General features: G+C 35.4%; 7 protein-coding genes and 1 pseudogene across 11 annotated transcripts in view; 5 read left to right on the top strand and 3 right to left on the bottom strand.

Moving 5' to 3' along the window:
- LOC138315156 (ubiquitin-conjugating enzyme E2 variant 2-like) overlaps positions 1-10,547 on the top strand; it is a 12,061-nt gene extending 1,514 nt beyond the window's left edge. For both annotated transcript variants that reach the window (XM_069255951.1, XM_069255950.1), the window contains exons 2-5: positions 4,232-4,380; positions 5,480-5,602; positions 7,325-7,464; positions 9,038-10,547. In XM_069255951.1, the coding sequence (XP_069112052.1) occupies positions 4,232-4,380; positions 5,480-5,602; positions 7,325-7,456 (404 nt within the window). In that variant the 3' untranslated portion in view covers positions 7,457-7,464; positions 9,038-10,547. The remainder of the gene's footprint in view (positions 1-4,231; positions 4,381-5,479; positions 5,603-7,324; positions 7,465-9,037) is intronic.
- A 5,733-nt stretch (positions 10,548-16,280) lies between these two features.
- LOC138315155 (uncharacterized) lies at positions 16,281-28,031 on the bottom strand. The gene is made up of 5 exons (XM_069255948.1): positions 27,998-28,031; positions 24,040-24,435; positions 23,373-23,449; positions 22,421-22,574; positions 16,281-21,958 (listed from the first exon to the last, which is right to left on the bottom strand). Exons 2-5 carry the CDS (start codon positions 24,308-24,310, stop codon positions 21,945-21,947), a joined length of 516 nt encoding a protein of 171 aa, XP_069112049.1. The 5' UTR covers positions 24,311-24,435; positions 27,998-28,031; the 3' UTR covers positions 16,281-21,944.
- Positions 28,032-28,034: 3 nt separating this feature from the next.
- LOC138315152 (sodium/hydrogen exchanger 8-like) lies at positions 28,035-59,796 on the top strand. The gene is made up of 16 exons (XM_069255944.1): positions 28,035-28,320; positions 29,472-29,629; positions 37,369-37,449; positions 39,591-39,640; positions 41,348-41,431; positions 41,660-41,761; positions 43,755-43,933; positions 44,377-44,515; positions 44,672-44,777; positions 45,937-46,053; positions 47,495-47,577; positions 47,909-48,020; positions 48,567-48,709; positions 49,409-49,486; positions 54,817-54,963; positions 55,626-59,796. Exons 1-16 carry the CDS (start codon positions 28,154-28,156, stop codon positions 55,764-55,766), a joined length of 1,887 nt encoding a protein of 628 aa, XP_069112045.1. The 5' UTR covers positions 28,035-28,153; the 3' UTR covers positions 55,767-59,796.
- A 2,111-nt stretch (positions 59,797-61,907) lies between these two features.
- On the bottom strand, positions 61,908-103,249 carry LOC138315153 (endonuclease/exonuclease/phosphatase family domain-containing protein 1-like). Of its 3 annotated transcripts, none has more exons than XM_069255945.1 (9): positions 103,185-103,249; positions 91,055-92,519; positions 81,635-81,686; positions 74,571-74,678; positions 69,954-70,082; positions 68,656-68,791; positions 67,826-67,879; positions 66,858-66,998; positions 61,908-66,336 (listed from the first exon to the last, which is right to left on the bottom strand). In XM_069255945.1, exons 2-9 carry the CDS (start codon positions 92,029-92,031, stop codon positions 66,155-66,157), a joined length of 1,779 nt encoding a protein of 592 aa, XP_069112046.1. In that variant the 5' UTR covers positions 92,032-92,519; positions 103,185-103,249; the 3' UTR covers positions 61,908-66,154. The 3 variants fall into 3 exon arrangements, with proteins under 3 accessions (XP_069112046.1, XP_069112048.1, XP_069112047.1); XM_069255947.1 differs by lacking the exon at positions 103,185-103,249 and adding an exon at positions 100,718-100,841; XM_069255946.1 differs by lacking the exon at positions 103,185-103,249 and adding an exon at positions 92,981-93,101.
- LOC138316599 (zinc finger protein 358-like) lies at positions 99,331-99,675 on the top strand. The gene has a single exon (XM_069258276.1). The coding sequence runs from the start codon at positions 99,331-99,333 to the stop codon at positions 99,673-99,675; it is 345 nt and encodes a 114-aa protein (XP_069114377.1).
- Positions 103,250-106,615: 3,366 nt separating the features above from the next.
- On the bottom strand, positions 106,616-121,197 carry LOC138315151 (regulation of nuclear pre-mRNA domain-containing protein 1B-like). The gene is made up of 9 exons (XM_069255943.1): positions 121,003-121,197; positions 117,384-117,513; positions 116,682-116,788; positions 115,532-115,648; positions 114,893-115,017; positions 114,260-114,386; positions 113,538-113,713; positions 112,653-112,816; positions 106,616-110,124 (listed from the first exon to the last, which is right to left on the bottom strand). The coding sequence occupies exons 1-8, from the start codon at positions 121,151-121,153 to the stop codon at positions 112,658-112,660; spliced, it is 1,092 nt and encodes a 363-aa protein (XP_069112044.1). The 5' UTR covers positions 121,154-121,197; the 3' UTR covers positions 106,616-110,124; positions 112,653-112,657.
- Positions 121,198-121,432: 235 nt separating this feature from the next.
- Positions 121,433-131,787, top strand: LOC138315150 (DNA-directed RNA polymerase II subunit RPB3-like). 2 transcript variants are annotated; one of them, XR_011207465.1, is made up of 9 exons: positions 121,433-121,576; positions 124,567-124,616; positions 125,644-125,765; positions 126,318-126,446; positions 128,215-128,263; positions 128,598-128,766; positions 129,753-129,790; positions 130,547-131,363; positions 131,422-131,787. XR_011207465.1 is itself a non-coding variant. In XM_069255942.1 (8 exons), exons 1-8 carry the CDS (start codon positions 121,491-121,493, stop codon positions 130,723-130,725), a joined length of 822 nt encoding a protein of 273 aa, XP_069112043.1. In that variant the 5' UTR covers positions 121,433-121,490; the 3' UTR covers positions 130,726-131,787. The 2 variants fall into 2 exon arrangements, 1 of the variants encoding a protein (XP_069112043.1); XM_069255942.1 differs by having other exon boundaries at positions 130,547-131,787.
- Positions 131,788-139,588: 7,801 nt separating this feature from the next.
- On the top strand, positions 139,589-142,088 carry LOC138315149 (solute carrier family 52, riboflavin transporter, member 3-B-like; annotated as a pseudogene).
- Positions 142,089-144,179: the final 2,091 nt, after the last annotated feature.

Genomic DNA, 144,179 nt, shown 5'->3' with positions numbered 1-144,179 from the left:
ATAGAGGGTTACTAAGTAGACTTTCTTGAGGTTAAAAGTTTAAATACATGAAATTACCCCCATGGGAATTTCAAAAAGTTGGCAAGTATGCAGTTAATACATACAACACGTAAACTGAAATGAATTTCTGGCCTGAACTCCATTTCATAGCTTGTGTGTGTTTAAACAGCATTATTAGATAACTTTGTAGACAAACATATACACTCTGGCTCATCAACCTGTCTCTTTCACTCATCATCATATTGAAAATTGAAAGAATGTTGATATGCTAGCTGGGGGGGGGGGGGGGCAAATATTCACTTTGTCTTTCATGGTATGAAAAGAAATTAATCAAGGTAAACCTCCATTTGAAATTGTAAGATTGTATATATACATGTATATTGTAACGTTTTTCTGTCCTGCTCTGCTGAGTTCTTTCGCCAGTATGGTGAAGCTGTAGTCACAGACTGCTTAAAGTCCCAATTATTACCAATATCCGTATCTGTCTTATTTTATTTTATGATTTAGAAGTCCTGGGAAAGACTTCCTTTTGCACCCCCACTCAAGGTCAATAGGAAAAAAATGGGGCTTGTCTTTTTTGGGGGTACAAATTGAATTTAATAAAAGATAAATAAAAATACTTTTTTCTCTAAAATGTCATTTCTCTGAGCTACAACACACTTATTTTCACTCAACACCATATTTAAAATCACAACACAATGAAAAGATGACATATTTTAAAAGATTTCAATTTTACTTAGATGCCTTCAGTGGGATTTAATTCATCGACTTTCCACTTACCTTAGTTTCTGGTCCAGTGCTCTATCCACTGCTTCACGAAGCTCTTTTTCATGCATTAATATTTACTTATATGACTTATTAATCATTTTCAGATAAACGTTTGTAATAAAAATCAGAATCAAACGATATATCGAATGCATAGGAGATTATATATCGTTGTTAAGTATACGTACGTAGTACCTATTGTTGTGAGTTTATTGTAATATGGCTGATTCCAACAGTAACGATGATTTACCCCCAAATTTTCTAATAATAATAGCAGGGACAGTGTGGTGGATTTTATTTATTGGTGATTCTGATTTGTCTCCATAATAATGTGGTCAGCGTGTTACTGACGCAAGTAGGAGTTTATTCAGTATTGACAAAGAGGAGGACATTGGCGAGGTTCATGTGTCACAAATGTGTAATAATGCTGCCTGATTATCAACTAGAATCTTGTGCTGAAAGAACAAACCATACTGGAAAACTAAAGAGTAGCTGTGCTCTGATGACGGCCTGCCTTTAAGGCCAAAAATTTGTCGGCAACCAGCAGCACCAACCTAGAAAATACCATTCAGTACCTGGCTCAGGAGTTGCATCTCTAATTTTTTGATAAAGAGTATTTTGTTGATTTATTGTTTTGTCAACAAGTTTTCAGTTGACGTTACGTTGCTGTTCAGGAAACATTGGTTCCTTCAGCATTCCGAGATAGACACGGACAGGGGAGGCCAGTTGTACAAAGAAACGGAACCTGAAAACATCATCAGAAACTGTGTCAGACTATTATAATCACTATAGAACTATTTTGTAGTGAAATTGTGTTGAAAAAAACAGTCACAAAATAAAATAGGCGAACCAGGCAAAATGAAGATAAGTTGGTAGTTTTTTGGAGGGGGGGATCAACATGCTGCCAAGAAAAACATTTATAAAACTTTGTGCCTTTATATTCTTATGATTGAAATAGTCAAAAATAATGCACAAAACATATTTTTAACATTTTTTGACATATTTGAGTGGGGGGTGCAAAAGAAGCTTACCAAATCATGTTGTAAATCATGCAAAGAAAGGACTAAATGGAAGTCAAGATATAAGCAATAATGATAAGGAAAATTTTGATACAAATCAAATAAATATTGAACATCGTTAGGTGGGTCCCATTTAGTCAAACTAACCGAGGTAAGCCGACATTGTAACATTGTTGCCGAGAAAGACATGTGACTATTGTAAAGTATGTAATCAGTAATGTCTGTCAGAAATCTTCCGAGAACGGGTTATGAACGTTCCAACTTCCGTTCGGCAGTTCCGTTCAAAGCATAAATGTTATAAATATTGAAAATAGATCAAGATTACAACATAACAAATGAATAAATATAACATAACAATTAAGAGGTATACAATATCGCTAGGAGGTCAGGAGGTACTTGAGAAGCAGATGTCGCGGAACAAAGCTGATATAGGATTGTCTATTATTTTTTTTTTCTCATGGCAAATGGATCTGCCCTATGTCGATTCCAGAAAGACTGTTTGATATTGTTATACTTAGAGGGCAAATGAAGGTTTAGACGACTAGTATCCCTTGTAATTACCCAGTGTCCCAGCCGGCTGCCCTATCAAATTTTCGGCTGCAATTCATTGAAAATTGGTAAATGGGGGTTTTACTAAGGTAACTTTAAATTTAAAGGGATATCATACAGTCATGGATCATTTCTAAATCATGATGATCAGTTCCTCTGAAAATAGCCTTATATTAGGTATGTACATATTAGAAGACCTTGAATTCCAATATAAAAGTGCATCAAAATTTTTCATAAACTGTGCATTTGCATTCTTGATTTGTTGCAGGTGGGGAGAGGGCGTTGCTTGGGGGACTATGTAATGGTGCTATTACAATATGCATATGTGTTATTAATTGATGTTATGTCTTATATGCATATATCAATTAAATTATACACAATGGGATATGCAGTGCCAATATCAACCCTTTCCCTCTTCCAGTAACATACAACATTTTATAAAAATTAAACATCAGATTTATTAATATACACATCAGTACACTCTCTCACACACATCCTCATGTTTCTACCTGTTGAATTATATTAATGAATACCATACTTTCTCTAATAAGGGAGCCGGGCTCTGGTAAATGACTGAGGGGGGTGCCGCTATTTGAGACCATTTTTAGATGTTTTATTATCCCCCGCCCAACGAAGTGGCGGGGGATATACAAATGGGTTCCGTCCGTCCGCCTGTCCGTCCGTCCGCCTGTCCGTCCGTACGAATTGTTTCCGGAGCATAACTCTAAAACCAGTAGAGATATATCCACGAAACTTCATACACACATTGATCTTATGGTCTAGTAGTGCCTTTTGCTATTTTTAGGTTTGCATTTTTTGCATTTTTTCGGTAACCATGGAAACATTGCTGAAATTATCATATTTTTGTACCAGGTTCGTTTCCGGAGCATAACTTTAAAACCAGCAGAGATATTTCCATGAAACTTCATAGACACATTGTTCTTATGGTCTAGTAGTGCCTTTTGCTATTTTTAGGTTTTCATTTTTTTGCACTTTTTCCGTAACCATGGAAACATTGCTGAAAATATCATATTTTTGTACCAGGTTAGTTTCCGCAGCATAACTGGAAAACTGGTTGAGATATATGCACGGAACTCCATAGGCACATTAGTCTTATGGTCTAGTAGTGCCTTTTGCTATTTTAAGGTTTTCACTTTTTGTACTTTTTTCTGTAACCATGGAAACATTGCTGAAAATGGCAGATTTTTGTGTAAGAATCGTTTCCGGAGCACAACTCTAAAACCAGCAGAGATATTTCCATGAAACTTCATAGACACATTGTTCTTATGGTCTAGTAGTGCCTTTTGCTATTTTTAGGTTTTCACTTTTTGTGCTTTTTTCTGTAACCATAGAAACATTGCTGAAAATATCATATTTTTGTAGCAGGTTCATTTCCGGAGCATAACTCTAAAACCAGCAGAGATATTTCCACGAAACTTCATAGACACTTTCTGTTTATGGTCTAGTAGTACCTTTTGCTATTTTTAGGTTTTCATTTTTTGCACTTTTTCCGTTACCATGGAAACATTGCTGAAAATATCATGGTAAATGGTAAATGTTACTTTGCAAAACTCCACCCATCTTTGTGTATATAGTCTAATATAAATGTCAAGGCTGTATACCTGATTCAACAATTGCAGCCCCGCTCTACTTGTATTATACTCCATCTTTCTTTAGCTCAACTTCCTTTTTCCTGTTTTTTTTTCATACACATAAGTCTCCACAATCAAACTTACTCCAGCTTTGACATCTCCATTGGCGGGGGATCTGAATGACTATGTCCTTGTTTTATATGCATATGTGCACTGTCATTGAGCAGGTGATGTGGTCTGTAACAATTAACTTACATTTGAATATATAAAATGAATAAGAAGACTTCTTGTTAATTTGTTTTGCAGCTGTTGAAATTCCCAGAAACTTTCGACTCCTGGACGAGTTGGAGAATGGAGAAAAAGGATGTGGTGATGGAACTGTATCATGGGGTCTATCATCAGAAAATGATAATACACTGACAGCCTGGACTTGTACTATTATAGGACCCCCTCGTGTAAGTTCCTCATGTGTATGCTATATATTTTATGTAATACAGGTTGCTAGGTCATGATACACAAGTGTATAAACTCCATCATGTTACCACTGTAGACATCCTCAATTCTCTGGGCTGCAAGTTAATTTGAAAACCATTTGATACAATTGGCATGTAATGAGAGCAGAACAGTGGATTTTCTCCAGTGACAACCTAGATATTCCAGGGGTTCACTATCCAGTGATTTTTCAGGGTATTTTGGGAAAAAAGTTTTTGTAACAAATTGGGAATTTTAATGCAGAAAGAGCAGTTTGGGGAAAAAGTTAAACATTACTGAACATGGTATTACAGGTGATTAGATATTGTTAAACAGTAAACTGTTTCATTTTATCAAAAGATGACGACCACTCTGACCATCACAATAGTTTCAGAGTAGTTTGTTTGAGATTAAACAAAGAGGGGATTGTTTGTTTTTCAGAGATTTTATTTGGGAATTTTTCATTGTAATTGGGAATAAATAGTGTGTTTGGCATTGGGATGGGGTCGATAAATTTATCGTCCCCAGTTATATAAGGAGAAAAATCACTGCTATCACTATCGTTATATCCACCCATGGGCTATGTCATATCAAAACTGAATGCATTTTGGGGAGAAAACTGACCATTAACAGGCCTAAAGACACTTTCTTTGAAAATGTCAGAGAGTGACACCTCGTTATTCGATTCTTTTGATGGACATACTTCAAAGGATCAAACTACCTGTTTCATCTGTTGTTATATGTAGAGCCTTCAGTTTTTGCTATGACATAGCCTTCAGTTTTTGCTATGACATAGCCTAGGGGTTGATATATAGAGAATACATGGTTATAATTAGTATCTTACAGTTCTCCAAGGTTTATTTTGGTGCAAGGCTTAGGAAAGCAGATAAAAAAAAAAGAGATAACGAAGGCTTTGTTGAGTCATCCTGGCATCACTGCTCCGTCATCTGGTAATGATATTTCTTTCTCTCATGGAAATTTAAGGCTCATCAGAAGGCCTTCTTCCAAAAGTAGAAGACTAGTGTATGTTAATCAAGTGTATGGAATACTATTATCATTAATATATATTTTTTTAATTTTCAGACTAGTTATGAATCCAAAATCTACACAGTGAATGTAATATGTCAAGATTCATATCCACATTGTCCGCCAGTCGTTACATTTAAATCTAGAATAAATTTAAATGTTGTTGGTCCAGATGGAAAGGTGAGTACTAGCATTATTAGCTCACCTGGTCGGAATGACCAAAGTGAGCTTATGAGATACTGCGGTGTCGGTTGTCCGTTTGCCCAACAATCGACTTCTTCATAACCGCTGGTCGGAATTTAAATAAATTTGACTGATAGCATCATAGAGGTACTAACTGAAAAATTGTACAAATTATTCGGCTGCCCCCACCACCACCCCACCGGCTTCTTCTCTAAAACTAAGAATTGGAGAGCACTCATATTGCATTGGTAACATCCTTATGGAGTGGGGATTCAAAATTGTACAATTGGTGGTGCTGACCCCCTGGGGGCCTGAGGGGCGGGGCCAAAAGGATCATTTAGGCTAATTCCATATAAAAGACTTCTTCTCTGAAACAAAGCATTGGATATAGCACTTGTATTGCATTGGTAACATCCTTTTGGGCGGGGATTCAAAATTGTACAAATGGTGTTGCTGACCTCCAAAGGGGCCTAAGGGGTGGGCCTCTTGTGTATGACAATTACTAAATAAACCAGGTGAGCGATACAGGCCCTCTGGGCCTCTTGTTTGTCATCTCCAATCAAAATCATTTGCGGAGGGAATTTAGCTGTGCAGACTGTATGTATGTCCTATTATTTAAAGATGCTCCACCGTCGATAGAGCATAAATGATACCCATCATTTGTACAATAACTGATGTATAATTGTGCAAATATAGGTCTAATTAACACAAAAAATAATATAAAATAATTTATTTTGCTTTGGTGCATGCACAATTTGTACTTACTGGGTTCACGCTACCTTTTCACATTTTCGTTAATAACGAATCGATCTGGCTATTTGCTAAAATAAATTCATCCTAATTCGCAAAAAATGCTTAACGTTTTCTTCACACACCCGATATCCAATCGCGCAGACACAAGCTTCATAGTTTTTTCAGTCACATTACTTTCATAGCAAATCTAAAACAGTTCATAAATTAATCAGTTACTGTACCATATACATGTATATTTTAATGTTGAAGCGATGTAAAGTAACAATACGCACGACAGAGTATGGTTTAATGAATGATCAGGATCTTTTGTATGTGTGTACTTTTCACTTGATGCATAAAAAACATTATTTGATGGTCCTTAGTAATTTAATAGTTTCAGAATTTGCTAAATGAAATTCTTATTTGCTATAGAGAAAAAATAACTTTCACAACTTTTGCTAAGCAAACTGGAAAGCTAGTGTGAGCCTAGACTTAATTCCATATAGGACATAGTACCATGGAAATGGTGTAAATTAAGTAACTTTTGTAACTAAACAAAATTACTAATTTGTCTGCTCCTGTTTTTGTCGGCGGTGTAGCATCTTAAAGGGTCTAGTTAAACTAATGAAAGCGAGACAGAATATTGTGCTACAGAACTAAGTCACTGTCGCCTATATCTTGACTTTTGAGTAATTACATTGATTAAAAGCATGAGATTTTCCAGACTCATTTCTAGATCTATTATCATGTATACAAATTGAGGCACTGGATTGATATATATATATATGGGTCCACCTTATACAAGAAACTAACATGCTGGAACTTGTGGATATATATGATGTAGTGTTAGAAGTTACAAGTATTCATTGACTGTAGAGTGTTTGAGGCTCAGACATACCTTGTACAGGACATGATTTTTCTTCAAGTTCTTTGTATATACATGTATTTCCTTGTATGTTCTTATGTTTAATTTGACATTCTTTACAGGTGGACTTAAAAAAATTAATACAAAATTGGCAACCGTCATACACTATTCAAAGCATACTGACCGCATTGAGGAATACAATGTCAACAAAAGAAAATTCACGATCGAGGCAGCCACCTGATGGAGAATTCTGAATCAACAGGTACTAAATCAATGGATGTGATAACTGTTATTGCTGACACTGTTATGTGGTCACCATATATCGGTAGTAGAATTAAATTTAAATAGTTCTTAATTCAGGAAATCAGAAATTATTCAACAGTATATGATGGTTAGAATTTTTTGTCATCATGCACCATCCGTCCTCGTGCGCTGTCCGACGTTTGCCGTTCGCTGTGCATAAATTTTCCATTTAAAAGACTTCTTCTAAATAACCAAAAGGCCCAGGATACTCATATTGAGCCTGCAGCATGCTGGGATGAATATCTACTGAGTTTGTTGAAATGATGACCATGACCTTCATTTAAGGTCACAGGGGTAAAATCTTAAAACGACTTATCAAGAACCAAAAGGCCCAGGGTACTCTTATTGAGTCTGTGACATGCTGGGATGAAAGGCTACCAAGTTTGTTCAAATGAATAAACTTGATCTTCATTCTTCATTCAAGGTCACAGGGGTCAAATAGGCTAAAATACTTAATCAACTTCTTTTAAATAATTGTGAGGCCTAGAGACCTGATATTGGGCCTGTGGCATGCTGGGATGAAGGGTTAACAATTTTGTTTAAATGATGGACCTAGACCTTCATTCAAGGTCACAGTGGTCAAATAGGCTAAAAAATATTAAGGACTTTTTCTCAAGAACCAAAAGGCCCAGGGTATACTCATATTGGACCTGCGGCATGCTGGGATGAAGGGCTACCAAGTTTGTTGAAAAATAACCTTGACCTTCATTCAAGGTCACAGGGGGTCGAATAGGCTAAAAATATTTTTAGCAACTTGTTCTCAAGAACCAAAAGGCCCAGGGTACTCATATTGGGCCTGTGGCATACTATATAGGATGAAGGGCTACCAAGTTTGTCCAAATGATGGACCTTGACCTTCATCCAAGGCTACAGGGATCAAATAGGCAAAAAACTTGAAACAAGTTCTTGTGAATAACTAAGAGGCCTTGAGTACCGATATTGGGCCTGTAGCAAACTAGGATAAAAAACTACTTAGTTTGTTCAAGTGAATGACCTTTATGTACTTTTAAGGTCAAAGTCATTTTGGAAACTTGCAGCTTCAAATAAGGGTTCTGTTGTATTGCCTTAATTGTTTGTCACTACTATATACTGTGACTATGTTATTTTGTGCCTATAGTCAGATGACCGTTAAGGCCCATGGGCCTCTTGTTATATGCTACTGTCATTGAACCGTGTTCATATGTTTTTCTCGCTCCACTTTTGACAAAATTAAACACGTTCATTTGAATTGAAAATTTGTCAAATTACACCTTATATCAATCAGAAAACACAAATATTTAGTTAAATAACTCAACCGTTTCTAGTAGTTTTGTGTTAAACCCAATCATTTTGAGAATTTATAGTATTACATTACCTGTGTTAATCTGCCAATCTATCCAATGATTTTACCCGAAGCTGATAACTTTGGTATTGAATAAGTTTGAAAACTAATAATAAAAGTTTAATTTTTGAACTGAATAACACTTTGTCATGACATATTGTTCAGAATTGGCTTATTGGTTTGTACATAACCTGCTATTTTCTCATTACAGCATTCAACTCCATTGGCCCCCAAGTTTCCTCCACCTTTGATATTCAAAACTTTAAAAGGATCACCACAAGATCATACTGAGAAAGCTTATTATGGTCAGAAGGAAAACAAGACCCGAGTAGCTTGGGGTGGTGACAGTGTTAATTTTCACAGATAATGTCTCTAGTAGTAATGAAACAATCCCTTGGCAAAGCTCAAGACTTTTCATCTTGGACTGATCATGTATATATGTTAATGTTACTTGATTATCTTTGGTTTTGTCTTGTTTTTGAAGAAATAGAAACAAGAGAGCATTGCCTATATAGGCAATATGGCTTGATCATCATTTGTGCAAGCTGGTTTTTTTTTATCCCCTACATTAATTGAGGAAACTAATATGTAAAATGTTTGCCGTGCATATTTAAGAGGGCAGTTTTCAGAAATAATCTGAAATGTTACTAGAGAATTTCTTGCGTAATGTATTTAAAGCTTCTCTGAATATCATTCCACTAGAAATGATATATGATAGTGTGCAAGCTTTGGTTTCCGCACCAATTCAAGCTAAACATAACCAATTTATTGCCTAGCATGCGAGATTTGATCAGAAGTAAACATGGTATTGCTTGTCCAATCTTAGGCCAAGTAATGAGCGGTGTCTTTTCCTCCATGTGCTCTTGTTAGTCACAGAAACTGAAAAAGGTTGCTGGTTTTTTTTATTGGTTAGTTCCTCATTTGTTTGCGAATAGGTTGTCCATGATGAGCATTCTTTTACGAGTAATACATGTTTTCTCTATGGAGCTGGACAAACTTGATATTGGACCACAGACATTTGTAGTTCTATGTAACTAGAAAAGTACAAGTCTTTATAAGATTTATGGTACATATGCTATTCAGACTTGTAGTGTTGTTGTTATTTAGAACTACATTTGCCTGTGATAGAACTGTTTGTATGGTGTCTAACTTTGTAAGAATACTTTATTGTAGTTGCTATGCCCAATTATAATAATACAACTATACAATCAGTACCATAGGATGTATTATGTCAATTAAATGTTTGTTATATTAATAAAGTCAACTTTGATCCCGTAACTTGTTTCCATTCAATCCATATAAATCTGAAAATCAATATATACTGGTCTAAAAGTGATAAAATTAACAATTAGCACAAGTTAATGCCAAAGTACATGTAGTATTTTATGAAATGTAGACACGGGTACAATGTATTTAACTATTGTGTGTTTTGTCTAAATTAAGTTTGGAATTCTAATGAACTCAATTTATGATGCAAATTGAATCTAAGTAAGAAGTAATTGTTTATCTAACAATTGTATAAGTACAATGTATGTTCTAAATCTTTGTGTTTTCCTTTGAAATATGTAAAGTGCTCTGTACGCAGTAATAATATTCTTCTATATCCATCGAAATAATTATGTCAGAACCTGTTTACCATTGCAGACTCCTTAATTATTAGCTGTATTAAATTCTCTAGATAGATGAAAACATTGCACATTTGAATAAAACTGTTGTATGGATATTCTTGTTATTGTAATTATTAGATTCAATGCTCCTGTGTAACCCAGACGATATATACACTAATATCAGTAAATGATATCAGACTCATAGTTTACCAGTTGAACATGTGATGTTTTCAAAGTCACTGCTTTTGACAAAGTTGATACATCCGACTTGTTCATGTATCAGGAAAATACTTACAGGTAAAAGAACACCTCATCTAATGCACAATACCTTTATATAAAGGACACCTATATACAGTAACACTACACTTGTCTGTATAACACTACACGCTTGTCTGTATATATACTGTGTAAACATTTGTGGATTTAAAACAAGAGGCCCAGAGGGCCTGAAACCACTTACTTTCATCGCTTCATTGTTTCTTTTCTGAAGGAATTTTAATATTAAACCATTAAGTCCCCTATTGGGCCCCACCCCTCCTGCCCCCAGGGGGTCAGAGCCAAACTTCTGTTCTCCTTCCCCCAAGGATTTTTATGGCCAAATTGGTCACAATCCAAGCAAAACTCTAAGACAATTTCGCGATTTATAGGATTTACCTCTATTTCACAATATTGGGCCCCAACCGTCCTGCCCCCAGGGGGCAAGAGCCAAAAAATTTACAAGTTCTGTTCCCCTTCCCCCAAGAATGTTTAGTGGCCAAATTTGGTTACATTCATGCAGAAAAAACTATATGACTAGTAGCGATTTAAAGGATTTACCTCTATTTCCCATATTGGGCCCCGCCTCTCCTGCCCCCGGATAAGATCAGAGCCAAAATTTATACAAGTTTCTGTTCCCCTTCCCCCAAGGATGTTTTGTGGCCAAGACTTTAATTCACAATCCATGCAAGAACTCTAGGACAAGTAGCGATTAATAGAATTTTCACCTCTATTTCCCCTATTGGGCCCCCGCCCCTCTCCTGCCCCCGGGGGGTCAGAGCCAAAATTTAAACAAGTTCTGTTCCCTTTCCAACAAGGATGTTTGTGGCCAAATTTGGTTACAATTCATGTAGACCTGTATGACTAGTAGCGATTTAAAAAGGGATTTACCTCTATTTCCCCTCTATTGGGCCCCCCCCTCCTGCCATCTGGGGAATCACCAGAGCCAAAATTTATAATACAAGTTCTGTTCCCCTTCCCTTCCCCCAAGGATGTTTGTGGCTAATTTTGGTTACAATCCATGCAGAACTCTAGGACAAGTAGCGATTTAAAGGATTTTACCTCTATTTCCCCTAGTGGACCCCAAACCGTCCTGCCCCCGGGGGGTCAGAGCCAAAATTTATTACAATTAATGTTCTGTTCTCCTACCCCCAAGGCATGTTTTATGGTCTAATTTTGGTTACATTTCCATGCCGAACTCTGATGACTAGTAGCGGATTTAAAGGATTTACCTCTATTTCCCATATTGGGCCCCGCCCCTCCTGCCCCCCCCCGGGGGTCAGAGCCAAAATTTACGCAAGTTCTGTTTCTCCTAGCTCCCCAAGGATGTTTGTGGCTAATTTTGGTACAATCCATGCAGAACTCTATGACTATAGCGATTTAAAGGATTTACCTCTATTTTCCCCTATTGGGCCCCGCCCCTCCCTGCCCCCGGGGGGGTCAGAGCCAAAATTTACGCAAGTTCTGTTCTCCTACCCCCAAGGATGTTTGTGGCTAATTTTGGTTACAATCCAATGCAGAACTCTATGACTAGTAGCGATTTAAAGGATTTTTACCTCTATTTCCCCTTGATGGGCCCCGCCCCTCCTGCCCCCGGGGGACCAGAGCCAAAATTTTATAACAAGTTTCTGTTCCCCTCCCCCAAGGATGTTTGTGCCAAAAATTTGGTTACATTCCATGCAGAACGCTAGGACCAAGTAGCGATTTAAAGGATTTACCTGTATTTCCCCTACTTGGCACCCCGACCCATCTCCTGCCCCGGGGGTCAGAGCCAAAAATTTATACAAGTTCTGTTCCCACCTCCCCCAAGGATGTTTGTGGCCAAATTTGGTTTACATTCCATGCAGAACTCTAGGGACAAGTAGCGAGATTTAAAGATTTACCTCTATTTCCCTATTGGGCCCGCCCCTCCTGCCTCCGTCCGGGGGTTGAGAGCCGCAAAATTTATTACAAGTTCTGTTCCCCGCCCCCAAGGAGCTTGTGGCCAAAATTTGGTTACATGTCCATGCAGAACACTAGGACATAGTAGCGATTTAAAGGATTTATCTGTATTTCCCCTATTGGACCCCAACCCGTCCTGCCCCCGGGGGTCAGAGCCAAAAATTTACGCAAGTTCTGTTCTCCTACCCCCCAAGGATGGTTTGTGGCTAATTTTGGTTACAATCCATGCAGAACTCTATGAACTAGTAGTCGATTTAAAGGATTTACCTCTATTTCCCTCCTATTGGGCCCCGCCCCTCCTGCCCCCGGGGGGTCAGAGCCAAATTTAACCAGTTCAAGTTCTGTTCTCCTACCCCCAAGATGTTTGGTGGCTAATTTTGGTTACCAATCCATGCAGAACTCTATGACTAGTAGCGATTTAAAGGATTTACCTCTATTTCCCCCCACCCTATTGGGCCCCCGCCCCTCCTGCCCCCGGTGGGGACCAAGCCAAAATTTATACAAGATTCTGTATCCCCTCCCCCAAGGATGTTTGTGGCCAAATTTGGTTACATTCCATGCAGAACTCTAGGAACAAGTAGGATTCTTAAAGGATTTACCTGTATTTCCCCTATTGGCCCCCCCCTCCTAGCCCCGGGGGGTCAGAGCCAAAATTTATACAAGTTCTGTTCCCCCCTCCCCCAAGGATGTTTGTGGCCAAATTTGGTTACATTCCATGCAGAACTCTAGGACAAGTAGCGATTTAAAGGATTTACCTCTATTTCCCCCCTATTGGGCCGTCCCCGCCCCTCCTGCCCCCGGGGGGTCAGAGCCAAAATTTTATACAAGTTCTGTTCCCCCCCTCCCCCAAGGATGTTTGTGGCCAAATTGGTTACATTCCATGCAAGAACTCTAGACCAAGTAGCGATTTAAAGGATTTATCTGTATTTCCCCTATTGGGCCCTCCTGGAGGGGCGGTCGGCCCCGCCCCTCCTGCCCCCGGGGTCAGATGCCAAAATTTATACAAGTTCTGTTCCCCCTCCTCCCAAAGGATGTTTGTGGCCAAATTTGGTTACATTCCATGCAAAACTCTAGGACAAGTAGCGATTTAAAGGATTTACCTCTATTTCCCCTATTGGGTCCCCACCCCTCTGCCCCCGATGGGTCAGAGCCAAAATTTATACAAGTTCTGTTCTCCTACCCCCAAGGATGTTTATGGCTAATTTTGGTTACATTCCATGCAGAACTCTATGACTAGTAGCGATTTAAAGGATTTACCTCTATTTCCCCATATGGGCCCCGCCCACTCCTGCCCCCGGGGGGGTCAGAGCCAAAATTTTACGCAAGTTCTGTTCTCTACCCCCAAGGATGTTTGTGGCTAATTTTGGTTACAATCCATGCAGAACTCTTTGACTAGTAGCGATTTAAAGGATTTACCTCTATTTCCCCTATTGGGCCCCGCCCCTCCTGCCCCCGGGGGACCAGAGCCAAAATTTATACAAGTTCTGTTCCCCCTCCCCCAAGGATGTTTGTGCCAAATTTGGTTACATTCCATGCAGAACTCTAGGACAAGTAGCGATTTAAAGGATTTACCTGTATTTCCCCCTATTGGGCCCCGCCCCTCCTTGCCCCGGGGGTCAGAGCCAAAATTTATACAAGTTCTGTTCCCCCCTCCCCCAAGGATGTTTGTGGCCAAATTTGGGGTTACATTCCATGCAGAACTCTAGGACAAGTAGCGATTTAAAGGATTTACCTCTATTTCCCCCTATGGGCCCCCCGCCCCTCCTGCCCCCGGGGGGGGTCAGAGCCAAAATTTTATTACAAGTTCTGTTCCCCCCTCCCCCAAGGATGTTTGTGGCCAAATTTGGTTACATTCCATGCAGAACTCTAGGACAAGTAGCGATTTAAAAGGATTTACCTGTATTTCCCCTATTGGGCCCCGCCCCTCCTGCCCCCGGGGGTCAGAGCCAAAATTTATACAAGTTCTGTTCTCCTACCCCAAAGGATGTTTGTGGCCAAATTTGGTTACATTCCATGCAGAACTCTAGGACAAGTAGCGATTTAAAGGATTTATCTCTATTTCCCCTATTGGGCCGGGGCCCCATCCCTCCTGCCCCCGAGGGGTCAGAGCCAAAATTTATACAAGTTCTGTTCCCCCTCCCCCAAGGATGTTTGTGGCTAATTTTGGTTACAATCCATGCAGAACTCTATGACTAGTAGCGATTTAAAGGATTTACCTCTATTTCCCCTATTGGGCCCCGCCCCTCCTGCCCCCAGGGGGACCAGAGCCAAAATTTATACAAGTTCTGTTCCCCTCCCCCAAGGATGTTTGTGGCCAAATTTGGTTACAATCCATGCAGAACTCTATGACTAGTAGCGATTTAAAGAAATGTTGACGGACGGACGGACGGACGGACGACGGACGCCGCGCCATGACATAAGCTCACCGCCCTTCGGGCCAGGTGAGCTAAAAAAATGACTGGAAATTCCAATCACTACCAATGATATAGTTGCTAATTCACTGAGATAAACTATTTGTGATTGGATTATGAAATTTGTGAAAGTAAATCGCACGCAAAAGAAAGTTTGTTTATATAGTAGTACATCTTAATACAAAACACTTGTCTGTATAGTACATCTATATAAGGGACACTACTGTTACAAGATAATTGTCAAATGACACCTTTATTACCTCTATAAAAAACACAATTCTATAAAGAACTTATGAAAAAATAATTGTCTATCTTATAATTTGGTCTGATTTCATTAGATTTAATGTCCTATTTACAACCACATCATTGATATTCCATAGGTAGTTATCACTGCATGAAGGCAGTTCAGGAGAAAAAAACCTGACATCATATGCCTACTGATATCCCCATTGAAGATTACAGAGATATCAAACTCCAATGACAGTGCACTGTTATTTGATTCTTTTAATGTACATCGGACGACCAAACTATTTGCTCATCTGTTGTCGCACACCGAGCCTTCAGTTTTGCTATGATCTACTCCAGGGGTGGAAAGAAAGACTGATAGTAACCCCAGGAGTATCAAGGATGTAACAGCCAGGGTCATTTAAGGATATGCTAAGTTTGTGATTTGAGTACCTGGAGAAAAGCTTCCAACCAGTGTTCAGTTACTGTTGATAAAAGACACCTCTAACTATAAAGTAATATGTCAATAAAAGAAAGGTAGTATATAAGATTACTTTCTATGACGGTCACCTCTATTGTCTAAAGACCTCTAAAGCTAATTGATTGGTTGCCAGCTGTCAAACTGACCAGGTACCGCACATGCATTTTGTGTATGCTTGGACATTGATTAGGTACACATTCATGTGAGAACCAAGGACGTATATGAAACTTAAAAATCCTTGGTGAGAACATAGGGAGATTAAATATTGCCTGCTGATTGGTCAATTTTCAATCATGTACAAGAAGTCTACTGTGTACTTGTTAAATTTCACAGGTGACTTGCTTAATTCTGCCATGGTGCAGTTCATAGAAACCACTCAGCCAGTGTGGCCCCAATAAATGTATAAAGGACATCTCTAATACAAATAAAAATCCATATACAAAATACATTTTTACTACTCGGTAGTTGGAATAGGTCAACAAATTTTTAAATTATGAATATTTCATGGTGGCAAAGAAAAACAAAAGACTGGCATTTTAGAAATAATTTAATAATTAAGATTTAAACATTTCTTAACAATAAAAATCATGAATATGCAAAAGCTCTTAAAATTTTACTAAAAAGACAAAATTTGGTGTACTGTTTAAAACACATTATAGAATAGTAGTGTTATAAAGGAAATAACTGCTTACCCGAATACATTCAGTATACATGTACTAAAATAAACGCTTCATCAGGTCATAGATTTATGAAAACATTTTTTGTATATACCAATTTAAATGCACACAGGAAAGGAATTTTCCCCCGCTATAGTAGTTGTTAGTTTATTTTTTCTCTGAATTGAACATGCATCCTCTCTTTTTAAACTTGGAACCAAAAATTAAGTCCATCAAATTACATCGAATCACAAAGGTATGGACATGCAAGTGAAATGGCAGGGGAAACAAATACAGTGTATCGGTCAATACTTTTTAATCATCTAATTATAACAGTGTATATATCATAGTATTGTACAGTAATAGTTGCAAACATAACAAATAAATTAAAAATCACACAAGATACCAGAACCGGCTAATTATAATAAAATTAATTAGTTGATTAAAATTCACACAATAAATGATTAAAAAATTTAGCTACTATTACTTCTCGACATACAAACTGTATACATTTTATATCCAAAATATGAATTGATCAGCATTTACATAAGCTGATTTTGAAACCACAACTGAAAAACGTGGTACCTATGAAATTAACATTTATTCACATTACTATAATTTTGTGCATATCACATGCACCGGGTATAGCCTGTTGGAAGCAAAATCAGGCATTTTGTAAAATGATAACCATGCAGAAGTCCAAATAAAAACTAAAAATATGACATTTAACAGCAGTAAAAACCATAGCATTTTCTAATACAGAAGTTACTTTTATTACTTCAATGGTAACATTTATTCTATTATTTTAAGGCGACAATTATATGTAACTAAGTTCTGAACAGGTAGCCAGGAAGTCAGAAAACACAAGCTAAGGTTTTATTAGTTTAACGTCGTATTAACAGCGAGGGTCATGTAAGGACATGCCAGGTTTGTTTGTGGAGGAAAGCCTGAGTACCTGTAGAAAAACCACTGAAAAGCGGTCAGTACCTGGCAACTGCCCCACATGGGATTGAAACTCACAACCCAGAGGTGGAGGGCTTGAGGTAATATGTCAAGACATCTTAACCACCCAGCCACCACAGCCCCTAAAACACAATCATTGCTTATTACAATGCTAAGAAAACTATATGTAATAATCTTCATGTAACATATTTTCATGTGCCTGAGTGAACAATAAAAATTGAACTTATAATAAATCCTGGATATTGAATTGAAAGAGAAGATATCTTTAGATCTTAATTTGAACATGTACTTGTAACAAGATTCGGTGTAAAATATATATCCTGCTATTTAATTATCACAATAGAATGATTTTAATGCTTTTGATATTTTGTTTATCATGGCACGTACTACAATCCATACATAGTAGGTTGATTTTATATCGCCTTATACAAAAACATTAAAAAGTGTTAATTATACAAATTAATCACATAATAATATAATTCTACCACAGATTCTCAAAATCACCGGTAAATTTAAACAAACAAAATTCAGACCCCATAATGGTAGACATCCACAACTTACAATCAACAGTACACATCAGAAGCAATTATTATAATATACCCTGTAACATGTCAGTTTTTCATGTCCTTTGAGCATGAACAATGTTATTTAAAGAAAATGACAAGTTTTGGGGGAAAAAGCTGGACTAACACCACTGATCGCTTTGTTCATTACTTTGCAAATTGCCTCGGATAGGTCTGAAACCTGCAACCCAGAGATGCCATAGACATTTTTTATTGGTAACGGAGTAAAAATCCTCCATTCCATCTATAGGGGTTGAAAATGGAGGCCGAGGACTAGCGGTAGAAAGTCAAGACACAAACCCAATAATTATAGTCACAAGTTATTACAAACATGATGCACCAATTAGAATTTCTATCACAAAATCATATTCTATAACAAAACCACATCTAGATTGCTTTACATGTATACAAGGCTTTTGATCACTGCATAATGTACCATATTAAAACTAACAGGTGTATGTACATGTATTTTTTCACTTGTGTCAAAAACATTGACCTTGCACATCTTCCATAACAAAACAAAAGGATCACAACAATTAAATTACAATGGCGGCTGCATAACAACAACTACTAAGAACAAGATAACAATGTTTTTATATCCCCTGGGGTGGGATTGTGTGCTTGTGGACATATACATGTATACATGTACGTACACTCCTAAAGGATACCAAGTAAGTTGTCCTTTTTCTATGGCTACTCTTGAGTTTTCAACCAAAATTTGAAAGCTCATGTAGCACTTTGGCTATTAGGCTTAGAATATGTAAAACCTGATGACCTTATAATATAATCTGTAGATAAATGATATGAATCCTTTCAATATCTGATTATTATTTTCTGGCTTAACGTCTTTTCATTTGTTGACTGGGTATAAAATGCATGTTACGTCAGCTTTCTGATTACACCATTCTGTATAACAAGGTCAAGGACACACTGCTGACAAAGTCGTTTTGCAACAGATTAAAGCAGTAAATTCTAATACAAGAGATACCAGAGGGATCTTGGAGCCCACCAAAGAATGATCTATGTCTGACAATGGATAGAGGGATCTTTTTCCTGCTTTTCAAACTTTTCCAAACATTCAACATATGAAACTTAAGACAGATCGCTTCATTACTTTCTAAGAAACAGCGGTGAAATCAAAGATGTTCACCGACTATCTTGTTGACCGATCAGTTGCAAAGGTACTATGCACAACACTAAATCCCAAAGGGATTATGCATGGAATATGAGTGAATTTTTGACAAATAGCGGTAATATTATCAAAATCCAAGATGGCTGCCTGGCGACCATCTTGTTCACCGATCCATCCCGAAATCCAATATGCACAACTAGGGTCCTAGGGGAATACATATGAAATTTAAGAAGGATCCCTTCAGTACTTTCTGAGAAATAGCGGTAACAAACATTAACTATCAAAATCCAAGATCGCAGCCTGGCGGCCATTTCGTTCACCGATCGGTCCAAAAATGCAATATGCATAACTAGGATCCTAGGGGAACCTACATATAAAATTTCAGAAAGATCCCTTCAGTACTTTCTGAGAAATAGTGGTAACAAGAATTGTTAATGGACCGACGGACGGAAGGACGGACGGACGGACCACGGACAAAAGGCGATTTGAATAGCCAACCATCTGATGATGGTGGGCTAAAAACATTACACACATAATCGGTACAATACAAATTGTTGAAATATATCACAATGTCATGAAAAAATACCAAGGTCATAAAAGTGAAAACTTTGACATCAACAAATATATAACTTTCGTACCTATATGATATGCATAAAATTCAATAGCTACCCTGGTCTTATTTGAAAAATTAACATCATCAAATATGTAACTATCGTAAATGACATGCACAGAATTCAATAGCTAGTCTGTTACTTGGTGGTGTTCAGATCAGTTACAACATCCCTGCAATTATACTTGGTGAGATTTATAATTATTTGAAAATCTGAAGAATTTTTCTTAAACAACACTGTATAATAAAATATATTATAAAAAGAGTAACTATCTGTCTTGTACCTAAATATTGCTGGTAATAATAAACCTTGAGCTACATGATACATGTTGAAATAGCATTTGCAAAAAAAAAAAAAAAAAAAAAAAATCTGTATACCTTTAGCAGCCTGTTCATAATATTATAATGTTGATCGACACATAGTCAAACTATCTTAATTGACTGCAAATAAGACCACCCCCACTTGAAAAGAAATGATGGTAGCATAAGTACACCGGTCAACTTTTATGACAAGTTAAAATATTTATACTGGCAGTATAGGCCTTTAACGTATTCTGAACACAGAACTGGACAGGCCGGTTATTTAAAACATAATTTTCGCACAAATTTCATGAATATTAACCAAAGTACCAAAAGTATCCATTATCTGGAAAATTACAAAATTAAGTAAAGGGAATGGGTCTTATTTGCAAGAGGGTTAGGTCTTATTTGTGCTAAAATATGGCACTGAAGGTATATTCTTTGGGTAAACATGTTGTGATTTCTCTCCGATATAAGGGAAACACTTGAGTGGTTGGAACAACCTGAGTTATCTGGTCAGGTATATGACCTTTATATCTTGTTAATAAAACATATTGATTAAGAAATGAAAAAGATTATTACTATAAGATTATAAGACTCTTTCATATGTGGATATGAAGGATTGGGATATTCTACCCGAGGGTCACAAAATGTAGTAAAACCAGAGGCTTGCCGAGGGTTTTGCAACATTTTGTGATCCCGAGGGTAGAATATCCCTATCCTTCATTTCCATTTATGAAAGAGTATTTTTCTTCCATATCTCGATGTTTTATTGCAATTTTACAACTATAATATCCCGCCATTTTGAAATAAATTCGAAGAAATCCATGACTGGAAGTCAATTTTCCATACATGGAAAATTACGTGATATTTTCAACACTAATTCCGTAGTTTGTATCTTTTATAGTAAAACCAGTCGTATTTGTGAAAAAAATTATATAATTTTACAGAGGAAGTACAGATTTTGTTGACGCCATAATGTCACGAGGCTTTATTGCATGGGTAGCCATGCAATACAGCCTCAGACAACATTCGTGTATTGCCCTAGACCAGCCAGTATTACACGTGTAGGTATGAAAAAACCCCAACTAATACACCATAACATATTACCTGGTGTGTCCATAAAATGATACCTGACTTTACCAAGGTTACCCAACTATATGGTCCCAAAGGATGAGGATTATAAAATCTGGACCCGATTTATAATAGTACTACCCACACTCAAGCTCAGGTTTATTGCCTACAGGACACCATCCATTGCTATGCTTGTTTTCACAAACAATAGTCTGTAAAAATTTGTTTTCAAGAACATACTATGCTCTGGCTTATAATTCAAAATGAAAGTTCAAACTGCCCATCATACTTTGCTGATGTCCAGCCTTTTCAAAAGTACTTCAAATTCACACTTATTGAGATACATGTACATCTTGGTTGTAATGTTGTAGTGACCTAACTTGCCTAGATATATTATTGACTTTTTTTTGCCTAATATACATACTAGGCAAAAAAAACAACTTAATAATATAGGCAGGTTTAGCAGACTAGTATATTGTCCGTGATCATGTATGTATAGTTGTATTTCCATGGCTTGATGTGAACTACTGAAGTTCCACCTTATTGTTATTAATATGAAACATATTTCAATAACTTGGAGATGTTTATGAAATATTGAACCTAGAACACCACAAAGTGTCCCATCCAGCATAATCTTGAGCAACATATTTTACTTATGTGCAAGGGTGCCATCTTTTACTAAATCAAGGCCTTATATGTATTTACCCTGAGTTAACCGTCAAAACAACTACTGTCTGACCAAATCTCCCTGGTTAATGTCAGTAAAAACAGGTTTCACTTTAATGTTGGACGATGCATGGACATGAATAATAAAAATCTGGAATATCACAAGATGTTGTCCTGTAGCTACCCTTGTAATGCAGGAACTTGTGGATAGAGACAAAGTGTCATACACATTTTCTAATCATCTAAACCTGCAACGAAACATGTAAAAATATTTAAAGGGTGCCATTCTACAAAGTACATGTTTCCTTTTTAAAGCATGTGTGTTAATTAAGTTTTGTTTTGTTTGACTTTTGTTCAAATTAAAGTTTGCAAAATAATCTTAACCATTTAGTTTCTTCTGGGAATAAACATGTTTACTGACATTCCATGTAATCACAGGCCAGTATGCGGATGGTTCTTTATAATATAAAACAGTATACTGTACAGTGAGAATATCCATTATCATGTTATATTCTTAACATGCTATTTTCTTTTAACCTCAACTTTACAACAGCCTAGAGATGTTACCATGTTTTTAAAATCATAACTGTCATATTATAAATTATAACTGTCATATTATATCATTTTTTATTATATCTATTTTTTAATTCCTACTTAGATAGACATTAAGTCATTGCCAGGTCCCTGTGGTCTTACTCTAGTAAACTTACCTGACCTACGTCCATGTTTTACAGAATCGTCCTTCATGTAGCACAGGAAAACCGACCAGAAAAGGGACACACTTCCCACAACGTAAACACGCCTAGTCGGCGGAACAAACATAAAGTTCATCAGTTGTACCCCTGGCCATATACACCACGCTCTCTGAAACACAACCATTTTTCATCACATAATCCACCTGTGAGTTACCTTGTAAATTTTCTCTTGAAATATTTTTCTGCTTTAGTGTAAAGGTTGTATTATTAAAATTTTGATGTCATCTTCTGGAAAATGAAGTGTTATGTCAAGAATGGTAATAGCAAAAAAATTAGATTTTTTTTCATGATAAAATGTTATTGTGAAAATTTTACAAAGTCGCAGAAAATGATACGACAAATTAATATTGATACCAATGACAATGTGCAACTTTTCTAAACTAAATGCACTGGGACCAGCATAGTTGGTCGATATAGTCAGGTTTTCATATTATAAAAGTTTTAATTACTTTTAATTAAGACATGCTCCACCGCTGACAAATGGTATTTTTTCACTATTAAAAACAGGAGCAGACGATTTAGTATTTTTCTTCAGTTACAAAAGTTACTTAATTTACACCATTACCGACATTGAAAAGTTTGAGCTTCTAATTTTACTTCAAGTTGAAAATATAAAAAAATAATAAATTGCATCCCGAAAAAATTTCGTGGCACTATATCCTATATGGAATGAAGTGCTGATTGTTCATGCACCGAAGGCAAAACAAATTATTTTGTATTATTTTTTGTGTTAATTAGACGTATATATATACACGATTAAACACCAATTATTGTTCAATTGATAAAAGTTTTAATTACTTTTAATTAAGACAAGTTACATGATGATGCAGTAGAATTCATGATTATAAATGTGTATATTTTCACATAATAGACCATAATTTGAGATGTATATATACATAATACAGACCTTCACTGTTGGTACAAGTTTGTGTTTCCATTCCTCCACAGCACCATTCATTCCCTTTCCTTCTAACAGAGATGAAGCTGGAAATCAAACAGAACAACAGAAAAGCCTCAAAAGGTAATATCATTTACAGTGCAGCAAAATTCAGGGCTGGATTTGTTATGTTGATACAGCCACATACAGTAGCTAACACCAATCTGTTTCTCACCTTTACAAGAAACAGCCTAATGTCATGTAACCCAAATAAAGCAGTGTAACAACTGTTGTTTAGGGCATTTTGGTTTGATACAGCTTAGGGTCCTATACCCAGGTATTCATCTAAGTAATTGAGGATGCTCTGGCCTTCCAATTATAACCCATGTATGTACATGTATGTATTATGTCTCCTCAATTTATAGTGTTATATTCCATTTAGGAACACCATTAGACACCCAAACTCTTTTTCATAAAGTTAAAGATATTGAGAATAATGCTTAACTAATTCCAGTTTGTTAATATAAATAATACAAATCTATTAAAAATAATTTGCATGATGCCATCCTCAGCTGAACTGTTTATCAATTTTTCAACAGAAAATAATTGACCATGGAAAATAAAATGATGGTATTTAGAAAATGGGCCATGCAAATTAAAGATGTCCATTGCATGTATGCAAATTTGACACACTTACAAATGTAAAATGATGAAATAGCAACGGGACCAAAGGCGAAAGCGTCAATGCACACTTTGATCACAGCTGTACGAAAAGACCTCCCAGGCAATATTCTTTCTCCGACTTTCATCCATGTATACACCATGGGGGCCACAACTCCTGCCCCAACAGTCACTGAGCGAGCTGCCTTGTATGGATCATATACTTTCTTCTTACACACAATTTTCTGTTCCACAAAGTCAGCAACAAGCCACAGTGAGCCATAATATCCTACTGCATTGACAAGCATTTTGGCTGCTCTTTACTGAGTTGACTCCCTTTAGAATAACCTAAGAACTGTTCGTATGAGTCTGTGTTTCCATTCCTCGCTCAGCCTGCTAAACACCTTTTTCCTTCCAATGAAAAGGGTTGGTACTAGAAATAAAACAAAACAGGGAAATTATATTTCAATTATATTATATATAGATGCAAGTGTTACTGATTTTTTTTCCCATTTTGATTTGAAATTAATGTACAATATTTACATCATCCTCAACATTCCAAGAAACTACCTTTACTGTCTTGATATCCACCCCTGGACTGTGTCATAGAACAACTATAGGCTTTTTAGGAGGACAATAAACCTTATCAATCAGAGGCCTATGTCTTCCTTTGAAAATATGCACAGGGCAACACCCAACCTCAAAGCCAATATATAGTCAACCAATTTGTGTACCATTTTGATTAGAGAAAATAATTTGACACATATACTGACCATTTAATTCTGGTATTGATAGAATATTGAAAAGTGACATTCAAAAGTTTATTTGACCCCACTTAGCTCATCCCCACCCAAGAGGTAGGAGGGTACATGTATACTATTTATTCTGCATAACAAGAGACCCATGGGCCTAAAGGGTCATCTGACTATTAGCACAATACAACTTAGTCGTTCAAAGATTTTAGACCTCTGTGATCTTGAATGAAGATCAAGGTCATTTATTTGAACAAACTTGGTAGCCCTTCATCCCAGCATGTCACAGGCCCAATATCAGGTCTCTAGGCCTCCTAGTTATTCTCAAGAAGTTGTTTAAAGATTTTAATCTATTTGACCCCTATGACCTTGAATGAAGGTAGAGGTCATTCATTTGAACAAACTTGGTAGCCCTAGCTACATCTCAGCATGCTGCAGGTCCAATATGAGTATCCCAGGCATTTCGGTTCTTGAGAAGGAGTTGTTTAAAGATTTAAGCCTATTTGACCTCTGTGACCTTCAATGAAGGTCAAGGTCACTCATTTGAACAAACTTGGTAGCCATTTATCCCAGCATGCTGCAGGCCCAACATGAGTATCCTGGGCCTTTTTATTCTTGAGAAGAAGTTGTTTAAAGATTTAAGCCTATTTGACCCCTGTGACCTTCAATGAAGATCAATGTCAATCATTTGAACAAACTTGATAGTCCTTCATCCCAGCATGTCACAGGCCCAATATCAGGTCTCTAGGCCTCCTAGTTATTCTCAAGAAGTCGTTTAAAATATTTTAGCCAATTTGACCCCTGTGACCTTGAATGAAGGTAGAGGTCATTCATTTGAACAAACTTGGTAGCCCTTCATCACAGCATGCTACATGCCCAATATGAGTATCCTGGGTTTTTTGGTGCTTGAGAAGAAGTCGTTTAAAAATTAAAGCCTATTTGACCCCTGTGACCTTCTATGAAGATCAAGGTAATTAATTTGAACAAACTTGATAGCCCTTCATCCAGGCTTATCTCAGGCCCAATATCCGGTCTCTAGGCCCCTTAGTTATTCACAAGAAATTGTTTAAAGGATTTTTAGCATATTTCACCCCTGTGACCTTGAATGAAGGTCAAGGTCACTTATTTGAACAAACTTAATAGCACTTCATTCCAGCATGCTGCAAGCCCAATATGAGTATCCTGGGCCTTTCTGTTCTTGAGAAGAAGTGGTTTAAAGATTTTAGCCTATTTGACCCCTGTGACCTTGAATGAAGATGAAGGTCATTCCTTTGAACAAACTTGGTAGCCCTTCATCTCAGCATACTACATGCCCAATATCAGAACAGACTTGGTAGACATTCATCCAAGCATGCTACAGGCAGTACCCTGGGCCTTTTGGGTCAGATGACCTAAAAAGTACCCCCCCCCCCTCTACTGCTCTGGGGTGGGAACGAGCTAGGTTGGGTCAGAGAATTTTTTGAATGACAGCTGCAGTGTCATCAATCAATTTCAGACTAATTCACTTTTTATGCAGAATTAAAAGTATTCCTCGTGCCTCTGGGGTATGACAGTGATATATTATGTGATCTAACGGCCAGTGTATATGTTAAATGATTTTCTCTAATCCAACTTTGTTGAAATAGACAAAACAAGTAAAAACAAATTGCCCCGGGGGTGGGGATTTCTCTGTTTGGGTCACAGACACTGAAAACTGCAATCCTGGTCACAGACACTGAAAACTGCAATCCTTAGTTCTGCTCTAACTACATTCAACCATTTTGAGACAAAATATATTGAATATGATCATATTTAGTAGGAGTGTATGCGGAAAAAGTATGCAGATACCTTTTGATAGAGGGGTGGTACGTTTTATGCATGACACCAGATATGTGGTGCACTAATTAGCTATAGTGTGATCATGAACTACTGCATATTGATAGTAGTACAAAACAATGATAAATGTACTTATTACCGGTAACAGTAAACTAGTAACTTATGTGACTCTTTAAACTTCATCTCACATATACATTTTTTAAAAAAATGAGACATTACCGTCTACAAAAATTAAAATTGACCCCAGATACTTTTTTATAGATGTACTGTATTTGACCCAATAAGTGCCCCAGGCGCTTATAAAATTGATGAAATGAAAGGGCCCTTAATAGGACCTAATTTGGGCTAACCTTTCATGAAACTGCATTGCCCGGTGTATCCATATATAAATCAGTTTTCATTGTTTCAGTCTGTATCTAAGTTAAAGTCTAAAGAGAAATTGAGGAGTTAAAAAGGGGGATTAGGGTGCTTACAATGTAAAGGGACAGGGACGCTAATTGGGTCGAATACAGTGGTTAAAGTTAAGTTATAAAAGAAACTTTTTAGAATGATTTCTTAGTAGCATTGATACAACAGTTGCTGAAAATTAATGGCTGTAAACATGGCTTTATTATAAACTTGTCAACATGAAGTTATGATACATGTTGCTGAAAGAAAAGTCATACATGACCAAAAATCTCATGAGAGTTCAGAAAGAATTTGTCAACATGATGGTGTTCCCGGCAACGAGATAACAATATCAGCTTATATTCAGTCCTTTAAAAGGTACTATATGATATTGTGGGATCCATTCTGAATAAAAAAAAAATCTTAGCAGATATATATATCATATATATGTTGGGCCTAACAAATTGCCTCTTTGTCAAAGGGAGATAACTCCTATGACATTACACATTACATTCCTATATTTCTTCATAAATTTTGATACCCGTATTACTAGTATATCATCATACCTTGAGGGTCATAATCAAGGAAAAGTATGAAAAATGGAAAAATCCTCAATGGTAAGTTTCCTTTAAGTAGGTACAGTAGAAATCTACTGTAGGTACCGTACTTTAATAACGTTAGAAATTCCTGCGTTTACTCAAATTAAATTAAATTATAAAACATTTAAATAATAATTTCTTGATGCAACTAGTTTATAAAATATGTTTTTTTCCCCTGAAATATGTCAACGATACGTCCAGTATGCAAACAAATCTACTCATTGCCCGGAACAAAATTTCCTGGTATTTAATTCTCTATATCACATGACTTTCGATACACGAAATGTGAACCAGAAAATCCTGACGAAATTAGACAGTGTGTCTTCTTCAAACTGAACTTGTTATTGTTTTACATATCATGGACGCGAATTTCACAATTTAATACATGTCTTGTATTCAAAAATATCAAATAAGAGGCCAATATGTCCTCTGGCCTTCTTACCAAAAGCCTCGGTGTTACTGGAACAATATTCCACTTCCGGTTTGGTAGCTGTCACTTCCCGTGTCAACATACACGAGTGCAATATTTGCCACGATGGGCCACAATACTTAAATTGACAGTTTAATTAGATATTTTGTGCATAATCGTCTGTTCAACATGGAGTACCAACCTCTTTGGGCGGCCTGTGTCGCCATTATTGTATTCTACGCGTGTGGTTTAATCCTAGAAGGCCATGCTCTCCCGGATAATAACGAACCAGATCACAAATTCGTCCCTGTTGATAGTCAGCAGATAGCCGAATTATTGGCCAGTTCTAATGACAGGTAGGCATAACATTATCTATTAACACGATATCATTTTAGATATAAAAATTCTAAGTAAGTTTGTCGCTCTGATCAGTTGTATTTTGACGATTTTTTGTTACATTTTATTTTCATCAGCTGTCTTACTTTTGATTATGTCAACCAGAAACTCTACACGACTATTGACTGATTAATGAAGTTTTAATGTTGTGTACACAAGGGTTATATATGTATTTGTGTACCACCTCCACACACTAATACAATTACACAACACACACATGTAACCACCTCTACCTGTTGAATTTAATCAAATAAGTAAGCAGGAGCCATTCTGAAATACCATTGTACCTCTAACCATTTTAATAACACACAATCCACTGTCCTAGATAAGTTGTGTAAAAAGTCATTGTATGAAAAACAAACAAGAAAATGAAAACAAAAACAAAAAATACTAAATGATAACTAGCTGTCTATTGTTTTATTGTCTGTTTGTCATAGAGGTATATACCTGTATATACTGTGTTTGTTTCGATTGTACTATCTGTCTCACATTTATACCCATTACTAGTCTACATATCAATTATATACATGTATATAACAATTTCTTATCCACATTAATTGTCTCATGTTATAGCATTTTTCCCATCATGGTTTTTCTAGTATTCATGTCTTATCAGAATGTCTCTTTATTTGAAATTTCATAATTTCACATCTGAGAGTCTGACAACAGACATTATATGTGTTGTGTTTTTTTATTATTATTTTTGTTTTCTTTTTTTTTCTATTGTAACTGTCTTTTTGTCTTATTGGTGTTGCTTTTGCATGTCTTGTAGTATATTTTGAAAATGAATAAAAAATAAATTTAAAAAAGTTAATGTCTAGCTGTGTCTATATTGCATTTTTACTGCTAAAAACATACATGTCAATGCAATTTATTTAATTGAAATAAAATGTTCATGCTTAAATGTAAAAAGCAGCTAGCATATTGTACCTTATATGTTATTATAATGATATAAGCTATATATAGATAGGATAGATATATAGGTAAAGTATAATCCATAAACAAACATATGTACTTGTTTTAATTTATAACGGGATTTGTTAATTTTGGAATAATTTTTACATTTAACAAACATGTACGTTAAACACGTATCATATTTCTATGTTTACAGTCAGTCCAATGTTACAAATCTCAATACTACTACCAGTAGTACCACCACTCAGCAGACGACAACCACCCCTGAGGAGGCGGCCTTCCTCCCGGAGACTGGGGCAGCCGAGGAGGAACACAGCAGTAGCCTCACATTATTTTTTATCATCATAGTTGTAGGTAAGTAAAGTTTTATATGTTTACTTTTTTATTTACATAGTACATTTACATGCACAATTCTAACCCTGACATGACCATTAGGGGCAGCAGGTGCAATGCTTATCTCCAACATGACAATGGGGGCAGCTGAGCAGGTGCATTTCTTACTCCAGACATGACAGTGGGGGCAGCAGATGCAATTTTTACTCCATATACGACAGTGAAGGGCAGTGAGGTAAAATTCTTACCCTGACCTAACCCCTGAACTTGACAACATTATTACTTTTCACATGAAAGTCAAGGAAATTGGTTATGGATTTTCTGGTTCTGTCAAACAAACAATGTTTTTTCCCTGGTAGTCTAGGGTCTGCATTTTGGTAAAAAAAAGTCCATGTCTTTGATTGAACCAGGTTGTAAAAGGACTTACTGTATTCGGCATAATTAGCGCCCCTCCCCTTATAAGCGCTCCTCTCCTTTTCCAAAGATGGAGTTGAAGTTGTATAAATGCCGCAATGCCATGGATTTAATGATGTTTGAAAATATATGATAAATATCAGCATTGTATCCCATATAACAAGAGCTTGCGATCCTTCACATGTGAATCACAATGTAATAATGTGTACGTCTCTAAGGATTTTTTAACATGACAGATTAATGTGCCATGAATACAGGAAGAGTTAAGATATAGCTGAGTTTTATCGTCCACAACTTTTGTTTTGGTTCCTAATAAGCTTCCCCTTTGGTACAATTTATTAAGCATCCTGAGCAGTAATTATGGCGAATACGGTAATATAAAATCTGATTTTATAACTATACTTCCTGTTTTGTAATCCTTCAGATATAGTAGATTAATTAATACCCTGGTAAGTTAATATGTCATCTGATCACCTTTCACAAGATTATATATAAAAGTTCAAACACTCTTGGTCAATCTCAACTGAGTTCATTGGAAATTTTTTTCCTGGAAAAATATAAAACTGGAATGATTAAAGTTTGGCCTAGAAATATGATTTATGTGATAATTAACTCCTACATGTCATGAGCTATAGAGTAGCTGATATATGTATAGGCACATATGTTACCACATAAACAATTGGTCAGTTGGCTGTGAACTGCAACATCTGGTGTTCAGGAGAAATTTTGTAAATGGACAAAGTTAATCTAGCTAGTGTAATAATGGCTCTGTACAAAAATCAACAATGTTTGAGGAAAATGCTATGTTTCACAATCATAATAAAAAGGAAAAATAAAAACAAACATGATTAATTGTCAGTCTGAAATTTCTAGACCAAAATCCTGTTGATCCTGAACATTTTTTCTTCAAAAAGACATGAAATTTAAGAAGAATGCTTTTTCTCACACAAGACTCCTTAGCTTTTCTGGTAATGTGCACTTTAAAGGTAATGGGTTGCTTTGTAAATGTTTGTAGAACAAGTTGTAGCAGGTAAAGCCTCGAGGCCGGTATAGCCTAGACTGACCTACTCCGAACACCACTTAATGAAGGATTCCATTAAACACATCCTCCACAGACAGATGCTATCTCTGACTATGGAAATGGCTACATTGTTTTGTTTAAGACATTGATAGTACATGTGTAGTTATTTAGATTGGGATTCAATTGAGATGAAATTTTATTAATTTAGAGGTCATGTTGATAATAAAGACTGGGTGTCCTTTCATATTAGGTGAGATGTATATTAAATACAGGTATTGTGTTGGTATGTCGTTGGTTATATAATATGTGCCAACTGAAATTGGTGAAGTGAGACAAAGTGGTAACTGTACAATGCTTTAGAGAAATGTGATGTAATAAAACAAATTGACCATGAGCTAGTCACTAATGATCGATACAGCTCAGTTCTTCCTCCTTTTTTAAGTCTTCAATCTTGAACACACACAATACGCTATAACCACCACCGTAGATATTTATAAGTATTTGGACAACAATTGTGGTCAGGACATAAAAAAAGGTAGCGATTAGACCAGGGTTTGAACCGGGACTTCTGATATGAACACAAGCCTGATGATCTACCAATTAAGCTCCCTGGTTATTGATGATTGATCCGGCCCCTGTTCTGCTTCACATGTACATTGATTTGGATATCACATAAGTAATTGTCTACGACAACTGATACCCTTTTAGTTTTCGCTACTTTTCTTAATATTCTATTACATCCATCCAAGAACAATATTGCCCCTATTCATTATGCCTTCAGACATGGTGTCTGTAGATCTTTCATGTTTCATACCAGACATGAACTTGTTACACGATGGTTTATTGCCTGGGTTACAGACAGGAAGACTCCCATCTCTATTGCCATTGATTATGTAAAGACATGCTAAATAATGTATTGACAATGAGAGAATGTATTAATGGTGCAACACTTATCTCAAGTACAAAGATGTCTGGTGGATGCTTGAAATGATCTTGTTCATTAGGCAGTATTACCACAAAATGGCTGAACATATTTGAGCTTTAAAATCCTGAAAAAAATCTCTAAAACCTTGGAGTAGAATCTCTTGGGTTTCTGATTCCTACTGGAGTTATTGTTTCTATATATATTATTCAAATATCACAAATTACTGTATTCAATGTGATTGGGGGCAGTAGTGGTTAAGATGTCAGGGCATATAGAACAAGATGCGGCCCAAGTAGTTGTAATCAGCTAACTACTGGTGTCTAAGATGAGGTAAAAGGTAATGCCACTAAGTTTATCCCTTCATTTCTGGGTTATAAGGTAGGAGATTGTCAGATATATTATCGTTGCCCAGTAGGTTGGTGGTTTTTCTCCGGGTACTAAGGCTTTACTCCATGTCCTATAAACTGGCATATCCTTAAAAGACCTGATTTGGATATATATAAAAATATGTCCCACAATATGACTACTACTTAGCTTGAAGACCTTATGAGGTTGTTGTAAGGTCATTAAAGTTTCTCTGGTACACCAGTTTTTCTTCACATGAAACATTTTCATCAAAGCATGCATGACATTCAATTACCCTGGATGTTATGAAATGAAACACAAAAGAAAATAAACTAAACTAAATTCATTGTCACAATATTTTTATATATAAAAATACAGGGTCACTTTGATCTGTGTTCCTTAAAACCCAAGGGATACATATGAGGGTGGCGTACATCCCTAGGCAGCTCCATTATAATGTACTGATTTGATCAATGGGTCCTCACCACGTATCATGTCCTTCTGGGCTGACATGGATAGTTAAACAATTTAAACAAACCACTTTTAACAGGAATATTACTTCAAAATTTGATGTTGATTATCAACTCTGTAAACTCTGTATGAACATAGAGGTTACAGGTCTAGAGTAGATTATGAACATTGAGTTTTAAAGAGATTGTACTTCAGATATCATGACAATAAATTACCACACTGTTTACCAAATAGTATTTAATGTAGATAGAGATTAAGAGAATCTTAAACAATTCAGTAGCCATATACTTCACTGTAGTTACAATCCAATTAAAATGAGACTTGTAATTCCACTCTACTATGATGCTCTACAATACGCTCCAATACAAGATCTAACAACTCCCTGTTCGGGGTCACCTCATCATGACCCAGGTGACCTAGAATCTTATTCCTTTCATTTTTCTGGTGTTATATAAAGTACAAAAGTGCCAAGCAAGTGGACAGAAGGTAAAATTTGCCAATATGAAACACTTAAAAACCGTGATTTTACCTTTTTAGTAAGATTTTCCCCTGTCTCTTTAAAACCCCAAGAAACTTTGATGTATTTCTACATTAAAATGTATGATATGTAAATGAAAGGTTAAAATAAAGTCAATATCAACTTCACACGTTTTTGATTTCACATAAAAATTCCATACCTTCAACATTTATAAACTGGAAGTTCAAATGTTTAAACTTTAATGTTTACATGTGCCTATGCCTATGTCCTACAATTTCCTAGTAAATCCTATTAAATTTCATATTAAATTAAAAGATCTCAAAGCTCTACTGGCCATGGTCGTGGTTCTTACAAATACAAATTGCCTGAAACTTTTCTGGATTGGCTTAAGCTTCCATGCTGTAAATAAGGGTTTTGCTCTCTCTCTTTCTAAACATTCTTTCAAGTATGAAAAAATATCACAAATCAAGGAGAGAGTATTATCATCAGCATAGTTGTACAGGCTAACCTTTGTAAAGATTTGTTTATGAAAATGTAAGAAAACAAATTAAGATTGAAGAATGGACCCTTGTAAGACCCCTTCCTAACTTCTGTCTATTTGCTGGTCCCAATCTGACCTGCTGCAGCCTCTCATTCAGGTAGCTGCTGATGAATCGGATGGCTGGCTCACTGAAGCCATTTACTCAAAACTTCACAAGTAGCAGATAATTCAGAATGCATTCAAAGGCCTTGGTAATATCCAAGAGCCATTAATATCTTGATGGTTATCCATGGCTCGATCCTCACCAGTCTACAACAGGACAGATCGACGTAACAGGACAGACTGACGTAACAGGACAGACTGACGTAACAGGACAGGACAGATCGACGTAACAGGACAGACTGACGTAACAGGACAGACTGACGTAACAGGACAGACTGACATAATAAGAAAGACTAACATAAAAGGACAGACTGAAGTAACAGGACAGACTGACATAACAGGACAGACTGACGTAACAGGACAAACTGACGTAACAGGACAGACTGACATAACAGGACAGACTGACGTAACAGGACAGACAGACTGACATAACAGGACAGACTGACGTAACAGGACAGACTGACGTAACAGGGCAGACTGACCTAACAGTACAGACTGACGTAACAGGACAGACTAACATAACAGGACACACTGAGGTAACAGGACAGACTGACATAACAGGACAGACTGACGTGACAGGACAGACTGATGTAAAAGACATAACAGGACAAACAGGACAGACTGACGTAACAGGACAGACTGACATAACAGGACAGACTGATGTAACAGGACAGACTGACGTAACATGACAGACTATCGTAACAGGACAGACTGACATAACAGGACAGACTGACATAACAGGACAGACTGACGTAACAGGACAGACTGACGTAACAGGACAGACTGACATAACAGGACAGACTGACATAACAGGACAGACTGACATAACAGGACAGACTGACGTAACAGGACAGACTGACATAACAGGACAGACTGACATAACAGGACAGACTGACGTAACAGGATAGACTGACATAACAGGACAGACTAACATAACAGGACAGTCTGTCGTAACAAGGTTGACTGATGCCAAAACCACTCCTAAAGGCTACAAGGAGGGGCTAAAATGTGTATCAATTTCTATGATGAAATGATAATGATAATCACTTTCTGGCCCCTTTGATCTTTTACTTTTTAATAGTTATTCCATGAATTATTCTGATGACTAGATTAAAATCATGAAATATTTACATAAATTATTGATATTGTCCCATGATCAGTGTTGCCTTCTAATCTACATCCACACGTGTGTGCGGATAATTAGGATATGATATTTATTTGGGATTTGTTTTGTTGCAGTACTTGCCATATTACAGGTCCATATGTTACTCCCTAAGTTTTAATACAATGGACATTAGTATACCACGGTAGTTTTAGTTTCATCATTCCACTGCTTGCTGTATTGATGTAAAAATATAAAATATCAGAAAATATCATTATACAAATGTTAGTGTAAAAACAAAGCTGACACATGCACTCATACATAAATTGTATAATGTTCAGACTTGGTGATGAGCTCATTAAACTTTGATACTGACAATGCATACTGATAACTTTTGATATTTTTGTTTTAACACTTGCCATATTGATTGTACATGTACAAAATAGACATAGATACAATGTAATTTGTCTAAACTAACTTTCACTGGGACCAGCATATTTGGCCGTTTTGGCTAGGTTTGCATATTATACAGGTTTTAATTACCGTATTCGACCCAATAAGCACCCATGTCCCTATAAGAGCCCCTCCCCTTTTTGATTTTTTTTGATAGGTTTGCAATAATTTCGTCTTATTAAGGCCCATGGGCCTCTTGTTTATTTCAATTTTTAGGTCACCTGAGACGAAGTCTCAAGTGACCTATTCTAATCGCCTTTTGTCCGTCGTCCGTCGTTTGTTCGTAAACAATTTACATTTTCAACTTCTTCTCAAAAACCGCCGAAGCAATTTCAATGAAATTTTGCACAAACCTTCTAAGGCATAAGGCCAATCAAAAATGTGAATTATATGACCCCAATTCCCAGGGGGCTGTGAGAGGGGTCAAAAGGGGTAAAATTGACTTAAATTTCAAAAATCTTCTTCTCCACTCAGAGATGTGGTAGAATCAAATACTCATCATAGATAGAAAGGTCTCAAGGCCCCCTACAAAAATTGTGAATTTTATGACCCTGGGGTCTCAGGTTTCCCCTGGGGAGGGGGTTAAGTTTACTATAGTTTATATAGTGAAAACACATTTTGGAGCATTATTTGGTCATTTATAATAGAAAATAAGTCAAATGTTATCAGAATTATCTCTATGAGATTGCCATTGAAACCTAATAACAAATTTTCCATGACTGACACCCAGGGCCCTTCGGGGCGGGGCCAAAAGGGGTCAAATAGGCTAAAACTTAAAAAATCTTCTTCTGAAATTCTGGAACTGGTAGAATCAAATACTCTTCATAGATGGAAAGGTTACAAATAATGTGAATTATATGACGCTGGAGTCTCATGCTTCCCACTGGGGAGGGGGTCATGTTTACTATAGTTTATATAGGAAAAACACATTTATGAATGTTATTTGCTTATTTTTCATAGGAAATTAGTCAAACTGGGTTAGAATTTTTACCCTGAGATAGCATTTTATCGTCATATCCATATTGGTCCTTGCCGACCCCCAGGGGCCAGAGGGGCACGGCCAAAAAGGTTTAAATTGGCTAACTTTTCAAAAAACTTTCTTCTGAATTCATAGATTCGATGAAACCAAATACTCTTCATAGATTGAAAGGTCTTAAGGCCCTTTACAAAATGTTTGAATTTCATGGCCCTGGGATCTCAGATGTTCCCCTGGGGAGGGAGTCAAATTTACTATAATTTATATAGGAAAAACACATTTATGAACATTATTTGCTTATATAATTAGTTTTAATAGGAAATGAGTCAAACTGGGTTAGAATTATTAGCCTGAAATAGCATTTTAACACCATATCCATATAGGTCCTGGCAGACTCCCAGGGACCAGAGGGGCGGGGGCACAATGGCTAAAATTTCAAAAATCTTCTTCTGAATTCACAGGTTTGATGGAACCACATAATCTTCATAGATAAAAAAGTGAAATTTATAAAATCACTGACTGACTTCAAGTTTTGTTTTGTTGTTTAACGTTGGCAAAGCAAATTGGAATTTTAAGCATAAGATTTGGTAACATAATACACTAACTATCAAAATGAAAAAAAAAAAGAAAAAAATCTAATATGAAGGTTCAACTTTAAAGTTTATTCCAATTCGTAAATACTTTTTACAGATTTAAACCAACTTTGCAATGCTCATTCTGTTTCAGCACTCAGGTGACCGTCAAGGCCTCTTGGGCCTCTTGTTTCATTTTTTAAACGCCCTGGACGGATATTGGGTTGAATACAGTACTATAAAATAAAAATGCAGTACAATTATGGTATTCTACACAGGGATCTGGATTATACTGTTTGAGTCAATAAGTTTTTGACATGAACATTCCTGTAATAAAAATTCTGTTTTGTTTTGTTGCAGTGCTTGCCATATTGATCGTACATATGTTACTAGCCACCAAGTTCTACTACCTGCCAGAGAGTATCGCTGTCATCCTATTGGGTATGTACTATTAGAGGACGCCACTGAGAATTTATAATGTAAATGTGTCTGTCATGATAATGCTCTGACATAAAATTTGATATATTTGGTGTATATAGACAGAGGACTCAAGCTAATTTGTATAACTGTTATTCGAATAATTCATTATTTGCATGTTTACTGGTATATAAGTGCTGTAAACTAACTTTGTTTTGTGACTATAAAAATTCACCATTTCCATTTTAAAACACTTTTTTCGCAGATTTGAAACTTATATGTAAATTCTTATCAATATAAATGATGTAGATATCAATTTGTGAAGATAAACTTTCACAAAATAATTTGGATTGCAAAATTCACAAAAATAATTTGAATGCGAAATTAAGTTGGTTTACAGTGTAACAGTGATTATATGAATATCATTATATAACAAAGTGCAGGATGAATATCAAATGTATTGTTTTATTAATCTAATATAGGTACTGTAAATCAAGCTACTTTTTTTGCATGCGATTTATTTTCGCATATTTAGCAGGTGATTATATTTCATGAAAATAAATTTATTTAACTGTAAGCGTTTGTAAAATCAAATCGCTGTGCAAATATCAGTGGGAGTGTAAAATTTAGTTTCCACAAAAGGGACTAACTATAGTCCAACCAATCAACCTAAAGAGAAGATTTCCCCATATCCAGAAGGTCTATTGTGACTACAAGGGGCCACTGTGGTCAATTGGTTAAGATGTCCTGACATATTACCACAAGCCTTCCACCTCTGGGTCGCGAGTTCAAATCCCATGGGGGGCAGTTGCCACGTACTGAACGCTTGTCTGTTGTTTTTCTCCTGGTGCGTTGGCTTTTTCTCCATCATCAAACCTGGGATGTCCTTACATGACCGTGGCTTTTAATTGGACTGTGACTAGGATTGACCAGGGTTATAATTACCTGAGTAATAACCTTCCAAGTAAATTACCGTTTCTGGTTAGATACTAGATGCAATTTGCATGATTTAATCCAGTGATGTTAAAATTTGTTAACAGGTACCAAAAAAAATTCATTTGTATGAGTTTAGCATAATAATGACTTGAGATGAGAATGACATCTGTTGCTACATATGATATTACATTGTAGTATTGGCTTTCTGATTGTCCTTCATGTTTTATGTATGTTTATATCCATGACCATCATTGTTAAATTTATTCAGTATGTATTTGTCACTTACCACAGGTTTGAACATTTTTAATGTGCGAACTAAATCTTAGTATATACCACATTAATTGTTCTAAATGTTCATAATGTGAATCTTCAATCTTGTCATGATTTGTGTTTTAATTTCTTTCTGACACTCATTTGAGAAACTCTAAATAAGTGTAAATTGTTGATATCTGATTTTTATGCTCTACCTATTTTGTTATTAACTTTGGATGTTGTTATAATAATAAAACATGTTATTACAACTGTTTTATTTCGTATTGCATGTACAATATTTCTTATCATTAATGCATTGCAATACATGGTACATGTAACAAGATCAATACCATATTAAACACAATAAAATTACATGAAATTATAGTGAAATGATGCAGCATTCTTGTTCAAGATAGTTATAACATCCTTCCCCCCTCCCCACGTAATGAAGTTAAAGGGGTATACTGGAATCAGCTTGTCTGTCCATCTGTCTGCCTGTCTGTAGAAAAATTTTGTCCAGACAAATCCTCCTGAACTACTGGACAGATTTCATTGAAACTTGGCAGTAGTGTTGGGGACCATGTGCAGATGTGCATGCAGATTTTATGTTGTCATTGTAACCAAGTCACTATACACAGGTTTCAAAATTTGTCCCAACAAATCCACCTAAACTACTAGATCAATTTTAATGAAACTTGACGTTATTGTTTTGGATTATGTGGGGATGGGCATACAGGTTTTCTGCAAAATTTTAGTTGCCATGGTAACCAGGTCACTATACACAGGTTAAAATTTGTCCGGACAACTTGTAAATTTCCTGTGAAGCTGACATTTTTTTCAAGAACAAGTCTAATAAGAGGAAAAAGCGGGGAGGGGGGGGGGGGGTTATTAGTCAGCCATCAGCTTACAGTTCTAGTTTTTATCATCTTTTAATAAATGACTGTACATTGTTTTGAATAATTTGATTATTTTTACAGGTGCATTAATAGGCCTTGTATTGAAGATCTTTAAAGCTGGGAACTGGAGAGTAAGTATAGCTTGATAACTTTGTAAAGACTAAGACATTAAGAATATGACATGGATCAATACACAACAAAATAACCCCATAGTCAGCTAAACACTGATAAATATCAAACAACTAGAAAAGCAAAAATTTTCTTTAGAACATGTGAAGAAATCTATGATGTTTATTCACAATAAAAGTATTTTAGTTCAGTTTGATTATGTCTTCACGTAACATAAATTAGTGTATGGCGATATTCGGATAACATTTAGTGGTAATGTATTCAGATAACATTTCGTGATGATATATCCAGATAACATTTAGGGATGATATATCTAGATAACATTAAGTCATGCTATATCCAGATAACATTAAGTCATGCTATATCCAGATAACATTTAGTGGTGGTATATCCAGATAACATTAAGTGGTGGTATATCCAGATAACATTAAGTGGTGATGTATCCACATAACACTTAGTGGTGATATGTCCAGATAACATTTAGTGGTGGTATATCCAGATAACATTTAGTGGTGATGTATACAGATAACATTTAATGATAATGTATACAGATAACATTTAATGGTGATGTATCCAGATAACATTTAATGGTGATGTATCCAGATAACATTTAGTGGTGATGTATCCAGATAACATTTAATGATAATGTATACAGATAACATTTAATGGTTATGTATCCAGATAACATTTAGTGGTGAATTATCCAGATAACATTTAATGATAATGTATACAGATAATATTTAATGGTGATGTATCCAGATAACATTTAATGATGCTATATCCAAATAACATTTAGTGGTGATGTATCCAGATAACCTTTAGTGGTGATTTAGTGGTAATATATCCAGATAACATTTCATGGTAATGTATCCAGATAGCATTTAATAATAATGCATTCAGATAACATTTAATGGTGATGTATCCAGATAAGATTTGGTATGGAATGATATCCAGACAAGTTTAATTGGTTATGTATCCAGATAGCATTTAGTTTATGGTGATATAGCTATTGTTTATCCAAATATCAAAGTGCTGATCTAGATAAAATAGTGTGAAATATTTTATTTTCAGAATGAAGAAGCCTTCAGCCCTAATCTTGATAACAAAGTATGTGACATTTTATTTTCAGAATGAAGAAGCCTTCAGCCCTAATCTAGATAACAAAGTGTGTGATATTTTATTTTCAGAATGAAGAAGCCTTCAGCCCTAATCTTGATAACAAAGTGTGTGACATTTTATTTTCAGAATGAAGAAGCCTTCAGCCCTAATCTAGATAACAAAGTGTGTGATATTTCATTTTCAGAATGAAGAAGCCTTCAGCCCTAATCTAGATAACAAAGTGTGTGATATTTTATTTTCAGAATGAAGAAGCCTTCAGCCCTAATATACATAACAAAGTGTGTGATATTTATTTTCAGAATGAAGAAGCCTTCAGCCCTAATCTAGATAACAAAGTGTGTGATATTTTTATTTTCAGAATGAAGAAGCCTTCAGCCCTAATCTAGATAACAAAGTGTGTGATATTTTATTTTCAGAATGAAGAAGCCTTCAGCCCTGATCTTGATAACAAAGTGTGTGACATTTTATTTTCAGAATGAAGAAGCCTTCAGCCCTAATCTAGATAACAAAGTGTGTGATATTTTATTTTCAGAATGAAGAAGCCTTCAGCCCTGATCTTGATAACAAAGTGTGTGATATTTTATTTTCAGAATGAAGAAGCCTTCAGCCCTACCATATTTTTCATTGTATTGCTGCCACCAATCATATTTGAATCAGGATATAATTTACACAAGGTAATAAAGACTTATTTTTACAAGAGATAATTATACACCAGTATCAGGAAGAGGTTTTTAGAATGTATCTTTTACGGATCTAATCACTGTATTTCAATTATAAATCAACTAATTATTAAAGATACTACAGAAAATCAGACATTTGCTGTTTGTGCAGAAGCTTCTGTAGCTGTTGACTATTGATGCACTTATTTCAAATCATTATGCAATATTTTGTTTTCGTTACAGGGTAACTTTTTCCAGAACATCGGCTCCATTCTGATCTTTGCTATATTTGGTACTGTGATATCTGCCTTGATTGTAGGAGGTGGGATATACCTACTAGGCCGGGTCAGTATAACTTTCCTAATACAATCCGACATGGGTCTGTCAAGAGGATAAAAATAGTCTCTACACGAGTAAAATGATTTGAGCTGGTCATCACAAGGCTTATTGCATACTGACCAGACAAAATCTTTCACAAGGGTTGAGATATCCCTATTTACTAACCCTTTCACAAGGGTTGAGATATCCCTATTTACTAACCCTTTCACAAGGGTTGAGATATCCCTATTTACTAACCCTTTCACAAGGGTTGAGATATCCCTATTTACTAACCCTTTCACAAGGGTTGAGATATCCCTATTTACGAAGCCTTTCACAAGGGTTGAGATATCCCTATTTACTAACCCTTTCACAAGGGTTGAGATATCCCTATTTACGAAGCCTTTCACAAGGGTTGAGATATCCCTATTTACTAACCCTTTCACAAGGGTTGAGATATCCCTATTTACTAACCCTTTCACAAGGGTTGAATATCCCATTGAATATCCTATTTACTAACCCTTTCACAAAGGTTGAGATATCCCTATTTGCTAACCCTTTCACAAGGGTTGAGATATCCCTATTTACTAACCCTTTCACAAGGGTTGAGATATTCCTATTTACTAACCCTTTCACAAGGGTTGATATATATCCTATTTACTAACCCTTTCACAAGGGTTGATATATTCCCTATTTACTAACCCTTTCACAAGGTTGAATATCATTTACTAACCCTTTCACAAGGTTGAGATATCCCTATTTACTAACCCTTTCACAAGGGTTGAGATATCCCTATTTACTAACCCTTTCACAAGGGTTGAGATATCCCTATTTACTAACCCTTTCACAAGGGTTGAGATATCCCTATTTACTAACCCTTTCACAAGGGTTGAGATATCCCTATTTACTAACCCTTTCACAAGGGTTGAGATATCCCTATTTACTAACCCTTTCACAAGGGTTGAGATATCCCTATTTACTAACCCTTTCACAAGGGTTGATATATCCCTATTTACTAACCCTTTCACAAGGGTTGAGATATCCCTATTTACTAACCCTTTCACAAGGGTTGAGATATCCCTATTTACTAACCCTTTCACAAGGGTTGAGATATCCCTATTTACTAACCCTTTCACAAGGGTTGAGATATCCCTATTTACTAACCCTTTCACAAGGGTTGAGATATCCCTATTTACTAACCCTTTCACAAGGGTTGAGATATCCCTATTTACTAACCCTTTCACAAGGGTTGATATATCCCTATTTACTAACCCTTTCACAAGGGTTGAGATATCCCTATTTACTAACCCTTTCACAAGGGTTGAATATCCCTATTTCTAACCTTTCAAAGGGTTGAGATATCCCCATTTACTAACCCTTTCACAAGGGTTGAGATATCTCTATTTACTAACCCTTTCACAAAGGTTGAGATATCCTATTTACTAACCCTTTCACAAAGGTTGAGATATCCTATTTACTAACCCTTTCACAAGGGTTGATATATTCCTATTTACTAACCTTTCACAAGGGTTGATATCCTATTTCTACCTTTCACAAGGGTTAAGATATCCCTATTTGCTAACCTTTCACAAGAGTTGAGATATCCCTATTTGCTAACTCTTTCACAAGAGTTGAGATATCCCTATTTGCTAACTCTTTCACAAGGGTTGAGATATTCCTTTTTTAACAGACCCTTTTTATTAACAATGTGCAACACATACTAGTAATATATGCATGCATGTCATGTATCTGCAATTGAACTGCTGTGGGATTTTCTTACCTCAAGTTCTTTGTAGTTATCAACAATGAGACTAATTCATGTACCATGTGATACCTGATAACGTTTGAGAGGGACTATTGTTGATGTAATGATGTCAAAAGACATCATCCTGTGATAATGTCATTCCTGCGAGAAGATAACAAAGAGTTTCCTTCCATCACCGCTGGAGATACTAGTCCCACACAAACGTTATGAATACATGTGTATGTTTATAACCATTTGTATTTTCCCCGATTGCAGGCTAAGATAGCCTACGAGTTGGATTTGGTGGAGAGTTTTGCGTTTGGTTCGCTGATCTCTGCAGTGGACCCTGTAGCAACGTTAGCTATTTTCCATGCTCTTGATGTGGATCCTATCCTCTACATGTTGGTGTTTGGAGAAAGTGTTCTCAATGATGCTGTGTCTATAGTGCTCACAAAGTAAGTTTATGTATAATTAACTCATTAACCCCTGAAATTTCATAATGGACTGGTCTAGTCTTTGATTAAGAAGAGCCTTAATGTGTATTCAGGGGTTAATGAGTTTAATGTTATAATGAAGTATCTCATGTAATGGTGTTAATAATGAAAATGGAAGTAACTTTATTGCGTTAACAATGAAGGTAGTCTGTGAAAGTACATACATGTACACACCAAATGATAGGGCATGTAATACATAAGAAAATGGATATTTTGTTAAGTTACATAAAATGGGTATATTTGCTATTGTACATGTGCATCACAAAGCAATTTCAATTTCAAATATGTGTTGTAGGAAAGGGGAAGTAACTCACAATGATTTTTTTTTCATGTGTGTGTAATGTTAGTATTTGGCTGTAATTATGTGTTCATCATTTAATAATAAAATTATTTTCTAACTGTAGGACAATACTGGAGTTCAGCCAGCCTGGTGTTGTTGTGACCAGTGGAGTCCATGCCTTTTTCTCTGCTGTGGGAAGATTCTGTGTGATGTTCCTGGCCTCCTCAGCCATTGGTCTGGCGTTTGGCATCGTTAGTGCTATGGTATCCTTTCAAAGTAATTAGTTAGGGAAGGTTAAGAACTTGTGTATATTTTTTTGTTATAACAGCAGAAAAAACAGACATCAGACACAGATCATGTACATTCACATATACATTATCATAGTTAAAACAAAGTTGTCTCCCTTGACCATTTATTAGTTATTAAAGTTTATTGACTTGAGGAAGACACCGTCCCTGGAGTTTGGTATTATGCTGACCTTTTCTTACCTACCATACGTCCTGGCCGAGGGCATTCATCTCTCAGGTAAACAGTGTTCTTTTATTTATCTATTTAATCTTTGATCTACACAGTCTGGATGGCAATGCAAGAAGACTCTACATAATAATGTTCATGGCTGTCAACTTGGCAAAAGCCTCTCCTTGCTAAAAACTTGTATTGCCACTGGTTGTGAAGGTCACGAAATAACTCATTTTATAAAGAGTCATATGTTTGTTGTTTCCAAATTAAACATAACCATTGTCAGTTTCATTCTTTTAGGTCATCTGAGTGCGATTTAGCTGAAACTTATATAAAATGATCCTGACATGGTCCCGACAAAGTGTTGTTATTTTTTGGGTCGATCCGAAATCCAAGATGGCAGCCACAGCCACCACTTTAAAACTCATTTTGAACTTCTTCTCAAGTTCAAGTTCTACAAGTGCAATTTGGCTGAAACTTGCATGAAATGATACTAACATGGTCCCGACAAAGTGATGTTATTTTGCGGGTCGATCCGAAATCCAAGATGGCCACCACAGCCGCCATCTTGAAAACACATTTTGAACTTCTTCTCAAGTTCTACAGGTGCAATTTGGCTGAAACTTGCATGAAATGATCCTGACATGGTCCTGACAAAGTGTTGTTATTTTTCGTGTTGATCAAAATCCAAGATGGCTGTCATAGCTGCCATCTTGAAAACACATTTTGAATTTCTTTTCAAGTTTTACCAGTACTATTTGGCTGAAAATTGCATGAAATAATCCTGACATGGTCCCGACAAAATGTTGTTAATCTCTGGTTGATCCCAAATGGAAGATGGCTACAATGAAACTATATCTAATTCATTTCCTATATGATAATTGCCAAGGTAGTCAGATGACCGTTAACCCTGTTTATATTCACGAAAGTTAGTCTTGCTAATTACCATCAACATTTCCATTCAATTTTCCAATCCGAGAATTTTAATCTTTGCAAACTTGTTTTGAAATGAAAATCACAAAATTTAAAAGTTGGTTTGCACTATTGTACAGGTACCTTAGACCTACATTGTAGATTACATGTGAGAAATCAATAGATATCAGACGGAATACGTGATTGTATATAACATGTGAGAAATGACTAGATATCAGACAGAATATGTGATTGTATGTTACATATGAGAAATCACTAGATATCAGACAGAACATGTGATTGTATATAACAGGTATCATGGCCATCCTCATGTGTGGTATTGTGATGTCCCACTACACCCATCTCAACCTGTCACCAGTGACACAGATAACTACACAACAAACATTCAGAACCATCGCCTTCATGGCAGGTAAGTTAGACATTCGCGACCATCGCCTTCATGGCAGGTAATTTAGACATTAAGAACCATCGCCTTCATGGCAAGTATATTAGACTTTCAGAACCATCGCCTTCATGGCAGGTAAGTTAGATATTCAGAACCATCGCCTTCATGGCAGGTAAGTTAGACTTTCAGGACCATTGCCTTCATGGCAGTTAAGAACCATCGCCTCCATGGCAGGTAAGTTAGACATTCAGAACCATCGCCTTCATGGCAGGTAAGTTAGACATTCAGGACCATCGCCTTCATGGCAGGTAAGTTAGACATTCAGAACCATGGCCTCCATGGCAGGTAAGTTAGACATTCAGAACCATGGCCTTCATGGCAGGTAAGTTAGACATTCAGAACCATCGCCTTCATGGCAGGTAAGTTAGACATTCAGGACCATCGCCTTCATGGCAGGTAAGTTAGACATTCAGGACCATCGCCTTCATGGCAGGTAAGTTAGACATTCAGAACCATGGCCTTCATGGCAGGTAAGTTAGACATTCAGAACCAATTAATATTAGTTTGAGGAATCCATGATTTTATGATTTAAAATTGTAAAAATTGTTGAGCTGGCTTCTTAAGGGGTCACATAATATTAGGCAAAATGTTCATTTTAATTACTTTGAAATCATTTATTTTCGTTGGGCTCAATTTTCGTGGATTCTAAAATTTTACAATTTTGTTGGCACTTAAATTCATAGAGAAGACCTTACAAATTATTGTTAAAATACACAGTCGACACTGTCACCTGTTTTGTTTGATCTCTCAAGCGGAACTAAGCACAACACACAGCCAGTGTTTTTACAGATGTGTCCAACAAACAATTATCATGTCACGTTGATAGAGTCATGATATACTCAATCAATTATTTGTTGGTACATGTAGATGAAGTCTATGAAATTCTGAAAACTATCTTTGTTTGAACAATATTTTCCAACTTTGAACTTGTCATGTTTGTCCCCGAAATAAACCTTATGTAGTGAGGTAATAATCATCCTACAATGTATGAACGCATAAACTTACATGACATTGGCATAGGTATATATATTTTTGTGGGGATGTAAATTCTTTGATTTTGGTCAAAAAACAAAATCCACGAAAAATTAAACCCACACGAAAATTAATGATTTCACAGTACATAAGTTGATGTAAAAAACACCCAAAAAATCAGCTAAGACTATATCAACATGTTAGTATAATGCATGTTGAACATCACTGTTGTGTCAGATTCCGAAGTGGAAGGTGTTAGTAATGTAGCTTAAATTTTTGACAGGTTTTGCCATTATCCAGATGAAGCGATATTTGTTAACTTCTTATTTGACAGTGAAAAGAAAATATGATGCATCGATATGTGTGTTGTAGATAATAGGTACTCACGTACATTTGTATTTCTAGTTAATAGTTTAATGTCTTGGTTTTTCAGAGACATGTGTGTTTGCTTACCTGGGTCTAGCATTTTTCAGCTTCAAGCTCATTGTAAAACCTGCCTTTGTGATATGGAGCATTGTAAGTTATGGATGAAGCAGCATCTCTTACATCAAATACTTATCACTATCTCTTTGTACTGAAACTCTTAATTTCACTCTGCCATCATTCGCATTTGTCTGATTTTAAAAACTGATCTTTCATTATTTTGCAGTTTAAATAGTTTCTCAGTGTTAACTATCTGTATTTAAAAATCCTTTCTCTAAGATTAAACAAAAACTGAAAATAAATGTAAACATGTATTTGCTGTAATTGTAACTTTGAGTGCTTTGCTGATTATAAATACCCTGTCATTTTCTGGTTTATCATTAACTTTGTATGTCTAAACAGTTTTTGTTTTGTTAAATTCCAGGTATTAATCCTGATTGGCCGAGCTCTAAATATATTTCCTCTTTCTTTCTTGCTCAATTACTTCCGAGAACACAAGATAACAAGAAAAATGCAGTTTATTATGTGGTTTAGTGGTAAGTATATACATATATGTCATGTGTAAATGTGGTTTCCTAAAGTTATCTCCTGTCATCAATTTCTTAAAAAGCTTTCTTCGAAGGTATTTAATGAAAAACTTATGTGATATTGTTATGGTGTGATCTTTCTGGACCTGTAGAAGTAATATTGTGGTGATGAATATCAAAGTCATAGTTTTGCGTCCTTGTATTATGACTTTATTATGGCTATGAATTGTATCTGAGCACATTTTATCATCTTCAGCCAAACTTGTTAACTTGAAGTTGGCGAGACCACAGCCACATCATCTAATATTTTAGTTTAAACTTCATTTGATAGTGAAAACTTTGGCCAGGACCATCGAAATACTCCCAATTAAACAGATTACATTAATTTTGTATTTAGGTGAGTTAAAGTCAATGAGGTACAACTATAATTCCTTTATGCCAAGACATTTTCTTTTGTAATAAAGTTTAAATGACGACAAGTTATTTTTCAATCTCTGTAGGGCAAAAATGTTATCAGGGTTTGGATTAAGAGTTTCTTCTTTATATTGTTTTCAGGGTTACGAGGTGCTATTGCATTTGCCTTGAGCCTCCACTTGGAATTTTCTCCAGAGAAACGCTATGTTTTAGTTACTGCAACTCTTATCATAGTTCTTTTCACCGTCATGTTCCTAGGGGGCGCCACCATGCCGATGATGAAGGTCTGTACACACTTATTGAATTATCGTGTCAATTGAACAAATGCATTACCGCAGACATGAACTAAATTAAGCTGTTCTGTATGCCTAAAGATAAAAATTTTAGATGTTTATTGAAAATTTTATTACCATGATTGGTTATTTAAAACGGCAAGAAAATGTTGGGAATACCAACCCCAAACATGTAAAAAATAGACCGTCATATTCTATTTTTGGATCAAAAATGAAAGCTGGTTGTAAGGTATTTGACACGTCATAAATATATATTTTACTCAAATTTACAAGGTTTATTTATGTTCATGTCGCTTTAAATGCTATACGTTTAGTGTTTTTGCTGAAAACATTATATTATATTTGTGATTGACTAATACATCACTGGGAAGTTACCACAGCATCCATGTTTGAAGTAAGACATTGTCTGTACAATATGTTGGCTATTCTTCAATGTTTACCAATCAACTCAAGATTAGGATGGGTATATAGATGTGTGCAAAACATAACATAAAAATATATCAATGGTTCATTTCAGTTCTATGAAATTGCATTCCGGAGGTTACTATTCTTTGCATTTGTATTGAAATTCCTTTATGCTTCAGTCAGACTTTCACAGAAAAACATTTACCGGTAAATACTTTGATATTATAAACTTGATTTGTTTGAATTTGAGGTACATATTTTTGACTGCTGTTTTTGGTGTTGCAGTTACTTAATGCAAATAAAACAAAGAAAAAGAAGAGTAAGACTGGTGTGGAGGTATCACTGAGTAAAACCAGGGAAATGGTAGGTAATAACAAGTAAAACCAGAGAAATGGTAGGTAATAACTAGAAAAACAGGGAAAATCGTAGATAATAACGAGTAAAACCAGGGAAATGGTAGGTAATAACGAGTAAAACCAGAGAAATGGTAGGTAATAAAAAACGGGAAAATCGTAGGTAATAACGAGTAAAACCAGAGAAATGGTAGGTAATAACTAGAAAAACCAGAGAAATGGTAGGTAATAACTAGAAAAACAGGGAAAATCGTAGATAATAACGAGTAAAACCAGGGAAATGGTAGGTAATAACGAGTAAAACCAGAGAAATGGTAGGTAATAACTAGTAAAACCAGGAAAATCGTAGATAATAATGAGTAAAACCAGGGAAAGGGTAGATAATCATGAGTTAAACCAGGGAAATGGTAGAATAAAAGGTAATAAAGTAAATGTAGAAAAATAAAACCAGGAAATGTTAGTAATACGAGTAAAACCAGGAATGGTAGGTAATAACTAGTAAAACCAGGAAATGGTAGATAATACGAGTAAAACCAGGGAAATGGTAGGTAATAACAGTAAAAGAGAAATGGTAGAATAACGAGTAAAACCAGGGAAATGGTAGGTAATAACGAGTAAAACCAGGAAATGTAGTAAAAGTAAAACCCAGGAAATGGTAGGTAATAACAGTAAAACCGGAAATGGTAGTAATAACAGTAAAACCAGGGAATGGTAGTAATACGAGTAAACAGGAAATGGTAGGTAATAACGAGTAAAACCAGGAAATGGTAGATAATAACTAGTAAAACCAGGAAATGGTAGGTAATAACTAGTAAAACCAGGGAAATGGTAGGTAATAACTAGTAAAACCAGAGAAATGGTAGATAATAACGAGTAAAACCAGGGAAATGGTAGGTAATAACGAGTAAAACCAGGGAAATGGTAGATAATAACGAGTAAAACCAGGGAAATGGTAGGTAATAACGAGTAAAACCAGGGAAATGGTAGATAATAACGAGTAAACCAGGGAAATGGTAGGTAATAACGAGTAAAACCAGGGAAATGGTAGGTAATAACGAGTAAAACCAGGGAAATGGTAGATAATAACAAGTAAAACCAGGGAAATGGTAGGTAATAACTAGTAAAACCAGGAAATGGTAGGTAATAACGAGTAAAACCAGGGAAATGGTAGGTAATAACTAGTAAAACCAGGAAATGGTAGGTAATAACTAGTAAAACCAGGAAATGGTAGTAATAACAGTAAAACCAGGAAATGGTAGGTAATAACTAGTAAAACCAGGAAATGGTAGGTAATAACGAGTAAAACCAGGGAAATGGTAGGTAATAACTAGTAAAACCAGGGAAATGGTAGGTAATAACGAGTAAAACCAGGGAAAATGGTAGGTAATAACGATAAAACCAGGGAAATGGTAGGTAATAACAGTAAAACCAGGGAAATGTAGATAATAATGAGTTAAACCAGGGAAATGGTAGGTAATAACTAGTAAAACCAGGAAATGGTAGGTAATAACGAGTAAAAACCAGGAAATGGTAGAAAACTAGTAGGTAATAACGACCCAGGGAAATGGTAAATGTAAAACCAGGGAAATGGTAGGTAATAACTAGTAAAACCAGAGAAATGGTAGGATAAAACCAGGGAAATGGTAGGTAATAACAAGTAAAACCAGGGAAATGGTAGGTAATAACTAGTAAAACCAGGGAAATGGTAGGTAAAACGAGTAAAACCAGGGAAATGGTAGGTAATAACTAGTAAAAACCAGAGGTAGGTAATGGTAAATAACCCAGGGAAATGGTAGGTAATAACGAGTAAAACCAGGGAAATGGTAGGTAATAACAGTAAAACCAGGAAAATGGTAGGGAAATGGTAAAAAACTAGTAAATGGTAGGTAATAACAAGTAAAACCAGGGAAATGGTAGGTAATAACTAGTAAAACCAGGGAAATGGTAGGTAATAACGAGTAAAACCAGGGAAATGGTAGGTAATAACGAGTAAAACCAGGGAAATGGTAGGTAATAACGAGTAAAACCAGGGAAATGGTAGATAATAACGAGTAAACCAGGGAAATGGTAGGTAATAAGGAGTAAACCAGAAAATGGTAGGTAATAACTAGTAAAACCAGGAAATGGTAGATAATAATGAGTAAAACCAGGGAAATGTTAAGTAATAGCGAGTAAAACCAGGGATTGGTAGGTAATAACTAGTAAAACCAGGGAAATGGTAGGTAATAACGAGTAAAACCAGGGAAATGGTAGGTAATAACTAGTAAAACCAGAGAAAATGGTAGATAATAACGAGTAAAACCAGGGAAATGGTAGGTAATAACGAGTAAAACCAGGGAAATGGTAGATAATAACGAGTAAAACCAGGGAAATGGTAGGTAATAACGAGTAAAACCAGGGAAATGGTAGATAATAACGAGTAAACCAGGGAAATGGTAGGTAACAACTAGTAAAACCAGGGAAATGGTAGGTAATAACTAAGAGTAAAACCAGGGAAATGGTAGGTAATAACGAGTAAAACCAGGGAAATGGTAGGTAATAACAAGTAAAACCAGGGAAATGGTAGGTAATAACGAGTAAAACCAGGGAAATGGTAGGTAATAACTAGTAAAACCAGGAAATGGTAGGTAATAACTAGTAAAACCAGGGAAATGGTAGGTAATAACGAGTAAAACCAGGGAAATGGTAGGTAATAACAAGTAAAACCAGGGAAATGGTAGGTAATAACGAGTAAAACCAGGGAAATGGTAGGTAATAACGAGTAAAACCAGGGAAATGGTAGGTAATAACTAGTAAAACCAGGGAAATGGTAGGTAATAACTAGTAAAACCTGAGAAATGGTAGATAATAATGAGTAAAACCAGGGAAATGTTAAGTAATAGCGAGTAAAACCAGGGAATTGGTAGGTAATAACGAGTAAAACCAGGGAAATGGTAGGTAATAACAAGTAAAACCAGAGAAATGGTAGGTAATAACTAGAAAAACAGGGAAAATCGTAGATAATAACGAGTAAAACCAGGGAAATGGTAGGTAATAACGAGTAAAACTAGAGAAATGGTAGGTAATAACTAGTAAAACCAGGAAAATCGTAGATAATAATGAGTAAAGTAAAACCAGGGAAAGGGTAGGATAATAACATGAGTTAAACCAGGGAAATGGTAGGTAATAACGAGTAAAACCAGGGAAAATGGTAGGTAATAAGAGTAAAACCAGGGAAATGGTAGGTAATAACGAGTAAAACCAGGAAATGGTAGATAATAACGAGTAAAACCAGGGAAATGGTAAGTAATAACGAGTAAAACCAGGGAAATGGTAGGTAATAACTAGTAAAACCAGGGAAATGGTAGGTAATAAGGTAAAAACCAGAGTAAAATAACCCAGGAAATGGTAGGTAATAACGAGTAAAACCAGGGAAATGGTAGGTAATAACGAGTAAAAACCAGAGAAATGGTAGATAATAACGAGTAAAACCAGGGAAATGGTAGGTAATAACGAGTAAAAACCAGGGAAATGGTAGGTAATAACGAGTAAACCAGGGAAATGGTAGGTAATAACGAGTAAAACCAGGGAAATGGTAGATAATAACGAGTAAAACCAGGGAAATGGTAGGTAATAACTAGTAAAACCAGGGAAATGGTAGGTAAATAACGAGTAAAACCAGGAAATGGTAGGTAATAACGAGTAAAACCAGGGAAATGGTAGGTAATAACTAGTAAAACCAGGAAATGGTAGGTAATAACGAGTAAAACCAGGGAAATGGTAGATAATAACGAGTAAAACCAGGGAAATGGTAGGTAATAACGAGTAAAACCAGGGAAATGGTAGGTAATAACGAGTAAAACCAGGGAAATGGTAGGTAATAACTAGTAAAACCAGGGAAATGGTAGGTAATAACGAGTAAAACCAGGGAAATGGTAGGTAATAACTAGTAAAACCAGGGAAATGGTAGGTAATAACAAGTAAAACCAGGGAAATGGTAGGTAATAACGAGTAAAACCAGGGAAATGGTAGGTAATAACGAGTAAAACCAGGGAAATGGTAGGTAATAACTAGTAAAACCAGAGAAATGGTAGGTAATAACTAGTAAAACCAGGGAAATGGTAGGTAATAACGAGTAAAACCAGGGAAATGGTAGATAATAACGAGTAAAACCAGGGAAATGGTAGGTAATAACGAGTAAAACCAGGGAAATGGTAGGTAATAACTAGTAAAACCAGGGAAATGGTAGGTAATAACGAGTAAAACCAGGGAAATGGTAGGTAATAACTAGTAAAACCAGGGAAATGGTAGGTAATAACTAGTAAAACCAGGGAAATGGTAGGTAATAACTAGTAAAACCAGGGAAATGGTAGGTAATAACGAGTAAAACCAGGGAAATGGTAGGTAATAACGAGTAAAACCAGGGAAATGGTAGGTAATAACTAGTAAAACCAGGGAAATCGTAGATAATAACGAGTAAAACCAGGGAAATGGTAGATAATAACGAGTAAAACCAGGGAAATGGTAGATAATAACAAGTAAAACCAGGGAAATGGTAGGTAATAACTAGTAAAACCAGGGAAATGGTAGGTAATAACAAGTAAAACCAGGGAAATGGTAGGTAATAATGAGTAAAACCAGGGAAATGGTAGGTAATAACAAGTAAAACGTTGTAAATGATAGGCAATAACTAGTAAAGGGTAGCGCTTCATTGAATTTGCTGCTGTCCAGTTAGACAATAACTAGTAAAGGGTAGCGCTTCATTGAATTTGCCGCTGTCCAGTTGGCTTTCATGCTCCAATAACAGCCATCTGAACACATACAGATCAATTCTTATATTTACATTTGATAACAGTTTTATGATAATAAACAATTTGTTATGGTGGAGGATTGAACAACCATTTGAAAGCCATTTTTGGTGATAACTGGCATGATAATTTAATTGTGATGTCACAATGATAATGACGTGCTAATAAGCAGATGGTGATTAATGCCAACTGCACTTGGTAGCACAACATAGTAGGACTGCAATGAAAATGAAAGATAGACAAGTACGTGTAATTCAGAAAAAATTGACATTAAGACCAGTCCTCTCCATTCCTGCTGTCTATGTCAACAATGAATGGGCTAAGAATTAATGGCACTCTTTCCATTTATATACCAAACATCAGGAATTCCTAAATCAATCATTATACCAAAACCCTTTGTACATGAATTTGAGTGTGCCAAAATTGGAAGGGTAATAATGAATTGAGGAGTCAGTAATTGCCTTTAATCCAGTTGAAGTAAAACATTCTGTCATGTGATATACCTTCACGAGAACATGTAATATTTCTTATATCTTGTTTTACCTTTTTCCAGGGTGATGCTGTAGATTCTGAGCTGCTCTCTGAGTTAACAGAAGAGGAATATGAGATTAGTTTCACCAGCAAACCTCACCTCAAGGGATTTCTCAAGATAGATGCTAAGTACCTGATACCATTCTTCACAAGACGCTTCACTCAACAGGTAATCATGATAGTTACACTCTACTAATGACTTTCAACAGGTAATTATAATAATTACACTCTACTAATGACTTTCAACAGGTAATTATAATAGTTACACTCTACTAATGACTTTCAACAGGTAATTATAATAGTTACACTCTACTAATGACTTTCAACAGGTAATCATAATAGTTACACTCTACTAATGACTTTCAACAGGTAATTATAATAGTTATGATCTACTAATGACTTTCAACAGGTAATTATAATAGCTACGCTCTACTAATGACTTTCAACAGGTAATCATAATAGTTACACTCTACTAATGACTTTCAACAGGTAATTATAATAGCTACGCTCTACTAATGACTTAACAGGTAATCATAATAGTAACGCTCTACTAATTCCCCTAAACAGGTAAACATGATAGTTACGCTCTACTTATTACACTTTATTACAAGTTAACCCAAACTCAATCATGTTAAGGTTACTGGCCCAAATTTGGTCCTATTAAGGGACCATTCATTTCTTCAATCTTTAAGTGCCCTGGGCGATTATTAGGTTGAATATGGTATATTGTTTTCAAAAGTATATGAGAATAATTAGTTACATACAATAAGTGTGTATTTACTTGATAAGAGGATTCCAGAAAGGGAAGTAACTCTTTGTTCACTTTTCTAGGAGGTACGCGAGGGAAAGACACAAATGGACTATCTCACCAACCAGTGGTCCAAGGATGTCAGGGCGGCACCGTCCGAGTCTGACTCTGACGACGAGGTGGAGACAAGTCTTATCACACGGGAGGAGGTGCGGCATCACTAGGTATTGGCATGGCGGCATCTTTAATGCATGGGCGACATCTTTAGTGCCTGGGTGGCATCACTAGGAAGTGGCATGGTGGCATCCTTAGTGCCCGACTTGTGCGAAACAATAAAGATTTGTTTTATCATAAAGAGGTGCAACATCACTTGGGGTGGTATGTTGGCCTTGGCAATGACCATTGGGTGAAGCAATAGGGAATAGCTTTTAGAGCATATGTGGTACTGTGCCATCAATAGCTCGACCTGCATGAGATGCCCTCAGAATCTGACTCAGATAATGGGCCCTATCACATGTATAGTAAGGTGGCATCAGTAGAGGATATCAACCTTTGTGTGGTGGCATGAGAGGAAGGAGGGCATCATTTAGAGGAAGTTGCATTACTATGGATTCGCCAGAGGAGATTCTATCCACCAAGTAGACTGTTTTGTTAACAGATTACCATCTTTTGTACATATACACACTTTCATTGTGAATGAGAGATTTATATTTATTTAAAAATCATATCACCCACTGCAATTTATTGTAAAGATTGGCATGTTTTAATGCTGTGTTTGTTTGTATGTGGTGACGATTATTGTGTTTAATTTGTGTTTAGAGAGTTGTATAAAGTCCTACTCAATATTGAAAGTAGGATTTGCACCATGTGTGGTATTTCTATAAGCTACCATTATATCTTGCGCAATAATATATATACTTTTTGTCAAAATATCCTTTGATCATGTATATCCATGTGTGCCCATGCAGCTGAATGAACAGGTTTAGATAATGCTACTCTAGTAAAAACATTGGACTAAAACTTAGCTTTTTTACTTGACACAAGTATTCACTTTCTTTGTACTTACTTATTTCGTTAATTGGCTTAACAAAGATGAAAGTCAAAGATTGTTCCGTGATGCTGGACACTGCAAAGGCAAACTTTTATTTTATCTTTATTTAGATGTACACATTTTGTTTCTTGCATTAGAACGATCATGAATGAGAAGATGTTAGTATTTTTGCTAATATTTACTTACAAAGGAAGCCATATTTTTGCTACAAAGAATATGCATGTGTAGATGTTAGTTGTGTTTGGTATCTTAATACTTGTATAAAATTCCTCCCCCTCTTTCAACTTTTGTTTGTCTTAGATATAGGCATCATGTTTTTAGTTTGACAAAATATTTTTTGTGATATTATATCAAAATCAAACTCGGATATCAAACAATTGCATGCGTAGTATGTTGATAACCCTCATTCTGGTTGGCTATTTTCAACATGATCATCATATTATGTAACTGTCTTAAAGATTGGTTGAATTACATATCCTTTATATAATAATGTTTCTAGGATGTTTTTTATCTTTCTCTTATTTTTGAGGCTGGAGTCAGATAAACAGGGATTTATTTAAGTATTGTGTTAACTGACGTGTATTTCAATATCATAAAATCTGGTGTATATTTCATGTGTAATTGCCTTGCATATATTTCCATAATTATAGTACTATTCATTGCTGTTTTAAGTGATATTTGAGTATATTTGTAGTCTAGTATTATTATAAATGTTGACTTGATTATTTGTTACACATATGATCTCAAAAGATATTACATTTTATGTTTGGTTAATTTGAAGAGTTAAAAATTTCACGATTTAAAGACTAGAACATTTTATTATAGCATATGAACTGACCACATCTGTTTTCTTTGTATATTGCATATAGCTATGTTTTGGGATGTTATTGTGTAATACTTTACTCATCAAAATAAGATCCATGAACATTCAAGGCATGAAACTTCAATCTGTAATGGTTAGTGTGTGAAATTTTCTACAGTAAAATCTTAACATAACATAACTTATTTGGTTTTGGTGCATGCACAATTAGTACTTCATTCCAAATAGCACATACTGCCACAAAAGAATTTTTTCAGGATGCAATTAATTATTTTTGATATTTTTTATCTTGAAGTAAAATAAGATCAAATTTTTCAATGGCGGTAATGGTGTAAAGTAAATAATTTTGTAACTGAATAAAATAGTAATTCGTCTGCTCCTGTTTTTGATAGAGAAAAAATACCATTTGTCAGTGGTGGAGCATCTTTAAAGAAAATCATGTAATTTTTAATTCAAGAAAATAACTTCTTATATGATGATATTTGATTAATACTTAGTATAAGTAATTATCGGAATGTTGAATAAGATTTACCATATCTATCTGCACAATTTTACATCGTATCTGTGAGTTTTAATCATGACATTAACAGCGTGTTTGTAATGTCCTGAGTGGTTTACATTTTATTCTTGAGTTTGTTTTGTTAATTATTATATCACGTGTATATATATATGTGGGATTGATGTGTTGTGGGATGTTACTTTTAATTTGTTTGTGATATATGATAATGTTTATCTTGTATTCGTCCAGTATTTTATGTCTTGTTGTGAGCTCGGTAATGTATGAAAACACACCATAATGCAATTAATTATATAACCATCATGTACTAAGTATATGTAACAGAGAAATTTTAAATATCATAAATTTGGTGACCTATGGATTAGAGAAGTCTGACAAAATTGATGTCACCAAGAAAAAAAATGAAGACGATGTTTTTGCAGAAATCGGAATATTTGGATATTAAAGCGGTAGGCGGAATATCAGTCTCAAAAGCGGTAGACTTCCGCCAGAATCGGTAGGGTTAACATGTCGTCATGTGTCCAAATTTTCTGACCCATTGATTATTATTCATCTAATGGCTAGTCATCCTCATTATTTCAGGGGTTACTATCACTGTCATCATATTCACCCCAGGACTATATTATAGTGAAACTGGACAGAATTTCAGGAGAAAAAACTGACTGATCAAATTAGAGCCTTTAGTTTTGTAATGGCAATTATTATAGTCCAGAGGGGAATATAATGATCGTGATAGTAACCCCTGGGATATTGAGGGTGATGGCAAGTCGATAGTCAGAAGTTAGGTTAATTTAAGAATCATGTGGTACCAATTTTTCACATTTTCCTCTAATACTTTCAATATGCATTTCAGTGACTCATCCAAGTACAGATGTTTTGATATCTCTGAGTTTAATAAATGAAAATAAAATGTCAAAAGAAAAGAATAGACTTTAATTACATGTGTCCAGACCATGTATGTGAAGTGATGATAGTAATTTATAAGTCTAAGTATTGGTGTTTATTTATACATATTTATTGTTATATAGTGCTATGTGTAAAAGTATGTATTTTTAGATAGTACATCCATTCTCAAAGAAGGCTTTTAGACAATGAAGGTTTTTACACCTACCGACTTATCTATTATCACATCGACCTACAGACTCATACTTACTTTAACTGATACCATATCCCTACTCCCTTCGTCTCTGTAATGTACATGTTTGTGTGTTTGTTTACTAGTATTCATGTAAAAACATTAAATGTCTGTGTAAAATACCACATCCCTACTCCCTTCTCTCTGTAATGTACATGTTTTGCATGTTGCTAATTTTTGTCCCATGAAAATTCCCTTAAAAAATTAAACAGTAAATGCAAATTGGGGTGCACAATATTCTAGTCATATTTGTGTTTAATTTTGTATATACAAATAAAGTGTGGTTATATAGATAAATATCTTCCGCATTGGCATGTTTTCACCTCAAAGCACTGTAGGGTTTATCGACACAAAGCATATCTACTTAAAACGTACTTGTACCAGTATCACATATACATGTACATAGGTATAAGGAATTCAGGTAATTGAATCAAATTCTTGGTTCAATTATTTGTTATTTTTTCCCTTTCTTTCTCTCTTTTGTTTACTTTTTTCCTTCTTTTTTTCTCTCCAGGATTTACTCACGTAATATTGCCATTTTGGTAACATTTTTCAGTCACCGGAGTCAAAATGTGATGTCATCCTTTTTTGTTCTGTATTATGCATCATGAGGGTCATCCTCGATACTCCAGGGCTTCCGATCACTTACGATCTCTACACCCCTGGACTATCTCATAGTGAAATTGAAGGCAGCTCAGCGGAAAACATTTGACCAATCACAGGCTAGCAAAGATTTCTGTAATGTACATGTTTTGCATGTTGCTAATTTTTGTCCCATGAAAATTCCCTTAAAAAATTAAACAGTAAATGCAAATTGGGGTGCACAATATTCTAGTCATATTTTGTGTTTAATTTTGTATATGCAAATTAAGTGTGGTTATATAGATAAATATCTTCCGCATTGGCATGTTTTCACCTCAAAGCACTGTAGGGTTTATCGACACAAAGCATATCTACTTAAAACGTACTTGTACCAGTATCACATATACATGTACATAGGTATAAGGAATTCAAGGTAATTGAATCAAATTCTTGGTTCAATTATTTGTTATTTTTTCCCTTTCTTTTTCTCTTTTGTTTACTTTTTTCCTTCTTTTTTTTTTTCTCCAGGATTTACTCACGTAATATTGCCATTTTGGTAACATTTTTCAGTCACCGGAGTCAAAATGTGATGTCATCCTTTTTTGTTCTGTATTATGCATCATGAGGGTAGTTATCGTCTGTTGCCCTGTTCTTGGTGATTATAAATATTGCTATAGCTATGCAACTTTACTTTGATTATGGATGATCATCAGTTTCTTGCAGAGTAGTTGCCCTTTGTTCTCATTCATGACCTTTAGACCTTGTGAGGCCAAGAACTTGATAGAATATGGACAGTAGATGGAATTTATAGGTAGTAAAGTATCGGTAAGGTCTTCATTTGTATTGAATTTACCTGAAATTTCTATCTAGCAAAAGTGGTCAAATTTAAATGAACGTGTAGTGGAATTGGACTGGTTCTATAATCAGTGACCAGATTGCTCAATCAGTAGAGTATTTGGGTAGTGCTTGGAAGTGCAGGTTCGAGCCCCGGTCTGGCTGCTACATTTTCTCTCCTGTTACACAAGCAGGTATATCAGAACTCAGGTGACTGTAAAAATCTGTATTAGCCTAGTGTTATTTATGTTACTTGTCTTTCACTGAAGTTATGTAAATTAGAAACGTATATGTACATGTATGGTAATGTATTATGTATCATAAAATCCAAGTAATTATCATACTCCAAATGCACTGTTGTATGGCTCAGTATTCTGTCATGGTCAAGTCCATAGGCGATGGCATCTCATTGTGGAAAACTTGACATATAGGTATATAATGTTGGTCATGTGTTTTTCTAAAAAAACAATACTGAATTTAATACTTATTTGCATATGTAGGTAACAAAACATTGTTCGCAAGGTGAAGTTTCAAAACTGACCTCAGTATTGAATTTTTTTCTCCCTTTTTCAAATAGAAATTCTAATAGAGTATAGCTTACAGGTTGAAATACCTGCTGATGATATTAAATATCTCTTAATCAAAAGAATTATTTTAGCTTTTGTGTAAATTTGTATTGTGGGTATCCATTTAGTTAGTTAATATCAGCTATATGAACGTTTGTATGGATTAGAAAATATCAAAGTTGGAAGACAGAAGACTGTGTCTGTATATCACTTAAAGCTTTATATAAGCACAAAATGATTACACGAAAACAAACTTGTCAGGACTGTGTTTGTTTATCCAGAGAAAATTACTTAAATTGTGTTGAATTAATGAAAACAAATGCATGTAGATACAAATAGAAGTTTTGTCCCACTGTCCATTATGAATCTATCCACAATCCTGTGAAATGTGATATCCTTGAGGACCAATAAAATGATTCTTTTCTAATCCTTGGTTATTCTATTTGTTGTTTACTTTGTTGACAAGAGTCTCTTTCATGATTATATGATTTCATATACATGGAGGCCATATATGACCATAGCTCTTAATAGGGTGTTAATTAATCAAACAAACAAAAAATAATTTGATGTACCAATTCAAAAGGGTCAAGCTTGATTTGCATAAATAACTGTAAACAGTCACAATTTACAGTAATTGCTATACTTACAGCATATAGAAAATTAACGTAATCATGCTTTAGTGAAAAATGTAGGAAGTGGAAAGCACTAAAACATGTACATTAACAGTATGTTTTTGGTCTATATGAGACAAGTATGCAGGTCATTCATGTGGGTTGGACTGTGCAAATCAAGTTTGTGTGACTCTGGTGGAACAATCTATAATAAGCGTACTGATAATAAGGAAACACAACAAGACACGGTTAACAGGCTGAAATGACTGTAATTCTCATCAACATATGTGTATCAACATTTTTTGGTTTGCAAACAAAATAGTCTCATTGTTAACAAAACTGTTGAGAAATTAAAATAAACACTTAAATATTTGATAAAAACTTGCTTTCATTACTGCTGATACAAATGTATTGAAATTAAAATTATAAACGATAATGTAAAACAATTGTGGTCTACCCTAAGATTAAGTAAACACGGAGGACAATTAACTCCTAGATATCTATCATAGTCTTGTACAAGATCAAGCTAAAAGCAAACAAACTGGCCAGTGAGTGTTGTTGCAATTATGATGATGATAATGAAAGTGATGGATTTTTGATGATGGTGATGATGATGATGAAAGTGATGGATTTTTGATGATGGTGATGATGATGATGAAAGTGATGGATTTTTGAGGACAACTATGATGTAAACTCAGTAAAACCATTGGATCTACAAATGTAGATGGATTAGTTTGCATGTAAAGTCCATTAAAATGAAAGATACACCTTTTTGTAGTTGATAACATCAGCAGTTTTGAAATTCTTGTCAACATAGCTAGATTTACCAGAGGTAAGTATGAGCTACTGAACAGGTCAATTTTCTTATTACAAAATATTGAATACACTGACAATATGAACAGTTTATAGAAGAGATCCGAATGCCAGTGTGAACAGTTCCATTGACTGGTAATTAAGAGCAATCCCAATGAAGATACACATTCACGCTAGTTTAAAATATCGACACCTTGACCATTGGTATTTATTCAGTATGTTATATAAAAGTCAGATTAATAAGGTTAATCTTTCCTGTCCTACTTGATACTCCCACAGAAAAAAACCCAATATTTGTTAACAAATACCCAGAGCTTTCAATTCCTGACCAAGAGGCGACAAACTTGTTGCAAAATGTCAGACAACTTAACCACTAGGCCACCCCAGCTGACAGATAATATGTTAGACACTCTCACCACTTTGCACATGATATGAAGGGCTAGTGAGGTTAAGGGTGATTGGTAGAATATGATAGACCCCTTCGTTACTACTAACTAGGACCCTGAAACAGCAACATTAAAAAGCAATTACCAAAGGCTGTGTGGAATCATCTGCATTAGCCGCATGGAACAGTCTCCAATTTTATGTTTACTGTACAACACAGCATATATGTCGCATATTCCTAACATACCATGTTTAGAAAAATGATTAATAATATCTTAAAAACAAGTATTTCATTATATCAATTTGGTCTAAAAATTACTCTGTGAAATGACTTTAAAAAGGATCAGTTGTCATATTTTTGCATTATTGTGTAACACATATGGAACTACCTACAAAATGAACGGTGCATGCTAGAGCACTGTATCTAAATAGGTCATTGTGTAACAAAATGATTCATGCCAAAAATATGACAATCAATATGATGCAGCATGGAGCTGATCAAATATAAAGATATAATATTGGTTTATATATTACTCTCTGACATCACTGTACATCAACAAACCCCTTTGGACATATGAGAAGTGGGACTTCCAGCATTACAGATATAAAGTTATATTGAATAACAGGTATTTTTAACAATTTCATAATTGACATCACAACGTGCCAAATGTTCTTGTTGTTACATAGACATAACATACATAGTGGGCTCAGTAGATTTGACTGTGCATTGGAAATGTAAATACTGATGTGTAGAGTGTAAAAAATATATTACATATAATATCAAAACAAAGAAAAAAAAATCTTCTTTTAATATTGTAGCATTAAATTAACTTGACAACTCTATATTGCTATTCACATTGACTTGTGCCTAGTAAGTTAATAAGGTAGGATTTTGATGATAGTCAGATTTATATTCCAAGTTCTCATTTGTTCTGTACTTTTTAGTTTAAAACAGACAAATAAAATATTTTTGTTCATCCTTGTTAAACTTAAGGTACCCTTAATTGGGAATTTATGGTATGCACAATTAAGATTTAATGTGACATGTTACAGAACACTGCATATTAAAACCTAAATTAGTTCCCAGAATCACAAAGTGTAAGCATCTTGGCACTCGTATCCGCAGGTAGATAGATGTGGGATAGATATAACCATATACCTGTATATACAACTTATAGCTAATTTGGCACATACTGCCTAAAACTAAAAATTAGCTTTGTTATTAAGTATTGCTTTACACAAAAAACCATTAATTTTATGATATGGAACATGATAAATGATACAAAGTATATAAACTTTTGTTCATTTTCATTGATAAATATGATAATGATATTGTAGCATTTCATTAAATAAACTTTAAAAATTGCAAGCAACAATATATTTAGTTGAATACACTGGAATTATACACATGTCTGTAGCACTTAGAGGAACCATCCAAACTTTTCTGAAGTTTTCACTATAGTAGTTTATGCATATTGCAAATATCTAAGTGCATCAAATATGTACCAATAGTACAAATGTCACTTTCATAACTGCCACTATGATATGTATTGAAATGAAACTAAAGAATGAGTGATGAATGAGATAAGCTATACTGCGGCAAAATGACAGAAAAATCACACAAATTGCATTGGAGTTTGCCTCTACACTAACTATAACATATCTGTTTCTTGCTCAACAATATAAGCAAACATTATTGCATTTGCTATAAATGATATTTTGGCATATAAACAAATGGGCAGAAATTAAGAATGTAGCAAAATAATAGACAACAATAATGAGTATTTAAAACAAGAACATCCACACCAACATTATAATAGGAACTGTATATTGCTGCTGGTCTATGGCCCAACAGTGATCTCATAGTTAACATCCCCATATAGCCCAGTAGCTTGGCTTCATTCCGCATGAGCTTGTACAGAGAATGTGATAAAGGAAAGGTAGTTAATAAACCTTTTTGTTCCATCAAAGCAGGATTTTCTGGCTTGTATATGGTAAGTATATAATCAAACCATTACAGCAAATTTCTACAATCGTCATCTTCTTACTTTCTTATTTTGAAATTAGTAATTATTCCATAATATCCAATATGATAATAAGTTGGATCCATTATATATCCTTTATCATTTAGAACCAAAAATATATTGTGCCGGTCAAAGGTCAATGTAATGAAACAATGGTGACATTGATGTTTTGTTACAAATCATCAAATATGTGTACAAGCATGCAGATATAAACCAATACTTCAAATATTTAAAAAAAAAATAATAATAAAAATAAAACCAACACAATAATATCAAATTGTTCATGTTTTCCTGCTAGCAATTTAGCCAAAACTTGGGTTTCTGCCCCTTGTTCTCAAGGCTCGTATTTGACATGTTAAACAGGAAACATATGATCTGGCACTTTATAATGGAAAACTTAAATTTCTCGTTAAATTGAAATACGGCCTTTAAAAATTGCAATGTCTCTGCTTCACCACTCCACATCAATAACTAACACCTACTAGTAAAAAAAATGGCATCTATAACATCGTGATATTGATGCTGTTTTGACAATACTAACATCTAACCATATACATTGGCAAGATATCAGGTTTAAAGCTCCAGAAAGCAAATAAATGGCAAGAATTTGTATCGGTCATTACATGCTAAACATGTTCCATCTATCACGAAGAAAATCTTACACATATCTGTAGACCAAATTTTGAAGTTATCCAAAAATAACCCAGACATATTTTCAAAATTCAAATATTAAATCTCTGTGTTGGTAAAGCTAAGTTGCATACCTCTAACATCAAGATATCTATTTAGAAGGGCAGGTAACTCTAACATCTGCCATAGCTTGTTGTATTTCATATATGTGAGTAAGCAATAAATAATGGGTCTGTAGTCTCAACCTTTGGGTGCTGTCTCCTTGAACAGGATTTTCTGTAACATCAACCTGCTCAGAAAAGCTTTCTGAAACTATGGCTACCTCATTTTGGTCCAATAACCAATGTCCACTTGTAGATACTGTCTCCTTAACCAAGCTTTCTGTAACTTCAACCTTAAGGTTCCATCTCCTCGGCAAAAATGTCTATAGCTACCACATTCCTTCTTGTGTCCAATAACACCACTGAATTACAATCATTCCTATTTTGTGTTTCACACTGAAAATAGTACACTTAAAATTTCTGACTTGCTTGTGGTCACTCTCTAACACAGACTCCAAACTAATCTAAAGCTGCTTTAGGTCCTAATGTATCTATCAACGTAAGAGCTGACACAGCCTTTCGTTATGTTCAGCGATGACTCAATTCAGTCAGCTCCTACAGCAAACTTAATGGTTTCTGCACTGAGACTAAGATCCGCTGTGTCCAGGTCCTTGTTGGAGTAAAATTCTGCCCACACTGGACAGTGGTCACTGATTAGTCCTCCCCAGGACCAGCCGTTAGGGATCCAAGGACTGCTGAGGCCCTCTCGTACCACACCCGAGTACCCTGTAATGGGAAAACAGACATTTACCCATAATGATATTGTGTTACCCAATTGTCACTGTTTGTATTGATAAAAGTTGTAATTTTTACAGCTTAAAAAACTTGGAATATAGTATTTACACTGATATTAAGCTCATTATATTTACTTTTACCACTTATAAATATCAATAAAACATATTGAGAAACTTTACTTGCCACTTAGAAATATCAATAAAGCATATTGAGAACCTTTACCACTTAGAAATATCAATAACGCATATTGAGAACCTTTACCACTTAGAAATATCAATAACGCATATTGAGAACCTTTACCACTTAGAAATATCAATAAAGCATATTGAGAACCTTTTTACATGGTTCATAGGTGATAAACAATAAATGTTCACTGTGATGATCCCATTTGAGAGTTACCTCCCTCTATATAAAGAAAATGTGATTTCATTGGGGAAAAATAATTTTAATTTGCCTTTTTTTCTTACATATATGTTAAAATGAAACAATTTCTCAGTCATTTGAGTTTTTACCTGTGAATATTTCCTTTGACTGCTCCGAGATCCATATATGGTCGTAGGTTTGTGAGCCCTTCAGGTTGTTGTTACTGATGTTGGTAAAATGGCCGTCAGGGATACAGTTGGAGTAACGTCTGTCTCGCAAACAGTTGAAGTCTGGAGAAGAAAAAAGTAATATCACCATGATGGATAAACATCTATTTAACAGGAAGTATGTACACATGTTAAAAATTTCCTAAAAGTGTTTTTCAAAAGAAAGATTTAAAATCTAAATCATCAGTTGACAGCAAATCACACATACACTCGTTATTGCAGTAAAAGGCTAGCGCTTCAGTTTTCAAACTTTAAGATGGCAAGAATGAAGCAATGTTGTGCTGCCATTGGTCATTTTTCACCTATCAATATTTCAACAACAACAAAAAATAGAACTGTAAGTCAATGGCTGACTATTACCTCCCCCTTCGTCTTATTAGAGGTGTCTGACATGTTCTTGAAAAAAACATCATGGTCACAGGGAATTTACAAGTTGTCCAGACAAATTTTAACCTGTGTATATTGATCTGGTTACCATAGCAACTAAAATTTTGACTACGGAAACCTTCATGCCCATCCCCACATATTCCAAAGCAATACTCTCAAGTTTCATTTAAGTTGTTCAAACATATTTAAAAACCTGCATGTATAGTGACCTAGTTACCATGGCAACCGGCAACCAAACTTTTGACAAACAAAACCTGCAAGCATATTGACACAAAGTCCCCAACAATACTGACAACTTTCATTGAAATCGGTGCTATAGTTAAGGAGGAGAAAATTTTTCTACAGACAGATAGACGGATGGACAAGCTGATTCCAGTATGCCCCCCCCCTAATGGGGGTTTAAAAACAGGCTTTGGTGCTTGAGGAAAGGCTGAGGTACTAATCATATATATATTGAAGTATCTTCCACATGGATGTACATTACTTTTGAGGGTAGGTCTTACCTTCCTTATCTGGAGCAAGGTTAAAGTCGCCCAACATTATGATATCCTTCTCTCCTGAAACACAAAGTTATAATTGAAGATTACTTATCCATGCAACATCTTCAAAGATTGTCAGTTCATCTCAGATTCTATGAAATGCGTTCTTAAGTGTTTGGGTTTATTAGTTTAATTTCGTATTAACAGCCAGGGTCATTTAAGGACATGCCAGGTTTGTTGGTGGAGGAAAGCCGGAGTACTCAGAGAAAATCACAGACCGACGGTCAGTACCTGGCAACTGCCCACTGTGAAATTCCAACTCGCGCCCCAGAGTTGAAGGGCTTGTGGAATTATGTCTAGACATCTTAACCACCAGGCCACCGCGGCCCCCAAGAGTTCTTGAAGCATTAATAATTATTGAATATTAGTGCTTTTAAAAAAAAAGGTTTTTGAAGCATTAATAATTAAAACATAACAGTTCATAACAACTACATTAAAAGTGATTACTACAAGCACAAGGTAAACTGTCATACAAAACAAAATTAAGTACTTTATATATTTCATTCATTACAGTGTAAATTTTCTGAACCAAATGTACATTGGTACCAACATATTTGACCAATGTAGTCAGGTTCCAGATTATGCAGGTTTTAATTACTATAGATTATGAAGGGAAAATACCATAAAATAATGCTGGAATAGACAGGGTTCCAGATAAGACAAGGGTCAGTTTTGACAAGTTACACTGTATGCATTTCATGAACCCTGTCTTGTTTTAACAAAGATGCTACAGATACCAAGTATTTCAAATGAAATTACAATCTTTGCCAGAGATTCAGGTGTAACATATCTACCTGGGTAGTGGTCTTCTATAGCCTCCACCACATGTGGCACCTGGTCTATTTCCTTCTGGAGCTTAGGCAGGTCCTGATTATTTAGTCCTGTGGCCTTCAGGTGTACGCTCACCACCACACAGTCAAATTTACGGATCTGTTTTAAATCGTTAAAATTATCAGTTTCTATCAAATATGGACACAGTCAAACTTAGCTTATAAATGTGTAAATTTAACAAATACAACCATACACAGTCTAATGTAAAATGATATGGCAATAAAATGATATATCTGGTAAAATATGAATGAATTTAAGCCTTTCGACATTATCCTTACAACTGTATACATAGAGTATATCTGCAATGACAAATTTTCACTTATAATCTAACTTGAAATATGACAATAATAATAAACAAGAGATCCTAGAGGGATCTTGGCACCCACCAAAGAATGATCTGTGTCTGATAATGGAAAGGGGGATCTTTTCTCTGCTTTTCAAACTTTTGCAAACATACTACATATAAAATTTGAGACAGATCGCTTCAGTACTTTCTGAGAAACAGCATTAATAAACTTAAACTATCAAAATCCAAGATGGCTTCTTGGCAGCCATTTTGTCGACCGATCGATCCCAAAATGCATTATGCACAACTAGTGCCCTAGGGGAACCTACATATAAAATTTGAGAAAGATCCCTTTAGTACTTTGTGAGAAATAGCGATAACAATCTTTAACTATCAAAATCCAAGATGACTGCCTGGCGGCCATCTTGTTGACGGATCGGTTCCAAAACACAATATGCACAACTAGGGCCCTAGGGGAACCTACATATGAAATTTGAGAAAGATCCCTTCAGTACTTTCTGAGAAATAGCGATAACAAACTTTAAGTATCAAAATCCAAGATGGTTGCCTGGCGGCCATCTTGTTGACCGATTGGTCCCAAAATGCAATATGCACAACTAGGGCCCTAGGGGAACCCACATATGAAATGTGAGACATCTGATGATGGTGGGCTAAAAAGCCATCCTTTCTCAAGCTGAATCAAACTCATTATATTCAATTCAACTTTATTGCTTCCTTACATCCATACAAAAGTGATTGATAACAAAACATACATGTACATAACACACAGTAGATCAAAACAACTACTTAAACATTTATCAAGCCAGCTTTCCTCAGTTCAAATGACTTTTTAACAAAGAGGCCTAAATCCTGTAGAAGTTTTAGATTATAGACAATGTTATGATCAAACTTCGAGATCGAGATAGGTGTCTCATCCACTCAGAAGTTATAGAATACATCTCTGGTCAACTCTACCTTAAATACTCCAATAAATGGCTTCCTCACAAACAGTCTGGCAGAACTCTTTGCTTTTTCTAAGAGGGCCGAACTTTTCAGCTCAATCTGCTGTGATGTATCATACAGGAAGCCATTGTATTCCACAGCCTGTAATAGAAATGCATCTTATATATATTATCTGAAACAAAACTGATAATCCCAGACATTCAATCACTTTTCACTGTACTTTAATGGTTGTTGTGACAATTACAAGAACATTTGAAATTACAGTAACCAAAGATTATGTTATTGCATTAACCAATGGCAACAGAAAATGTACTTTAAGAACAGTTTTGACATGTTTATCAGCCTTTTGGAGTCAAGTATGGCCAATGAGTGGATGAAGTAAGATAAATTATTTCCTGTTAAAATTGACCAATAATTAATCAATTACATTGATTTCATTTTTTATCTTTATCTTTTCTCACAGGGAAAAAATAAAACCTAAGCTAATGAAAACATTCATCATCCTACATAAAACCTAAGCTAATGAAAACATTCATCATCCTACATAAAACCTAAACTAATGAAAACATTCATCATCCTACATAAAACCTAAGCTAATGAAAACATTCATCATCCTACATAAAACCTAAGCTAATGAAAACATTCATCATCCTACATAAAACCTAAGCTAATGAAAACATTCATCATCCTACATAAAACCTAAGCTAATGAAAACATTCATCATCCTACATAAAACCTAAGCTAATGAAAACATTCATCATCCTACATAAAACCTAAGCTAATGAAAACATTCATCATCCTACATAAAACCTAAGCTAATGAAAACATTCATCATCCTACATAAAACCTAAGCTAATGAAAACATTCATCATCCTACATAAAACCTAAGCTAATGAAAACATTCATCATCCTACATAAAACCTAAGCTAATGAAAACATTCATCATCCTACATAAAACCTAAGCTAATGAAAACATTCATCATCCTACATAAAACCTAAGCTAATGAAAACATTCATCATCCTACATAAAACCTAAGCTAATGAAAACATTCATCATCCTACATAAAACCTAAGCTAATGAAAACATTCATCATCCTACATAAAACCTAAGCGAATGAAAACATTCATCATCCTACATAAAACCTAAGCTAATGAAAACATTCATCATCCTACATAAAACCTAAGCTAATGAAAACATTCATCATCCTACATAAAACCTAAGCTAATGAAAACATTCATCATCCTACATAAAACCTAAGCTAATGAAAACATTCATCATCCTACATAAAACCTAAGCTAATGAAAACATTCATCATCCTACATAAAACCTAAACTAATGAAAACATTCATCATCCTACATAAAACCTAAACTAATGAAAACATTCATCATCCTACATAAAACCTAAACTAATGAAAACATTCATCATCCTACATAAAACCTAAGCTAATGAAAACATTCATCATCCTACATAAAACCTAAGCTAATGAAAACATTCATCATCCTACATAAAACCTAAACTAATGAAAACATTCATCATCCTACATAAAACCTAAACTAATGAAAACATTCATCATCCTAAGTGCTGAACATTTTTTTTGAGCCAATATGACCGTTTTGGTGTCATTGCTAAAGTGTGTGGTTGCACACCATTTGATTCACAATTTTTATCAACCATTGACAGCAAGGTTATTTTGCAAAATTTCAATGCAATTGGTTAAAGGTTTTAAAGTATGATAAAGATGAAAACAAAATAGTCCATCAATAACAAACAAAAGGAGGTATGCATTAAGACCACTTTTGGTTAGTTATTGTATTGAAATTTAAATGTAGAACCTTATTAATATGGCATTATGTTGCATATTGTTTAAATATTTTTGACAAACAGCAGATGTACGAACACATATAGAATATATTCTGATCGGTGGTTTTTCTCTAGGTTTTCTGGCTTTCCTCCACCAACAAACCTAGCATATCCTTATATGACCATGGCTGTTAATAGGACGTTAAACAACAAAACTCAAACCCAGAATATATTCTACTCATTGACAGACTAAAACTTCTTCACTACTTTTATCATGTACATCATGCTGTCACCAGTTTAAACTTCCTATCTTACAACATACTCATCAAGTACAGATTTCCTGTATATGTGGATGTACAGAACTTAATCCCCTTCATTAGGTATCAATAGTGGTATAGAACTGATTAAGATGACTTTCCACAGGAAATCCCTAACTCATTCTAAAACATGCACCAATCACCATTACAATGACTATTGGGTGTAAATAGGCCTGTCTGTAATGCCAGTGGAGGGATTTGATAAATGAGGACCATATCAGCTTGTCTGTATTTATAACTCCCCCGTCATGTAAATCAATGATTGACATGTAAATAAGAACCCAATATGGCACAGGTTTCCATTTATGTCACATGTCAATTATCGGTCTCCCACTTGATCCTCTACAGGCTGATAACAACAGTATCTAGGTATTTACAATGAGGAGTTACTGATTCCTACAAATACTACACATTCCTTCACTAGAAATGTCTGTAAAGGCATTAAAATGCCTCCCGCACCTCCATTAGAAATCTGGATAGGACAGAATGAAATGGGACGAAACAGGACAGGATGGGATGGGACAGGCATGGGTTCCACTATATGACTCTTTTTGCATGACTGAGACTTAACAGATAATTTTTAAGAAAATAATTTGAATTATCAAAATATAGTCTTACAGTCTGATAGTAATACTGATTTGAGTGTCTAAAATGGCTTTAACACATTTGCTGTATGTTTTCCAATAAAACTTGGATACATTACACAACATAAACAGTCATAAGTTTATTCTACATAGATGTGTATATGTAATTAGAATTATACTTCTTAGCTCTTCAGCAAACTTCTTCACTGATAAATTCTGAGCAATTCAATATATCATCTATTAAGTTTATCTATTGCTATCAATTACTGTGCTGATGATTTCCTGGAACATTCAATGCCCAGACATAATATGGACACTACAAGCCTCGAGGAATTGTGTAAAAGCTACATGGCTTTCATCCAACATTGATCAAACCACATGAATAAATTCAGTGAAATGAATAATAAAATTTAGATATCATTGGGGTGCATGTTGCATTAAATTTACAAAAATCCTATTTAAGTAAAGATGATAAAAACATCTTCAATCCATTTCATTTTAGATTAGTTTGATTTTTAAAGATTTTTTTTCCAGCATGCTAGCTAAAACATGTCCCAGTTCCAGACCCTGTAAAACACACATGTTTTCCTGCTATGGCTATATAGGAGACAGAGCGTTTAGGGACAGCGTTAAGAGAGGATGTTTTAATTACTCGGAGCAGACTTAGAAACACAGTTTACCAGCTGATGAGTGCAGCCTGGTACTAATTTGATTAAAAATCTCTCACAAAGTAACCAATGTAATCAATCAAACAAGGCAGTACAATTCCAACTGCAGTAAAGAAAAAATTGGTGATTTGTTACCATGGTTACTAGAATTTATGTAGTTCATAAAACCTGGTTATTTTTAGCATACCGGTAATTATGATTATAGATATTCAATCTCCTAACAGTAATATATAAACTATATACTGACCTATCAATCAGAATATTGTTGGTTATTAGATTTTGTTTGTTTGTTAAATCTACTGTCATTGTACATATTGATTTTATATTTCTCAATGCTCTATCAACAGATAGGACTGTTTATGAGACTTTCTCCTGTATACGTGTGTAATCCCACTGAAGCATACTGACAAACTAACCATGCAGACCACCCGGGTGATTACCTGTTGGTGTTTACCTGTAACATGTCTGACATGGTGTTACTTACCTGATACATGCGACTAACCCTGCAGACCACCCGGGTGATTACCTGTTGGTGGTTACCTGTAACATGTCTGACATGGTGTTACTTACCTGATACATGCGACTAACCCTGCAGACCACCCGAGTGATTACCTGTTGGTAGTTACCTGTAACATGTCTGACATGGTGTTACTTACCTGATACATGCGACTAACCCTGCAGACCACCCGGGTGATTACCTGTTGGTGGTTACCTGTAACATGTCTGACATGGTGTTACTTACCTGATACATGCGACTAACCCTGCAGACCACCCGAGTGATTACCTGTTGGTAGTTACCTGTAACATGTCTGACATGGTGTTACTTACCTGATACATGCGACTAACCCTGCAGACCACCCGGGTGATTACCTGTTGGTGGTTACCTGTAACTTGTCTGACATGGTGTTACTTACCTGATACATGCGACTAACCCTGCAGACCACCCGAGTGATTACCTGTTGGTGGTTACCTGTAACTTGTCTGACATGGTGTTACTTACCTGATACATGCGACTAACCCTGCAGACCACCCGGGTGATTACCTGTTGGTGGTTACCTGTAACTTGTCTGACATGGTGTTACTTACCTGATACATGCGACTAACCCTGCAGACCACCCGAGTGATTACCTGTTGGTGGTTACCTGTAACTTGTCTGACATGGTGTTACTTACCTGATACATGCGACTAACCCTGCAGACCACCCGAGTGATTACCTGTTGGTGGTTACCTGTAACTTGTCTGACATGGTGTTACTTACCTGATACATGCGACCAGCTGCCTTGGATACCACACATTTCCAAACGCCACGATGACCTTGAAACTTCTTCACCCCTGGAATGCTGGGACTGTTTAATTCTTTACATATCTGAAATAAATAGAAAACATGTATTCCTTTACTTATGTCATCACACTGTGTAAATATCTGTTACATGTAAAATACCCATATTTGTAAGCAGTATCATAATTTGAAATTGAATCAAACATTCTGATTTTTCTATATTTGACAATGGAAAGTCTTCCTTACCTATCCTTTGAGCAAGAACACCACCCTTGTATTAAGTAATAGGCGGAGTCATGTACATTTGTAGACAATAAATTAGTTACTAACTGTATTTTACCGTTTACATTAACTATGTATTCTCTGCTGTTTGCTGATTGCCAATGATAAACCTTTGTTTTGCATAGATCAACAGTTAAAATGCCAAGAAGCATTTTATTTTTTTTCCAATCTGCAAACATTTTGTATCTGGTATATCTGATTTATTTGATTGATGTACCGATTCCCATCAAGCTTTATAGCTTTGCCTGTACAACACATATAACATCAATGATTTAGTGGCTACAACAGAAATGTCCTCCCCAAACAAACCTAGCCGACCCTGATCACTAGGAACAGTGGCTGGTCTGTCCTTAGGGAATTGTAGTAACATTAGCACACTATCATTACTTGGTACTAATGAAGGGAGCTCTCCCCATTAGTACTCATAATCCAGGGATTCCTGGTCTTAATGTCCTCAGTACATATGTCCTTACACCATTTTATCATATGAAACAACCATGGCTTTTTGAATGGAAAATCTTTCTGAATTTTTATCTCAACAAGAGACCCAAGGGCCTTAATGGTCATCTGACTACCTTCGCAATAGCCGTATAGGAAATTAATAAGATATGGTGTCATGGTAGCCATCTTTGGAATCAACCAGAGATATAACAACACGTTGTCAAGATCATATCAGGGTAATTCCAGGCAAGTTTCAGCCAAATCGAATAGGTTGAACTTTAAAATTTGTTTTATAGATAACTAACGTCTGAGCCAGCGATCTTCGATTTCGGATCAACCCGAAAAATAACAATACTTTGTACGGACCATGTCAGGATCATTTTAGGCAAGTTTGCGCCAAATTGCACCTATAGAACTGAAAAAGAAGTTCAAAATATTTCTTGAACATGGTGGCTGAGGCAGTCATCTTGGATTCCGGATCAACTCAAAAAATAGAAATTCTTCGTCAGAACCATGTAAGGATCATTTCATGCAAGTGTCAGACAAATCGCATGGATAGAACTTTAGAAGAAGTTCAAAATATGTTTTCAAGGTGGCGGTTGTGGGGACCATCTTGAATTTCGGATCGACCAAACGAATAACAACACTTTGTTGGGACCATGTCAGGATCATTTCACGCAAGTTTCAGCTAAATCACACTGGTGGAATTTCAGTTGTTCAAAATTCAAGATTTTAGAATATTTGACCCACGTGACTTTGAAAGCAGGTCACAACTTTGGTAGCCTTTTATCTCAGCATGCTACTGGCTAAATATGAATACCCTGGACCTTTCAGTAAGTTAGAAAAAGTCATTAAAAGATTTTAGCCTATTTGACCCCAGTGACCTTGATAGTACTTCAAGGTCATTTATTTTCACAACTTAAGAAGACCGTACGCGTCATCCCAGCATGCATACTTCAAGCAAAATATGAGTACATTGGGCCTTTCAGCTCGTTACAAGAAGTTGTCAAAGATTATAACCTATTTAACCCCTATGACCTTAAAAGTAGGTCAAGGTTATTCATTTTCACAACTCTGGTAGCCCTTAATCCAAGCATGCTACAGCCAAAATATGAGTACTCCTGGCCTTATGGTTATTGAGAAGAAGTCGTTCAAAGATTTTAGCCTATTTTACCCCTGTGACCTGGAAAGTAGGTCCAGGTCATTCATTTTCACAATTTAGGTAGCCCTTCATCCCAGCATGCTCACAGGCCAAATATGAGTACATTGGGCATTTAGTTTACACACGGCAGACGGTGGATGCCAACGGCAGTTGCATGATGCCTATAGGTCATCCTGTCCCTAAAAATGTGCTCAGTAAAAAAATTAAATGGCACTTCTTCTACTCCAGATCATTACCATAACAGGCTGTGAATCTCCTCACATGAGAAAGGTGTCCAATTCTAATTATTTTAGAACATTTACCAAGGACTTACATGCCATAATTTTATTACCAAGGTAGTATCCAAATAGTAGCTTTGGTCACCTATGGTTAATCCAAAGCACCCATAGAAAAACCATGAACATACAGCAAGTACTGCTCTAGGTAGTTAGTCTTCTGTCAGACACCTTGTGAATGACTATCAGATTCGTTTAGCCACAACAAGTTCTTATTTAGAGATCAAAGTACATTGGGACACAAGGGATCTTAGAAAAAGTATATAGGGCTTTGACTGGGGTAATCCGGTTATTGACAAATATGTTGACAGCTGTTAGAACAATCATTAACTTCAATAAAGTTCTACCCATAAAATAACTGGAGCTTTTTAACACTGTGTAGCACTTACTCATACATTCTACAGAGCTTTTTAACACTGTGTTACACCCACTCCGACATTCCGCAAGTCAGCAGCCTTACAACATCAAACTGTTCACTCAGACATAAAAACTGGTCACATTACACCTCACAGGTTGTTTACTGTCAAACTACAACATTTGATACAATATTTATTTTTGTTTTCCTCACTGAAGAAGATTACAGTACTTTGCCCAGGCCACTGGCTCTAAGGTCAGAGGGCAGTGTTATGATACACTATATCTAGCTATTGTCTGCCATACTGATCATACCATTGTGTGTACACCCGTCAATAGCTATGTTCTGTCATGGCACACCTGACACAGATACAAAAAAATTCAGTTTGTCAATTTTATTCAGTGCATCTTTATAATTTGTTTATTTCATCCCATCTGAAACCCTATACAAGTATTTCTCACCACAACTATGTCACACAAGTATGCAGACTTCGGTCATTCTAATGTAAAATTTTAAAGTGGCTCCTCAATTTTCATATGTACTCACAGAAAAATCACATTCATATTGTGAGATAAACACATAATTGATTCATTCCCTATGAGATCATGTAAAGATCATTACAGATGTTGTCTATAGATGTTCAACACTTCTACTACAATGTAAACAAGGGATTCCAGTCCAAAATTTCTCAATGTAAAATATTGGAATCTCAATTTTCTACATTTTACTTATTGCTGTATGCATGGCAGTAAAATTTTACAAATGTAATATTTTCATTATATTCACAATTTCATCAAAATGTACGGATCGGTAAACCTTGGAATTAGCCTCTGTGAATGCCAAGCAAAATTCTAATACCAGATTATCTCTCCTTTGTTTGAAAGTTAGAATCATACAAATCATAAAGACCAAAAATAAAACCAAATCTTATTGATGATAATATTCATAGATAGAGGGCCAGTCTAACTAGTGGTTGGAGATTCCAGGATCAAACCAAGGTTTGATTGTGCAATTCCATGTGAACTACAAAATCCACTTAGATCCGGTCAGACTCTGTCCTTGGTAAACTATAGACTATCCAGATCTAGATTAATTATTGTTTTAAACATCATTTCTCTGCCATCATACCCCTATTAGAACTATAGAACTTCTAGGTATGTTAGAGACATATAAAAACAAAGGCGGGCATGAAATGAAGATTTTCTTTTACACAATCTGATAATCTTGTAACGATTATCTCATAGCTACAAAGCTAAGACAGACAGGAGTTGTTATGTCTGCAGGAAGCGCCACAGGGACGAGATGCAATATAAAACATGCATGTTACCTGTCTGAACCATTGTTTAATGTACAAGATTCTGCAGCCAAGCGGTTGCAGCATCAGAAGAATTTTTTCATCCTCTCAAAAAGATTTACAACAACATGTGACTCCCAAACTACCAATCACTGATGCTTCCTGGGGTCTGTATTTCAGATGGAAGCAGTAATATTGATAATGATTTTCAGAAAAGATAAAAAGTTGAAACATTGTTTTATCTTCATCACAAACCGCAGGATTTACAGCAGACTTCCATTATATTATAATATGTCGGCAATCTTGCCTTACAACCTGTTCTAATAACTTCCTACATCTTATCAATCAATTATGTTGATAAGCAAACAAAGAGATAACTGATACCAAGCTCAAGTAAGACTTTTTAAATACTTTAAAAAAAACACATATATAAGGAAATTGTATATTTACATAAAACAGCAGACTTTAATCAAATATGTATAGATGCAAAATCTGGACCTTCACAATTTACTAGAATCACCATCCAAATATGATTAATTAATAATTGAAAAGAAGTTGAATCAGTAATACATTTGACCCTAAATGACCTTAAACCATGGACGAGTTTGGCTTGATAACATTGAACCATTGATTCAGCTGGATTTGATGACCTTGAACCATTGACTGAGCTAGACTTGATGACCTTCAACCATTGACCAATCTTGGCTGGTTGACCTTCAACCATTGAGTGTGCTTGATACCTGGTTACAAGGCCTGACACAATGTTATGGGAGATTTATCATAAAGTCTCACAGGAAGTTGAACCAGGCAGCTGGTTATAACCAGAACAAGGACGTTAAGCCCCATCAATCAATCAACCAGGCAGCTGTTTGTTGCACTAGCCCCTAAAGACAGGTGGTTCTCCTTACATCTCTGCCTCAGCCCCACTAGCTCCCCTTTCTTGGTTAATGCCCCCTCCTCCCCCCTCTCTTTCCAGTACTAACTCTTTACATATCAGATTATATACCGTGCTCCCGCTATCTAATGTTTACAACATTATCTAAATACCTCTAACTTCTATACAACTTGGAGTCATGTCACCATCTTCTCTTCATCATGATCAGAACACTACAGTTTTTTACCATTGTATTTGAATTAACGATTTATTGCATAACTTCCAGTAGATCTATCTGCAATCATTTTTGATGAAGCTGTACATGTTTCATCTATCCTGCAGTGTCAATGTAATACATTACTGGAAATTCTATTCGGTCCATTTGAAAGATGCAAACAAGATGGCCACATAGACTTAATGATGGACCTCTACATGTACACTATAATTATAAGGAACTATATGGTACCTTATATCTGGTCTAGCCATCTGATATCTGACAGAGGTGGCAACCTTTACTCCCCCACTATCTTACTGATGTACTAGTACTACTGTTTGTTTAGCTTGCTTGCCATGTTCATCAATCTGGTCATATTGACAGTCCACAAGATTCATCCAGAATTAACCAGTAAAGATTTTACAACAGATTTATTTTACTACAAATTTATTTCTTGTATTTTTTTTCATATTTCTTTTAATTTTAAAGAAATTCCTTAGCATATGCTATCTCTCTTGTAAGTTCTGTTAAGAATATAGCCCAGATACATAGTTTTACTATGAAAACATCTCTCCCCCAGTTTTTGTATGCTTCTACTTAAAGATTTCCTTTCCTAACTTTTATATTGTTTAAGACCAATTAACAGCCAGGATCATTTAAGGATATGCCAGATTTAGGAGTACCTGGAGAAAAACCATCAACTTACTCAGTATCTGACAACTACTCTAAGTGGGATTTGATCTTGAATTCCAGTGCGGGTTCGGAACATCTTAAACAGTCGAGCTAAATTTTACTACAAATCCTCCCTGTCCTCCAATGTTCTAGTACACTTTACTCAGATACTGTAGTAACTTATAGTACAGTCTATAAGAAAAAAATTTCAGTAGTATATCTCAGAAACAAGGACTAATCTCAGGCATGACCACAAAGTTTTCATCTTAGTCTAATTAAATCACCACTGCCCCATACACACTTCTCAGAATGATAAGGATTCCCATGCACTAGCCATCTCGTCTGGTAAATATAGATCTCAGACAAGGAAGAAATGAATAAAATTGAAATCCAGTCAACTTACGCACACCATAAACTACAGTGTTCACAACATCATCCATCAGACATTTGACTGTGTTTATTGTGTAGTGAACTTAAGAGCTCTTCTTTCATCATTATAAATGAGTTAGGATTTTGTTTGACTTGTTCCCTGATCATTGCAAATTATTTTAAAATGTATCAGATTTTGTTGATGGAGGGAATTCTGATTCTCTGGATAAAAACATCAACACACTGTCAGTTACATCTCCACAGACCTTTAATCAGCTACCTAGAGGTGTATATGGTGTAAGGTGTAATGACATGCAGCAGGAGGATTCAGCCACCAGGGGTAAAATCACTCTTTTTGTACTCTGTGACTCTAGATCTGTGGGTCACTTGTCAAAGTCACCTTCACCATTTACAAACTAAAGATACACTGCTCTCAAGTTCTACAGCAGAAATAAAGCTCAAACTCAAATAAAAGCAAAGATGATGAAGTCTATCAGATAAACTTAAATGTCCTTTATAATTTAGCACTTAAGGTTAAGGTTGTCACAGACTATGGACTTGATTATATGGGGACAAGTGCAGAAACATGAACAGATCTATAGGTCACACTAGCTATCTGTGGGTACATAATTAGATACTGTCATACATCATCTTAAACTAATACTATCACTATTATTCTGTTTTCTGTCTCATCTTTCAGATGATGATCAAGGCTTAGTACTGACCATATAGCTACCACACAAAAATATCTGTATGTGAGACCTACCCAGGTAATATGAATAGAAACAGACATGACCTATACCTCCTCCCTGTTCCCTCCCCAAACAGACATGACCTATACCTCCTCCCTGTTCCCTCCCCAAACAGACATGACCTATACCTCCTCCCTGTTCCCTCCCCAAACAGACAATGTAATTACCTGAATACATCCTACATCTAAACAACACTTTGAGAGTGAGTGATTTCTATCAACTGATTTACCAACATAGATTTCCTATTATAGCACCACTTAGTCATCACACCTTGATCACAATAACACATTGTACACCGTGTGAATTATGAAACGTTCGTTGTCATAGTAACTGGTTACTGTGGCAATACTCACCTTTGTAAGTGCCTCTTCGTCTGCCAACTCTTGGAATGCCACCAAACTCAACCTGAAGGAGAAATGAAAACCAGTTGTTATGGACAAGAGGCTGGCACAAACTATATACCTTAATCCACATTTTCAATCAAGGGGAAAACGAGAAAGAAATCACTTGAAAGAATATTAACTGTTTATTTACGATAGGCCAGTAGCAAACGATAAACTTGTTGGCACCACTGAACAATAAAATTGAAGAAAAAACCCCAAAAAAACAACAGAACATCAATGTATAGTTTGTTTGAGACAGCAGTGGGCGAGACATTCTAAAGATTTTGAATTAAACCCTTTTTTCTACGTGGTAACAGGCTGTTGAACAGCATAGGGAGGTTTCCAGGTGTTGTCATAGGTCAGTGATTTTTTCTCCAGGAACTCCATTTTCCTAACAACCACTTAAACCTGACACTCCCTTATAACTAAATGACTCTGGCTGTTCTAGTGTTCAGATAACAATGAAGACGAGTTAGTGTATTCTAATACTCAACAAGGACATAGTCATTCAGATCCCCCGCCAATGGAGATATCAAAGCTGAAGCAAGTTTGATTGTGGAGACTTTTGTGTATGAAAAAAAACCCCGGAAAAAGTGCAAAAAATGAAAACCTAAAAATAGCAAAAGGTACTACTAGACCATAAAATGAATGTGCTACAAAAATATGATATTTTCAGCAATGTTTCTATGGTTACAGAAAAAAGCACAAAAAGTGAAAACCTAAAAATAATAAAAGGCACTACTAGACCATAGGAACAATGTGTCTATGAAGTTTCATGGAAATATCTCTGCTGGTTTTTGAGTTCTGCTCCGGAAACGATTCTTACACAAAAATCTGCAATTTTCAGCAATGTTTCCATGGTTACAGAAAAAAGTACAAAAAGTGAAAACCTTAAAATAGCAAAAGGCACTACTAGACCATAAGACTAATGTGCCTATGGAGTTCTGTGCATATATCTCAACCGGTTTTCCAGTTATGCTGCGGAAACGAACCTGGTACAAAATATGATATTTTCAGCAATGTTTCCATGGTTACGGAAAAAGTGCAAAAAATGAAAACCTAAAAATAGCAAAAGGCACTACTAGACCATAAGAACAACGTGTCTATGAAGTTTCGTGGAAATATCTCTACTGGTTTTAGAGTTATTCTCCGGAAACCATTCGTACGGACGGACGGAACCCATTTGTATATCCCCCACCAACTTCGTTGGGCGGGGGATAATTATACAACAATGAACTTTGTAACAAGTTGTACATTTCTACGTTTACCGTATAATACAAATTCACGTCACATTTCATTCAAATATCTAAGTTTTCAACACTTAATGTAAGTCTCAATCATCTAAACAAAGGATTTGTTTACTGTACAAATGTAGGAGTTCCCTATCAAGTTATATAATGACCTTTTGTATAGTGTTAACCTGTTGTCTAATCCATTTGTTACTTTTTATGTACAGTACAACTTCCTGAATGTAATTTTTAATTTGATTAGTTAAATCTCTATCAACAGCCAAGGTAATTAAGAATGTGCCAGGTATATATTGGTGGAGGAAATTCGGAGTGCTTGGAGAAACACCACCGACCACTGGCGCCCAGCTGCTGCAATACATATATATATCTGGGAACTGCCCAAAATAGGATTCAAACTAACGACCCAAAGGTGGAAGGAATATGGTAATATGTTGGGATATCTTAAAATTAATTAAGTTTAAATAGTTATAGTCCTATAAATTTGAGATTTAAATCTCCATAACTTTCTTTCATTCATTGAAATCATAGAAAAGCCTTTTGTTATATACACAATATGTTGGTATGTTACAAAACAATAACATCATTAGAAAGAATTATTGCCACCAAAAAATACTGCCAACCTCCCATATGTACTGCCAAATGAACCCTCAGAACACATCTCTCAATAAGTCTTCAATGCATACCGCCATATGCTTTGTTGAACAACTGAAATTCCCTAAATGCTATCAATATTTTATTCCCAAATCAGCTTAATTAGATATTAAGCTAATAGAATAATAAAGACATGTAATCTGCACAGTTGTTTTCTTTAAATCAAATTCATCAATATCGCCACCCTTGTGTTGCTATAATAGCCTTGCATGGACAAAAGATGGCAGTACACAGAGATTGGACTGCATGTACTTACTAAAATCTACTGGGTCATAAACTTGATTAGCAAATCAACTTTGATAATAAGGTCCTTGTACGATAAGTTCACCATCTGTACATCTTGATTACCAAAACAACTTGATAACTACTACCCCAGTTTTTGTTCACCATGCAACACTGATTATCAGACTGCTGACCAGAATCCATCATTAAAAGACACACTGTCATCATATATTGTATGTGGTAGTCGAGAATTCCCTGAACAACACAATCAGAGTCAATACCTACAGAAGAGATTCTTAATTGCTTATAATTAATTTTTCTTTGTTTTCATACCAAATCTGGCTTTCTGATTGGCCAATATTTTTTTTGCATACCACTATGAAAAAAAATCCGAAAATGGCGCGAAACCCTGACGTTATCGTGATGTCACAATAGAGACATTGACGTTGCGAATTGATTAGGAAAAAGAATCTCTTGAAAAACCACTGTAATGTTACATTTAAACATACTTCATTTTATCAAATAGAGTATAAAATTAATTATAAGTATTGATGTCACTATGTTTAAATTTTATCGGGTTATGTAAAAAAAATGTTTGCAAACTTTTGTGAGAATCCGCTATGCAGATTCACACAGTTTGCAAAAAAAAATTTTTCATACCCTGATAAAATTAAAAAATAGTGGCATCAATGTAAGTTAATATAGGAGATGTACTTTTAGAAAATGCAGTACCATATATTTAGAAACAGTCTGACACATACAGGAATTATACAGTCATACACCAGTAACTTATAGTATGATAATATACAAGCAGATGCTACAGTGGCTGATTCATCTATAGCTTTTCTAATTAAATCATTCAAGGACACGTCATTAACTGCTGCAGGTCAAAGGTCACTTCATTAATGATTCAAGTGTTTGTGTACTAAACAATTTCCTTTCCGTGTAAACAAGTATATACAGCATCCCAGGCTTTCCACTAGGCCTATACTATAGCCAATATTTTAAACTTCAATAACTTACATGAGTATTACTGTACATACATATAAAATATTATACAAAGTTACAAATCAAAACACACTTTCCAAACAATCAAACTAACACGGCCATATTTATGTGTAGAGTGCACATCTGTGAACTCTTATAAGGACCACATATATATATTCATGATCATGTTCAGCTGCTCTAGAGAATAGCCATGATCTTCTACATGTGTGAAGGATAGGCATTTTCACCTATATGTACTCTAACGGCCTTAACACAGGTATGGTGTACTCTCTTTCCCCCTATACCTGGTATAAAATATGATATAGTACCTTAAGAAGACAGGGCACTTGGACACCACTATCAACATCGACATAAACAATACACACGGCCATTGGCAAATCAATAGCCAGGATTTATAGGTGGGGAACGTTTTATTGGGCGATCTATGTTCACATCTATTATTGGGCGATCTATGTTCACATCTATCTATACCATTGATTTATCCTAATCTTCAAGTATTGGAGTAAGAGTTGTCCAGATAAATAGCTGACCAGTGATAGCAGGTAGAAACTGACCATTCATCTGACCAAACTTGGTCAATGTTGATAGCTATATACAAAAGTAGTCATATGGTCAGCTTTATAAATCCTAATATAATTACCTGGTAGATGTGATTGTTTCAGTGTTCACTATGGGACAACTTTAATTCTTATATCTATTAATTCAATATTGATTCCAAAAAAATTCAATGACCTTCTTTAATATGTAGTCATATATACTATCCAAATAATTTAAGTCCTACAAAAGCATGGGAGTTCAAAGCTGATACATCATTTATGAAGAATATTTATAACTTCACCCTTGTTTTTATACCCTGAATGTGTGACAAAGTTAATAACAACAATTACTATCTGATAATCAAGATTTTCTTTCATTTGATACTTTAAAGATATATTTATATTTTACTGAACATTTGTAGTATCTGAATTTGGAGTGTTTATATACAGGTACTGGGTCAATCGGTAAAATATTTCCTGGTCACGATACAGCATTTACATTACAAAATGATAACTTATCATTATTTTTTTAGATTGAAATATTTTATTATCCAGATAAGTGCCCTCTGAGAAACCATTTCAATTGATTGTCAACATATCCTGCTATCATTAACAAGAGATCCCAGAGGGATCTTGGCGCCCACCAAAGAATGATCTATGTCTGACAATGGAAAGAGGGATCTTTTCCCTGCTTTTCAAACTTTTTCAAACACACGACATATAAAATTTGAGACAGATCGCTATAGTACTTTCTAAGAAATAGTGGTAACAAACTTTAACTATCAAAATCCAAGATGGCGGCCGGTTGGCCATCTTGTTTACCGTTCAGTCCCGAAAGGCATTATGCATCAGTCCTAAAAGGTACTATACACAACTAGGATACAAGGGGAACCTACATATAAAATTTGAGAAAGATCCCTTCAGTACTTTCTGAGAAATAGCGGTAACAAACTTTAACAATCAAAATCTAATATGGCCGTCAGTCGGCCATCTTGTTGACAGATCGGTCCCAAAATGCAATATGCACAACTTAGGTCCTTGGGGAACCTTCATATGAAATTTGTGAACGATATCTTCAAAACTTTTTGAGAAATAGCGGGGTAACAAACTTTAACTATCAAAATCCAAGATGGCCGCCTGTCGGCCATCTTGTTGACCGATCAGTCCAAAAATGCAATATGCACAACTAGGGCCCTAGGGGGCCCTATATATGAAATTTGAGAAAGATCCTATCAGTACTTTTTGAGTAATAGCAGTAACAACCTTTAACTATCAAAATCCAAGATGGCCACCTGTTGGCCATTTTGTTCACAGATCGGTCCCAAAATGCAATATGCAAAACTAGGGTCCTAGGGGAACCTGTATATGAAATTTGAGAAAGATCCCTTCAGCACTTTCTGAGAAATAGCGGTAACAAACTTTAACTATCAAAATCCAAGATGGCCACCTGTCGGCCATTTTGTTGACTGATCGGTCCCAAAATGCAATATGCACAACTAGAGCCCTAGGGGAACCTATATATGAAATTTGAGAAAGATCCCTTCAGTACTTTTTGAGAAATAGCGGTAACAAACTTTAACTATCAAAATCCAAGATGGCCACCTGTCGGCCATCTTGTTGACAGATCGGTCCCAAAATGCAATATGCACAACTTAGGTCCTAGGGGAACCTACATATGAAATTTGAGAAAGATCCCTTCAGTGCTTTCTGAGAAATAGCGGTAACAAAAATTGCTAACGGGCGGACGGACGGACGGACGGATGGACGGACGGAAGGACGGAAGGACGGACGGACGACGGACCACGGACGAAAGGCGATTTGAATAGCCCACCATCTGATGATGGTGGGCTAAAAATGGTAACTTTCTTGAGGATTCATTTAAAATTACATGAGTTATGCATTTATATTTGAAAGGAGTATGCTTTTAGCATATAATATATATATATATAATGTATTCAGCAGGATTTTAAAAAACAAATGATATCGACAGAATACAAAGTAACACATTTCACAGTATATGTATATAATGACCAAATGAATAGACACAATTGTCTAGTTATCTGTCAATATTTCTGTTGAATATCTTCTTTCAACAACTGATACAGATATTTATATAACATGACTAATCATAAGTCCAAGAGAAGCATTTTCCAGCAACAAGCTGACATACCCAGGCCCAATCTTTATTGCAGATCAGATTTCATATCTACTATATACATAAGTTATAAATAGCTAGTGAAAGATCAGTAATGTGAGAGGAGATAAATGAACTTTGTACCTCTAATACCACAATCATGTATCACACATATATACACTAAGGGTTGTATCACAGAACTCTGAGGCTGGAAGTCAGAACTTTACAGATAACATACTCAAATGTATACATGTAGCTAACTAATATAATATATATATACAGTTAAACACCAATGCAAAAATATTTAATCATTAAGGTTCAGGCCATATGTATATACTAAATATCCTAATTCCGTGGATTTGAATAAAATACCAGTAAGAATTCAATGTCTCAATGCCACATTCTAGTGTAACAAGAAAGAACCAAACTAAATATAGTCAGCTTATTACCAGGGCTCGAATCTGGGACCTATGAACATTAGCCAGAGTCTCTTCATAATGAGCTTAGTACATATCTGGTCCCCGATGTTTGATTTCAACATATTTTATTAATAACAATGGGATCAGACAACAGGCAAGCCTATATAAGTCTTCTCCCGATCCTCCTGGTCCCCGATGTTCCACCCAGACCAGTCCCGCCACACTCCTCGATCTAGCTCCTCCACCCTTTCTCAAAATGGGTATTTTGTTGGGCGCCAAGTTTGTTACAGGAGATGAGAAAATGTAGCGACAAGACCAGGACTTGAACCTAGGACCTACAAATACTAGCCGGATGTTCTATTGATTAACCTACCTGGTCACTGAAACTCGACCCGGTCCTGTCCCGCTACACTAGTTACCAAACTATATTAAGCTAATTAAGGTAGAGGTGAGGTATGAATATAGCACCAAGACTGTGCTTTGAACCCAAAACACTTCTGACAGATTCTACCTATCTGGTCATAGCAATATAACTCGTCAAATGATACTCTTATATACCTGTATATTAAATCTATGTTGTAGCATTAAGGCTCCAAGAGGTAGTTTTACATGGAAGGTCAAGGTGATGACAGCTTATAACGGTTTTGTTGTGATGTAGCTGTGCATATTCTTCTATACTGTACATATAAATATGTACATTTCGCCTTGAACTGTACAAGTTGTTTACCTTACACTACTGTAGTAAACCGTATTTGTAAAGTAATTAATTACACCGATGTAAATACCAACAGAGCATAAATGCCTATAGAGATTATGGTATAAATATATACCAACAATGACTGTAAACTATGTGACGGTATTGTTACACTAATAAAATGAACTGATCTGTTTAAGATACCACATTGTGTGTATATTACTGATACCACGCATACAGGCAATCAAGATATATATATATTGGTATTATATAACCCAACCCAATTCCAACCAATACAATTACCTATATAGATAATCATGTCACAGCGATCAGGTCAAGTCAATTGCCCAAAGTGATCAGCCAAGTTGACATGATATATAGTCTGTCATGTAAAGAAATTGTACAAATAGTAGTTGATCTTTCCTGTATAACATTTATCAGTACTCCATTAAATCACGTTTATTCAAAAGTCTTGGTAATCCCACAGACATAGACGCTATAAGATTTTTGGAAATGGAGACTATTGTCCCCAGTGAGTCTATACTACCTAAGAAAAAATTGATGGTCCTGACATAGAGGATATATCTGGATACCTAACTAGTTTTATAGCTTAGGTAATTAACTTGTCTAACTGTTTAAACATGGGTTTAGCTTTGCTGTTAAAGGAAACAAAAGTAAATATCTTTGGTGCTGCAACAATATTCATAAAATTCTTTTTAAAAATCAGTGACCCAGCGGGCCCTCTGCAACATAAAACAGGGAGGCCTTCAAAAATTTACAACTTGGACACAAATCGTGGCCAACACACAGCAAAAGAAAAACAGCCTCTGTATATCCTGACACTGCTTCATCATCTGTTGGGTTATGATTTTCTGTTGTATATCAATACTAGAAGGCTAATTGGCTATCAATAAACAATACTATAGATGTATGTGCATGTCTGGCCAAACATCTTCAGTAGAATCTATTTTTGGTAATTGTAACTAGCTAGACAATCTAATGATGAGTAGATACAAGACTGCAGTCTCACACCTAATTACTTGTAAATTGTCTACCTGGGATTGTAAAGGTACCAGGTATTCCGTACATGAGACCTTCAATTGTAACAGGAAGGATTATTTATATACTACTTATTTAGAAATGCATAGACTCTAGGTTTTGTAAAAAATATAAAATTAAAAAAGATCATATGAGTGATCAATATACTAAATGGGACACAGAGACACAAACAACTTATATAATTATGGTCTTTGGCCGAGAAGGTAACCTAGTGTATCTGATTTTCTAGAGGTTCGTATTTACCAGGTATGTGTTCCTGCTAAGCAGAACATCCATTACAACATTGCCAGTGTATGAATTCTGAAACCAACACCAAGTCCTTCAACTACAGTGCCACCATTCATTTATCTACATGATTTAAATCTCATGACCATGGTTAAACAAGAGGCCCAGAGGGCCTGTATCGCTCACCTGGTTTGTAATGCCAAGTAATGTTCTAAATACAGGTTCATTGTTTCTTTTCTGAAGGAATTAGAATATTTACCTCTAATTCACCTACTGGGCCCTACCCATCCTACCCCCGGGGGGTCAGAGCCAACATTTATAGAAGTTCTGTTCCCCTTCCCCCATGGATGTTTGTGGCCAAATTTGGTCACAATCCATGCAGAACTCTAGGACAAGTAGCGATTTATAGGATTTACCTCTATTTCCCCTATTGGGCTCCACCCCTCTTGCCCCCGGGGGGTCAGAGCCAACATTTATAGAAGTTCTGTTCCCCTTCCCCCAAGGATGTTTGTGGCCAAATTTGGTCACAATTCCATGCAGAACTCTAGGACAAGTAGCGATTTATAGGATTTACCTCTACTTCCCCTATTGGGTCCCGCCCCTCCTGCCCCCAGGGGGTCACAGCCAAACTTTATACAAGTTCTGTTCCCCTTCCCCCAAGGATGTTTGTGGCCAAATTTGGTTACAATCCATGCAGAACTCTAGGACAAGTAGCGATTTATAGGATTTACCTCTATTTCCCCTATTGGGCCCCGCCCCTCCTGCCCCCGGGTGGTCAGAGCCAAACTTTATACAAGTTCTGTTCCCCTTCCCCCAAGGATGTTTGTGGCCAAATTTGGTTACAATCCATGCAGAACTCTATGACTAGTAGCGATTTAAAGGAAATGTTGACGGACGGACGACGGACGCCGCACCATGACATAAGCTCACCGGCCCTTCGGGCCAGGTGAGCTAAAAATGTCTCTTTGTGATTAATCCACGGCTAAAATAGAATTGTTGAATCTCGTTATAACAACGTAAACTTGAAGCTCAATGTTAATTCTACAGATTCATTGGCAAATCAATTAATTTGGAAATCTCTAAAAATATTTCAGGACCAAATCAAACATTTAGAGATCTTAAATGTTATTTTTCTAAGCTTTTGGTGATTGGCAAGTCTGTTGTACTAGTACCTAATAACGATATTACTTACCCATTTTCTAAAATCGTCAGACAAACAACTTCCTTTACACCAATATTATCTGCCTTTTCTGATGAGAATCGCTCAATATTCCATGACGCTAATCGTACAGCATGCCGCTTTTTTCTCTTGAATGTAAATGGTGTTACGTTTGGCCTTTTAGAATTTTTCACAATTGGCTTAATAATATCAAGAATATTTTCTACTGAAGCGGTTAGTAAACGAGGTTGATTGTTGTCCAACCCCGTCCCCCTCATTTCTGGTGGAGAAACTCGGTTTGCTATGTCTCCATTTAATTCCGATCTAGGTTCCGAACTCTCCTCTGAAGGAGGAGAATTATTATCCACTGTAATTGAATACTTTATTGCACTTAAAATTGTTGGGCCAATGCCCTTGACCTTGACAAGGTCATCTACTGTGGAGAAGGCACCTTTTTTGTCGCGGTAGGCCACAATATTCTCCGCTAGCGACTGTCCAATACCTTTTATTTTCATTATCTGAAAAACATTTGAGGTATTGATATTTATTATGGTTGGAATACTTGCGGAACGTTTCGGTTGTTCTCTGTTTAGATGTGCCACAGACAAATCCTGCTTACTGCTGTTTAAGGAACTGCCTCGCGAGGAACTAGTACCACTCGTGGACTTCTTTGACACACATATCTCATTTCTGATGACGTTTAGTTTTGTAGCACCTACGCCAGATACAAGAGCTAAATCTTCCACTTTTTTAAATCCTCCGATCTGTCTGCGATATTCAATAATACTCTGTGATGTTGCCCTACTAATTCCAGGCAAGGTCATTAACTCTTCCTCTGTTGCAAAATTTATATTGATTAGAGTTTGAAGTGGATCTTCTTCTACCAAACTCAAGTTGAAGGTTGCACTTAGGTTCCGCCGGTGCCCTTTGCCCTTGGGGGTCTTGGTACGATTTTCCCCACAGTCACTACCTGTGTAGCGGGGGATGCAGCAGCTGTTAACTGCACCCATATTGTACTTGTATACTAACACGTATGTAATTAGAATCAGGACTAGTTTACCATTGTCACTGGTGGGACATGGGTCCACAGCAGTAGCAGAATCTAATGAGTTTTGGGTGCCACAAAAGGCCAGTCAAGGGATGTCTTGACATAGAAAATTCCCATAAAGCGTGTCTAATATGTCTGTTCCCACTAGTGTAGTACCTGTTAATGACCGCATGTCTATCACTCTTTCACTGTTTTTCTATTACACACCCTTCTCTAAGAGCCACCATTTTTGCCTATTCACCATATTGTTAAATTTATTTGTTGTTCGGCACTTGTTATTCCATCTGATCCATCCAGTGCTCCAAAGTATTTAAAATCTGTGTGTACTACAGCTTTCACGGCAGATTACACCACTCTACAACAAATCAATGGTAATAAGGTCACAGACGACAGTGTCCCCTCAGGTCATCGATCTGTCTGTCCTCCTAAGGCCAGCGTACCTCGACATACCTGTGAAATGATACAAAATAAGGATGAGTTAACGAGGCTATCAAAAGACCATAATCTATAACATCAATTATCACAATTACAAAGCTTATCCCTAATATCCCATCTGTGAATAAAATAAATAACCAATACACATCAACAAAATAAACCTGTACCTATAAACAAACATGACCCAGAAGGAACAAATCGTGTGTTCCACACAACATGGTGTATACTCAGCGTAGATAAATTTTATCTGTTATATTTGATGCATCAGCAGTAGTTTTTTCACATCACCGACCTATACCTGAGATTCTCAGACATCTTACCTGCCCATAACCTGTAATCAGTTACCGTTCAGCTAATTTACAGGTAAGTGTATGTACCCACGATAAGTGACCCAACAGGCGCCCCCACATGTACAGGTGGTCCATTATACGGAACACTTACTGTAACCATGACACTTGTGTGTAACCTATAGTTACCTGTTCGTGGCCTTGAGTCTCTACAGACATACAATTATCTTCAGATAAGTTCACATCATTTTAAAGATCCTGAACTGTTGATAGGAGTAGCGGAGTTATACCCTATACCTATACAATATATATATATATATTATAGAGTGACTCAACAACAGAGGAAAGTGGTTATACTGAGAGCAGGCACTTCAGCTTGTTTATCCTTTACACTTATTAAGTACTGAATATAGCCAAAACATGTCTATCATCTCCAGTGTAGCATGCTCCCTTGTAACCACAAGACCTCATTGTAACATTTGTTTCTGATCAACATAATTAAATATCATGATGATCACTCAACTTTCTCTGCAATATTTATAACACTTTTAACATTTCTAGAATTTTTCTGTTTTTTTTTATACATATATAAGCGTTCTTTCAAATATTAATTATCATAAACAGTATTTTAAAGACACATTTTATATTATCTTAATCATTATAGTAAGTTAATTTCTGTTCAGTCATTTAAATGTGGTGGTAATTTTGACTACTAGTCTATATATATATATAGCAATCAGCTGATGATTTCATCACAAACTTCTACATACAGGTAATTATATAATACGTCTTAGTAACCCTGTCATTTTCAGCTGAACATTTTTGCTTACAAGTCCAATATACTAAGCTGCCTTTTGTTGTAACATTGTGTGCTTCTTTCCTTAAAAAGTTCACTAAATACATTAATTCTACAGGCAATTAATTCATTTGCTCTTATACAAATTTGAACTTGATAAGTAATACTGGTAAATTGATTTAGATAAAACATCAGGATAAATTATGAAGGGCCTATCATGCATGCAAGTGTTGTGGGTGTGAAGTGTGCATGTTTGGAGACTGCAATGTTGTGTTGTGGGTGTGAAGTGTGTACATGTTTTGGGAGACTGCAGTATGTGTTGTGTTGAGGGTGTGAAGTGTGTCATGTTTTGGGAGACTGCAGTATGTTTGTGTTGTGGGTGTGAAGTGTGTACATGTTTTGGGAGACTGCAGTGTGTTTGTGTTGTGGGTGGGAGAAGTGTGTACATGTTTTGGGAGACTGCAGTATGTTTGTGTTGTGGGTGTGAAGTGTGTGTATGTTTTGGGAGACTGCAGTATGTTTGTGTTGTGGTTGTGAAGTGTGTGTATGTTTTGGGAGACTGCAGTATGTTTGTGTGTGTAGGTGTGTGTGAAGTGTGTGATGTTTTGGGAGACTGCAGTATGTTTGTGTTGTGGGTGTGAATGTGTGTATGTTTTGGGAGACTGCAGTATGTTTGTGTTGTGGGTGTGAAGTGTGTGTATGTTTTGGGAGACTGCAGTATGTTTGTGTTGTGTGGTGTGAAGTGTGTGTATGTTTTGGGAGACTGCAGTATGTTTGTGTTGTGGGTGTGAAGTGTGTGTATGTTTTGGGAGACTGCAGTATGTTTGTGTTGTGGGTGTGAAGTGTGTGTATGTTTTGGGAGACTGCAGTATGTTTGTGTTGTGGGTGTGAAGTGTGTGCATGTTTTGGGAGACTGCAGTATGTTTGTGTTGTGGGTGTGAAGTGTGTGTATGTTTTGGGAGACTGCAGTATGTTTGTGTTGTGGGTGTGAAGTGTGTGTATGTTTTGGGAGACTGCAGTATGTTTGTGTTGTGGGTGTGAAGTGTGTGCATGTTTTGGGAGACTGCAGTATGTTTGTGTTGTGGGTGTGAAGTGTGTGTATGTTTTGGGAGACTGCAGTTGTTTGTGTTGTGGGTGTGAAGTGTGTGTATGTTTTGTGCAGTATGTTTGTGTGTGTGTGAAGTGTGTGTATGTTTTGGGAGACTGCAGTATGTTTGTGTTGTGGGTGTGAAGTGTGTGATGTTTTGGGAGACTGCAGTATGTTTGTGTTGTGGGTGTGAAGTGTGTGTATGTTTTGGGAGACTGCAGTGTGTGTTGTGTGTGTGTGTGTGTATGTTTTGGGAGACTGCAGTATGTTTGTGTTGTGGGTGTGAAGTGTGTGTATGTTTTGGGAGACTGCAGTATGTTTGTGTTGTGGGTGTGAAGTGTGTACATGTTTTGGGAGACTGCAGTATGTGTTTGTGTGTGTGGGTGTGAATGTGTGCAGTATGTTTGTGTTGTGGTGTGAAGTGTGTGTATGTTTTGGGAGACTGCAGTATGTTTGTGTTGTGGTGTGAAGTGTGTGTATGTTTTGGGAGACTGCAGATGTTTTGTGTGGGTGTGAAGTGTGTGTATGTTTTGGGAGACTGCAGTATGTTTGTGTTGTGGGTGTGAAGTGTGTGTATGTTTTGGGAGACTGCAGTATGTTTGTGTTGTGGGTGTGAAGTGTGTGTATGTTTTGGGAGACTGCAGTATGTTTGTGTTGTGGGTGTGAAGTGTGTGTATGTTTTGGGAGACTGCAGTGTGTTTGTGTTGTGGGTGTGAAGTGTGTGTATGTTTTGGGAGACTGCAGTATGTTTGTGTTGTGGGTGTGAAGTGTGTGTATGTTTTGGGAGACTGCAGTATGTTTGTGTTGTGGAGTGTGAAGTGTGTGTATGTTTTGGGGAGACTGCAGTATGTTTGTGTTGTGTGTGAAGTGTGTGATGTTTGGAGACTGTTGTTTGTGTTGTGGGTGTGAAGTGTGTGTTGTTTTGGGAGACTGCAGTATGTTTGTGTTGTGGTGTGAAGTGTGTGTATGTTTTGGGAGACTGCAGTATGTTTGTGTTGTGGGTGTGAAGTGTGTGTATGTTTTGGGAGACTGCAGTATGTTTGTGTTGTGGGTGTGAAGTGTGTGTATGTTTTGGGAGACTGCAGTATGTTTGTGTTGTGGGTGTGAAGTGTGTGTATGTTTTGGGAGACTGCAGTATGTTTGTGTTGTGGGTGTGAAGTGTGTGTGTTGTTTTGGGAGACTGCAGTGTGTTTTGTGTTGTGGGTGAGGTGAACGCATGTGTGTTGTTGTGAGTGTTTGGAGACTGCAGTATGTTTGTGTTGTGGGTGTGAAGTGTGTACATGTTTTGGGAGACTGCAGTATGTTTGTGTTGTGGGTGTGAAGTGTGTGTATGTTTTGGGAGACTGCAGTATGTTTGTGTTGTGGGTGTGAAGTGTGTGTATGTTTTGGGAGACTGCAGTATGTTTGTGTTGTGGGTGTGAAGTGTGTGTATGTTTTGGGAGACTGCAGTATGTTTGTGTTGTGGGTGTGAAGTGTGTGTATGTTTTGGGAGACTGCAGTATGTTTGTGTTGTGGGTGTGAAGTGTGTGATGTTTTGGGAGACTGCAGTGTGTTTGTGTTGTGGGTGTGAAGTGTGTGTATGTTTTGGGAGACTGCAGTTGTTTGTGTTGTGGGTGTGAAGTGTGTGTATGTTTTGGGAGACTGCAGTATGTTTGTGTTATGGCTCTTTGTAATAGTGGATTGTAACTCTTGCCTTTTTATAGTGCTATCATTAGCATGCTGGCCCAACACCAAAACTTTTAAGGGGGAGGGGGGAAATTGGGTAGTCTATACTTTGAAATCTAGATGTACTTGTATGTTAATAGAGGAGATTGATCGAGGGTTGTAAAGTTGTCGATCATACTTGCTCAGTTACCATGAATAAGTATGTAATGCAATATAAACAGGTGTTGCCTTTGTTACTCCTGATGTCTACCATATAATGTTACAAATTGATGTATTATTGGTTATTCACAGATGATGTGTCTATAACTATATGTATAGTTGTATACCAAGCTGCAGACAGATATTAAAGAAAATAGTCTACTGTTACACCACTTCTATCATCCACTTATAAGACCACAACAAACCAACATATTGCAAACACTGTTTAATCTCAAACACTGTGTAATATCTTTTAAAAACTAACTTTGAAGTAGCATAGATAAACTTCTAAACAGCACAGGGAAATTGGAATGCTGGATTATCTCCCCTTAATTATTTCCCTTCCATAATCTGAGCCATAGGGAAGTATATTATACCCTAGAAACTAGCCTGTAGTTTAGATTATGTGTTATTGTCAATAATTCATATGTCAAAAGAGGTCTTTTTGATTCTAATACATATATACAAAGATATTTTAGCAATAGAAATTTGAGGGAAAATCTGAGATATTATACAAAGTGAATTAAGGGTTTAACTCCATTCAATTCACTTAACATCATTATCTACTTTTGCGTTAATAGTTATCTGGTAATCCTGAACTCAAACTCATTATCATTTACATTATATATTAATCTATTAAAATCATATCTGAATAGACATTCATTTATACATGTATACCTGACACAAAAAATGTTCTCAAGAATAACATAGGTCTGAATATGTAAACTCTCAAAATAGTTCTTTTTGTGAAATTGAACCAAGTAGACAATAGCAATCCACTGGCCATGAGTCAATAAATACTATGTCTGAAGTCTGTAACAGTGGGAGATATTCCCTGGCTTCAAATATGTTCACATTTTTTATCATATACCAATGGACAAACTGTAATCTCAGAAATATCAATGATCCTTCTTGTTTTCTCTATGAGGTCAATAAGGGTATTTATCAACCACAAGAATTTTAACATTGACTTAAGTTGAGGTTAATATGGAGATCTGAGGGTTAAGACTTTTGATCTTACAATAAAAGTCTGCTACTTTAATTAATCATACTTTGTAGGAGGGAGTAACACTCTAGATAATCTAGCTCAGGACAAACAAACCAACTGTTTCAGAGACAAACCACCAAGTAAATTAGGGAGACTATTCTTGTTATGTTTGGTAGTATGTATGTAGGTGATATATATATATAGTTATTTAATATATCATTTACAAAATAACATACTTGAGGTTTGGACTCCTCATGATCAGTTGATATTCTCACAAGCCAAGTACCACTTTTCAAAGTCCATGATAACCAGGACCTACATTGTACACAACATCCATGATCTTAATTCAGACCTTAATGAGGAACAGACCAAGCTGTATGGTATATACATGTAATAGAAGATTTCTCACTGGACAAGGAAAATGTTTTCAAGTTGATGGCTTAAAATCTTTACCAAAATGTAAAGAAGCTCTTAACATTTGTAGATTTCCTGTATATATGTTCATGATGATTAGATAAGCATAGCTGTTATATTTAGATGTAACAACTGCTTAAATCAAGATAACTTCAACAAAGTAACATGAAAGGAGGAAAATGAAAATGAAACTAGAAAACTTTAGTTAATACAGTATGAGTTGGTTGTATATATAATACATGTACATGCATGCATATATATATAACTACATGTATGGGTTCCTGATAGTATATATATAGAGTGTCTTTTATAATATACTATTATCAGGAATATAACTCCATTCCAAAAAATAGTTATTTAAGATGACAGTTTTAGGCGTTTAGTACAAAATCTAAATACTTACTGTAATCATTAATTTTTCAAAAAATTGAAATGATATTTAAAGATAGGTATGAGTGCAAGTATGTATAATTTTAAATACATTCAGAAAATGTGGCGCATGTTTTGTTAACAGATTAAATGAAAAATAGAAAGTTCAATTGAGATTAACACTTTGTTTGTAATTTGTTATTTATTATATGTTTTTATACCTAAATGCTTATATTGCCTATACATGTTACTGTATGCATGCATGTATACACCGTACATATTGCTGTATAAGTCTATCCTAATCATCCAATATTACACATATAGAGAATAAGTAGTTGTTGGTACTTACAATATATTAACTCAAGTGTAATATACTTTAGCTATAGAAGTGCAATACATACTTCAGTTATATACCAGTTCAAGAACCAATCAAGATATAATACTAAAAACTTAAATCTGCAAACTTTCAAAATGTATTACACATTGATTTGCTATACTTTCCAATTTGAATACTTTACAAAAGCCGAGATTCGTCATTCTTTTACCTTAAGATTTAATATAGTACATTTCCATAGGTGAAATAACCACCTGAAGCAGACATTTAACTTCCATATCTAAACAATCACTTAGACATTTCTATTACTGCTATATGTTACACCCTCACTCATATATCTGCAGTGTGACTGATGATGACTAAGTGTGTGTGTAATCAACATAAGGTAGTTTGTACTACACCCACGGTACATGTACATGTAACAAGTTGTTGGAAACAGGTACAACCCGACTTTGAAATGATACATCACAACCCTGTAAGGCTGAAATGACACAATCCAACCTTGAAATGACACAACCATCCCTACAGGTATAACTCCACTAAGAAATGATACAACCCAATCCTGAAATGATACAATCTAACCTGGAAACGATACAACCTGACCCTGAAATGATACAACCACCCCTACAGGTATAACTCTAAACTGTATGATACAACCCAACCTTGAAATGATACAACCAACCCTGAAATGTTACAACCCAACCCTGAAATGATACAACCCAACCCTGAAATGATACAACCCAACCCTGAAATGATACAACCCAACCCTGAAATGATACAACCCAACCCTGAAATGATACAACCCAATCCTGAAATAATACAACCCAATCTTGAAATGATACAACCCAACCCTGAAATGTTACAACCCAACCCTGAAATGTTACAACCCAACCCTGAAATGTTACAACCCAACCCTGAAATGATACAATCCAACCCTGAAATGATACAACCCAATCCTGAAATGATACAACCCAATCTTGAAATGATACAACCCAAACCTGAAATGATACAACCCAATCCTGAAATGATATAACCTAACCTGGAAACGATACAACCTGACCCTGAAATGATGCAACCACCCATACAGGTATAACTCTACCCTGAAATGATTCAACTTGACCCTGAAATGATACAATCAAACCTTGAAATGATACAACCCAACCCTGAAATGAAACAACCCAACCCTGAAATGATACAATCCGACCTTGAAATGATACAACCCAACCCTGAAATGATATAACTCAATCCTGAAATGATACAACCCAACCCTGAAATGATACAATCCGACTCTAAAATGATTCAACCACCTATACAGGTATAACTCTACCCTGAAATGATACAACCCAACCCTGAAATGATACAACCCAACCCTGAAATGATAAAACCCGACCCTGAAATGATACAATCCTACCCTGAAATGATACAACCACCCCCAAATGATACAATCCTACCCTGAAATGATACAACCACCCCCACAGGTATAACTCCACCATAAAATGATACAACCAACCCCACAGGTAAAACTCCACCATAAAATGATAAAACCAACCCCAATTTGAAGAAAAATCCTTACAAAGTGCTCACTTGTCAGTCGTTATTGTTTTTATTTATATATATAACTCCACCCTGAAATGATACAACCACATACAAGTATATATATCCAGACCAATTAGCTAGTATTTCAGCTTATCCTTGAAAGAAAACCACCACTATAGTGTTATAGTCCAACTCTCTTAGTACACCTATGATTCATGCACAAATTCAATTTTAGACATGTTGCAAATGCTTCTGATCCAGACTAACAGTTTCAACTGCATTCTTCAGATCTTATATCCTATCCTGATTATAAAAATATATCATTTAATAATTTGTTTTTGAAAGTAATACTTAACTATAATTAGACCATTCTAAAATTGTAATAAGATAGGAAATTTTCTAAGTTGTTATTTCAGCTACATCAGTGGATCATATGAGTTGAGTTACTGCCACACCAAAGGTTAGGGGTAATATGACCTCTGTTGTCAAAGTGATAAATAGCTGGGTACTCATGTTCCCTCTCTCCCTAGCCTACTTACTGAGCCTGGCACACGGTCCAGAGGGAGGTCACAGCTGGATAATGTCTAGGTACCATATGACCCCAAATGTCATCTTCATGCATCAACAACTATGCTACTTTATTCTGTTATATATTATGGCAACCTGTTTCAATTTAACAAAATAAAACATTCCATTTGAATTTATTGTGAAATTGTTGAATCAATAAAGTCTGGTAATAAGTCATAACTGAAACATATCTCAGTCATTACCTGTAATTTAATCAATATACCAATTCAGATGTGCTGGGTACTCACAAATGTCATAATACAAAATGTATACACCTAAACTTCCTAGAAAAGAATGAATCTATAAATACATGTTCATTTGGGCAGCTTACATAGCATGACTATATGATGATGGAAACAGGATGGAACAGCTATCAGTTTGTTATGATGGGGTGAGATCACATTCTCCATCAGTGCTAACACACATAAACACAGCTGGACAGTAGCTAGAGGAGAACACTTCTCTGGGAGTGTATTATGGCAGTTACACCAGCGTAAAGCATAAATAAACATTTACTGCCAGTGTCTATTCTATTCAAGATCAAAGTTGGCCAACATTGGAATATATGTGTGTAACATTTGGGGTTATATGTCACTAAATACTAGTACATGCTGTATACAAATATGTAGGTAATTTGTATCCTTATGTATTATTGTTTATCTTATATTATACTTTTCATGTAATAATACAGTAATATTATATAATGTATATATAGATGCTGTAGGCAATTAACAAGCTACATGTTTTTACTAAAATTACAAGTATAAGAATACTTTTAATAAATAATTTTGATCTTTAAAATGTTTTAATTGTCTTTTTTTTATCAAAAAAGGAGAGATATTATTTATCCATAGCTAAAAAACAACTTACTAACTAAGTAGTTCTATTAGGACAATTTTGTTTCAAATTTTCCATTTAGATAGCATGCTAGAAGAAATTCATCTACTGCACAACACAATTGTAAAAAAAAATGCAGCTTGATTTTTCCCCAATTACGAATGTATACCGAATGGTTCAGTATCAAAATATAATAAATCTGACCCCAAATCAAGTGTATGTAAGTATTACTCAGTATGTAGATTTTTTCACATCAAAATTTGATAACTCAAATCCAGCTTGGTCAAAATAATTTTTCTGTCTTAATTGGTATCACTTTTGGAAATGATTTTAAAAGGGTTTATAAATGCATGACTTTATAATTTTAAAATTGATTATATAATTACATTCAACTAATAATTTACTGTATTTATGAATGCAACACTATATTTTATAGATGTATCATGATCAATGATGAAAACCTTTGAACCAATTTGAAACCTAGGTTGATTTCAAGGGAAATGCTTTACATCACAACAAGTTATAAGTAAAATTAGGAAACTGAACACCATTTAGTTGATTTAGCTCAACAGTGGCTTAAATTAGATATCATAGAGTTGTAAACATTCTACATGACGATGGTGTCAAAAATGTGACAATTTACTGAAGGTGATACATAATGATTTTGTAGCGGGATTGGACTGGGTCGATCATCGGTGAGCAGGTACGTAGCTCAGTCGGTAGAGCACTCGGCTAGTGTTCGGAGGGACCTGGGTTCGAATCCCGGTCTAGCTACTACACTTTCTCCTCACCTGTTAGAAAAAATAACCCACGGTGGTCGTGTTTGGAAGGGTCTCGTATGTCTCCGAGGGCAAAGACTTCGAGAAAGGAGGGAGGAGTGTAGCGGGATTGGACTGGGTCAATCATCGTGACCAGGTAGCTCAGTCGGTAGAGCACTTATTAGCTAGTGTTCGGAGGGTCCCGGGTTTGAATCCCAGTCTGGCCGCTACATTTTCTCCTCTCCTGTTACAATTATAAGATAATTGTAATATATAGCATATTTTTAACAGCATTAATTTAAAAATAATGTACTGTAATGCACACATTATTATTTGTATGCATGCCAATGTTTAGGAATAAAATCTTGAGTATATAAATAATGTAAAAAAAAAATAAATCTCGTTCATTTCAATGACATTTTCATAAACATTTACCTTATTTAAGAAGATATATGATCATGATCATTGATGATTTTAAACAATTGTCTATAGGCAGATATAACCATACATCACACAGACTGATTTAAGTATTTCTGTTTGGTTTATTTTGTATATGTAATTTACATCATGATAGGAGTGTTCAACAGATCTATATAAACATAAAATGTCAGTATTCACTAAAACTATTTCTTATTTACAAACTATATTTACAATGTCTCGGCTGGAGATCGTAAACCGGTGCCGTGAAGAAATATATTATTACCACAAAATTACTAGCCAGGCTTTCCTCCACATTTGCCTAGGCCAGTTATAAAAGGTTTAATAGTTTTTGTTTTAATATATTTAGTCAATATAAAACACAACAACATACAATATAAGCTGTAACGTATATCAACACACTTACCTTGTCAAAATCCATCTTTCTTTCTCTTTCGTGGGAGTGAAAGGTCGAAGTTCAACACGCTTGCGCAATCGTCTTCGATCTTGATCACATGAATGTTTTATAGCGGTAATATTTTAGGTAGCAACACAGTAAAAATGTAATCAAAAATTTAGATATCGAAGTCTCCAATGTAATATTGCTCTACAAGCAGATATATGAAATACTAAATATGGTTATATCAAGAAATAATTTTCACAAAATAATACAAAATGTATGTGTGTCATATTACTATTTTCAGACGTTTTAGTAATGTTTTAGTTACTGATCATGTTTAACACGTTATAGTGAAAGATAATCTTATTGAAACAGATTATTTCTTTAGTTAATATGTCAGAATCATGTTTGAAATTTGTAATGAAGGTCGAGATCATTCATTTAGAAAATTTAGTGCTCTTTCATCATTTCATTATTTATAAGACCCAGCCAGCCAGGGACAGCCTGTCTAAAGAATGCCTGATTTGAGTACTGGTTGGTGGTTTTTCTCTAGTTTCCATCCACTAACAAACCTGGCACATCCCTAAATGATCTAGCTGTTAATTGGATGTTAAACTAATCCAACAAAACCATAGCATCCATATGAACAAGTCTACTGAATAAGATCTTCCTCCCATTTTAATGCTATACAAGTACTTATATATATATATATATATTTACTATAAAATGGTTCAAAATAGCTCCTTGTTAAATATTGATTAAACATACGTTAGTTATTCATTTTAACAAAATTGAAAGCCCATAATTCTATAATGATTCAAGTCAAATAACATGTCTTTTGACCTGTTAAGTGTTTGAGAATAACAATATAGTCATTAAACGACATGCAGTTATATATCAATACATGTATCTGCTAAATGTTTGATTCCTGTAACCTTACAGTATATGAAGGTCAGGGTCATTCTTAAAATTTTAAGTAATTCATAAAAAAGAAAAAAAAAAAAATGGTAGCCCTCCATTCCAGGGACTTGGGGCTTAAATCTTAATCACTAGCTTAATTAAATGTAGAAAGGAGCTGTTTAAACATATTTTGTTGACAATGAGTAAGTCTGTTAATTTTTCAATATCTTAACCTTCATTCAAGGTCACACTGATCAAGTGTGATAATTACAAGCCTTCAAATTTATAGGACGCAAGACCACTTCTCCAGACATATCATATGATATTATGTCAACTCTCGTACACACAACAGAAACTTTACAAAAAACTTTTTATCAGTAGTGTTTATTCTGCACCTAATCACTGTATGTATAATAAGACACAATTGTCATCTGATAATGCATTCAATACAGATACATTAGTACATTTACATGAAAACAGATCATTGGTTGACAGAGTAATCACTAATAGAGGTGTTGTGTCAATACAACATCATTCCTAAGATAATTTTCTGTTTGTAATATCTCCTGACGTTTATTAAATCATAATTTGTACACTAGAAATATGTTTGCAGTCTGATTAGCAATGGAAGTAAAACTTACACTTTAGATTCAAAAAAAGAAAAAGAAAAAAAAGAACTATTTATACAAGCAACACATAGCACCATTGTCCACTGTAATATATACAATGAAACTTCGGTATACATCATGTATGTTATTGGTAACATAGTTGATGCTACTTTTTAATTCGATTCAGTATAAATATGAGATATATCATAAACACTGTATATTACAATTGCTATCAACTTCACCATTGAAATAAACTGCTTTGAGTATAATTCCATAGCTTCATGAATAAAGTAAATCTTGTCTTAGTAACTAACTTCTAATAAGGCCACTTTCTTATGGTCACAAGCAATCAATTTTGATGAACTTTATAGGCAGGTTTGACTGTATATATATATATATATATACAACTCAAATGTAAACAAATAAAAAATCACTTGGACCCCATTTTAGCTTGATCCAATGCTCTTTTCACACACACATATCTGCAAATCTTATCATTGTAAAGCATGGATTGTCACCAAATGTTCGAACATATTTCAACAAATTTCTTCATCATTTTGTAGTGTTACCTTTTACAGTCTTATCATGAAAAAAAGTGAAAATAAGGCAAGAAGAAAACATGTAAGGAAATATAAACCCAATATATGGACATGTTCCATAAATAATAATAATATAGTGATAGTCACTTTGTTTGTTAAAAAGATGCTCCACCGCTGACAAATGATATTTTTTCACTATCAAAAACAGGAGCAGACGATTAAGTATTTTTCTTCAGTTACAAATGTTACTTACTTTACACCATTACCACCATTGAAAAGTTTGAGCTTTTGATTTTACTTCAAGTTAAAATATGAAAAATAATTAATTGCATCCCGAAAAAATTCCATGTCACTATATCCTATATGGAAGGAAGTACTGATTGCGCATGCACCAAAGGCGAAATAAATTATTGTATATCATTTTTTGTGTTAATTAGACATATATATCCATGATCAAACACCAATTATTGTTCAACTGATGAATATCATTTATGCTTTGTGGGCAATGGAGCATCTTTAATGAAAAGAACAATTTAAATAATGGAAAAAATTAGGAATGCAATTTGGATGGATTAATTACAAAAATGTGTAAAACACTTCCTGAAAGTCTACATTGAGACTTTTATGCAAAAAAGGTACAATATTCAAATTCCCATCCTTTACATTATGAAATGAACACAATATAAATTACTGCATAACAAACAAAATGTTTCTAATAATCACTGAAGAGTTATTCCCCTTGAAATAAACCTTGTCCTGGGAAACCATCTACATATTTATGACAAGTTCAATGGTTTCCAATGCAAACAGTATATATATATATACACACATATATGATATTTAAGAAAGATCCTTTCAATATTTCAGAAAAAGCAGTCACAAGAATTATTTACAGATAGACCCAGGGTGTCATTGATAGGAGCAAATATCGGTTTAGTATTGATATTCCATCAATACATTGCAATAATCAATATTGATACAAATTCAGAAGATAATATTTTGGGCTTCCTTCTCTGCATTCTTGATTTCCTGGGGTTACAATCATGAACTTAAAATCTTTCAACCCTTGGAACATGTCATAGCAAAACTAATAGCAGTACAGGAGAAAAAAAAAACAATCACAGACCTGCAGAGACCTTTACAGAGAGCAACACTCAGCAGAGAAGTCATACAGTGTACTGTTATTTGATTCTTTATAATGAAAATCAGAGGATCAAATGACCTGCACATCTGATGTCTCACAGAGCCTTTAGTTTTGCCATGACATATTCCAGGGCTGTAGATTAGTGATCGTAAATCAAGGAAATCAAGGATGCCTTCTCTGCATCTTTTATCAACTTGTTTGTCTTTTTGAACCAAGCAAATCAAACAAGGTCCATCTCCCAAGAGTAACTAACAAGGACTACAAATGATCATTTGTCAATTTTTAATCACAAAATAAGTGCTAACAAATTCAACAGTGTGTTTGAAACTTTATGATGTTAAATATTCAAACATCAGAGTCTTTGGAAGTATTACATTTTATTACAGCAACTTATATATATCTGTATAACTGTTAGGATCTTAATGAGTGTTTCATCATATCATATGAGATCTTATGAAACAAGGCTTATGAATTTTTTGGTTGCGAGTCTTGGCGATCAAAACTTTAAACTTCGAAATGAATTAATTTCACAAATTTACACAAATCTCACTTTAAGATATTTTATCACATAACTATAGCAACCTACTTATAGCAACCTACATTTCAAAGAAACTGAATGTCAAAATGTGTTGCAAGAATCCAGCGAAGGTCACCATTTTGACACAAATGTTCTCGAATCCTGCAGACATCACAATTTAATTATAAGTCCCAATATCTGTATCTGTGTTATTTTTTTCATGATTTAGTCGAATGTTGAAAAAAATTCTGTTTGAAATCATGCAGAGACAGAGGCATTTTGTTGATAGTTACATATGTGTGGATTTAATTTTAAGCCAATGGAAAACGTTCCAAAATATATTACACTAGTGATAAATGCAAAATATTACATTGGAGAAGTCACTGAATATCAGGTGGATTATGTGATAAAAATCAAAATTGATACAATGTTCAACCATCAATATATCATACATAAGTTGTAATCAATGATAGCCCGAACAGTCCATGGTGGTGGATTAAACCAAGCATTCAACAAAATATCTTTCCTGGGATAACAATTAGCACTGATTAGTAACATTACACATATCTGCAACACATACCCGACATCATTTATATGACAATTAATTGTATACCACTGTAATCCAGGTTATCAATCAGATAACCCAAAATATAAATCCTACAGGAACATTTGTACACCAAACACATGTAGAATTGGATGATGATAGATATGTACAAAATGTATGACTAGATTTATACTACGTACATACAATGAAGTGTTTTTGTATTCAGTCATGAAAATGTTTTAACTGTGAATGATAGCACTTTTTAGTGATCAAATTTAACAGTGTAAATGCATTTTTAAAAATAAACCTGTGTAATTTATTCTCAATTCAAAGTTCCTGTTTCTTTCGCAACATATACCGGTAGGTCTCCCATGACAAAATATCTGTTTATAGTAATTCATGAATTCATAATTCATAAAATAAAGAATGATCAAAAGACATGTAAACTAATTTGAACCCAACTCCCCTCCCATTGATTATATATAGGGGCATATGTAAATATATGTGTATGTTGGAAAAAAAGACTTAGCAAAGGTATCTTCGAACCAAATATCTACAAGGTATCAGATATCAGAATGAACTGCATACATTGGTAAGCAATATTTAAAAGAAGTTAAAAACGAGAAAAGAATACTGTTAGTTTCTCAAGTCTCTGAGTATCTTTGTATGTCCAGTGCAAAATGAAATGTGATCATTATTCAGTAAAAAACATTTATTTCACAATGTCAAACCATTTACAGGACATATCAAACAAGAGGCCCAGAGGGCCTGTATCGCTCACCTGTTTTTTTGTAGTAATTATCACAAAGATTCTGAAATTAGAAAAATTAGTAAATTTGACTCCCAAAGTTTAATTTTGAATCACAACCATACAATGATGCTATTGATATCATACAAATATGCTATCCAATATGTAGCTTCAGAGACAAAGTCATTTATATGACAATAGTAGCCTAATTGACCTTTTTGACCCCACGTCTATTGGCGTCTAAGGCCTGGGGGGTTAGCCTTATCATTTGTACAAATTCAAATCCCAACCCTATAAGGATGCTATCATTGCATTATGAGTGCTCTTCCATGTTTAGTTACAGAGAAGAAGTCGTTTTTTATGGAAACAGCTAAATTGACCCCTTTTGACCCACCCCTCAGGCCCCCAGGGGTTCAGCCCCATCATTTGCAAAATTTTGAATCCAAACCCTATAAGGATGTAACCGTTGCATTATGAACGTAATCCCATGTTAAGTTGCAGAGAAGAAGTTATTTATATGGAAATTGACCACTTTTGACCCTGCCCCTCAGGCCCCCGAGGGTCAGCCCTATCATTTGCACAATTTGGAATCCCAACCCTATAAGGATGTAACCATTGCATTATGAGCGTAATCCCATTTTTAGTTGCAGAGAAGAAGTCATTTATAAGGAAATAGTCAACTTGACCCCTTTTGACCCCACCCTTCAGGCCCCCGGGGGGTCAGTCCTATCATTTGTATAATTTTGAATCCCCATCCTATAACGATGCTACCATCGCATTGTGAGTGCTATGTCATGCTTAGTTTCCTTTGGACCAGGTGAGCTAATTATATAATAAATGACCATATTAAAGTCGAGACAAGTACTTACATACTGTAGGTGTACTTTGATTTAGATTAAAGGCCAGAATGTTGCAGAATGACTTCTTGTTGAGAATCGAGGAAAGGACAAACAGACATTATTGTGAGCTTGTGATTTAGAAGTTTTCGCACTGATTAATTTTCACAATTTCTAATCAACGCAATAACAAGTTAGTTTACAGTACCCAATAGGGAACTCGTAACTTCACACCGTAAAAATGTTAATATGCCAAGCTATGTCCTTTAGTAGGTGATATAAACCATTTGCAATAACCTTTAAAAATGGAAAGACAGAGACATTTACAAAAAAAAAAAAAAAAAAAAAAAACACACATTCTCCACACAATACAATTATACCTGGTTAAAATCTCAAACAAAAATCAGACATTAAAATTTGTTCCATAAGAAATATCATAAATGGCACTTGAGCCCAAGTACAGGACCGACACAGGCTGGAGATAACAATAAAATTTACACCATATTATATACCACTACTATGCATTAGGTGTGTGCTAATGAATGGCAATTAATACTTTATTATAAATCATCTTTCTTCATATATGAACTTTAAGTGGTTGTCAATCAGGTACACATACAGAGTTTGTCTGAGCATAGTAATGAATCATTTAAAAAATACTCCTTTTAATCTATCAGAATTACTTCCCTTTGTTTTATTCCAACTAACGGAAATGACCAGAGTGAGACCATTTTTAGTTGCCAAAATCAACATATAGGTAGATCTATTTGAAAATACAAGTTCAAAGTACAGATACATTAATATCAGAATATGTAACATGTATCACATATACATAATTTTTGATAGTCAAAGTCAAATACCATGACCATAATTCTTTAAACACATTTACTATAACATTTGTCATACACATTTTCCAAATGAGAATTTTTAGAATCCAGAAAATATGTTAATGTAAATCATTTACAATTCTGAGACAATAGAAATCAGTGTCTGGTTTCTGGTCCAGTACAAACCCTGTTGGGTAACATTCGACTGTAAGCACTTGCTTTCTAGAATATCCAGTCAATACACACTAACGAAACATGTACTCTCCCATCTATACAGAATCACCACAAGCATCCAGGAATGGCCCTGAAAACAAAAAAAGTCAACATCAAATTGTATCTATTACACAACTCTAATGAAACAAAGTCATCTTATTACCAGAATTAAGCTACAGTTCATACTAAAACTTGTACATCTCCATCAATGCCCTTGTGATGTTAAATGGTTAACCTACTGGTCTGACCAAAATTTACATTCACATGAAAGCTGACATTTGAACGTTGTTGCTGGGAAGACCATGTGGATAGTCTTTCTAAACTTTCATTATGAACTGGTCAAGAACCTTCCGATTTCTATTTGGCAACAAATTGTAACTTTAATTGCGGCTTATTTAAAATCAAGGCATGTTGGCAAGAATCCAGTTTAAACAATTACTTACCAATACTTGAAATAAATCATAATAAATATTCCAGGTATACCTTTGTAGTTACCTATAACTACCTTTGCAAATGGTATCAATATCTGGAGTTGATTTTAATTTATCTTTAGTTACATATATTGGGTTTTTAAATAAGAAGTGGAAGGAGAATGATGAATAAAATCAAGGTTGCTATGGTGAAAAATAATACAGTAAAACATGGTTATAACCAACCTCTGGGGACCAACAAATCATATACAGTAAAACATGGTTATAACAAACCTCTGGGGACCATCAAATCATATACAGTACAAGAGATCCCAGAGGGATCTTGGCGCCCACCAAAGAATGATCTATATCTGACAAAGGAAAGATGGATCTTTTCTCTACTTTTTAAACTTTTTCAAACATACTACATATAAAATTTGAGACAGATCGCTTCAGTACCTTTTGAGAAATAGCGGTAACAAACTTAAACTTTCAAAATCCAAGATGACTCCTTGGCGGCCATCTTGTTGATCAATCGGTCCCAAATCACAATATGCACAACTAGGGACCTAGGGGAACCTACATGTGAAATTTGGGAAAGATCCATTCAATACTTTCTGAGAAATAGCGATAACAAACTTTGAATATAAAAATCCAAGATGGCTGCCTGGCAGCAATTTTGTTGACCAATCGGTCCCAAATCACAATATGCACAACTAGGGCCCTAGGGGAACCTACATATGAATTTTGAGACAGATCCCTTCAGTACTTTCTGAGAAATAGCGATAACAAACTTTGAATAACAAAATCCAAGATGGCTGCCAGGCGGCCATCTTGTTAACCGATCGGTCCCAAAATGCAATATACACAACTAGGTCCCTAGGGGAACCTACATATGAAATTTGAGACAGATCCTTTCAGTATAATCTAAGAAATAGACATAACAAACTTTAACTATCAAAATCCAAGATGGCCACCTGGCGGCCATCTTGTTTTTCCTTTCAGCCTCAAAATCTGTATGGCACAAAAAGGGACCAAGGGTAACCTTCATGTGAAGTTTGAACAAAATTCCTTCAGTAGTTCTCAAGAAATATCGATAACAAACTTCAACTGCCAAAATCAAAGATGGCTGCCCGGCGGCCATCTTGCTTTTCCGATCAGCCTCAAAATCTGTATGGCACAACTAAGGACCAAGGGTAACCTCCATGTGAAGTTTGAACAAAATCCCTATAGTAGTTCTCAAGAAATATCGATAACAAACTTCAACTGCCAAAATCACAGATGGCTGCCTGGCGGCCATCTTGTTTTTCCGATCAGCCTCAAAATCTGTATGGCACAACTAGGGACCAAGGGTAACCTCCATGTGAAGTTTGAACAAAATCCCTTCAGTAGTTCTCAAGAAATATTGATAACAAACTTCAACTGCCAAAATCAAAGATGGCTGCCTGGCGGCCATCTTGTTTTTCTGATCAGCCTCAAAATCTGTATGGCACAACTAGGGACCAAGGGTAACCTCCATGTGAAGTTTGAACAAAATCCCTACTATAGTTCTCAAGAAATATCGATAACAAACTTCAACTGCCAAAATCAAAGATGGCTGCCTGGCGGCCATCTTGTTTTTCCGATCAGCCTCAAAATCTGTATGGCACAACTAGGGACCAAGGGTAACCTCCATGTGAAGTTTGAACAAAATCCCTTCGGTAGTTCTCAAGAAATATCAATAACAAACTTCAACTGCCAAAATCAAAGATGGCTGCCTGGCGGCCATCTTGTTTTTCCGATCAGCCTCAAAATCTGTATGGCACAAATATGGACCAAGGGAACCCTCCATGTGAAGTTTGAACAAAATCCCTGCAGCAGTTTTTAAGAAATAGTGATAACAAGCATTGTTTACAGACGGACGACGGACGACGGACGCAGGGCGATTTGAATAGCCCACCATCTGATGATGGTGGGCTAAAAATATGGTTATAACAAATTGGGACCAACAGAGTTTGTTATACACATAATATTATTACAAATACATTATAGTTAAAATGGTGGGAAATGGAAATTACTACATTATAAACATGAATTTGCTGTAATGTTCGCTATAATCATGCTTTACTGTATGAAGTTAAGTACAATGCAAACCACAGATTTATGAAAAAGAATAATTATAAGACATCAATGTCTTTGCACCACACAGAAAAGTAATAAGATTGTATACCTATATCAATGTCTCTGATCCAGGGAGAACAGATCGCCAGCGGAGGGAAGGGGAGCTAACCCTCCAGTAACATCCGGTAACAATGTCAGATCAGGTAGGTTCTGTATGTGTGAGGAGAGCTCCAGTCGTACACTTGTCACTTTCTCTAAACGCGATTTGTAATCCTACAACACATAAACTGGGTTTAGAATAACTTTATTTCCATACTGATATACTTTAACGTTTGGGAACTCTGCGGAAAACCTTCAGTATATACATTTGTATTAAGAATACAAGAAATATCTGTATGACATAAACGCTCAAAATGAAATTGTGATGACATGTGACAACACAGACAAAATAGCAAGGATAACGGTATATTTTAAATATTTCATGACTGTAATATCAGAATGCTGTTTTAAATGGTCATCATACACATTTGATTGAAACATGAACACAACTCTTAAAAGAAGAAATAAACAAAGGCTTATGTGTCCGCTTCCTTAGTGATCACATCAGCAGATAATGGTCAAAGAACTAAGATGTGCAAGCTTTGATAGTGTAGAGAATCTGCAGTCTACAGACAAGAATAAGTCACCCATAGTCTTTATAATTGACATGTATAGGTAATTTACAGGTAATTCAGAGGTAGTTGGATGGCTTTGTTGTAAGTCTAAAGACTTGTGAAGAAGCATTGATATGGCTCCAAAATCTTGGATGCCCTATCAGGTTTGGTATTTAGGTTCCAATACTGAATTATATTAATGAATATCAAAAGCCTTTGACACAAACCACACTCACTGTGACTGAAATATGACTTTTAGACAAGGGGCACAACCCCTTTTAACAAGCATGGAAACAGGATGTATGGACAAAGGGAGACAATCAATTTAAAATTCATTGTACCTCTACTTTATTTTCTGCCTCACGGAGTTGTTCTCTCTGGCAAATGATGAAATCTCTTAACATTTTCCCAACAGCCTTTCTCTCTTCTAATTCAGCATTTAGTCTGAAGTTGTACTCGGATAGGAGGATGCATGCTTCCTCTACCTGACTAGCTAGTTTTATAGCAGCTTCCTTATCTGTCAATTTAATTTGTACACATTATTTACAGCAAGAAACATAGGTAGATAATTTTTACAGTAAAACATGGTTATAACAAACCTCTAGTAACCAACAAAATCACTTTCCTATAAGTACAATTCACTATACATGTATTACATAATCCTATAGGAACCATGACAGGAAATGATAATAAGCATGTTATAACCATGAATTTAATGTAAACTTTAAATTTATTTTATTCATTCATTATAAGTCATATAATACAAAAACAATCAAATAGGTATAACATGAAATGGATTCAGAAACAAGTGTTTACACTTATGTTAATCCGTCTCCATATAAACCAGGAATTTGTAGTAAACGTGTTCATTATAAATGGTAAGAACAGAAGAACTAAGCAACTTCAAACTTAAATATTTCTAAAAAGTTTAAAAAAAAAAAAAAAAAAAAAAAAAATCTATTACTATCGACTGCAAGAATAAATTAAGAAGAAAAAAATGTAAAACATACTTATAAACTGTGCTTCATAGTTTATATTATAAAGTAAAGGAAATGAAACTTACCTTGGACCTTAGACAGGTGTTGTATATCAGACACTTCTGGTGGAAGGGCTGCAATCTTTTCTCGTACTGCGGCGTCACTGGAAGCTGAATGTTCTAGGTCCGCCAGCCTCTTAACCAATGCTTCTGACTGAAATATAAATTACAAATGTTAACCCAACATTTCATCACTGTTCCACACAGGTAATTTGGCTGGTTTCCTAACTGCGGTATCACACATATCCAGTTTAAGTCTAGGAAAATCAGAACGAGTGACCCATACCGTAAATTGGGATATTTTGGCGACGGAAAATTCGGTGTTTTTGTATCAGAACAGGGTGATTTAATTTTGGTGCGTTTAAATTTTGTGCTTTCATGTCAAATGACAAATAAGCCAAAAACTGACAACATCCAAAATATCCCAATTCACAGTAGGTCTAAACTGCCACGAGAGTTCTAATAATTTTTTGACAATGTGACTATTTTTACCAATGAAATCTTGGGTGAATGTTGGTTCACAAATTAAATGTAGAAATAGAAAGCTACAAACCCGGTTTCATCAAAATTCTAATCAGTCTATAAAATATCAAGTACCTTATAATTACATTGACAGTGATATGACATCAGTCATGATACATCAAAGTAAATCAAACTTACATCACCAGCATTACTTGTGGGATCATTGGGCATGGCTTCTATCTCCTCTATTAGACTCAGGTCATCTTCTTTCTTTTTCTTTTTGACTGGTACTACAGGTGCGACAGGCTCCGGTACAGCTTTTACTACAAACATCACAGGATTTATATAAAAGTACCAATTCTAACACAGTTTTACCTACAAATATCACAGGGTTTATACAGGGTTTATACCTCTGTACCTACAAATATCACAGGGTTTATACCTCTGTACCAATTTTACCACAGTTTTACCTACAAATATCACAGGGTTTATACCTCTGTACCAGTTTATACCTCTGTACCAATTTTACCATATTTTTACCTACAAATATCACAGGGTTTATACCTCTGTACCAGTTCTACCACAGTTTCACTACAAATATCACAGGTTTTATATTAAAGTGCCTGTTCTACCACAGTTTTACCTACAAATATCACAGGGTTTATACCTCTGTACCAGTTCTACCACAGTTTTCACTACAAATATCACAGGTTTTATATTAAAGTGCCTGTTCTACCACAGTTTTACTACAAATATCACAGTTTTTCCAGTCTCTACATCTGGTCTTACCTGTACTACAAATATCACAGTTTTTTCATTCTCTACATCTGGCCTTACCTGGTTCACGGTCGCGATGTTTAGTTTTTGACTTGTGATGTTTAGGCTTTGTAGCTACATATTCGTCAACCTTCTTTTTTGTCTTTTCTCCTGGCTGGGTATCACTCTTTGCCAGATCTGAAGAGAATTTAAGGCATAAATTTATAAACCGTTACATCTGGATTATAAACCTCTAGCTAAACCCTAATAAATAAATCAAGAACATAGTAATTAATATATTATGTACATGAAGCTTTTGGAAATTAATTTTAAAGTATCAAACTAGATTTATACCTACCAGGTACCCAGTTTTCACAGACAACCTGAGCATATACATGTCATGATACGATCTATGAGACACTGAGGAGCTATTTGATAAAAAAAATCAAATTACTAGGGTAAATGTATTCTCTGTATATGTAATAATATGGGGGTTTCGAGATCCCAAAACGACGTGGGTAAAGTCCTATTTACCGTTGATTAGTCTCACCTTCCGGTGATTATGACGTCACAAAAATCACGTCAAATGACGACGTCATAATCACCGGAAGGTGGGACTAATCAACGGTAAATAGTACTTTACCCACGTCGTTTTGGGATCTCGAAACCGCCGTATTAAAGTGCCTCTTCTCATATGTGTGCTCCTTCGAATTCCCTCTTCTTGGGAAGGAGATGAAGTGATATACCCCCTTCCCTCCATCCCATAATTTAAACAATGTTTTACAACTGTGTGATACTTATAACATATCAACATTATATCCCATATTACATGAAATTTGTGTTATATGGCATCATAATGAATTTCAGAAGAAAGAAGGCATATGCATTTACTGTGCCGTGAGTACAGAGTTAAAATATATAGCTACTTTTTTTTCAAAAGATTTTATAATCCACAACTAACATTTGGTTCCCAGATAAGCGATCCCTATTTTGGGGCATGCATATTAATTACAGAGAATTATTAGTGTACTCAAGTTATACTGGACACATTTGTCCTTTTTTCTTAAATATTCTATATTCAGCAACAATAAATTCTAGGAAAAATATCCTCTTAGACTGCTAGTATATATAGTAGCAGACAAATCATGTAGTATTTAGTAGTCACCAAAGTTGATTAAGCATCATCATGCCAGCTCATAATTAAGTATAACAGCCATAGATATCAACTTACTTGTATCTTGTTTTATCTTGGAGACAAAATTCTTGTCATAAACACCTCTTTCTTGCCAAATATTTAAAATTCTTTCCAACGACTTTTTTGTCTTTTCATCAGCATCTCTGGAAGAAATAATAAACTTTCTTTAAAACCGACTACAATAACTGATGAAGCCCAACATGGGCCAAACTAGTAGACTACTACCATAATAAATCTCAAAAACACCTACTTCCTGCCTGTTGTCTATTTAGAACCATTGACTTCAATACCTGTGATATCTAATTAGGAGTATATAATGCAGAGGTCAAGAGATATGTTTTGCTTATTACTTTAATTAATTGACTCCTTTAATTTGGTTGGGGTTTCAGTCTTTCCATGCAGATAGAAGTTGTCACACATACAGTAACTGTAAATGTGGTTACTTTTTAAGAGTGTTTAACTGTAAATGTGGTTACTTTTTAAGAGTGTTTAATTTCATTATTTGCATATGTAAATATTTCATGACATTATTACATAATATACCTTTAAGTATGAGCTTCATATACACATAATATTACAGACAAGGGAAATTTTCGCAGTAAAAAGGACACCACATAAAAAAGGGTAAAATGCCCCCTATAAAAACATCCACATTTTGCTTCGGCCAAAGCGCTCATGATTAAAGCATATAAGTGACAGAAATTTAATGGGAAGATAACTCTGTCTTGACATACATACTTTGTGGCTACTGCATAGGCATCCGGTAGTACTGTAGCAAAGTCCTTGGTCAATTCAGGGCCTTTCTTCTTGCTGTTCTGTATAACATCATTGGCTAGGTACATGTAGGTTAGTCGCATACTCGACTTGACTGAAAAAAAAAAAAAAATATATGAGTTTGGGTTTTATTAGTTTATAGGGCTGGATCAATATATCCATATACCGATATGTTTCGGTTGTCACCGGTGTATCGAATATCGATACGCAAACATGTTGTATATCGCTGTATCGTTTTACATCTCACCCTACTGTTTTTGTTATAGAAATAGGAAATTCCAAACAAAATTTATTCTAAAACATCATTCAAGTAAGAGCATTTCAATCAATAGGAAGTGTTTAAGGCATCTGTGTCACCTAGGTGGATTAGAAATGCCTACAAATTGACATAAATTAATTAACACAGATGAAGTGTGTGCATACTTTTGGAAACTGCAATATGTCTGTGTTTTGTCTCTTAATTTGTAGTTGATCAAACTTTAATTTGCATTTTTAGTGCTATCTCACTGAAGCATGGACGCCAAGGACACAGAACAAGCATGTATCAAATTAAACTTGACCACATTATACTGAAAGTGTGCAAACCTGCAGTCATCCAACTCCATTTATGCAGAGCAATAATATATAAATAAGCAGGAGCAAAATCTAGAACTTTTATAGACTATGCATATGGTGTGTTCTGACTAGGGGACAGAAACAGAGTCTACCTTCATCACAGGAACATTTAATTGGTTGATCAACATATGGCCTAAAGCGAGGTTGTGTCAAATGAAAATATGCATTAAGGAGAAAAAAATCAGTTCGGAAAAATAGACAAGAGGCCCATGAGCCTTAACGGTCATCTGACTCATGGCACAAAACAACAAAGTCACAGTATAAAGTATTGGTTAACGATTAATATAAACAATACAAGGAACTCCTTAAGTTTCTGAAAAAGGTAAATGTCATTTGTTGAACAAACTTGGTAGCCCTTCATCCAAATATGGTTGAAACCCATTCAAGGATTAATATAAGGAGGAGTCAGATTTTAAAGCCAAATTTCAGCAAAGCTCCCATTTTGGACCTCGGTCATACTATCCCCATGGGTCTTACCTCGGTCCTTTAGGAAAATGATTGTCCTTACCTAAAGTTCCCCCTTCTGAATCAATTAAAACCACTATAGACCAATTTTCATTGAGATCGGAGACTGAAACCTTAAAACAGGAAGTGGGCATGCGGCCATCTTGGAATACCAAAATCTTTACGAAAATGTTTGCATGTCGTTCGGCATCAATTAAAACCCCTACAGACCAATTTTCATTGAGATCGGAGACTGAAACCTTAAAACAGGAAGTGGGCCAACGGCCATCTTGGAACACCAAAATCTTTACGAAAATGTTTGCATGTTGTTTGGCATCAATTAAAACCCCTATAGACCAATTTTCATTGAGATCGGAGACTGAAACCTTAAAACAGGAAGTGGGCCAGCGGCCATCTTGGAATACCAAAATCTTTACGAAAATGTTTGCATGTTGTTCGGCATCAATTAAAACCCCTATAGACCAATTATCATTGAGATCGGAGACTAAAACCTTAAAACAGGAAGTCGGCCAGCTAAAATTAAGAAAATTTGCCCTTTTGGGGCCCCACCCCTCAGTTCCTAGGGTTCAGACCAGACTCATTTATATAAAATATAATTGTGTTTCCCCAATGATGTTTCACACCAAATATGGATAAAATTCATCCAAGGATGGAGGAGGAGTAGGATTTTAAAGCTAAAATTAAGAATATTTCCCCATTTGGGGCCCCACCCCTCAGCCCCTAGGGGTCGGACCAGGCTCATTTATAATATGATTGTCCTTCCCCAATGATGTTTCACACCAAATATGGATGAAATCCATCCAAGGATGAAGGAGGAGAAGGATTTTAAAGCTAAAATTAAGAAAATTTGCCCTTTGAGGCCACACCCCTCAGCCCCTATGGCTTGGACCACGTTCATTTATATAAAATATGATTGTCCGTCCCCAATGATGTTTCACACCAAATATGGATGAAATCCATCCAAGGATGAAGGAGGAGTAGGATTTTAAAGCTAAAATTTAGAAAATTTGCCTTTTTGGGGCCCCACCCCTCAGCCCCTAGGGGTCAGACCAGGCTCATTTATATAAAATATGATTGTCCATCCCAAATGATGTTTCACACTAAATATGGATGAAATCCATCCAAGGATGAAGGAGGAGTAGGTTTTTAAAGCTAAAATAGTGAAAATTTGCCCTTTTGGGGCCCCATCCCTCAGCCCATAGGAGTCGGACCAAGCTCATTATATAAAATATGATTGTCCTTCCCCAATAATGTTTCACACCAAATATGGATGACATCCGCTTAGCAGTTAAGGAGGAGTAGCGTTTTAAAGGAAAAAGTTTACGCACGACGGACGGCGCACGGCGGAAGTCGACGGACAAATCATGATGACTATAGGTCATCCTGACCCTTCGGGTCAGATGACCTAAAAAGATAAGATCCCAAATTAATTGACCTTTTCCAATCATGCAATGGGGATAGCAGGTATGCATACAACTATATGATTATAATGTCCTACCTGCAGGGCTAATATGGCATACTTGAATTGCCAACTTTTTGTGTTTAAACTTTTAACCTCAAGAAAGTCTACTTTGTAACCCCCTATGAAGAAAATAAAGATTGATTTTTGCATATACTGACCAGTTCTTTCTGATGGTATAGTCAGATTTTTGACATTTTGAATATCAAAGAATTTAGACTTGCTAAAATGGCCTAAAATGGGGGTTCAAATTCGGGAGTCTCCCTCCAAAATAGGGAGGGTTGGCAAATATGCATGATATGGACTGAAGTCGGCTTGCATGTGCATACATATATACTAAATTGATAAACTTAACTTCCTTGTTCCTTTCTTGCTCTACATTTATCTGTGACATTGTTAATAACAAGATGTCAGTTTATGCCTTTAGGGTTAAGTCACACAATCAGATGTATATAAGCACATTTATACGGTATTTGTAATATGAGATTAGAACACACCAAGTACTGTACAGTCACATCATAATGGGTTAGCAAATTATATATTTAAATGACAATCAATGGTACAGGTTTGGCATTGAAAAGCACTTCACAATTTTTTAATTTCAAAACACAATATGTGTATAAAATTAAAACTTATTTTTATAATTAATTAACTTGAAAGCAAATTAAACATTATTAATATAATTTTGGTAAATATATTTATTAAAGTACAAGTGCTCGAAGTTCTGACTCTGAAATATATATTTATTATCAGATTTTAAACATATAAAGGATACAGTACAGTAACACAATAATAAGATTTTTTATAATTATCAAAACTGTGTCTTTTAAACTTCTTCTGAAGCACCTGTGATTATGGATACTATTGTTTCATCTCTAAACAAACATTGAATTAACCTGTCCAAATGAAATATGTCGTATGTTTACGTGTTGCATACTGAGCAATGAACCTATCAATATCAAGTTATCTGATATCATAGTGATAGTTTACTTGTACACCTGGCTGTTTGCATGTGGTCTACCGAGAGAATGACATGATACACACCTTTCTGCATTTCTCTTTGCCATACTTGCACAATAGTTTTTGAATGTTTCCGGTGGTGAATCAGCCAAAGAGACAGCGTCTGGATGCTCTGCTGGGTGTTGTTAAGTTCGTTTAATTTCTTGCTGAGGCTGCTATCTGAGAAGGACGACATCTTCCCATATGTTGTGATTGTGTTGAAAACAGACTTCTCCCAACCGGAAGTTGTTCGGGTTGTACTAAAATTATTTTGTAGTTATACAAAGCTTCAGTTTTTCATCTTCTGTGAATTTCCCCTTTTAATGACAATTCTATTAACAAATTTATTACTAAAATTAGTTATTTATATCATAACAGTTTCATTTTAACCGAAGTTTGAATTTTCTTTTCGTTAATGTACTATGACCACCCTTTATAAAATTATAGACTAATCCATAAACAACGCCATCTGGCGTCAACCGGATGTAACTATCAATTTTGTGCAAGATTCAAAGAAAGAAACACACGAGAAGATGCCGTACGCAAATCAGCCAACAGTTCAAATATCTCAACTAACAGATGAGAACATAAAATTTGTCATAGAAGATACAGATCTCAGGTTGAATATTGATTGCACATTATATTCAAATTAGCTTCGTTTTCACTGTAGTTATGAGTGACCCGACGTGTTGATGTTGTATGTTCTATTTTCACTTTGACGCCTCGCGTCACGATATGTTGAACTCAAATTAACAATATTGATCTAGTAAATCGTACATTTGTTAAGTAATTAACAAAAAGAATGTTCAATATAATCTTTTCTTGTAGGTTAATACATAATACAGGAACATCTTTTTGCAATAAAACATTTCTATACGCTTTGACATCATCAGGGATTTAATGACCCTTTCGCACATTAAGGATGAGGCGTCTGATCAACCACAGGTGTTCGTTTCTAATATAAACATAAGTATAATACTGGGTCAAGGTCTATAACTCGGCCGGCCATATAACAGTACCCAATTTCAGAAAAAGTATGATTATTAACCAACCGTATAGGATATGATAATAGGAATACTCTCAATCGACAGCCAGTTAATTTATCTTTAATTTGGTATATGATACAATATATATCATGCCGTATAAATGTCACTAGGTATCCAGAAACATCGGAAAACAGCCAGATTTCAACTGGTCGGACACTGTGGTGTCCTCCGATAAACACGCCAGGACTCTAATGCGTAGCTCAAAAACCACTGCATGTCAACACTTAAGAATAAAGAATGAAAGTTTGGTAGAAAACAAACTTACCGGTTAGTAAATCCATGGATAAATACCATCCATTTGCCTAACGTAGCCCTTTGAAATTTCCTATTGAAAAATTTATGTCTCTAGCCCGCCATGTAAGTATGTGTGCAGTAGATTTGTTTTGTCGGCGTTGATTGGCTCTCGAAAATTAATTGACCAATCAACGCCGAGAAAACAAATGTACTACACACATATCAACATGACGGCTAGAGACGCACATTTTTTCAATTGGAAATTTCAAAAGGCTGTATTGAGCAAATGGATGGTATATAGATAAACACTAACATACCGGTAAGTTTGTTTTTCACCAAACTTTAATTCCTATGAAGCTGAAATGTTGACATGCAGTGGTTTTTGAGCTACCCATTAGAGCCCTGGCGTGTTTATCGGAGGACACCACAGTGTCCGACCAGTTGAAATCTGGCTGTTTTCCGATGTTTCTGGATACCTAGTGACATTTATACGGCGTGATTTATATTGTATCATATACCAAATTAAAGATAAATTATCTGGCTGTCGATTGAGAGTATTCCTTATTCCACCAAATTACATGTGGTGAACTATTCCAAAAATGTCGGAGGTATAGCAAGAACAGAGATCAACTCTTTTGAAACATTAATTAGGTTGTGTCTAAACCTCTTGATTTACCCGATGGTGAGGAGTACATTTTCAAAGTTATGATTGTGCCAATATAAAACATTTAAATCACATTTAACGAGTTACAGTTTTACTATTGGGATAGTTTTATTTTATAAATGGGAAAATGTATTACTTTAACTGTATAAACTGTAAGTACACATTGATGTTATCTTGGTTCAAGGTATAAATATTGATATTATTGCATTTATCCTTCCGACTTCATCTGACGTTGCTCTGAGCATATAGAAATATAGCATTCGGAAATGAGAGTTGACACTTGACAGTTGTTCAGCAAAAGATCAGCGATAAGAAAGTGACTGACTAGCTAGTCGACTCGTGATATGGGAGTAGGTGTGACATGTGGGTCACATGACATAATGTTTCAAAGGTGTCTCGTAATATTGCTGAAGTAGGCCATGCTGATACAGGAGGAAAATTATAACTCAATTTTTTTTCCTCTGATCTTTAGTCTGTGTATAGGTATACGTACCGAAGTAACCACCCATATGTCCCTATAAGTACCCCTCCCCCTTTTGAGAACATAATTTCCATTGCCTGGACATAAATAAAAGACCAAAACTATAAAAACTATAGGTTTGCACTTTGCTTTGCAATAATTTTGTCTTGTTAAGTACCTTTTCATTTTTTTCATTTTTTTTTAAACACATTGGGCATTTCTTCGTTTGAATATCTATATGGTATCCATGTTATATTCCATGATCATCCTTGTATGATAAAACATGGCTTATATTTTAAGACACCAACCATATAAACTTTTTTTCCTGCAACATTTATTCAAAACACACACATTAAAGCTGAAAGAGGCCAATATTTTTGCAAATATGTCCGTCTTTTTAACAATGTTTTGCCCTGGAAGTAGATTATAGATAGCCAAATCGGCACACATGGTGAAATTATAAAATACAACTGTTTTCCGCCGGTGCCGAATACAGCATGTGTGGTAGGTTTATTCCAACAACACTAATACTGGTTGCAGGATAAAATAATTTTGACGTTCAATGATCATATATACATTTTCAAATATTAATTTTGAATATGGTGATTACACATGGGCATCTATTTCTCCGTTAAATAGTCATGTAGAGATTGACACAAACCTTATAATGCTCCTAGCAATCTGTGATAAATCTGACATATATTCCAGTTGGTTGTCTGGAGACAACACTGTAGCCACCATGATTATGGATATACGTACCCAGTATATATTTAGAGACCTATTGTTATCCGTGTTACAACCACATAACATCGGCATTATGACTTACATATGGCCCTGAGACACCAGATGGTCCCAGATTATCAAAATTTACAATCCATACTCATTCAGTGTCTCTTCCTTAAATGTGTGAAAGAGGTTTATAACAAATGATTTAATGCATATGCCATAATGCAAACTACTTTATTTTATTTAGTTTTTGTCTTAGTTTTGAAACAATGTTATGTACTTTTTATGCCGACGGATAAGAGCCCATTTCTCACTATCTTGAAGTAGAAATATGTTTTCTCATAAGCCCCTAATATGCACAAACAAATCTTTGATTTAGTAGAATTTATTATAGTGCATTATTGTAGGGTAAATTGATGCAGGTGCCTTGTCTAAATGCAGGGTTTATATATACATAAATTGTTTGTATTTTGTTGCAGTGTCTGTAATGGTATAAGGAGAGTATGTATAGCAGAAGTTCCAACAATAGGTTTGTATATATCTACCTGGTAATTACAATATTCATATATTACATATGTTTACAAAACTGGTAATTACAATATTCATATATTACATATGTTTACAAAACATGGATAGAGCGAGAAGAAAGCATATTAATCTACTACTATTATAATGGACTTATTTCTATAAAATGAAGCATATATATACATACAAACAAACAAAAATTAAACACCAAACCAAAAAGAAAAAGAAAAAATAACCCAACAAACAACCTGTGTTCCTCCCCAGTCATGATTGGTGAAATGATTATAATTGATTTCAGTGTTCATCATGTAACACAACTGACTTTGGATTGAGACTTCTTTGTGAGCAATTCTTTCTCATATTTTTTTTGTTCAAAATGATAGAAATTATTTTCACATCTGTCGTCAATCTTTGTTTCTTTTACCTTAACCAACACACATGATATACAACATTTTATGATTCCTACTTTGGCAACATGATTAATTTTATTGGGTATCTTGATGTGGTCAGTAAAAGAAACAAAGGCATTTTACAGATTTTTTCCCCAAACTCTTTATGTTTTGGAATTTGTTTTGTTAAATATTGATTAACTAAATACATGTAGACCATATAAAGAAAGGGCTGCTCTAAAAGAAAGTTTCTCTGGTCTGATGTATAATAATAATTACAAGACAAACATCACTGATGAATGATCACCAATATCTTCCATTTAACTCATTTACCCCTGAAGACACATGTAGCCTCTTCTATATCAAATACTAGACCAGTCTATTATGAAAATTCAGGGGTAAATGCTTTAAGGTAAAAAGAGAAAGGTTGTTATATCTGTAAATAATTCTATGTGTGTTGTAACTTTTGTTTTGAATCTAAATATTTCCATGTATCATTACATGCCCATTAGACCTCTTGTTTATGGAATACAATATAACTTGTACATAATATAATTCACTCAAATAATATAGAATTAGCCACAAAGATAATGTGATACATGTTTTTTAGACCTCTTAATGAAAGGTCCATGCTTGTTGCAGCCATAGACTGGGTACAGATAGAGGCCAACTCAACTGTTCTATTTGATGAGTTTATCGCCCACCGTATTGGTTTGATCCCGCTCACTAGTGACGAGATGGTGGATAGGATGCAGTACTCGAGGGTAACAGATATGTATTCTTTAATATTGCAGTACTTTAGGGTAACAGATATGTATTTTATCATTTATCGCCCTCAGGTAACAGATATGTATTCTATAATATAGCAGTACTCTAGGGTAACAGATATGTATTCTATAATATAGCAGTACTCTAGGGTAACAGATATGTATTCTATAATATAGCAGTACTCTAGGGTAACAGATATGTATTCTATAATATAGCAGTACTCTAGGGTAACAGATATGTATTCTATCACTTAGCAATACTCAGGTAACAGATATTAATTCTATCATTTAAACAATATTTTATCAAATATCATATGTTACACATTGCTGTTTGAACATTTCACTGGATATATCTTGGACATATATATAGTTTGTAACTTTGCTGACTTATCTTCTTATTTATAGCTCTAAGTTGGTGCAATCTATGGTGAAACTTCAAATACTTGAAATATTTGAATAAAGCACAATAAAAAGTCCCATGAAACACTTAAATTATGAGGGTCTTCCCTGTTTTGATAAGCTGTTTGATGCTGATTGTTGTGGTTATAGGACTGTACTTGTGAAGAATTTTGTCCCGACTGCTCTGTGGAGTTTAACTTGGAAGTAAAATGTACAGATGACCGAACATGCCATGTGACTAGTGCTGACCTCATTTCCAGTAACCCAAAAGTTGTTCCGGTGAGTTATGTAAAATGATAACACAGAGGTAACTAAATCAATAACAATAAGTATACACAGAGGTTACTCTGTAGGCTAATCAGGGTCCAGTTTCATCAACATTCCATAAGAAGTTCTTTAACTTAAAATTCTCTATAGGAAACATTCCAGAAGTTAAGGCAAATATCTTAAGGTGGATTTACCCTAACTTCTGTAATACAGAGGATTCCGCTTATTTGAATAAGTCATTTTCCAGAAGAAAATATGCAAATAACCGGAGTATTCGAATAGGAGGAGATGACATTTTGCACCTTTGTTTGACCTCACACATATGTATGTGAACAGGCAAATAGATATCGTTTCGTTTACTTGATAAATAAGTAAATTATTTACACTTAAAACGAACAAGTAATTATTTTCGAAGTTGTAAATCGATTTTAATTGTTTAATTACAAAAAATATTCCAATATTAGATTCTTGTTTACGTTAGATCGACACGTGAATATTTGAGAAACAGCTAAACGATCGATATCGAATGCAATAAATAAACAGGATTGAATTTGTGTCTACAATTCTGAACCTAAATAATAAACAAATTTACGTACATTTGCCTGGCAAAATGAACTTACAATCGTGATTAAACTTCAAAGTGCCGATCAACTAGTAGTGTTGTTTTTACACATGTGTATGAATTCGAAAATGGCGGCAGGTGATAAAGCCATGCGTTCACTGGACCTAAATGTGTTTTGAGAATTCTCCCAGTTTTGTTGATCTATACGACGAATAGCTTGATAACCTTTCAGAAATTAATGCATATTCAAGTAGCAATGAAACAACGTAACAAGTATTTTTTGTATCCTACATACTGTACGAAACTTGCGGTAGTCATTGCACGCCGACTTTGCATGCTTTTGTCTCGTTCAACGAGACGCTTGATTCGCACATGTCTATAGTAGTCAACAAGACTCTGGTTGAACGAGACTACTCATGAATGGCGATTGTTCTAAGGAAGCATGGTTTCTCCAACCGATCGCGAACTAAGGTACGTTACGTTAATAAATAAACATATTTGAAAGTGCAAATGCTTTAATTAGATGTTTGAGTCAGTGATTATACTAAAGTTATGATCAACCGCTGCTGATGTAAATCGTAAAAGTGTCGAATACCTTTGCAGATTCATGCATAAAATAACAAGCCATACGATAATGTTAATCTGTCACCATGATGATTTCTAGTAAAGGCGAAGTATATTGAAACATATATCGGCGAATTTCGCTAAAAATATATTGCAAAATTGAAAAATATTCGATTTTATTTTCATAATTTCCCAAATATTTTATTCAAATAACCGGAGGTCATGTAAAAGTCTATGCAAATACACGGAGTTGAAAAACTAAGATAAAGAAGGAAAAAATCGGGACCGCAGAATTTTATGCAAATAACCGAAATATTCAAATAACCTTTATTCGATTATGTGGAGTCCTCTGTTCCTTCCTATGGAGAATTTCAATTCCTTAAAGTTAGGGAATGTTCATGAATCTGGGCACCGATTTTCCAGTGTCTATATCTTGATTGATTCTGTCTGAGAATTGAAAAGGATGTTATAAAGTTTACATTCTAATTCTTGATGATAATCTTGTGATTGTACAATAATCTATTCCTCCTCCTCTGTGGTCTCTATAGGTCTTGTGAAATACAACTTATATCACTACTGGTGTTGACTCTAAAGATAACCACATTTTGTTACAATAGAATTTACTAACCTCCTGTTGTAATTTTGTATTTTCAGGTGACTTCTCGACATAAAGAAGAAGCCAGTGAATATGAGGACACCGATGGTAGGTTATATTTGCTTGCTAAATTGTGTTATTTTCAAAACAAGAGGTGAGAAAATCTTAAGGTAAATTTATTTTTGGGGGGTGGGGGGGGGGTGTGAATACTTTATAGCTGATTATTTTCCCAGGGGATGATATTTTCATGAATCATCACCATGGTCATGAAATTTTGATCCCTGCAATATTACGAATTAATTACATAATATATGCTCTTGAAATTATTGATATATATTTTTTTTAATCATTTTCAGTCAGAATTTGTAAAAAGAACCAGTTATACAATAATCGCTGTTAATGAAATCACTGTATTTATGTTTATATTGATCTTTGTTATTAGATATTCTGATTGTGAAGCTACGGAAAGGTCAGGAATTGAAAGTAAAAGCATTTGCAAGGAAAGGATTCGCCAAGGAGCATGCAAAATGGAATCCAACAGCTGGTGTGTCGTTTGAATATGATCCGGATAACTCACTGCGCCATACAACCTTCCCTAAAGCAGAGGAATGGTCAGTAGTATTTAGTCTGTAACAGTAAAGACATTACTGGCCTTTCTGCTTTGTCATACAACATGATATTTTGTGGTTGTCTCGGAAGATGGAAACATTCTGTCCTAACAAATATTGCCAGTATTAATGGAAAGTACTGTATAATGTGAAATGTGCAAAGTGTAGAAATTTTGGTTACTTTCGTGGATGCTGTGGAATCACAAATATTTCTATTCATGACAGGATATCAAAGCTCCCAACCACGAAAAAAAGTACACACAAATATTTCAATCTCTGACAGGATATCAAATCTCCCAACCACAAAAAAAAGTACACAAATATTTCTAATCCTGACAGTATATCAAATCTCCCATCTACGAAAAAAAGTACACAAATATTTCTATCCCTGACAGGATATCAAATCTCCCTACCACAAAAAAAAGTACACAAATATTCCTAACCCTGACAGGATATCAAATCTCCCATCCACGAAAAAAAGTACACAAATATTTCTATCCCTGACAGGATATCAAATCTCCCATCCACGAAAAAAAGTACACACAAATTTAAATATTTCTATCCCTGACAGGATATCAAATCTCCCAACCATGAAAAAAAGTACACAAATATTTCTAACCCTGACATGATAAAGCTCCCATGTTCATGTTATAAAATGTTGAAAAGTTTTACTTGCCTGTTAAATTTACCAAACTACTATTTCTGTGTTAAGCAAACTCTTCAAACTCAAAGTTTTAAACTTGTTCAATAAATTCTATATTGAATTTATTGCCACTTTTATTTGTATGAAATATCCTCTATACATAGTTTCATGGCACATGATAGCACATTTATCATTCACCATGGTGCTGGGGTTTGATACCAATACAAGTACTGGTACATCAAGCAATGTTAAAAGATAATTGAATCCCAATGATATTGATTGAATGAAATCTAGATTATCCTGTATGGGCATTGTATGCATGTGTATGAAACGTTTAATGTTGCAGGCCCAAGAGTGAATTTTCTGAATTGGATGAAGATACACGTAAGTCTGCTGTGTTACTTCCTCCAAACTTTCAATCCTTCTTTCACCTTGATATCTGTGTTTTGAAAGTATAATTGTCAAATACATGATAGCTATTAAAACCTTTAAAAGTTTAATATATAGAAAGAATAAAATGATTTATGAACATAGAATAGATAAGGAATATGTATTTATTTGGGTCCTTTTTGGCCCCCTAATCCATCAAGTTTTAAGTGTTAGGAAATGAAGTTGTTATATTTGAAATATTTAGTTCATCTCAGACTCAATTCTAATGGAAGTTATCTAATTTTGCAACTTTAGTTGCCATGGTAACCATCTGAAATATGCATAAATTCAGCAAATTTGAAAATTTCGTAATTTTTGCCCATTGTTTGATAGTTTTGGTTTTTTTGGGGTCTAAGAAACAATAGAGCACAATATTAACAACCTTGATATTTACTGAGAATAAAGAGGCACTCCATATACATCTTTAGAAAAATATAGTTTTTCCAGGATTCACTCTATGGTTTCTAGATGAAAAACATAGCAGAAAATTTTCATTTTCATTAATTATGCATGATTAGTATTATTACTATCGCAGCTGCAGTTTCAATATGATACAAAACTATCATATATTGTATCAAGGATGTACTTGATGTTTGAAATTCAACAATTTAATCAGTAATTATTGTGAAAATGTAATATTGCATGTAAGATAACCGACAATTGTACTCTAATTATCATATGTAATAGTAAAATGAATTCTTATTTCTGCAGATGAAGCCCCATTCAGTTTGTCTGGAAAAGCAAACAAATTCTTCCTGAATGTTGAGGCATGTGGGTCATTAAGACCAGAAAACATTGTGTTCTCCGCACTTGGTGTGTTGAAAAAGAAGCTCAGTGACTTACAAACACAGCTCAGTCATGAAATACAAACAGACGTTCTGGCAGTGTGACAGGATCTTGTGTTTTGTACAGTGACCTTTTCCATGGATATTGTATACTATTATTAACAGTTTAACAAGGAAAAAGTTTTATTGAGTTTTATACACCATTTTGTCATCATGGTAGCTTCAAATTCAGTTCCTTGGGTAATGCACAAATTATTGTAAAGTGGGATCATCTGATAAACATGACTGGTATTTTTCCATTATTCATATTCCTCCAGTCAAGTGTAAGAATTATTGGTGCCAATACTTACCACCACAAAATAAGTTATTTGTGGTACCTCTATTTTCAGCACTGGACATTTTAACAGAGAACTTTTTGTATTCATCTTTACAACATTTCATAGTGAACACATCATGGACCTGACTTTGAGTAATGCTATGTCATACTTTCTTTCACTGATATTTCAAAGGCCCCCTGAAATTTAAAGGTACCTTGAAAATAGATGGCCTAAGATGAGGTAACAACACCAAACAAAGATTTCCTGCATAATATATGATAACTGTCAAGATTCATTTTGCTGTTTTGCTGTGTGGCGCAGTAATATTAAACTACCGTGCAGTATTTAGAAGGTCGGCAGGAAACATAAGACGATGCGCATTATGAAAATTAAAATTTTATTTATTTTAATAAAATTGTTCAGAAGGTGATGATACATGTATGAAAATTAAAATTTTATTTATTTTAATAAAATTGTTCAGAAGGTGATGATACATGTAGTATTAACGTTAAGGTAACAACTTTCGCGACTCTACGAAATTAACAATCTTGTTTTACATTTCCATTTTGAAAATTAAAAGCTATTTCAGAAAGGTAGTGGGCCTTTAAATTTTCATTGTAAAGATACAGAGATTAGATATGTGTTTGATTTGTGGTGTCCAAAAGTGACTAGATGGCTGTCAGACTTTGGATTTAGTTGAAATCTCTTTTGTTTTTGTTCATGGATTATAGATTTTTATTGCTGAATCTGTTGTAAAAATATCAGGAAGATTCTACGTATATGTATACATGTTGTGTTGGAACTGACAAAATGATAAAGAATCATGTTTAAGATAAAGATATAAAATTAATCTTATAGTGTTGTATGATCTTTAGCTCATCTTGTGACAGAAGGGTGATAAAGAGATATGATCCATCCCCCTTGCATGTGTCTGTTGATCTGTCAACTTTAAGTTTCCTTCATATCACTACAATTGCACTGAATATATGTTTTGATATGTTTTTGATATATGCTTTGTTTCATAATGTAATATGATAATGGTCATCAGATAAGCAATATTTAACCTTGACCTTTGAACATAAAATGTTGACCTCTGACCATTACCCTTTCTTAACTGCTTGTTCAGTTGTAAACAACTTTGTTTCATGATGTTAGAAAACTACAAAACACTTTTTTTTAATCCAAGATGGCCTCTCAACAGCCATTTTGAATCCAGTTATCACAAAAATAAGTTACAAAGCAGATGAAGATAAGGCAAATCTTCATATCATTGAGAACATTTCTTCACAGAGTCAATGTCATATTCGAATTCAGGTCCAATAATAATAATCAAAATGAAAAGCGAGTTAAAGAATTTCTAATCAAGTATTGCCTCTTGTATATGAAATAATCCGAGTATTCTATGATAAGGCCATACTGATCCCAGTTTCACAAACATTCCTTTAAAGATGCTCCACTACTGACAGAGCATAGCTAACATTCACCATTTGAACAATAATTGGTGTTTAATCATGTAGACATATGTCTAATTAACACAAAAAAAAGATAAAATAATTCATTTCGCCTTTGGTGCATGCGCGATCAGTGCTTCATTCCATAAAGGATATAGTGTCACATAATTTTTTTCGAGATGCAATTAATTATTTTTCATCTTTTGAAATTGAAGTAAAATTAGAAGTTCAAACTTTTCAATTGTGGTAATGGTGTAAAGTAAGTAACTTTTGTAACTGAAGAGAAATACTAAATCATCTGCTCCTGTTTTTAATAGAGAAAAAAATACCATTTGTCAGCGGAGGAGCATCTTTAACTTCAGAAATTCCTTAACATAAAATTTCCCATGGGAAAGTATTACGGAAGTTTTAAAAAAATCTGAAGTTAAGGAACCTTAAAATCTGTAATGCTTTCCTATAAAGATTTTAAGATCAGGAATTCCTGAAGTTCAAGGAATATTTGTGAAACTGGACTGGAATGTCAAATCCGTCACCAACGGTCACGGAAGAACAAATGTGCCGTTATGTTAAATGGAATGGAATATGATTTATTGTTTGTTTTGCTGTAAGTTAAGATTGATGTAGACAACACAAGGTCCAGGGCACTGGATTTAATGCACCCCAGGTTTCCTATCGCTTTGGACCTCAAATTGAGATGGATACCAAGGCTAAAACAATGTGGATGCAATGACATACAGTAGCCCTCTCCCAACCACACCATTACCATAGGCACCTTCCTAAAATAATGATGAATATGAATCCTCTCTGTAGAGATTTCCTGGTAAGCCAAGACACTTAGTAATATTAAATTAGATCATTCCAAAAGAAAACGCCAGCATTTCTTTGTAAATTCGTTTAAACTCTGGGTACTTATTATACGTACCATGGTTAGCACACAAATTTGTAGCAACGAGAAAATAATCTTCAACTTTCATATGATTATTATATTATCAAGCTAACCGATACTTACATTATATATATAATTGGCTTCTTAGGTAAAATATGTGTTTTCGTTTAAATATCACATACAGTGTATATAACAATAATGACAATAAAAAAGCAAACCGAATTTTATAACATATATATAATATATATAATTCATTTTTCACAAAAAATAATACGGGCAGCCACTTGAAACGTCATGATATATACACGTGCATATCAAAAGGTCTCCAATACTTTTAAATGACATACGTATCAATTTACTAGTAAACGTTTCTGTCATAATTTGCGTGCCCCTGTGTTTTGGCCGAGGTGATCAATAATGCATTTTACGGCCTCGGAATAGCAGTTGAGACTGCTTGTTTTACACATGTTCATAGAAATTTAACTGTCGAAAACAGATATATCTAGATTTAATATCCCATGAAAAGTTACATAATATAAGACCACGATCGAGAGCATCGTGGGTAGCGATAGGCCAAGGTCGTCTCCTTGCAGGCAGTGTATGGGATTCGCAAATTATTTAGTCTAGATGAAATAAATGATTATTCTAATTACTGGTTTATGTAAATAATGAATGTACTTGCAATATTTCCAACGTTGGACATTTTTATTTTGCTATAATTAATATCGATGCTGCTATCGTTTTTGCGATGAGATTAGATGAGGAGGTTTTGCAGAATCATCTTTGTTTTCCCTGTCGACACCAAAATAAAACTTGACCAAGATTGTGACCTTGTATTCTGTTTATCCTGTAACTTTTTCATTATACATACAGAAGATGGTATTCAAAACGAAAGCAAATTGTCTGTTATTTACACGATTTCGCTCAAAGCGAAACGCTTCTTTGATGATCAAGAAAAGTTGCATTTACTAAACCGAATGAGTGTGTACTCCTTTTTACTACCGTGGGAATTATGTAATCGACGTCATTTCGGTGATTGTGACGTCACTGTTTGGCGGGACTGACTGCCGTTTCATTCACTCCTACTAAAAGTGACGTCACTGGAATGTTGGGGATCAAGTCAACAAATTTAGAAATTGAATCAAACGAAAGAAATTAAACATTTATTTACTGACATCGTAATATTTTTCTATTGCAACTATTACAGGAAATTCTTATTATCCGATATTGGGTTTTGTGCCCGACTAATGTCGATATTAGAGCTGAAAATGCATTGTTTCTTGATATTATTCCGCTTCTTCTGTTGACTTTAAATTCGTAAAATGAACTTAACCCGCGAAGGGCGTCAGAACGCTTGTTTTCAACGTGAATAAACACCGTAGTGATAAAGACCTTCCAAGTGAAAATTTGCATCAGGGAAATAGGGACACAAAAAGACGATTTTCTCCAAAAGTAAGTAAGTTACACTACATTAATTTTGCTGGAACACTTAAAAAATCGTTCTGATTTCAGAACAATTGGAATTATGAAGATACCTCTTACAGTATTTTTATTATTATTATTATATATAATGTAAGTTAACAATATTGCAAAAATATGTGCTTTTGTTGAGGTCAATACTTATTTTATGGTATTATACTATCCTGGCTAATTTTGATATTATTTCATATTCTACAAGGGCAGTAAAACAACGTATTTACAAAATCAAAGATCCCCGAATTTCGTATTGGATAAGAAGTTTCTTTAGAAAATGTCAATAGTAGAGGTGCATGTTACTAACATACTAACAAGAAAAAGAATGGTCATAGGACACTACCCTGGTGTACTCCGCGTTTGGACAGTGGAGTTCAAAAACGCAATTTCGATTTGACTATTACGTCACAACACTATTGTTATGTTGATGTTTCTGAAAAAGGGAAAAAAAGGAGTCTATCATGCTGTATATCGACCTCCACGTGACGGTACGATTATTGGAAATTTTATCTTGTATAGATGATAACTACCAATTTCAGTTTTTGGATTTCCATCAATCATAGAATGTCACAGTAAGGCTAACGTTCAAATAGAATTGATTATACATCGATGGATCTGTTGAAAATTATAAACTACTCATGTCAGCTATTTAAGCAATAGTATAGCTTGTGATACAAGTAAAGAGAAGTTTTACTTATTAATTTTGTGTATCAGCTTAATCAGAATTGATTCCATTATCGATACTCCTGGGGTTCTGATCACTTACGATCTCTACACCCCTGGATTATTTCATAGTAAAATTGGAGGCAGCTCAGCGGAAAACATCTGAACCAATCACGGGCCTGCTATGATTTCCTTTGAAGACTACAGAGGGAGCGACGCCCAACTTCAAAGCCACACACAGTGTACTCTAGATCTTTTGATGTACATCAAATGACTAAATCACCTGTTCTGCTGCCTCCAATTTTACTATGAGATAGTCAAGGGGTGAAGAGATCGTAAGTGATCGGAACCCATGGAGTATCATGAACATGAAAATGATGTGGATGTGGATGCACGGGGGTACAACAGTCTATGGTAGCTACGTGCCTGGATACACAAGTAAACACCGGATGGTGAAACGCAGTTTGAGCAAGATTACTACATGCACTTTGTCCAAAATTAAAGAAAATACTTTGTGAAACAAGCTTACAATAAGTATTGCAAGCGACTCAGTGACACGTACGTCCCCTGTTGTCAATTACACTTCCTTATCTAAGTTATTATTACTTAGTAAAACTATCATTGTATGAAGTTTGAACAAATCTCTCAAAGTGTTCTCAAGTTATTGTCCAAAAACTAACATTTTTGAAACAATCTATGTTTAGTAACAGTGATTTTTGTAGTTGACCTTTTTACCTCAATTTCAATCCCAAGCTCTTTTTTCTCATATGCTATCATTGTGTGAAGTTTGATAAAAAAAAACATCTATTGATTCGGTTGATGTGTTTTCAAGTATCACCCGGAAAGTAAAATTTGTGAAAAAAATCTTTTTCGGTTACAGTGACATTTGTAATTGACCTTTCGATCCCAAATTCAACCCCAAGCTGTATTTTCTCATATGCTGCCATGGTGTGAAGTTTGATCAAAATCCACCAATTCGTTCTCATGTTATCATCTGGAAACCAAATCCGGACAGACAGACAGACAGACGGCGACAAACACAAAAGCTCTCTCCGATTTCCCCGACAAGAAAAGGCATTACAATGGCACAAACTGAGTAGAGAATTGTGATTTGTCCCCAAAGACATTAATCAAGAACCATAATGGAGTGAAAATGAATGGGGTCAACTGGAGTATATTACAAAAAAAATATGTCTTTTTACAAGAAAATTAGACTTTAAAGACTTAAAATCAATGATACAAGAAAAATATTACTGGTCTGACAGTTTATTTCGAAATTACAAAATGAACGAGGTCGCCAATATTTGGTATATATCAAAAGAATTGAATGACGGTGTATTGTGGTCAATTGTGTAACCTTGAAGTTTGGCGTCGCTGTTTGCATGCTCGCTATGTGCAATACAGCTTTACTAAGTAAAGTAAGTTGTTTTATTCAGAGAGTAATTAGGCTTCTAAACATATAAGGAAAAATATAATTATTATGTATCTCGATTTGTCTATTGATTGTTGTGTCCATACATTATTTCCTTTATTAATTTTTTGTGACCTGTCATGAGTAAATAATAAATCTTGAAATCTTGCAATCTACAATGACAACAAGTTTCATTTATCAACAATTACAAATCCTAAACTCCTGATCTAATACTTCAAAAATAATTTTTTGACAAATGATGTTATTCTGTGTGTTTATCTTGTTGCAGAGGCCTATGCTTTAATTTAGTGTATTGTAAGATTTCATCGTCAGTCTTCGCACCATGATATTTAAAATGACTTAACCTATGAAATATACCCCGATACAAGTGTATAAGGCCCTATCGTATAATTTTCTTGCGGACTTTGTTGGACGGTTGCATTCCTACATTTGATTTCAAATTTTCTAAACTATGAAAAATCTTCACCTCCCACAGAGCATAAACGATACTTATCACTTAAACAATTATTGGTGTTTACTCATGTATTTGTATGCCTAATCAACACAAAAAATATATGAAATAACTTGTTTAGCTTTTGGTGGATGCGCAATCAGTACACCATGTATATAAAGGGCATAGTGCCACGGACTTTTGTCGGAAAATAAAAAGCTCAAACTTCTAAATGGTGGTAATGGTGTAAAGTAAGTAACTTTTGTAACTGAAGAAGAAAAGTATTGATTCATGTGCTCCTGATTTTGATAGAGAAATGACTAACTAGCACTAGTGTGAGGAACTAGTTTGTTAGTGAATGGTGCTGATGATAAGTGTGAGGATCTAGTGTGTTAGTGAATGGTGCTGATGATAAGTGTGAGGATCTAGTGTGTTAGTGAATGGTGCTGATGATAAGTGTGAGGATCTAGTGTGTTAGTGAATGGTGCTGATGATAAGTGTGAGGATCTAGTGTGTTAGTGAATGGTGCTGATGATAAGTGTGAGGAACTAGTGTGGTAGTGAATGGTGCTGATGATAAGTGTGAGGAACTAGTGTGTTAGTGAATGGTGCTGATGATAAGTGTGAGGAACTAGTGTGTTAGTGAATGGTGCTGATGATAAGTGTGAGGATCTAGTGTGTTAGTGAATGGTGCTGATGATAAGTGTGAGGATCTAGTGTGTTAGTGAATGGTGCTGATGATAAGTGTGAGGATCTAGTGTGTTAGTGAATGGTGCTGATGATAAGTGTGAGGATCTAGTGTGTTAGTGAATGGTGCTGATGATAAGTGTGAGGATCTAGTGTGTTAGTGAATGGTGCTGATGATAAGTGTGAGGATCTAGTGTGTTAGTGAATGGTGCTGATGATAAGTGTGAGGATCTAGTGTGGTAGTGAATGGTGCTGATGATAAGTGTGAGGATCTAGTGTGTTAGTGAATGGTGCTGATGATAAGTGTGAGGATCTAGTGTGGTAGTGAATGGTGCTGATGATAAGTGTGAGGAACTAGTGTGGTAGTGAATGGTGCTGATGATAAGTGTGAGGATCTAGTGTGTTAGTGAATGGTGCTGATGATAAGTGTGAGGATCTAGTGTGTTAGTGAATGGTGCTGATGATAAGTGTGAGGATCTAGTGTGTTAGTGAATGGTGCTGATGATAAGTGTGAGGAACTAGTGTGGTAGTGAATGGTGCTGATGATAAGTGTGAGGAACTAGTGTGGTAGTGAATGGTGCTGATGATAAGTGTGAGGATCTAGTGTGTTGTATGTGATGTTGGTGATGAGGAGTGTGTTAGTGGATATGGTGTGATGTGTGATGATAGTGTGAGGATCTAGTGTGGTAGTGAATGGTGCTGATGATAAGTGTGAGGAACTAGTGTGGTAGTGAATGGTGCTGATGATAAGTGTGAGGATCTAGTGTGTTAGTGAATGGTGCTGATGATAAGTGTGAGGAACTAGTGTGTTAGTGAATGGTGCTGATGATAAGTGTGAGGAACTAGTGTGTTAGTGAATGGTGCTGATGATAAGTGTGAGGATCTAGTGTGGTAGTGAATGGTGCTGATGATAAGTGTGAGGATCTAGTGTGTTAGTGAATGGTGCTGATGATAAGTGTGAGGAACTAGTGTGTTAGTGAATGGTGCTGATGATAAGTGTGAGGAACTAGTGTGTGTGTAGTGAATGGTGCTGATGATAAGTGTGAGGAACTAGTGTGTTAGTGAATGGTGCTGATGATAAGTGTGAGGAACTAGTGTGTAGTGAATGGTGCTGATGATAAGTGTGAGGACTAGTGTGGTAGTGAATGGTGCTGATGATAAGTGTGAGGAACTAGTGTGGTAGTGAATGGTGCTGATGATAAGTGTGAGGAACTAGTGTGGTAGTGAATGGTGCTGATGATAAGTGTGAGGAACTAGTGTGGTAGTGAATGGTGCTGATGATAAGTGTGAGGAACTAGTGTGGTAGTGAATGGTGCTGATGATAAGTGTGAGGAACTAGTGTGGTAGTGAATGGTGCTGATGATAAGTGTGAGGAACTAGTGTGGTAGTGAATGGTGCTGATGATAAATTCGTATTTTATGTTGTGGTTTGTCTAGTTTTATTTACACTGCTTTAATATATCATCAATATTTAATGTTAGCGTGGAACACCTGCTGGTCATATCTAATTCGTCATTTGTACAGGCACATTGTTGGTAAGTATATATTTTATATCAAGTAATAGTCGATTGTGTTTTACACTCTCAGGGTTTACCAGGAATCAGATGTTAGCTCTCTAATGTAGAAGATAACGGAACGAAAAGCAAAAAAACTAAATTTATTGCATTAAAACATCAAGTTCGAATACGTTTACTAATTTTTAAACATAAATGATCTTTGTTTTAGGATAGTTGTGTGATTTTTTTATTGCTTCACGAAACATTGCTTTATTAAATTTTGAATTAATTCAAAAACTAGATTTCAATATGGATATTCAGTTATATAGTTTTATATACAATTTATTATTGATTTTATCACATTCTTGTCGTTCCTCACCGTTAAGAGGTATTTTTCAGAATAAAATTCCCTGTGTTAACTATCATCAACGTGGCGGTAGGGTTCTTCCCAATAAAACTTTCGATCAGAATTACAAAAAAAAAAAAAAAAAATGGAAAGACGGCATTTAATAGAAAAACAAAATGATATACATTGTATGGTAATATTAATGACTTTGGAATATGTCAAATACATTTCCAAAAAGTCACATAAAGAATTGTATTTTAATGGATTGCAGTGTATGGTTTGGTACAGAGTCTACTGACACTATACCATAGTTCATAATGCCTGGAGGAAGACGGTGTCAATATGGGGAAATCAACATTCTGCTGTACCTAACCGTGATCCTATTCGGCGTGGCTTCCTGGGTAGCCGTCAATGGTTTATTAATAGAACTACCTGTCCTCGTACCACACCTGCCCGAGGGCTGGGCCTTACCCTCGTATTTGATCATGATTATGCAGCCAGCCAACATTGGACCGATCTTTGTCACTCTGGCCTACATACTTACCAATGATAAACTAAACGAGAAGGTGGTTATATATACCATCCTCACAATCGGAGCTCTTGCCTGTCTTCTGCTGTCATTCTTCTGGAAGAATACCTCCGTAGTGGCAGGAGAGGAACACAGCACTGCCCTGATGACCTTACATTTCTTCTTGTCCGTAGTCGACTGCACATCATCCGTCCTCTTCCTGCCATTCATGTCCTTATTTAGAGTGCAATATATGACCGGATATTTCATTGGAGAAGGCATGAGTGGGTTGATACCAAGTCTTGTTGCCCTGGCACAAGGCGTTGGGAAAATATCGTGTAAAAATGTCTCTATTATGGACACAACGACTAACCTGTCTTCATTCGAAATCCAAACCATCTATCAAGAACCTTATTTTCCCGTCGAACATTTCTTTTTGTTTCTCTTTGCTATGATGATATTATGTGGATTGGCATTTTCATTATTGAATTACCTACCGTACTTCAAGAAGGAACATGTTACAAGAAAGAAACTCTGCAGCAATACAGACCCTATGGAGTTACAGACGTCTAAATCACGGAACGATAAGCCAACAGAAGTGGGTGAATCTCTTATTCATGGTCTGGAAAGCGATGTGGTGTTGAACGCGCCACCAGCTCCTCACCATTCAATGTCCACTAAGAATTATCTTTACTTCTTGTGTTTAGTGGTTTGGATTAATGCTCTTACCAATGGCGTCCTCCCCCGTCTATCCAGACGTATTCGTGTCTTCCCTACGGCTACAATGCCTACCACCTCGCGATGACACTTGCAAATATTGCTAACCCGTCGGCTTGTGTGGTGGCTTTATTACTTCCGGTTCCGACAAGCCTCGTCATCAGTATTCTAACCTTCGTTGGAACGGCTTTGTCGACTTTCATCGTTGTTACGGCTGTCCAAAGCCCCTCCCCGGTGTTGTATGAAGAATCGGCAGGACCGTATGTTGTGGTAAGATACATACATGTATTATTATTAGTCCACTGAATTTAGAAAAAAAATCTGTGTAATCCTCCCAAATCTTCTGTGCTTTCTTTCAAATGACCTTTATATGGTGGGAGAACCAAATTAAAATTTATGTCTAGAATAAAACCCCTTTTTACTTGACCAATAACACAATAATCAACTTTACCTCCATTTCTGGTTTCTAGGTAACGGTATGGGTAGTGATGGCCTTCCTCATGGTCTTCTCCAAGGTCTCCCTGGCAACGTTGTTCCGGAAGGAAGGGAAGAGGGCGCTGCTGTGGTGTGGAGCAATGACACAGGTCGGATCAGTATCAGGGGCCATCGTCACTTATCTGTTGGTTAATGTGGCGAAAACATTTCACAGCGCGTCCGCTTGTCCTTAATACACATTTTGGTGACACATTGGAGATCATACAATGTATTGCAATATGCATCTTATTTGAGACATGCTTCGGATTCCAAACTTGGGTTATGATGTTACTAGGTAGTATTTACAGATTCCTCTAACATGGTCAATTCGAAGTTGGATGATAAAACTGTAGTTGAATACATGAATATAATGTATGTAAAGTTTACTGTGGATTAATTTTCTGTCATAAGCTTTTCACGACTCGCTGCAACAGCTTAATTAGTTCAACAAAGAACTCCTGTTGTAATCATGTACGAGGTCTTGATCGATTATATACTTTAAAAAGTGGTCATTGACATGTATATGGAATTTAGCTACCAATATACTAAGACATTTATCCAGAAGTATCGGAGTTAAATAAAAATCAGTAAAAAAGCGAGATGGACTTGGTTTTATTTGAACGCGCTAAGACTGTAGCGCAAATACATTGAATTATTACTTTTGTTATGTATAAGAGCTTCTTAAATTACTGCTGTTTATATCAATGTTAAATTTATTGATTAACCGGTTAGCAAATTCCGAATGGTTTGGCAACCCTAATATCATAAGACTTTTTCATATGATGGATATGAAGGATGGGGATATCCCCATCCTTCATATCCACATCCCCATACTTCATATCCAATTATGAAATAGTATTTTTCTTTCATACCTCGGCGTTTTATTGCAATTTTACAACTATAATTTCCCGCCATTTTGAAACAAATTCAAAGAAATCCACGGCTGAAAGTCTAATTTTCATACATAAAAACACGTGACATTTAAAAAAAAAATCCTTTGTTTGCATCATTATAGTAAAACCAGTACAGTTTGTGAAAAAAATGTTAAAATTTTACCGAGGAAATAGAAATGGGTAGCCATGCAATACAGCCTCAGGCGGCATGAATGTATTGCCTTAGACCAGTCAGTATTTAAACCCGTAGGTATGAAAGAAAAACATATATCTGCCTATTAGATTGCATTTTTCTCTTACCCCAGACAGGGATATCCACAGTTTTACCAGTGTGAGATTTTTCTATCTGACCCTAGGGTTACACGAGATCTTCGCACGTGCTCAACAAGGGTATGCCGTCATGCGACAGTATCATGACGTCGCGGTAATAGTATTATAACGTCACGACAACATTGAAATGACGTCACAAAGACGGCGAAGACGGCGACTCTTTGAGGTCACGTCATCCTCGCTTGCCTAAGTGACACGTTTATTAGAGACACAAAGTGGTGCACGGGGTAAAAGAAAAAGAATCATTCACCCTCTTTTGGGTAAGACAGGAGATTTCAACCCTCGGGATAAGATTCTTAAGCTGTCAAACACTTGGCAAAGCCTCATGTTTGACAACTTAAGAATCTTATCCCTCGGGTTGAGATTCTCCTGTCTCACTCCAAAGGGGGTTAAAGATTCTATTAAACTCTTAACTGGAAACATGAAAAACATCCAATGTGTTACATGTATGTACACAGTGTACTCTTAATGTACATCAAATGACTAAATTACCTGTTCTGTTGCCTCCAATTTTACTATGAGATAGTCAAGGGATGAAGAGATGGTAAGTGATCGGAACCCATGGAGTATAGAGGATTATTGATTTTAATATGAACATGAAAATGATGTGGATGCACGGGGGTACAGGAGTCTATGGTAGCTACGTGCCTGGATACACAAGTAAACACCGCATGGTGAAACGCAGTTTGACCAAGATTACTACCGGCACTTTGTCCAAAATGAATAAATGGTACATCGCTTTCGAAAACCTCGAGTACAAGCATTACACGGGATTAATCGATAAACAGCCGTAGAGACAAAGAAAAAAGAACCTATAAGAATAATGGGGAGACAATTTTAGAGAAACATTAAAGAAAATACTTTGTGAAACAAGCTTACAGTAAGTATTGCAAGCAACTCAGTGACACGTACGTCTACGGCGGCGTATTAAGGCCACTACAAAATTTTATTTATCTTGTACGTACAAGTTATTATCTTGTACGTACAAGTTAGTATCTTGTTCGTACAACTTAGTATCTTGTACGTACAACTTAGTATCTTGTACGTACAAGATACTAAGTTGAACGTACAAGATACTAACTTGTACGTACAAGATAATAACTTGTACGTACAAGATAATAACTTGTACGTACAAGATAAATAAAATTTTGTAGTGGCCCTAATACGCCTTGTACGTACAAGATACTAACTTGTACGTACAAGATACTATCTTGTACGTACAAGATACTATCTTGTACGTACAAGATAATAACTTGTACGTACAAGATAAATAAAACTTTGTAGTGGCCTTAATACGCCGCCGTATACGTCCCCTATTGTCAATTACACTTCCTTATCTAAGTTATTATTACTTAGTAAAGCCACAGGTTTACGACGCGCGCGCAAAAAAAAAAAAAAAAAAAATACTAAAAATACTTTATGTCGTAAACCTGTAGCAAAACTATCATTGTATGAAGC

The sequence above is a fragment of the Argopecten irradians genome, chromosome 2 (genome assembly GCF_041381155.1).
Source record: "Argopecten irradians isolate NY chromosome 2, Ai_NY, whole genome shotgun sequence".
Taxonomy (NCBI): Eukaryota; Metazoa; Mollusca; class Bivalvia; order Pectinida; family Pectinidae; genus Argopecten; species Argopecten irradians.
Note: the sequence above shows the minus strand (reverse complement) of the source record. Positions and strands in the feature narration are given on the sequence as shown.

Coding starts and splice junctions, on each gene's coding strand:
- LOC138315155 (XM_069255948.1), bottom strand. CDS start 24,310: ATGCTTGTCAATGCAGTAGGATATTATGGCTCACTGTGGCTTGTTGCT. Junction 23,450..24,039: donor TATTTCATCATTTTACATTT/GTAAGTGTGTCA, acceptor TTTGATTTCCAG/CTTCATCTCTGTTAGAAGGA. Junction 22,575..23,372: donor AACTTGTACCAACAGTGAAG/GTCTGTATTATG, acceptor GTTGTGTTTCAG/AGAGCGTGGTGTATATGGCC.
- LOC138315152 (XM_069255944.1), top strand. CDS start 28,154: ATGGAGTACCAACCTCTTTGGGCGGCCTGTGTCGCCATTATTGTATTC. Junction 37,450..39,590: donor TATCGCTGTCATCCTATTGG/GTATGTACTATT, acceptor TTATTTTTACAG/GTGCATTAATAGGCCTTGTA. Junction 49,487..54,816: donor TGAGTAAAACCAGGGAAATG/GTAGGTAATAAC, acceptor ACCTTTTTCCAG/GGTGATGCTGTAGATTCTGA.
- LOC138315153 (XM_069255945.1), bottom strand. CDS start 92,031: ATGGGTGCAGTTAACAGCTGCTGCATCCCCCGCTACACAGGTAGTGAC. Junction 81,687..91,054: donor CTGACGATTTTAGAAAATGG/GTAAGTAATATC, acceptor TTTCTCCTTCAG/GTTGAGTTTGGTGGCATTCC. Junction 66,337..66,857: donor GTCAAAGGAAATATTCACAG/GTAAAAACTCAA, acceptor TTCCCATTACAG/GGTACTCGGGTGTGGTACGA.
- LOC138316599 (XM_069258276.1), top strand. CDS start 99,331: ATGTTACAACCCAACCCTGAAATGATACAACCCAACCCTGAAATGATA.
- LOC138315151 (XM_069255943.1), bottom strand. CDS start 121,153: ATGTCGTCCTTCTCAGATAGCAGCCTCAGCAAGAAATTAAACGAACTT. Junction 115,649..116,681: donor CAAGATAAAACAAGATACAA/GTAAGTTGATAT, acceptor AATTCTCTTCAG/ATCTGGCAAAGAGTGATACC. Junction 112,817..113,537: donor AGGCAGAAAATAAAGTAGAG/GTACAATGAATT, acceptor TATGTGTTGTAG/GATTACAAATCGCGTTTAGA.
- LOC138315150 (XM_069255942.1), top strand. CDS start 121,491: ATGCCGTACGCAAATCAGCCAACAGTTCAAATATCTCAACTAACAGAT. Junction 128,264..128,597: donor TGAATATGAGGACACCGATG/GTAGGTTATATT, acceptor CTTTGTTATTAG/ATATTCTGATTGTGAAGCTA. Junction 128,767..129,752: donor TTCCCTAAAGCAGAGGAATG/GTCAGTAGTATT, acceptor TTAATGTTGCAG/GCCCAAGAGTGAATTTTCTG.